Source organism: Doryrhamphus excisus, linkage group LG4 (genome assembly GCF_037039965.1).
Source record: "Doryrhamphus excisus strain RoL-2023G ecotype Guam linkage group LG4, RoL_Dexc_Guam_v1.1, whole genome shotgun sequence".
Taxonomy (NCBI): domain Eukaryota; kingdom Metazoa; phylum Chordata; class Actinopteri; order Syngnathiformes; family Syngnathidae; genus Doryrhamphus; species Doryrhamphus excisus.
The window spans coordinates 23619517-23759806 of NC_136360.1; the positions used below are offsets into that span (position 1 = coordinate 23619517).

The 140290-nt window shown below is 41.5% G+C and overlaps 12 protein-coding genes and 3 long non-coding RNA genes across 27 annotated transcripts in view; 8 read left to right on the forward strand and 7 right to left on the reverse strand.

Moving 5' to 3' along the window:
* Window positions 1-12517, forward strand: part of LOC131129958 (discoidin domain-containing receptor 2) — a 20133-nt gene extending 7616 nt beyond the window's left edge. For both annotated transcript variants that reach the window (XM_078790413.1, XM_078790412.1), the window contains 16 exons: window positions 85-187; window positions 313-544; window positions 681-828; window positions 891-993; window positions 2019-2202; window positions 2281-2530; window positions 2649-2714; window positions 2936-3072; window positions 4335-4506; window positions 4581-4807; window positions 4891-5021; window positions 7180-7377; window positions 7458-7692; window positions 8959-9108; window positions 9175-9981; window positions 10172-12517. In XM_078790413.1, the coding sequence (XP_078646539.1) occupies window positions 85-187; window positions 313-544; window positions 681-828; window positions 891-993; window positions 2019-2202; window positions 2281-2530; window positions 2649-2714; window positions 2936-3072; window positions 4335-4506; window positions 4581-4807; window positions 4891-5021; window positions 7180-7377; window positions 7458-7692; window positions 8959-9108; window positions 9175-9324 (2486 nt within the window). In that variant the 3' untranslated portion in view covers window positions 9325-9981; window positions 10172-12517. The remainder of the gene's footprint in view (window positions 1-84; window positions 188-312; window positions 545-680; window positions 829-890; window positions 994-2018; window positions 2203-2280; window positions 2531-2648; window positions 2715-2935; window positions 3073-4334; window positions 4507-4580; window positions 4808-4890; window positions 5022-7179; window positions 7378-7457; window positions 7693-8958; window positions 9109-9174; window positions 9982-10171) is intronic.
* Window positions 12518-14357: 1840 nt separating this feature from the next.
* On the forward strand, window positions 14358-21490 carry LOC131129624 (SERPINE1 mRNA-binding protein 1-like). Of its 4 annotated transcripts, none has more exons than XM_058073360.2 (9): window positions 14358-14739; window positions 16874-17060; window positions 17139-17279; window positions 18020-18088; window positions 18250-18324; window positions 18418-18589; window positions 18798-18842; window positions 20483-20695; window positions 20793-21490. In XM_058073360.2, the coding sequence occupies exons 1-9, from the start codon at window positions 14484-14486 to the stop codon at window positions 20847-20849; spliced, it is 1215 nt and encodes a 404-aa protein (XP_057929343.2). In that variant the 5' UTR covers window positions 14358-14483; the 3' UTR covers window positions 20850-21490. The 4 variants fall into 4 exon arrangements, with proteins under 4 accessions (XP_057929343.2, XP_057929341.2, XP_057929344.2 ...); XM_058073358.2 differs by having other exon boundaries at window positions 14359-14739; window positions 18017-18088; XM_058073361.2 differs by having other exon boundaries at window positions 14362-14739; window positions 18421-18589.
* Window positions 21491-22650: 1160 nt separating this feature from the next.
* Window positions 22651-25917, forward strand: LOC144898378 (uncharacterized). The gene is made up of 3 exons (XR_013627318.1): window positions 22651-22706; window positions 25150-25268; window positions 25349-25917. It is a non-coding gene; the product is annotated as an uncharacterized LOC144898378 (long non-coding RNA).
* il12rb2 (interleukin 12 receptor, beta 2a) lies at window positions 22675-34150 on the reverse strand. The gene is made up of 16 exons (XM_058073357.2): window positions 34051-34150; window positions 33843-33951; window positions 32947-33207; window positions 31675-31798; window positions 31414-31592; window positions 31199-31347; window positions 30877-31021; window positions 30644-30717; window positions 28394-28604; window positions 28028-28204; window positions 27828-27929; window positions 25526-25672; window positions 25319-25450; window positions 25000-25102; window positions 24844-24928; window positions 22675-23765 (listed from the first exon to the last, which is right to left on the reverse strand). Exons 2-16 carry the CDS (start codon window positions 33913-33915, stop codon window positions 23340-23342), a joined length of 2388 nt encoding a protein of 795 aa, XP_057929340.2. The 5' UTR covers window positions 33916-33951; window positions 34051-34150; the 3' UTR covers window positions 22675-23339.
* Window positions 34151-35472: 1322 nt separating this feature from the next.
* Window positions 35473-45188, reverse strand: il23r (interleukin 23 receptor). Its single transcript, XM_078790414.1, has 15 exons — window positions 45045-45188; window positions 44842-44974; window positions 40848-41023; window positions 40408-40761; window positions 39768-39907; window positions 39522-39699; window positions 39193-39275; window positions 38297-38498; window positions 38005-38211; window positions 37846-37944; window positions 37503-37658; window positions 36408-36548; window positions 36263-36347; window positions 36110-36188; window positions 35473-36006 (listed from the first exon to the last, which is right to left on the reverse strand). The coding sequence occupies exons 1-15, from the start codon at window positions 45088-45090 to the stop codon at window positions 35473-35475; spliced, it is 2613 nt and encodes an 870-aa protein (XP_078646540.1). The 5' UTR covers window positions 45091-45188.
* On the forward strand, window positions 38004-41190 carry LOC144898377 (uncharacterized). Its single transcript, XR_013627317.1, has 5 exons — window positions 38004-38232; window positions 38304-38456; window positions 39531-39909; window positions 40581-40733; window positions 40820-41190. It is a non-coding gene; the product is annotated as an uncharacterized LOC144898377 (long non-coding RNA).
* Window positions 45189-46345: 1157 nt separating the features above from the next.
* On the reverse strand, window positions 46346-56842 carry mindy4 (MINDY lysine 48 deubiquitinase 4). Of its 2 annotated transcripts, none has more exons than XM_078790418.1 (18): window positions 56539-56842; window positions 56162-56281; window positions 55503-55720; window positions 55225-55438; window positions 54961-55154; window positions 53932-53981; window positions 53766-53863; window positions 53572-53688; window positions 53425-53516; window positions 51564-51665; window positions 51403-51466; window positions 50278-50343; window positions 50142-50210; window positions 50000-50074; window positions 49573-49737; window positions 48141-48324; window positions 47991-48066; window positions 46346-47900 (listed from the first exon to the last, which is right to left on the reverse strand). In XM_078790418.1, exons 1-18 carry the CDS (start codon window positions 56596-56598, stop codon window positions 47852-47854), a joined length of 2013 nt encoding a protein of 670 aa, XP_078646544.1. In that variant the 5' UTR covers window positions 56599-56842; the 3' UTR covers window positions 46346-47851. The 2 variants fall into 2 exon arrangements, with proteins under 2 accessions (XP_078646544.1, XP_057928632.2); XM_058072649.2 differs by having other exon boundaries at window positions 50000-50063; window positions 50143-50210; window positions 56539-56840.
* A 526-nt stretch (window positions 56843-57368) lies between these two features.
* LOC144898379 (uncharacterized) lies at window positions 57369-63493 on the forward strand. 3 transcript variants are annotated; one of them, XR_013627320.1, is made up of 4 exons: window positions 57369-57949; window positions 58136-58208; window positions 58902-59110; window positions 62705-63493. It is a non-coding gene; the product is annotated as an uncharacterized LOC144898379 (long non-coding RNA). The 3 variants fall into 3 exon arrangements; XR_013627319.1 differs by lacking the exon at window positions 62705-63493 and having other exon boundaries at window positions 58902-60366; XR_013627321.1 differs by lacking the exon at window positions 62705-63493 and having other exon boundaries at window positions 57369-57632; window positions 58902-60366.
* On the reverse strand, window positions 58568-72145 carry nexn (nexilin (F actin binding protein)). Of its 3 annotated transcripts, XM_078790416.1 has the most exons (14): window positions 72041-72145; window positions 69162-69484; window positions 68897-69094; window positions 67179-67263; window positions 66959-67107; window positions 62908-63108; window positions 62660-62833; window positions 61615-61809; window positions 61252-61443; window positions 60644-60838; window positions 60134-60355; window positions 59585-59773; window positions 59158-59533; window positions 58568-59023 (listed from the first exon to the last, which is right to left on the reverse strand). In XM_078790416.1, exons 2-14 carry the CDS (start codon window positions 69444-69446, stop codon window positions 59010-59012), a joined length of 2475 nt encoding a protein of 824 aa, XP_078646542.1. In that variant the 5' UTR covers window positions 69447-69484; window positions 72041-72145; the 3' UTR covers window positions 58568-59009. The 3 variants fall into 3 exon arrangements, with proteins under 3 accessions (XP_078646542.1, XP_078646541.1, XP_078646543.1); XM_078790415.1 differs by having other exon boundaries at window positions 58568-59533; XM_078790417.1 differs by having other exon boundaries at window positions 58568-59515; window positions 72041-72144.
* Window positions 66843-83099, forward strand: tab3 (TGF-beta activated kinase 1 (MAP3K7) binding protein 3). Of its 3 annotated transcripts, XM_078790419.1 has the most exons (8): window positions 66843-67273; window positions 69386-69513; window positions 75429-75613; window positions 76983-78243; window positions 78747-78907; window positions 79023-79116; window positions 80289-80372; window positions 81198-83099. In XM_078790419.1, exons 3-8 carry the CDS (start codon window positions 75515-75517, stop codon window positions 81341-81343), a joined length of 1845 nt encoding a protein of 614 aa, XP_078646545.1. In that variant the 5' UTR covers window positions 66843-67273; window positions 69386-69513; window positions 75429-75514; the 3' UTR covers window positions 81344-83099. The 3 variants fall into 3 exon arrangements, with proteins under 3 accessions (XP_078646545.1, XP_057928641.2, XP_057928637.2); XM_058072658.2 differs by lacking the exon at window positions 66843-67273 and having other exon boundaries at window positions 68609-69513; XM_058072654.2 differs by lacking the exons at window positions 66843-67273; window positions 69386-69513 and adding an exon at window positions 74618-74841.
* A 1151-nt stretch (window positions 83100-84250) lies between these two features.
* tmem47 (transmembrane protein 47) lies at window positions 84251-93609 on the reverse strand. The gene is made up of 3 exons (XM_058072659.2): window positions 93286-93609; window positions 86117-86257; window positions 84251-84926 (listed from the first exon to the last, which is right to left on the reverse strand). Exons 1-3 carry the CDS (start codon window positions 93512-93514, stop codon window positions 84748-84750), a joined length of 549 nt encoding a protein of 182 aa, XP_057928642.2. The 5' UTR covers window positions 93515-93609; the 3' UTR covers window positions 84251-84747.
* Window positions 93610-98353: 4744 nt separating this feature from the next.
* On the forward strand, window positions 98354-102693 carry prrg1 (proline rich Gla (G-carboxyglutamic acid) 1). The gene is made up of 3 exons (XM_058074264.2): window positions 98354-98398; window positions 98875-99035; window positions 99944-102693. The coding sequence occupies exons 1-3, from the start codon at window positions 98389-98391 to the stop codon at window positions 100400-100402; spliced, it is 630 nt and encodes a 209-aa protein (XP_057930247.2). The 5' UTR covers window positions 98354-98388; the 3' UTR covers window positions 100403-102693.
* On the reverse strand, window positions 100484-107680 carry cpox (coproporphyrinogen oxidase). Its single transcript, XM_058072757.2, has 7 exons — window positions 106343-107680; window positions 106135-106278; window positions 105061-105171; window positions 104805-104946; window positions 103373-103591; window positions 102456-102560; window positions 100484-102388 (listed from the first exon to the last, which is right to left on the reverse strand). Exons 1-7 carry the CDS (start codon window positions 106875-106877, stop codon window positions 102304-102306), a joined length of 1341 nt encoding a protein of 446 aa, XP_057928740.2. The 5' UTR covers window positions 106878-107680; the 3' UTR covers window positions 100484-102303.
* ccdc181 (coiled-coil domain containing 181) lies at window positions 107313-114666 on the forward strand. 2 transcript variants are annotated; one of them, XM_058072754.2, is made up of 7 exons: window positions 107313-107536; window positions 109019-109123; window positions 109940-110803; window positions 111510-111656; window positions 112405-112562; window positions 113384-113560; window positions 113626-114666. In XM_058072754.2, exons 1-6 carry the CDS (start codon window positions 107513-107515, stop codon window positions 113553-113555), a joined length of 1470 nt encoding a protein of 489 aa, XP_057928737.2. In that variant the 5' UTR covers window positions 107313-107512; the 3' UTR covers window positions 113556-113560; window positions 113626-114666. The 2 variants fall into 2 exon arrangements, with proteins under 2 accessions (XP_057928737.2, XP_057928736.2); XM_058072753.2 differs by lacking the exon at window positions 107313-107536 and adding an exon at window positions 107831-108177.
* A 453-nt stretch (window positions 114667-115119) lies between these two features.
* p3h2 (prolyl 3-hydroxylase 2) overlaps window positions 115120-140290 on the reverse strand; it is a 56525-nt gene continuing 31354 nt past the window's right edge. Inside the window, exons 3-15 of the mRNA XM_058072752.2 lie at window positions 131136-131325; window positions 126317-126448; window positions 124156-124283; window positions 119333-119422; window positions 119042-119082; window positions 118080-118171; window positions 117883-118010; window positions 117714-117809; window positions 117501-117651; window positions 117139-117256; window positions 116984-117059; window positions 116012-116152; window positions 115120-115916 (exon numbers count right to left, since the gene is read on the reverse strand). Of these exons, the coding sequence (XP_057928735.2) occupies window positions 115824-115916; window positions 116012-116152; window positions 116984-117059; window positions 117139-117256; window positions 117501-117651; window positions 117714-117809; window positions 117883-118010; window positions 118080-118171; window positions 119042-119082; window positions 119333-119422; window positions 124156-124283; window positions 126317-126448; window positions 131136-131325 (1476 nt within the window). The 3' untranslated portion in view covers window positions 115120-115823. The remainder of the gene's footprint in view (window positions 115917-116011; window positions 116153-116983; window positions 117060-117138; window positions 117257-117500; window positions 117652-117713; window positions 117810-117882; window positions 118011-118079; window positions 118172-119041; window positions 119083-119332; window positions 119423-124155; window positions 124284-126316; window positions 126449-131135; window positions 131326-140290) is intronic.

The following is a 140290-nucleotide window of genomic DNA, read 5'->3' on the forward strand; positions in this document are numbered from 1 at the left end:
ACCTGTGACACACCGAATTTACGCTACTTTTACTGATGCCACAACTTCTGTCTTTCTCTCACTTTGTTGATGGTTCGATGCCAGGTGTGTGTCGCTATCCTCTGGGAATGTCTGGCGGGCAAATTGAGGACGAGGACATCTCTGCCTCCAGCCAGTGGTCCGAATCCACCGCCGCTCGATACGGCAGGTAAGCGTGCCATAAAAGTAACAATATTCCATGCCGAGAGGGGAGGCATGGAAATCATTTTCCAGGATGAAAACCGATGTCAGAAAAAGACGCTAACGCGTTGGAAATTCTTGATGACTTCCCAGGTTAGACTTTGAGGAGGGCGACGGCGCGTGGTGTCCGGAGATAACGGTGGAGCCGGACCACCTGAAGGAGTTCCTGCAGATTGACCTGCGTTGGCTCCATTTCATCACCCTGGTGGGCACCCAGGGCCGCCACGCGGGGGGCATGGGCAACGAGTTTGCGCAGATGTACAAGATCAAGTACAGCCGCGATGGCAGCCGCTGGATCTCCTGGAGGAACCGGCAGGGCAAGCAGGTGGGCGAGTCCACCAGCGAGACGCTAACGAAGATGCTACTTGGTTTTGAAGCGCCGAGTGTTTACTGTACTTCCTGTGTGGGATGTTGCCAGATTGACTGGGTTTTGACGCGGTGTTTTGGTGTGTGATTGACAGGTGATCGAAGGGAACCGGAACGCCTATGACATCGTGCTGAAGGACCTGGAGCCGCCCATCATTGCCCGCTTTGTCCGCTTCATGCCCGTGACGGACCACTCCATGAACGTGTGCATGAGAGTGGAGCTGTACGGCTGCCAGTGGCTGGGTAGGAGGCAAAGCGCGTCACCGCGGCAACAGCATCCGCTGAGCATCTTCTTTGATTGACAGACGGCCTGGTGTCCTACAACGCTCCAGCCGGCCAGCGCATGAACTTACCTGAGCAGACAGTCTACCTCAATGACTCCGTGTACGACGGCGCCGTCGTCTACAGGTACGTGTCATGTGCCGCCATCTTGTTGCTGCCCGATCGCCATGGCGACGGTAAACACACAGTCGGTTCCGGGTGGCTTCTTTACAGGAAAGCTGAGTCACCGCAGTATGAATAAGATGGTTATTATTTGGCAGTGAGAGACGGTCATGTCCTTGGATAAACTGCTTTGTTCTTTGCTGCCACCTGCTGGTCATTATTTGTACAGCAGGGATGAATAACATTGAATGGCATTGAATGGAATTGAACATCCTACAGTGTAACCCAGGGGGTTCAAATTCAATTTACTTGGGGGGCACTGGAGCTAGGGTCTGGGCGAGACTGGGCCGCATCAGGTTTTCCAAAAAAAAAAAAAAAAAAAAAACGCATTTATTAAAAACAGAAAAATGAATAAACTTTGCTTTGGTTCGATTTTCCACAATAAAAGCTCTGATAAAACATTCCACTGTTCTCAAATATCTTACTTTTTATTTTTCTTCACAAAATAAGATGAAAAATAAATAAACAAATCAAGAATAAAGAAAATCAATCAATCAGTAATAAATATAATAATAATAATAATAATAAAAACTTAAGAAAGCACATATAGTTGGTGGGTAAACAAATGATTTTTTTCAGATTAAAATGAACAAAGCATTATTAGAGCCCTGTAGACATGACAAAACACGACTATAGTCACATTTATACTCTTTTTATTTACAACATATTGCGCAACTGCAGGGTCTTGAGACACATGCTAACTCGCTAAACTAGAGAGCTAGCCACCTAAACGGTAGCCTTCAAGTTATTTCCTTTCAACTTAAATAGCCAAAAACTTACCACTTCCGCACGGATAGGGAGGATAACTATTAACAGTTATTTAACCATGAACATGAATCAAATGTAATATTTTTTTCTGGGTACATGATACCATACAGCATCCATATCAACATGAAACTTTCATATCAAGGCAGGGGCCTCAAACTAGTGTCCTGCGGGCCACATTTGGCCCCCGGTGTAACCCCTTTTTTGCCTGTTTTGTGTCCCAGCATGACGGAGGGTTTGGGTCAGCTGACGGACGGAGTGTGCGGGCCGGACGACTTCACGGAGGGCGACGCTTACCAGGCGTGGCCGGGATACGACTACGTGGGCTGGAGCAACCAGAGCTTCCCCGACGGATACGTGGAGATCATGTTCGAGTTCGATCGCGTACGAAACTTCACCACGATGATGGTGAGGCGGCGCCACGCCGGACGTCGGAGGCCGTCGGGCGTCAGGTGGTGACGTGGACTTTTGTTGTGCGACTCGCAGGTTCACTGCAGCAACATGTTGACGCTCAACGTCAAAGCCTTCCGGCGGGTCGTCTGTTACTTCCGCTCCGAGGCGGACTGGGAGGCCACGCCTCTTTACTTCAGCGCTGCCGTGGACGACGACGCAGACGCCGACGCCAGCGCACGCTTCGTTACGGTCCAGCTCGCCAATCACATGGCCAGCGCCATCAAGTGCCATTTCTACTTTGAGGATGTCTGGCTCTTGTTCAGCGAGATCACCTTCCAATCAGGTCTACAGACTTTTAAGTACTTGAAAAGTCCAGACTTGGACTGGTGGATGGGGGTTCTGTTTTTTGGTTTTTCATTTCATGATGGAAGTGGATTGGAAAGTGGTTTTGTTTTTTTCAGACACGGCCATGTACAACACAACGCTGGCTCCTCCCAAGTCAGGCCTTCCACCCGTCCTTCCGCCAGGTAGTGTTTTTGTCCAATGCTACGTTGACTAGCTTGCCTTCAGCGACACGCTTTTAGCATCTGTCTAGCTCATTTGCATATGGAATTGATCGCTAATAGAGAATGAATGGTATCGCTCGCATGCTTCTAGGGTTATCATCACACATTGAGCTCCGCTGTCGTATCAGTTTCAAGTCAAAACAAGCAAAAGAAAACAATAACACTTGTCTCCGCCCCCCCAGAGGACGACCCCACCCACAAAGTGGATGACAGCACCACCCGTATTCTGATTGGTTGCCTGGTGGCTATCATCTTCATCCTGGTGGCCATCATTCTCCTCATCTTGTGGAGGCAGGTGTGGAGGAAGATGCTGGAGAAGGTGAGGGAGCTGCTTGTTGCCGGGCAGAATTCACCCCGTGTATATGCAATATAATGTGTGCAATTCTGAATATACAAAGTAGGTTTATTTATTTCAGCTGCGGCCATTATGCTGTACACTTCCATAAGTACGAATGTACTACTTACATAGTATATAGTACTTCCATAAGTATGACTATAGAGTGATGGCTAATTAGGTGACTTTGGCTTTTTTATTGTTATTATGTCTACAATGTTGACTAATAAGAGTGTAAATATGACTATAGGGGTGTTGTTTCATGTCTAGAGGGCTCTAATGATGTTAAAGTGTATTTTGACTATGGTAAACAGGTTTTTAGGTCTTATTTTCTGTTATTATTTCTACTATATTGGGTAATAGGAGTGTAAGCGTGACTATAGGGGTGTTATGTCATCTATACAGGGCTCTAATAATTTTTTTAAAAGTGTATTTCGATGGTGGTAAATAGGTTTTCTATGGCAAATATGTCTAATTTTCTGTTATGTCTACAATGTTGAGTAACAGGAATGTAAATATGACTATAGGGGTGTTGTTTCATGTCTAGAGGGCTCTAATGATGCTAAAGTGTATTTCGACTGTGGTAAACAGGTTTTTAGGTCTTATTTTCTCTTATTATGTCTACTATATTGGGTAATAGGAGTGTAAGCGTGACTATAGGGGTGTTATGTCATCTATACAGGGCTCTAATAATGTTCTAAAAAGTGTATTTCGATGGTGGTAAACAGGTTTTCTATGTCATATATGTCTACTTTGCTCTTATTATGTCTAAAATGTTGAGTAATAGGAGTGTAAATTGACTATAGGGGTGTTATGTCATCTATACAGGGCTCTAATAATTTTTAAAGTGTATTTTGATGGTGGTAAACAGGTTTTCTATGTCATATATGTCTAATTTTCTCTTATTATGTCTACAATGTTGAGTAATAGAAGTGTAAATATGACTATAGGGGTGTTGTTTCATGTCTAGAGGGCTCTAATGATGTGTGTAATTCTGAATATACAAAGTAGGTTTATTTATTTCAGTTACGGCCATTATGCTGTACACTTCCATAAGTACGAATATACTACTTGCATAGTATATAGTACTTCCATAAGTATGACTATAGAGTGATGGCTAATTAGGTGACTTTGGCAGACCACACCACAGGAATTTAATTGGAGCAATAATTATGAATTAATATGTTGAAAAGAGAGCTGGATGCTACCCCAGGAAGTCCAGTCATTGTGTTTCATTGTTAATACAGAGCGAGACGTTTGCCTACAGCCACAACCAACCCAGTAGTAGCAGCAACAGCAGCAGCAGCAGCAGCGAACAAGAGTCCACCTACGAGCACATCTTCCCCCTGCAGGCCCCTCACTACCAGGAACCCTCCACCGTCATCTCCAAGCTGCCCCACGCAGCACCACAACCATCTGGTACACACACAGGTGTACACACACACACACAGGTGTACACACACAGGTGTGGAATGACAGCATCCATCACTCAGCCTCCAGCAGCACGACGGCGTCCACCGCCGCCACCGCCGCCCAAGACGGAGCTCCTCACTACGCCGAGGCAAACGTGGTCAACCTGCAAGGCGTGACGGGCGGCAACACCTACGCCATCCCCGCCTTGACCATGGACCTCCTCTCAGGGAAGGACGTGGCCGTGGAGGAGTTCCCACGGAAACTGCTGACCTTCAAGGAGAAGCTGGGAGAGGGACAGTTTGGAGAGGTTGCATATCTTCTTCACCACACTTTCCATCAAGGAGCACCAGGAACATGAAGACTAACTTCTTCTTCTTCTTCTTGGTTCAGGTGCACCTTTGTGAGGCGGAGGGCATGCAGGAGTTTCTGAGTCAAGATGTTTTAGTGGAGGAGGAGGAGAAGAAGGAGTGTGTATTAGTGGCGGTGAAGATGTTGCGCTGCGATGCCAACAAAAATGCCAGGTATGGTATGGTACGGTTCCTCAAAGTGGACGTTTGCTGCTGGATCGGTTACGGCTCTCATACCAGCTGTGTGGTCACAGCAAAACGGCTACTATATTGGGTAATAGGGGTGTAAGCGTGACTATAGGGGTGTTATTTCATGTCTAGAGGGCTCTAATGATGTTAAAGTGTATTTCGACTGTGGTAAACAGGTTTTTAGGTCTTAATTTCTCTTATTATGTCTACTATATTGGGTAATAGGATTGTAAGTGTGACTATAGGGGTGTTATGTCATCTATATAGGGCTCTAATATTTTTTTAAAAAGTGTATTTTGATGTTGGTAAACAGTTTTTCTATGTCAAATATGTCTAATTTTCTGTTATGTCTACAATGTTGAGTAATAGGAGTGTAAATATGACTATAGGGGTGTTGTTTCATGTCTAGAGGGCTCTAATGATGTTAAAGTGTATTTCGACTGTGGTAAACAGGTTTTTAGGTCTTATTTTCTCTTATGTCTACTATATTGGGTAATAGGAGTGTAAGTGTGACTATAGGGGTGTTACTTCATCTATACAGGGCTCTAATAATGTTGTAAAAAGTGTATTTCAATTGTGGTAAACAGGTTTTCTATGTCATATATGTCAAATTTTCTGTTATTATGTCTACAATGTTGAGTAATAGGAGTGTAAGTGTGACTATAGGGGTGTTATTTCATGTCTAGAGGGCTCTAATGATGATCAAACCTGTATTTAGAAGGTGGTAAACAGGTTTTTAGGCCTTATTTTTCTCTTATGTCTACTATATTGGGTGATAGGCGTGTAAGCGTGACTATAGGGGTGCTATTTCATATATAGAGGGCTCTAATAATGTTAAAACTTGTATTTAGAAGGTGGTAAACAGGTTTTTAGGTCTTAATTTCTCTTATTATGTCTACTATATTGGGTAATAGGAGTGTAAGTGTGACTATAGGGGTGTTATTTCATCTATACAGGGCTCTAATAATGTTCTAAAAAGTATATTTTGATGGTGGTAATCGGGTTTTCTATGTCATATATGTCAAATTTTCTGTTATTATGTCTACTATATTGGGTAATAGGAGTGTAGCTATGACTATAGGGGTGTTGTTTCATGTCTAGAGGGCTCTAATGATGTTCAAACCTGTATTTAGAAGGTGGTAAACAAGTTTTTAGGCCTTATTTTTCTCTTATTATGTCTACTATATTGGGTGATAGGAGGGTAAGCGTGACTATAGGGGTGCTATTTCATATATAGAGGGCTCTAATAATGTTAAAACTTGTATTTAGAAGGTGGTAAACAGGTTTTTAGGTCTTAATTTCTCTTATTATGTCTACTATATTGGGTAATAGGAGTGTAAGTGTGACTATAGGGGTGTTATTTCATCTATACAGGGCTCTAATAATGTTCTAAAAAGTATATTTTGATGGTGGTAATCGGGTTTTCTATGTCATATATGTCAAATTTTCTGTTATTATGTCTACTATATTGGGTAATAGGAGTGTAGCTATGACTATAGGGGTGTTGTTTCATGTCTAGAGGGCTCTAATGATGTTCAAACCTGTATTTAGAAGGTGGTAAACAAGTTTTTAGGCCTTATTTTTCTCTTATTATGTCTACTATATTGGGTGATAGGAGGGTAAGCGTGACTATAGGGGTGCTATTTCATATATAGAGGGCTCTAATAATGTTAAAACTTGTATTTAGAAGGTGGTAAACAGGTTTTTAGGTCTTATTTTCTCTTATTATGTCTATTATATTGGGTAATAGGAGTGTAAGTGTGACTATAGGGGTGTTATTTCATGTCTAGAGGGCTCTAGTAATGTTGAAAGGTGTATTTAGAAGGTGGTAAACAGGTTTTTTGGTCTTATTTTTTTTATTATGTCTACTATATTGGGTAATAGGAGTGTAAGTGTGACTATAGGGGTGTTATTTCATGTCTAGAGGGCTCTAATAATGTTGAAAGGTGTATTTAGAAGGTGGTAAACAGGTTTTTTGGTCTTATTTTTTTTTATTATGTCTACTATATTGGGTAATAGGAGTGTAAGTGTGACTATAGGGGTGTTATTTCATGTCTAGAGGGCTCTAATGATGTTGAAAGGTGTATTTAGAAGTTGGTAAACAGGTGTTCCATGCTCTAACGTTCCTTTCCTGTCCTTATAGGAATGACTTCCTGAAAGAGGTAAAGATCATGTCTCGTCTGAAGGACCCCAACATCATTCGCCTTCTGGCCGTGTGCATCTACAGCGAGCCTCTGTGCATGATCACAGAGTACATGGAGAACGGCGATCTCAACCAGTTCCTGTCCCGCCACGAGCCAGAGGGACAGATGGCGCTGCTCAGCGAGGCGGCCACCGTCAGGTGAGTCCTTGCAGTCCTTGCAGTCCAACCTCCTTCTACTCCTCCTCACGCCTCCTCCTCCTCCTCGTCCTCCTCCGCAGCTTCAGCAAGCTGTGCCACATGGCGGCTCAGATAGCATCAGGCATGAAGTACCTCTCCTCCCTGAACTTTGTCCACCGAGACCTGGCCACACGCAACTGCCTGGTGGGCAATGACTTCACCATCAAGATCGCCGACTTTGGCATGAGCAGGAACCTCTACAGCGGCGACTACTACCGAATCCGAGGCAGAGCTGTGCTGCCCATTCGATGGATGTCCTGGGAGAGCATCTTGCTGGTGAGGAGCCGCTATTCCTATTGGGTAATAGGAGTTTAAGAGTAACTATAGGGGTGTTATTTCATCTATATAGGGCTCTAATAATGTTCTAAAAAGTGTATTTCGATGGTGGTAATCAGGTTTTCTATGTCATATATGTCTAATTTTCTGTTATTATGTCTACAATGTTGAGTAATAAGAGTGTAAATATGACTATAGGGGTGTTATTTCATGTCTAGAGGGCTCTAACGATGTTAAAGTGTGTTTCGACTGTGGTAAACAGGTTTTTAGGTCTTGTTTTCTCTTATTATGTCTACTATATTGGGTAATAGGATTGTAAGCGTGACTATAGGGGTGTTATTTCATCCATAGAGGGCTCTAATAATGTTCTAAAAAGTCTATTTCGATGGTAGTAAACAGGTTTTCTATGTCATATATGTCTAATTTTCTCTTATGTCCACAATGTTGAGTAATAGGAGTGTAAGGGTGACTATAGGGGTGTTATTTCATTTATAGAGGGCTCTAATAATGTTCTTAAAAGTGTATTTTGATGGTAGTAATCAGGTTTTCTATGTCATATATGTCTAATTTTATGTCATTATGTCTACAATGTTGAGTAATAAGAGTGTAAATATGACTATAGGGGTGTTGTTTCATGTCTAGAGGGCTCTAATGATGTTAAAGTGTATTTCGACTGTGGCAAACAGGTTTTTAGGTCTTATTTTCTCTTATTATGTCTACTATATTGGGTAATAGGAGTGTAAGTGTGACTGTAGGGGTGTTATTTCATCTATAGAAGGCTCTAATAATGTTCTAAAAAGTGTATTTCGATGGTGGTAAACATGTTTTCTATGTCATATATGTCTAATTTTCTGTTATTATGTCTACAATGTTGAGTAATAGGAGTGTAAATATGACTATAGGGGTGTTATTTCATCTATAGAAGGCTCTAATAATGTTCTAAAAAGTGTATTTCGATGGTGGTAAACATGTTTTCTATGTCATATATGTCTAATTTTCTGTTATTATGTCTACAATGTTGAGTAATAGGAGTGTAAATATGACTATAGGGGTGTTGTTTCATGTCTAGAGGGCTCTAATGATGTCAAAGTGTATAAGAGTACAGTATGTGAGAATATACTGCATTTTTGTTGGTGTGAGCAGCATCCACACACGGTTTGACCCTTTGAGCTTCACTCCTGACAGATGTCAGCTTTACAGATGCCGGGTTGGGGAGGGTAGGCCAGTCCGGGTGTAAGAATAAAAAACGTGCTTTCCTGACACCAGGGCAAGTTCACCACAGCCAGTGACGTGTGGGCCTTCGCCGTGACGCTGTGGGAGATCCTGACCTTCTGCAAGGAGCAGCCCTACGCTCAGCTCACCGACGAGCAAGTCATAGAAAACACGGGCGAGTTTTTCCGGGATCAGAAAAGACAGGTGAGCGCCGAAACCGTCAGCCAGCACAAAGCGGACTACTTCAATCCTGTTCTCGTTATCCCGCAGATCTACCTGCCGCAGCCTGGCCCGTGCCCGGACTCGCTCTACAAGGTCATGCTGGGCTGCTGGAGGAGGAACGCCAAGGAGAGGCCGTCCTTCCAGGAAATACACCTGACCCTTCTGGATTTACAACCCGAGGCCGCCGTGACCGCTTAGACGCAAGCAGGAATGCTTTGCATGTGCCGATGGCGGGGGCGTTTCTCCGGCGAGTCACCTTCTGCACTTTTCATCCGGTTCTTGTTCCTCACCAAGAACTTTATTGTGGGACCAATGGGACGGAATGTCGGGAAGAAGAAGAAGAAGAAGTACTTTCCACCATATTTACATCTTCATAACCGTTCTCTTCTAATCATAATCAGGATGTTGGAGGCAGCGCTTCTCCGATTGTCTTCTGGCCGCGTTGTGGGAACGGCGAGTGTTGCCATGGAAACCAAGGGTGGTGTCAGGTGCTGAAGAGCGTTGTGCATGTAGAAAAGAGCTTCAACCAGGAAGAAACACTTTTTTTTACACTTGTATTTATATCAACAAGTTATTTCATTCGCTTTTTTTATTCTTTTACTCGTTGATGATAAAGAGTTGATTTTTTGGTAAACATGCCATGCCCTAAAAACTGTATTTTTATATTAGATTTGCACATGCTAATGGTAATGCTAATGGTAATGGTTTAATTTCATTTAAGCATGCATCAAATTACAATTGAGTGCATCCCATAATCACATAAATAATCAGATAAATCCTACCCCTCCATCTGGTACTTTTACAATTAGTAACTGTTACATTTGTTCACTTCCTGCTTTCATAATATAGTTTAAGGTTTTAAACTATATATTTTTATTTTTATTTTTTTTTACATTTTTTTTTTTGTCAAATCAGTTCCCAGTTCCACATGTCCAAAAGGAGTAGGAAGAAGCAAAGCTTATTAAATCCTACCCCTCCATCTGGTACTTTTACAATCAGTAACTGTTACATTTGTTCACTTCCTGCTTTCCTAATATAGTTTAAGGTTTTTTATTTTTGTCAAATCAGTTCCCAGTTCCACATGTCCAAAAGGAGTAGGAAGAAGCAAAGCTTATTAAATCCTACCCCTCCATCTGGTACTTTTACAATCAGTAACTGTTACATTTGTTCACTTCCTGCTTTCCTAATATAGTTTAAGGTTTTTTATTTTTGTCAAATCAGTTCCCAGTTCCACATGTCCAAAAGGAGTAGGAAGAAGCAAAGCTTATTAAATCCTACCCCTCCATCTGGTACTTTTAAATCAGCAACTGTTTCATTTGTTCACTTCCTGCTTTCATAATATAGTTTAAGGTTTTAAACTATATATTTTTTACTTTTTTTTTTTTTTACATTTTTTTTTTTGGGTCAAATCAGTTCCCAGTTCCACATGTCCAAAAGGAGTAGGAAGAAGCAAAGCTTATTAAATCCTACCCCTCCATATGGTACTTTTACAATCAGTAACTGTTACATTTGTTCACTTCCTGCTTTCATAATATAGTTTAAGTTTTTTGTATTTTTTTAATGTTTTTTTTACTTTTTTTAAATGTTTTTTTATTTTTTTTTATGTTTTTTTATTTTTTATTATATATATATTTGTTTATTTTATTTTATTTTTGTCACGTACCAAAGTACGAGGTGATACGACATGTAAATGTCCAAAGTGCAGCCCGTGGGGCATTTTTTAATTGACCCACGGCACATTCTAAGGCTTTGTTGACATGTAGCAGGGTATTTGTAAATACATTTTTTTTTAAACGTGACATTGGGAAATTGTCGCACTATTTCAATGTTCTCTCAGTGCATCTTTTCTGTCCTTGTTAGACCCAGTTTGTGCTATTGCGAAGGATTTTTTTGTCTTTCATGATTACAGTCACCCCTGGTTTAATTAATTGGTTACAGACCGGCCAGCGATAAATTAATTTCCACGATATAGGATTCCAAGTCAATACGTGAAATATTTTTGTATTGGAGCACGGAAAATCTGTTTATGACTTTGTAAATACGAGGGATTTATGTTGCCCATTTTGATACCAATCATCCATGAGTGAAATTGACAGATTCCGACACCGATCATATGGAATAATTCAGTTGTGCAGCGTTTTTCTGTCCTTGTTAGACCCAGTTTGTGTTATTGCGAAGTATTTTTTATACCCTACGTTTTTTACCCTACTTGCCAGACATATCTGCATGTTTTGCGGCAGAAAGGGGAAAGGATTGAGTGTGTAGTGGGGGGGGGGGGGGGTAGTAACAGAAAGTGGAAAAACAACACATGCTTTCACTTTCTACGTTTCCAAAAAAGTCTCCAAGCAGGCTTTTTGAGCAAAAAACGTGGCCAAGAAGCTTTGGGAAGTTGCCAGATGTAGCAACAAAGCGGCCAAGTTTGTAACATTTCGCTAGCTAAAGTGCAAAGACGTTCAATGACGGCCTCGGGTTTCCTGCAGAGGGAGCAAGTCTTGCTTTTCGCTTTGGGGACGGGACGGGACCGCATGGACACCTGATAGGTGCGCTCATTAAAAATGAAAAGCTTTGCTGTCTGCTATTCCGCTTCCCGTGCGTCCTCCTTCCGTCCGTCATGATCACATACACATGCATCCTCATTCCATCTTGGCAAGGACAATGCTATACAACACGGGTGTCCAAAGGGCGGCCCCAAGCTTGGTTTTTATTGGCTCGAGGCACAATGTTGACTTCTTACATATCTGGAAGAATATCTGCCATTTAGCAGCAACACAAGCAATGTTGTTATTAAAAACATTAAGAATAGAATAGCTCATAACCAGAAAAAAACACACAAAAACAAAGCTGAAATAGTTATCAAATGTAAAAAAAATATACATCCACACAGCAGGAATAGCCAAAAATAGCGGCCATTTTAAGAGAATAAAGTCTAAATATTGCAAGTTGCAATTTGACAGGAATTAATAAATGAAAAATAATGCAATTTTAGTATATTAGACAGTTGAAATATTCAAGAAAAAATATAAATAATACAAATTTTGACTTCATACCATATTAATATTGATATCAATGTTAATGTTATATTAACATTAATATTATTATATAATGGGATAATATTAATATTTATAATGTTAACATTCATGTTAACATATTAATATTAACATATTAATAAATTCATATTAATATTGTGGGAATAAAGTCAAAATGTTATAGGCATAAAGTCAGAATTACAAGAAAATGTACTAAAAAGTGAAATTGAAAATTAAAAAAGAAATGAATACCTTTGAAAATTTGGTGGAAAAAGTCATAAGATTGTGAGAATAAAATCCGAATATTATGGGAATAAAGTCATAGTATTATGGGAATAGAGTCACAATATGGGAATAAACTCCAAATATAATGAGAATAAAGAAAGAACATTATGTGAATAAAGTCAAAATTATGAGAATAAGGTCATGATTACAAGAAAAAAATTTACTAGAAGAAAGTGAGTTGGAAAAATAAAAAAAATAATGGGAAAAGGACATAGTCATAAAATGATGAAAATAAAGTCCAAATATTATGGCAATAAAATCATAATTACAAAAAGAAAACTGACAAAGAAATTTTTCAAAAATGGGAAACAAAACATTGAAAATTAGGTGGGAAAATCATACAATTGTGAGAATAAAATTAAAATATAATGGGGAATAAATTCATAATTACAAAAAGCAAATGTAGTAGAAGTAAGTGAGTTGGAAAATAAAAAAAAATTAATAGGAAAAGGAAAAAAATAAAGTCCAAATATTATGGCAATAAAATCATAATAATAATTTTAAAAAAAAACTGACAAAGAAAATTTTCAAAAACGGGGTCGTGTGTCACAGCACATGCTGACGCCTCAAAGCAAAAATAAAAATATGTGTCCATGTACCGAGGTCTTGTATGATATTTATGATATTGGTAGTTTTGATCTGAAATAGCAGGGTACCAGGTACTCACATGTCCTTATATGGTCAAAAAAGATGTTGTTAAATGTCCTTATATAGTCAAAACACCATCACACGTCATTTATATGATGAGGAAAAGTTGTCCTCACACGGTGAAGAAAGACTTCATCACACGTCTCGGAGGTTGCTCGGAGGCATCATGTCCCATCCACAGGCGGTCCTGAAAGTGGACATACATCGGAGACCCACCAGGCGCTCGCATCCCGGACTCCTTTGTCCTCTGCTCCTCGCCTCCACTGACTTTGGGGTTGGAAAAAGCCCACAGCATGCCGCACAAGTACAAGAAGAAGATCCCCATGACTAAAATCATGAGGGCGTAGGCTTCCATCATGGCTTTACTCACCGCCGAGGTCATCTGTGGACGTGGACGTGGACGCCGCAAACAGCAGGGGATGCTTTGATGCCTTCAGGTGACGCCGCTACATTGCTACTATCTTCGTATCGACACACTCCTCCTCTTTGACCTCACAACTCCTCCTCTTTTACATCACACTCCTCCTTTCACTGTAATACTCCACCAAAACTTTATTTGGATTACAACTTTTAAAGGCATGGTTGGGATAAAAAAAAATCTTAAATTATATTAGGAAAGCAGGAAGTGAACAAATGTAAGAGTTAGTGATTGTAAAAGTACCAGATGGAGGGGTAGGATTTAATAAGCTTTGCTTCTTCCTACTCCTTTTGGACATGTGGAACTGGGAACTGATTATGGGATGCACTCAATTGGAATCTGATGCATGTTCAAATGAAATTAAACCATTACCATTACCAAAGTATTTCTGCTGTAATAAAAACACAGAAATGTAGAGAAATATACAACTAAAAAAAGGGGGTAAGTAAACATGTGAGCAGTAATACCTTAAATTCATATAAATAAATCAATTCAGTGTAAATGATTTTAGCATACATTTTGTTGACATACATTTCGATGGGAAAAACTGAAAATATTGTCTGATATTTTCACTACATTTTCGACAACATCGTCATTGGGCGTCCAACCCAAGAAAAGTTGCAATTTCGACTCAAAGCTTGCGAGTTAAAAGTGAATTAAAGGTATGACGAATTTCTTTAATGACCGCAAACAAGAGCAAAGTGTTTGAAAGCGTGCAATGCTGGTTTTCCGCGGTGGCTTGGCGACGCCAGCTCGCCAGCGGCATTGTGGGTAATGTAGTTTTCACGAAAGTGTTTCTCATTGCTCGGCGCGTCCAGCGGACTACACGCCCCACCCGCGCCCACAACGAGGTCCCCGTATGTCTATCGCGCCGGAAGAGAAGAAACTCCTTTCCCCAGCCATCTTGTGGCTTCACCTAGCGAAGTGTTCGCACCAAACCTCGTAGAATCGGAGGAAAATCCTGCTGAAGGGGCGCCATCATGCCCGGACAAATGCAAGAAGGCTTCGGCATCGCCGTGACCAATCGATACGACCAGTTATTGGACGATGAATCGGACCCATTTGAGCTGCTGAGGCAGGCTGAGAAGAAGAAGAAGGAGGCTGCCGCTGCTGCCGTCGCCAAGCCTCCAGCCCCGGTTAGCAAACAGCCCAAAAAGGAGTCCCAGAAGGACCGAAAGACACCGCTGAGCGACAAAAAGGAAGAGACCCAGGCGCCGGTCCCACTTAAGAAAGACGGTAAGCACATTTCTGCTCTTAAAGCCAAGTTTTGTAGTGAACGCTAGCGGTTGTAGGCTAACATGACTCTTGCTAGCAAGGTGCAGAGAGCCGCGGAGATGTGAATCAGGTCGGCGGCGTGGTGGTTGTCTCTTGCCGTCACTTTATGGAACAATGACATTCCCGAACGCGCCTTTATTCCCGGCCAGCGTCCCCCTCGGGGGATTCGGTGACTCTTTCGGTCATATTGTGTTGTTCTGAGGCCTCGTTGTTGGTGCGGGCCTGTTCGCCGTAGCACTGACGTTCTTACGGCGTGATTCTCGTCATTTAGCGGCTAAGCAGCTAGCGGGGTCATGTTGTGTTTGGAACCGTCCCGGTGCGCACCACACAGCGGTCTGTTTTGGTGACAAAGGCCTGTGCTTGCGGAGCAGCTACCGCCATGTTGCATGCACGAGTGCAAAGTAACACGAGAGAGCAACTTGTCAACAGGCGCGCGCCTCGTGCTTCCGCACGAGCTTTCCAAACGGTGGTGGGGCAGGACCCAAAATGCCCCAATGGCCTTTTTAATTTCCGACGTTTACATTCTGGTAAGACTAATCGAAGCGGTTATTATCAACGCAAATGTGCTGTGAGATGTATGGACTGTATTTACCTGTGTGCTACGGCCTGTTCGCTCCCAATAAAACCAGTTTGTCAATCTCATTATATCCCAATGACCCCCATTAAAACCAGTTTTTCATTGTCAGTATATCCCAATGACTCTTGAGCCGCCAAAATGCATCAAATCAATTATTGACTCGGTCCAAGATGAAGTGAGCTTGTCCCAATGTCCCATGTTTGTTAGGGTTTTTATATTTCCTGGACCCCAAACGCCTCATGAATTGTCTTCTTTTTTTTTTTACTCCAGGTGTATATACTCTGAATTTGCTGCACCCTTTTCACCTTTTGATTGACAGCGTGTAGTTTGGGAAAGTAGACCAAGCAGGAGTAATCAAGTGGATTTGGACTTTGCGTGTGATCAGCAGGTGTGAAGGATCTGCTTGCCCGAGAGAAGATGAGACAGGTGCTGCTGGATCTAGAGGTCTATTTCCGTATCCAGGCTGACTTGAGTAATGTCGGCACCATGTGTCTTGCCGGGACACACGGCGCTGTGAAAACGCCACGGCGTGCCCATATGACGTTTACACGTCCGTCACGATGGCGACGTTGTAGTCCGTATTTCTTCCACTTGGGTATCAGCTTTGACAAAGGGGGACAATGTTACATGGTGCGTTTAAGGACCGTCCAACAAAGTGGGACAAGTGGGCACTTTTTTGTTATTGAGTGTTTCCCACGCCCCAGTGTTTGGGGACCCCTGCCTGACATCACTTGTGGATATGATGCGTTTTTTTACAGTAAATTTCCTTTTTATTTACCAATTCCGCTATTCCCTTAATTTGGATGCCATAGGGTCAGACTATACATATATAAGTATTAGAGAAGCACAATAGATTTATTAGTATTTTTTGTTTTCAAGACTATGATACCAACTTGCAAACGTAACCTAGCTTCTGGGTATCTACTCCCTAGCAGCCCTGCCTCCGCCCACTGGGGCAAAGAGGCTTAATGGCGGCCAGACGGATGCAGAGTGAACCCTCTTGTCATCCAGCCTGGGTGAGAGAGAGGCCGGCAAATTGATTGATTTAGTTAATTAAATGATTATGGTGATAGTTGTCTCTAGTGTGATGTTTATTTTTAGCGTAATTTGATGTCTGCACCTAGCAAGCTAACAAGGCTAACATCATACTATGCATGGGCTGGTATGAGATTCTGAATAGAGTCCAACTGATATGGAGTTTTTGGGACTGAAAAAACACAATTTTTCAATTGTATTTACATAAAGACATGAACTTGTGTCTCTGGATGTCCCCCATGAAGTAAAGTGGGATGCTGCGTATATCTTTATTACACTTCAAAACTCTGGATAATAGTCATATGTAATGGTGGGTGTGTGAATTAACAGTAGCATACGTGTTTGTGTCACAACCATGCAACGTATACGACACTTAAGCGCTGTAATACGCTCTCCTGCATGAAAACTAGAAAATGCAATACAGCAACATGGCAGTAAAGTCTAGAAAAAATATATCTTGCTTCAATGCTATGTCATCTGTAGGTGCCGGCATGAGGAGAATGGGCCGCAAGCCAGAGGGTGAGGGCTCGAGACCCCAGGGCGGCCAGCAGGGAGAGGGACGTCCCCCCGCAGACAGACGGCCGACGGACAGACGGCCACCCCGCCGCTTCGAGAGGCCGCCCACAGATGCTAGCGAGAAGCCCGAGGGAGGCGAGTTCTCTGTGGAGAAGTGAGTTAAGCTTCCCGGAATAACATCGGGGTCCTTCGGCCTTACACTGGCACTGATGGTTCCATTCCCTGCTCTCAGGCCTGTTGGCGACAGGCCGATGAGGGGCCGCGGGGCCGGCCGGGGGGGCCGCGGAGGCAGAGGGCGCGGCGTGGGTCGTAGCGACGGCTTTGATTCCAGAGGAAAACGTGAATTTGACAGACACAGTGGTAGCGACCGATCGTAAGTACTACTCCACCTCGTATTGTTTCTTGAATTGGCTCATCGTTGTGCATTGTTTGATTTCCTTACTCAATCCATTCCATGGTTTGATTCCACATACTGAAATGCTATGGCTAGCATAACGTAGTCCTAGCATAGAAGTGTTTCAAATGTACTTCTTCCCTGAGATCATATTTCTCCTCTCTTGTAGAGAAGTATTGGATGACATTTTTAGCTAATTGCTTATTTTTAGCCTTATGCATTATTTTAGCTGTTTGAAGATTAAGTTGAAGTATTTGTCATTTTAGAAATAAGGAGTTAGTATGTTCTCTGTAGGCGGCATTATGAATTATCCTTACTGGCCTTTTTTGCAGTACATTTAGCCAGTGAAGATTGCTCCGCATGAATGTGTCAAAAGTGCATCATTGTTAGGTATGGGTGTTTACATACGTCGGTGATTAGCTACTGCTATCATTTTCACTGACCTTTTTTTTTTTTTAACTTTGTTTTAATTTCTAGAAGTGAACGGTTAAAAGCGTCATGCTTAGGTCATGCATGCAAAAATATTGCTTTGTCTCGTGACACCCTTAATGTAAAGCTTTTTATAATAACTTTTACCAAATTTACCGTAAAAAAGATAACATGGACACCAAGAGCTGATGTTGTGGTTGGTTATTAATATGATCGGGAAAAAGCTGAAAGAAACAAAAACAAACATAAACATGCTGAGGTGGTGGCTAAAGCAAATGTTGTTTCAGTAGTCTGAAAGGTGAAGAAAAGCGAGGCGGGAGTGGATCTCACAACTGGGGCACCGTCAAAGATGAACTCAAGTGAGTTGCCTTCCAAAAAAAAAAACACCCACATGATATACTTCATTCTGTCAGTTACATGATTTATGTAGTGAGTGTTTGAAGATAGACTTATTATATTTACATTTGATGCTAGGTATAAAACATGAAATGCCCACTCATGACTGGTCTTACTCCCACAGTGAACTCGACCAGTCAAACGTCACAGAGGAGAACACCGAAGGCGAGGAGCATCCACCCGCTGACTCTGAAAACAAGTAACTTCCTTTCCTGTTGAGGCGCCACGCCGCCCGGTGTCAACGCGGCGAGGGGCTTTGACTGACAGCGCTTCTGCTCGCATGTTTTTGTTGAAGGGAGAATGAGGTGGAGGAGGCCAAGGAGGAAGGTCCTAAGGAGATGACGCTGGATGAGTGGAAGGCCATGCAGGACAAGGAGCGCTCCAAGGTGGACTTCAACATCCGTAAAGCTAACGAGGGAGCCGATTGGAACAAAGGATTCGTGCTGCACAAGTCCAAGGCGGAGGTGAGTCTTTCCATATCGGACACCCAATGGTGATGATGCTAATAGCATCTTTTACTTGGCGTAATTAGCTTCCATTTCTTAGCATGCATTCAAGCAACATGGGAACATCCAATGTGGGTCCGTCGTGTCTTGTTGTATTCGCCTATTGTGTTGTTGTGTGTCGTTTTTTTGACGCCATTGGATTCATTTCTTTTATGTTCTCTCACAGGGTAAAAAAGATGAGCTGATAGACCCCGAGGCTTTTGACTCTAAGGTGAGCTCCTTGCCTTTTATATATGTATATGCACAATATCATGTATGGATTGTCGATTTATACTGTTTACATGTGGATACACTGCCGCTCAAAAGTGGAAAGCAAAAAAATTTGCAAGTGAAAAACACATTTTCATGCAATTTTTTCAATTTCACAAACAAATGAAAATGAATCAGATGAATTTCAAAGAAGGATGTATATTTTTACATAGAGGCCTACTATCAACAACTGCCAGTCCTCTGCATCAATCTCCTGGTATGGCTCCTAATCCAAGTTAATTACCCAATATAGTCCACATAATAAGACAAAATACGACATATAAGACATAGAAAATATGTTTACCATCTTCTAAATATAATTTTAAACATTATGAAAGCCCTCTAAATATGGAATAACACCCCACAGTCATCTTTATACTCCTATTACCCAATATAGTCGACATAAGACAAAATATGACATATAAGACATAGAAAATATGTTTACCATCTTCTAAATATAATTTTAAACATTATGAAAGCCCTCTAAATATGGAATAACACCCCACAGTCATCTTTATACTCCTATTATCCAATATAGTCAACATAATAAGACAAAATACGGCATATAAGACATAGACAACCTGTTTATCAACTTCTAAATACAATTTTAAACATTATGAAAGCCCTCTAAATATGAAATAACACCCCACATTCATCTTTATACTCCTATTATCCAATATAGTAAACATAATAAGACAAAATAGGACATACAAGACTAAACTAAACTTGGCTGCTAATCCAAGTTGATCATTTTATAAGGCTAATAGATGATTAGAAAAGCCATCTAAACTAAAACTGTTTACTACTCCCCTCAGAGAGCAGCGCAAACTGGGTCTAACAAGGACAGAAAAACGCTGCAGACAAATATGTGAGAGTGTAGTTTAAGACAGGTGGTCACCTGGCAGCTGCACTAAATAGTAGGCGTCAAACACCAGTGTCGGTATCAACAGTGAAGCGGCCACTTCAGGATGCTGGACTTCATTTGATCAAAATGTGTATGGATTTTTACTCATGGACATAAAACGCTGATCAGAACATCCCTAGCATATTTGTCCAGGCTGGTACTGGTGGATGGTGGTTCTGTGTTCGTTTAGTACTTTTAATTTGATGTTGTTCCTGTCTTAGTTTTACACAATACATTATATTTTTAAAATAAGATACATTATACCTTATTGCACAGTTAATGTACATTTCCTAGTGTGTGTGTTTATATACACAATATATTGTATGGATGATCAATATAATCTGTGTATATATACATAATATAATATGTGAAACAGCCTGGACCGCAAACCTCACTGCTTGCTTTTTTTTCCTGTTGTTCCTCATGAAGGGAAAAATGCAAATTGATGTACTATTACTAAAGCAGTATGTACTATTACTAAAGCGGTGTCCTGGATAATATTGCTAAAGACGCGTCCCCCTTTGGTTCAGCGGCAAAAAATGGCTTTAAAAACCTACTGAACATGAACTCACCATGCACAGCAAGCTTCAGTCACAATCATTTCACATTCTAATCTCTCGATTATATAGTACATGGTGTATAAATACCGTGTAAGTACACAGTACGTATAAGGTGTGGCGTGTTGGATGCTTTTGCAGATGGACGAGGAGCATCACTTCCGTAAGCCGGCCAACGACATCACGTCCCAGCTGGACATCAACTTTGGGGATCTGGGCCGCCCAGGCCGCGGGCGCGGTGGTCCGCGAGGCGGCGGGCGGGGCGGACGCGGCCGTGGCGGCGCCGGTGGTGGTGGCGGCGGCGGTGGCGGCGAGGCAGCCCCCAGGCCGGCACGTGGTGCACGGAGCGAGAAGGTAAAGCTTATGGAGCATAAATTTTTGAAAACATGTTTTCTAAGTCACTGTCTCCCCCCCTCCCCCCTCCTGCATCCACCCCACCTCTAAAAATCAGTCTTCATCCTCCGTGCCAAACGTGGATGATCCAGAGGCCTTCCCCGCCCTGGCTTAAGGCCTCGGCCGCCGGCCCGCAGGAGCCTCCCGAGCACCTCCACTGCTCGGCTTGCATGTTCCTGCTGGATCCTTCAGCAAAGTGATGAAGACTGTCATCAAATGTGAGGACTGCGTTTTACCCAATAAAAAGAAAAAGAAAAAGCAAAGGACTTGTACTGTGGAGCAGCTTTTGTACTTGGAAACTAAAGTAGCAGGGATGCTTTCATACAGTATTTTTTTCAGAGGTCTCATTGTTTTGTAATGGCTGCTTTTTTAGCGTGATGTGTGCCGCCGCCCGACACCGTGGAGCTCCACCCCTTCCTTCTGTTCGCCACTGGAATGCTGCTTTTCTATTGGCTATTCTTCCTGTAAATCATCTGACCTCGTCATTGTATTTCACACCCGTGTCCCAAGGCAGGAAGGCTAGGTCATTTGGGAAGAATTGATTTGGATTTCAGGTGCTACTCCGCATCCTTCAAAGCCTTTCTCCTGCTAAACTTGTTTACACACTCCGCTCCGCTCCACGTCTGGTGGCGTGCCTGCATCACCACATGATGGCTCTGAAAGAAATCCACTGCTTCATTGTGCTTCTGCAAAATTGTGTGAATTCCAGCCCTGCTATACAGACGCCTCTGTAGGGAAATAAAGATGGTCGCTAAATTCTTTTGTCCTTTTTCATTGCACATGCACTCCAACCATCTTTTTCGCCAACACAATTTTCTACAAATGACAGCAGTTTTTGTTTCTCGTATTTTTAACATTTTTTTTCTAAATAGTTCAACTAGAGTTTTGGCACCCCTGATAATTTCCCAATCACTGGTTGTTGGGATCAGCCATTATTTCAATGAATGTAGGCTGGTGCATAAATTTAGTAGATCCTTTTGCAGAACTAAATGAGGGTCTGGATTCTGGTTGAAGGGATTTTTAACCATTCCCCTTCCTGAAACATCTCCAGTTGAGTCAGCTTTGATGGTTTCCAAGATGGATCGCTTTAAATCACACCACAGGTTTTCAATAATCGGTCTGGGGACTGATATTGCCATTCCGGAACGTTGTTTTTGTTCCTCTGCATGAATGCCTTAGTAGAATTTGAGCGGTGTTTAGGGTCTTTGTGTTTGCAACTTCAACTTGGTCACTGGTTCTTGAACACTTGGCTAGAATCTACTGATACTGACTGGAATCCATGTGGCGTTCAATTTGAACAACTGCACTACAATGGTTTTATCGTTTGGATTTTTTAATATTTTGACTTTCTGGGAAATTGCTTTTTTCATTTTTGCTGTTTTGGCGTTTCTTAAATATTTACATATTTTTTTTTAGAACAAAACGGAACGAACAATTCCCTTACTCACGATGTTGCAGTTGCCATAAATGTCCAACAGAGGGCGACATCCGCCTCGCCTCATTACCTTGTACATTATACCTGTATATTAAGGGTGTGGGAAATAAACGATGTTAATCGAGATATGGATGCAATTGACGGGTGAAATCTAGACTCATGCGTTTGTGGATATCGGTAAATTCCGACGCAAGCGACGTTTTATTAATATTCAACTTAACGCCATATGCTGTTCCACAGGTGCAATGAATGCACCATCATTATTTCGCGTTTTGTATTGAGTCCGGACGGAAGCCGTGAGGCACATACAACTACGAGCAAGTTTCTGTGTTTAACACACCCGCAAACATTTTATGTTTGGAAACACTACGGATTCGCAAAAACGTCGGCAAACTCGACAAAAGTCCGTCATTTTCCAAAGAATACCGCGTTAAGAAGCCGTATAAAGGCAGCACGGCAAACATCCAGACCCCTTTACCCCCCGGCCTCTCCCGCCTAGTTCCTCGTCGGACACCGGAGGAAAAGCAAGCAAATCAGGTCAGTGGATCCCAGCAGGTGACATTAGAACAGCAGAGCAGTTGGCTTCTTCCTGACTTTTTTTCCGACAATTTTAAAACTTGTTTTACACTTTCTGCTCCTCGCTACTGTATTAGCATACATGCTAGTTAGCAGCGATCTAGATATTAGCCGTGTGTTTAGCAGACAGGAATATAAACAAACATTGAAATTACATCTTTTTCATTTCAAAGCGGATAAAAATCCATTTTAATGTGTTTTTTCTTCTGTAAAAATGTGTAAATTTGCCACATTTCCTGCTCAAACACAGAAGAACCATGGCCCAACAACATTAAGGCACTTAAAACCACTTTAGCTAGCCCTAAGCATACCGCCATTTTCTATGACGTCTTCATCCGCACACACACACACGTGCGCGTGAGCTCACGAGACCTTATCCTGCTTGTTGGGTGTTGAATAGGGCGTGGCTTGTGCATTAATTTGCGGTATCGTCTCCTCCTTCCTTGCCCCCTTCCTTCCTACCTCACTTCCTTCCTTGCATCCATCCTCATTTGTGTCCTTCAAATCACTCACTACTATTGTGTGTACTTCACTTGTATTGTATTTCATGTGTATTCACATTGTATTATGGCATACGTGTACTTGTTATGTATATCATGTGTATTCACAGAGAGTATTACGTCGTACATGTACAGTGTCGAGGGTTAATTTGTTTGTTTGTGTGAATGAGTCAAAATCGGGGAGTAAAGTCAGCATGTGTGCAAAGTGATCTTCATGGTCTTGGTGGTCCTGGTGAAGAAGATCATGTTGGTGTTTGGATGAGCCGTAGTCCACGGTGGCGTTGGACTCCATGGAGGTGTGAGTGTTCTGTGAGCTGGAGCAGTAAGTCTTGATGTACGTCGTGATGGGAGCATCTTGGCTGGTTGGCGGGGGGACGTCCATGTTGACGCCGGGCTCCTCCTGCAGCTCCGTGATGAAGTCCTCCTGCAGCTCCACATCACAGTCCTCCTGCGCCTCCATGGTGAAGTCCTCCTCCTCCTCCTCAGCCATGATGGCCTCACTCAGATGGTTCTTTTCACCCTGAAACAGTGAAATATACAAGAATGAATGGCTGATTATGAATGCAATTAGATACGTGTATATGTGTATTAGAAGTGTATTTTGTGTATAATTCCAATGTTTTTCAGCATTTTAAGTGAAAATGTCTGAATGTGAATTTCCTGATTAAGTAGAAAGAAAGCCAAAATGAGGCCGCCGCCAAGGTGTGTTTGTCAGCCAAGAAAGTTTCTTGTACTTCCTACACACTGTACACAGAAAATGTGTGTGGAAGTATGGGGTAATAACTATGAAAGCAATCTTCACTCGCTAGATGTACTGCAAAAAAGGTCAGTAAGGATAATTCATAATGCCGCCTACAGAAAACATACTAACTCCTTATTTCTAAAATAGATGCTAATATCCCCTCCTACTTTGGTGCAGAAGTTACTTTACTTTAATTTAATTATTAAATTATTAATTATAAATATATAATTAATCAATGAAGTTATTAATTTGGACAGGGGGCCAGAATACATATTTTACACATTAAATTTAATTTAATTTAATGTAATTATTAAATTATTGATTAATTATTAAATTATATTATTAATTATAATTATGTAATTAATTAATGAAATTATTAAATTGAATTATTGATTTGGACAGGGGGCCAGATTATATATTTTACACATTAATTTTAATTTTAAACTATATTAGGAAAGCAGGAAGTGAACAAATGTAATAAGCTTTGCTTCTTCCTACTCCTTTTGGACACGTGGAACTGGGAACTGATTATGGGATGCACTCAATTGGAATCTGATGCATGTTCAAATGAAATTAAACCATTACCATTACCAAAATCTAAAAAAAAAATACACAGTAATATTACATGATGTGCTGCAGTACTCTCCTCATCCTCAGGGGGGCGCTGCCGTCCTTCCATAAAGAGTGTTTTTGTATGATTATTGATGTTATTTTTTACTTTTTATTTGCGATTGTTGGCTATGAAGTACTACCCGTCTGAGATGGCATTACTAGTAATTATTAGAGGGGAAAAAAAGCTGAAGGAAAAGCTGTGAAGTCTGCCTAGCAACAAGCAGCAATACACAGGTGTCATCACCTTCACTTGGTTGCATTCTTTAGCCCAATTGCTGTTTGCCGGATCCGGCACTTTGAACAGGAAGCGCTGCAGAATCCCACGCAGCCTAAAAGCACCACCATGTTACTCGAATGACAAAAGCAACCCACTTGGGACTCGCTCAAGGCGGCAAATGACCTCTTCTTTACGGCCGAAACCTGGCAGCAGACACACATCAGCACCACCGACACCATGGAGAGGATGCAGCCCACAAGGGGGAACACCGGGAATTTCTCTGCAGCTGAAAACAAATACACTTTTTTACACTTCGTCATGTCTCCCAAGCAGCAGTGTGCCAAAGAAAAGGAAAGCCAAAAGCTCTGTCCGCCTTTTTTGGCCGCCAACCAACACTAGAAGGGTCATGGATTCTGTGCGCTGCTACAAGGACAGCTGAAGCATGAAGTGAAGTATTAAATAAATGTAATATTATGAAAAACTACTAAAGTTGTCAGCTCACACTGGATGATAAAGTTGACTCTCTGACCAGCAGGACCTTGTCCCCGGGAGGTCCAAGCCGTTATCCACATCCTGTGGACGCCTGGACGCAGCTCCTTGCTGACGTACGTCCGCCGGGAAGCGTGACAAGCGTCTGGAATGACAGACGGGAACGTGTGATGGCGTCCGAGGCAAAAAGACCAAGACGGATGCCGGGAGACGTGATTACATGGCTGCACGTGTCCCGTGCTGTCCTCCAGGTAGACCGTGTATTTAAGGACGCAGCCTCCTCGCTCGCCCCGAGGAAGCTCCGCCCACTGCACTTTCACTTTGTTTCCCTCCACTTCCTGTTGGAATGATGGACCCACTCGGGGGACTGCAGACAGGGAAAGACAGAGCATGACAATATCACAAACAATACCACAAAGAGTACTGCAGGTAGTACCACATGTGGCACCACAAAGAGTACCATAGGTAGTACCACAAAGAGTAGCACAGGTTATACAAGTAGTACCACAAGCAGTAGTGCCACAAAGAGTACCCCAAATTGTACCACAGGTAGTACCACAAAGAGTACCATAGATAGTAGTAACACACAGACTACCACAAATAGTACTGCCACAAGTGGTACCACAAGTAGTGTTACAAAGAGTACTAAAGTTAGTACCAGAGGTAGTAGTGCGACAATTAGTACCACAAAGAGTACAGCAGGTAATACCACAAGCAGTGCCACAAGTGGTACCACAAAGCTTACCACAGGTAGTACCACAAGTAGTAGTAACAGAGTATCACAGGTAGTAACACAAGTAGTAGTAAGTAGTACCACAGAGAGTACCATAGGTAGTATCACAAGTGGTAGTGCCACATATAATAACACAATATCACAAGTAGTACCACAAAGAGTATCACAGGTAGTACTACAAGTAGTAGTAACACAGAGTATCACAGAGAGTACCACAAGTAGTATTACAAAGAGTACCAAAGTTAGTACCACAGGTAGTGCGACAATTAGTACCACAAAGAGTACAGCAGGTAGTACCACAAAGAGTACCACAAGTAGTTTTAACACAAGGAGTACCTCAGGTAGTACCACAAGTAGTTTTAACACAAGGAGTACCTCAGGTAGTACCACAAGTAGTATTAAAACAAAGAGTACCACAGGCAGTACCACAAGTAGTTTTAACACAAGGAGTACCACCTGTAGTATTAACACAATGAGTACCACAGGCAGTACCACAAGTAGTATTAACACAAAGAGTACCACAGGCAGTACCACAAGTAGTATTAACACAAAGAGTACCACAAGTAGTATTAACACAAAGAGTACCACAGGCAGTACCACAAGTAGTATTAACACAAAGAGTACCACAGGCAGTACCACAAGTAGTATTAACACAAAGAGTACCACAAGTAGTATTAACACAAACAGTACCACAGGCAGTACCACAAGTAGTATTAACACAAAGAGTACCACAGGCAGTACCACAAGTAGTATTAACACAAAGAGTACCACAAGTAGTATTAACACAAACAGTACCACAGGCAGTACCACAAGTAGTATTAACACAAAGAGTACCACAGGCAGTACCACAAGTAGTATTAACACAAAGAGTACCACAGGCAGTACCACAAGTAGTATTAACACAAAGAGTACCACAAGTAGTATTAACACAAACAGTACCACAGGCAGTACCACCTGTAGTATTAACACAAAGAGTACCACAGGCAGTACCACCTGTAGTATTAACACAAAGAGTACCACAGGCAGTACCACAAGTAGTATTAACACAAAGAGTACCACAGGCAGTACCACAAGTAGTATTAACACAAAGAGTACCACAGGCAGTACACAAGTAGTATTAACACAAAGAGTACCACAGGCAGTACCACAAGTAGTATTAACACAAAGAGTACCACAGGCAGTACCACAAGTAGTATTAACACAAAGAGTACCACAGGCAGTACCACAGGTAGTATTAACACAAAGAGTACCACAGGCAGTACCACAGGTAGTATTAACACAAACAGTACCACAGGCAGTACTACAAGTAGTATTAACACAAACAGTACCACAGGCAGTACCACAAGTAGTATTAAGCCAAAGAGTACCACAGGAAGTACCACAAGTAGTATTAAGACAAAGAGTACCACAGGCAGTAGCACAAGTAGTATTAACACAAAGAGTACCACAGGCAGTACCACAAGTAGTATTAACACAAACAGTACCACAGGCAGTACCACAAGTAGTATTAACACAAGGAGTACCACAGGCAGTACCACAAGTAGTATTAACACAAAGAGTACCACAGGCAGTACCACAAGTAGTATTAAGCCAAGGAGTACCACAGGCAGTAGCACAAGTAGTATTAAGCCAAGGAGTACCACAGGCAGTACCACAAGTAGTATTAAGCCAAGGAGTACCACAGGAAGTACCACAAGTAGTATTAAGCCAAGGAGTACCACAGGAAGTACCACAAGTAGTATTAAGCCAAGGAGTACCACAGTCATGGTTCCACTGGGTTTGACGTCACCTGATTGGCTGAAGTTGAGTAGTTGAAAGTGGCTTGTGGTCACGGAGCTGTCCTGATGGAACACATGGATGGCTGCCTGGTAGCACTCTGACGGTTTCAGACCTCCACAAGGAAACCAACACAAACCATGAAATCAGAAGACTGATACAAATATGGACGCTCTGAGACGCAAAGGACGTTGCGTGACATCCACTCCCAACCTGTGATGATGGCGTGACGCGCTCCCCCTTCCAGTCGGAGCCACTGCATCTCCTGCATCTTCAGGCCTTCCGGGTACCACTCCACCACCACCTGGGCTGCTGCACGTTCAGGTTTGTTCCACCAGAGGGCGACGCTGTGCTGTGCTGCCTGTGCCTTCACGTGGAAGTGTGGGAAGGCTAAAAGCAAAAGGAGCCCATCCAAAATGGAGGAGTTAGAAGGTTAGGGTGGAAGCTAGAGGGTTAGGCTTGGGGGTTCAGAGGTAGGGGGGTCGGGTTAAGAGGTTAAGGGTTCAGGGTGACACTAAGTCGTTTTTTCATGTCTGCATTTCATTTTGCAACGCTTAGGTTTCGGCTTGTTGGTCTTACGCTTGGCGTGATAGGCTGTGATTTTGGCAGGAGGGGATCTGCCTTTAGAGTTGATGGCGCACAACGCCGCCTGGCAGCGAGCGCAGAAGGGCACCGAAGTGTTGGTCACATTGGCGCCGAGGCTGGCGGCGAACCTCAATCGAGACTTGGCACTGTAGACGCTCACTCTGTATTTGAGAATCTTCCCCCTGGCCTCAGAGATGTTCATGACCTGGAAGGAGTGTAAAGGTGACTATAGGGGTGTTAGTTCATGCCTAAAGCGCTCTAATTGTGTTAAGTATATTTACAAGGGTGGAACAATGTTTTCTGTCTTATGTTCTATTATTTCTACTATATTGGGTAATAGGCGTATAAAGGTGACTATAGGGGAGTTATTTCATGTCTAGAGGGCTCTAATAATGTTAAAATCTGTATTTAGAAGGTGGCAAACAGGTTTTGTATATATTATGATGTCTACTATATTTGGCATTAGGGTGTAAAGGTGACTATAGGGGTGTTATTTCATGCCTAGAGGGCTCTAATAATGTTAAAACTTGTATTTAGAAGGTGGTAAACAGGTTTTGTATGTATTATGATGTCTACTATATTTGGCATTAGGGTGTAAAGGTGACTATAGGGGTGTTATTTCATGTCTAGAGGGCTCTAATGTTAAAACTTGTATTTAGAAGGTGGTAAACAGGTTTTGTATGTATTATGATGTCTACTATATTTGGATAATAGGCGTATAAAGGTGACTATAGGGGTGTTTTTCATGTTTAGAGGGCTCTAATAATGTAAAATCTGTATTTAGAAGGTGGTAAATAGGTTTTGTATGTATTATGATGTCTACTATATTGGGTAATATGCGTATAAAGGTGACTATGGGGGTGTTATTTCATGTTTAGAGGGCTCTAATGTTAAAATCTGTATTTAGAAGGTGGTAAACAGGTTTTGTATATATGATGTCTACTATATTGGGTAATAGGCGTATAAAGGTGACTATAGGGGTGTTATTCCATGTTTAGAGGGCTCCTATAATGTTAAAACTTGTATTTAAAAGGTGGTAAACAGGTTTTCTATAATGATGTCTACTATATTGGGTATTAGGGTATAAAGGTGACTATAGGGGTGTTATTTCATGTCTAGAGGGCTCTAATGTTAAAACTTGTATTTAGAAGGTGGTAAACAGCTTTTGTATGTATTATGATGTCTACTATATTTGGGTAATAGGCATATAAAGGTGACTACAGGGGTGTTTTTCATGTTTAGAGGGCTCTAATAATGTAAAATCTGTATTTAGAAGGTGGTAAATAGGTTTTGTATGTGTTATGATGTCTACTATGTTGGGTAATAGGAGTATAAAGGTGACTATAGGGGTGTTATTCCATGTTTAGAGGGCTCCTATAATGTTAAAACTTGTATTTAAAAGGTGGTAAACAGGTTTTCTATAATGATGTCTACTATATTGGGTATTAGGGTATAAAGGTGACTATAGGGGTGTTATTTCATGTCTAGAGGACTCTAATAGTGTTAAAACCTGTATTTAGAAGGTGGTAAACATGTTTTGTATGTATTATGATCTACTATACTGGGTAATAGGCGTATAAAGATGACTATAGGGTTGTTATTTCATGTCTAGAGGGCTCTAATAATGTAGGAAAACAGTGGCGCCAGGAAATAATGAACTGGTTGTCATTGTTAGCTGCTGTGCTCCATTCTGGCAATTGCTTGATAAGATGTACTGGTGCGTGCCATCAATATTTCACAAACACACACGAAAACCTGGCTGAGATATTCCTGGAAAACTATTACGATGAATGTTGTTATCATTTTGGATGCTATATTTTTGGACTTCACATTCTCAGAAACGGCAGCATGATGTCATCACATTTCTAGTAAAGCAAAACCATCAACTTCTTCTTTTAATATGACTGCATGTGTGTGGGTGTGATGCATAACCTAAGACACGGTGAAAGGTCAACCTGTCTGCAGTATATAGTCCGTACAGTATATACAGTATTGTAATCATTTGATGAGGAACTAATGTTCTGAAACGGCCATCTTTTGTGAAAAAGTAAAGTAATAAGAGGAAGTTGATGCGCACGACGCTGACACTATCCACACATTGCTCAGAGGCAGCATTGGCCTTTTTACCCAAGCAGTCATCCAGTGTTTTGTGGACTTGGACCCTGGTCCTCAAGGAACCTCCAAGAGTAGGGGGTACCGTATAGTAAATATATGCAGTATATAGTACATCTATGTACTTTGTACCTTCCAGAAGATGGTGATGTATGTGAAGTTGGAGGACGTTTGGGCATACCACACATCCATCTCTTTGGCGGGAACTGCAACAGAACAAGTACATAATTGGACTTTTATTTTGGAATGACTGTACAAAGACAGGAAGTTGACATTGATAGCGCAGTTTTGGACCATTTTCATGACTTGTTTCATGATGTTTGGTCAACTTGATCAAATAGTATCAATCTAGTCTAGGTACTGGCCTTCCTCCTGAGTCCATGTGGAGATAATGGCGCTCCACTCACTCCACAGGCCCGTACTGAACTTGGCTCTGGCTCTGAAACTGTACAAGCGATAGGGATCCAAAAAGGAGATAGACCAGACTTGATCCCGACCCACGTGTCCCTGCTGGAAATAGTAACAAGCATAAGAAAGAGAGTTCATGCAGACTGGTTGCTGGGTTATGTGGACCATGTATGGGCCGCTGGACGCAGTTTGCCCACCCTTGCTGTAAAAGCAGCAGGAAGAAGCGCAGTTCATTTAATTCCAAGTTCATTTCCTGTGTGAAGGCGCTTCTTTTCTTACCGCGTGTGGACAGGCGCTCCATACTATGTGCTCCCGGTCGGCCGCGTACTGCACTTCCAGGTGCGCCGTCCTCACAGACTGCTGCACTGTGATGTCGCACGTCCTGGAGGAGCACACGGCCCCCCTGAGGTGTGGCGCCGGCGGCATGGCTGCCAAGACGAGGACGATGAGAAAGCACAGCAGCAAAACACACGAAAAGGGCGACAGAAAACTACCGATGTCGCTCAGCGTGTAGGTGCTGGGCTCGGACTCCGACGTCCCCAACGCGTTTCGGATGTGGACCCACACCGAGACCCGGCGGACCTCCTCAGACACGTTGAACGTAGCCCACGTGTCTCCACCGATGGACGACCTGTATGGAGGATGCGGGCGCTCCTCTGGTACGCTAGTCAGCCTGCAAACACAAAACTGCATCCTATACTTCTACATACTATCCTGTACTTTTACTTTGCGTCTTCTCGTCTTTTACAGCTCACCGCAACTCAGTTGTATCCTGAAGGTGGCTTCTCCGTCCTCTCTCCCATCGGCACAACAACAGTCCTGTCTCGTTGCTCCGTACCTGGTACACGCAGGAAACCTCCTCAGGACGCTCTGGTGGGTCTAAGCCCGGCAACACATGAACACAACACACTCACAGTAAAGCCAAATACTCTAACCTCACGTACTACACTTATATATATATATATAAATATACTTCATAGCGCCTCACATACAATACTGTAATACTATTGCAGTCATCCCTCGTTTTATTAGAGTGGTTAATTGGTTCCAGACCTGACCGGGATTTTACAAGTGAATTGTTGTATTGTTGATCTAACTTCCCTTACATGCTAAACAGGTTAGCATTTGATGTTTTTGTTATCCTAATTTGGGGAGAGAGAGAGAGAGATTTACAAGTGAATTTTAACATTAGAGCTCTCTAGACATGAAATAACACCCCTATAATCACCTTTACACTCCTATACTGCATTGCGCCTCACATACAATACTATACTGTAGCAGATAGCAGATAGTATTGTTGCTCTAACTGCCCTTACATGCTAAACAGATTAGCATTTGATGTTTTTGTTATCCTAATTTGGGGGAGGGGGGGGGGTTTACAAGTGAATTTTAACATTAGAGCTCTCTAGACATGAAATAACATCCCCATAATCACCTTTACACTCCTATACCCAATAGAGTGGACATAACAACAGAAGATAAGACATAGAAAACCTGTTTATGAGCTTCTAAATAAAGTTTTTAAGACCCCAATACATGAAATAACAATCACCTTTACACTTTTATTACGCAATATAGTAGACAACAAACATTTGTTGTTGTAGTGTCTGGGACATAATGTGGGTCCATCACATGGTACTATGTTTATGATATACATGATTTATGTCTGTAAAACGCAGGACACTGCTGCACTACTGCTAGCTTTGCTCACACCACGTTGCTAATGTTGCTACAGACTCCAATTCATGTATTCTATTTTTTTTAGATCTAATTTATTCTAAAGTTTGGGTTTGAAATGGGAGTAGGGGAGAAGGACAAAGAAGCAAAAACTTACCACTTCCACACGGAATGGGAGGGGAACTTTTATTCACTCTGCATTCATGGTGCAGGTTAAGCTAATATAACACCCAAAATGGCTGCCTCGGTGTACGTTTATATCATAATTCCTTTATATTGGCCGGCAATTGTTGCTTTCTCTTGCGTGGTGTAGTTTGGTGTAATTACGTAATTACGATGTGACCACTCACATCCGGTGCGGATGTCAAGGCCACAAGGGTCCGGCGTGGGGGGGCAGGCGCACCGACAGCTGTACGTCCCGTCCTCGCCGATGTTGGCCACGCGGAGGCGCGTGGTACTGGAGTTGACCACCGTGTGGCGCTGCGGTGCGGGCGGGTGGCCTTGGTACATGGAGCGGCCGCACTCGCAGTTGAAGGTGCAGTACACGTCCAAGCTAGAACCTCGCCGGATCACGGTGCCGGCGCTGGACCAGATCACACAAGACGTCTCACCTAGGATGATGAACAAAAAAAATTGACAAATGTCGTAGTTGTGCAGCCAACAAAACCATCAAGTAAACACATTTAATCTTAATAATCTTAATAATCTTTGTTAATGAATATTTAGGGGTACCAAACTTTCCGCATGTTTAATTAATGTGACACACCAATTAGCAAAAGAAGGCAGCTATTATACAACACCGTGAGCATGTAGTAGCAGGTAGATTTATGACAACATTTCATACTTTGAAGAGTATTTTTGGGAACTTCACTACATAGAAAGGAACACCTAGCGTTAACTTTTCCAAAGTCAAAAACAAAAAGCAGCAATGGCTGCCTGAGGCTAGCCGGTTAGTAGCTAGCACAGCAGGTGTGGCATGGCGATTGTAGGGGAGAAAAAAAAAGTCCTTTAAAAATACCTGGATAAAAATAAAATACTTTCAGAACTTTTCAAGTTATTTTGAACACAAACAAATGTGTTTAGCATTTAGGTTGGTACAGGAAGCAAAGGGGAATCAACATCAACAGCGTGGTTACGTCCATAAATACCTCAATCTTATAAATAACCGTGATAGAAATTACTGTAAGCATATCACAAGTGTGTGTATTTCTACATGCTTGAATGTATTTCCAAAGTATGACATCACCTGTCCAGAGATGCAGTAGTGGCAGCAACGTGAGGACAGACACTGTACTCCACGACGGGGAACCTGCCGCCATGTGTTCGCTTGTGTTCGCATGCGTGTCCGCGCCGCCCTTCAGGGAGAAACAAAGAAAGTAAAAAAACTACAAGTACTACATAGTAATGAAGCTATGTGTTGTAGTAACAGGCAGACAACGAGGTCGTGTACTCACCAAAATACTCCGCGAGCCTCAGTCACTACTTCCTCGGCATGAGACGTGTCACGTGACGACGCTAACTCGCAATGGAGGAAGCAAGCTAACGTGCGTGCACACGATGGGAAACGAGATGTGCTGAGAGTTCCTCATCGTGAGACAGAACGTTGACAGCAGGACAGGAAGCATGTGGTGACCCAACCCACATGTGGTGACTTTTGACTTTTGTCTCACTGTTGTGTAGTCTACAAAATACTACACAGTCATTACTATAAAGGTCACGCAACAATTCATAATTAATATTATACATAGACTCCAAAAATGTACGGGAGGGGTCTCTAACTCAATTTACCTGGGGGCCACTGGAGCTAGGGTCTGGGCAAGGCTGGGCCGCATCAGGTTTTCAAAAAAAAAAAAAAAACGCATTTGATGATACCATGATATCATATGATATGATATCATACATGATACCATACAGCATCCATATCAAACTTGCGCGGGCCGCACTAACATTAAACTTTCATATCAAGGCGGGGGCCTCAAACTAGTGTCCTGCGGGCCACATTTGGCCCGCGGGCCGCGTGTTTGAGACCCCTGATGTACGGCAAATGTTCCACATTTCTTTGCCCCAATGAAGCATTTTCATTGTCTGAATGAAGTAAAATACAACTACACCGAAAGAGGTTGTGACGATCCACTCAGTAATGGTACTGTAATGTCGGCTGAGATACACAAGCACCAGACTTGGTTTTCGGCGGAACCACGAGCTTTTATTGCAGCTCACAACAGACACAATAATCCTGAATAAAAATCAACCTATCACGGGGAAGCAGGAGTCTTTTCTCTTATTATGTCTATTACTATATTGGTCAGTAGGAGTGTAAAGGTGACTATAGGGGTGTTATTTCATGTTTGGAGGCCTCTAATAATGTTACAAAGCGGATTCAGAAGTTAGTAAACAGATTTTTTCCATTCATTCATGCATTGTATACCGCTATTCCTCATGAGGGGTGACGTTGACATCCGTTCATATTGCATTCATACAATTATTAATTTTCAATTATTATTATTATTATTATTATTCTATGCTGGTCACATGTCAGTGAGGTGACACTGATGAGACAATAGCCGGAAAAGGAATTAGGAAAACAGAACAACAACATTTTCTACCGCTTTTCCTCACAAGGGTTGCGGAGGGTGCTGGAGCCTATCCCAGCTGTCTTAGGGCAAGAGGCCGGGTCCACCCTGGACTGGTGGCCAGCCAATCACAGGGCACATATAGACAAACAACCATTCACACTCATGATTTTCCATTGATAAAGAAGGACTACTACTTTGTGTTTATGATGGTTGGGGCCGTAAAAGAGAGTTACGTGTACGTTTGTGTCACATGATCATGTAATGCCGCATGGCTGACTTTACCGGGGTCGGGTTCCCTGGCTACTGCCGGCAAGCAGGCTGAGAGCATCCAGCAGCGCTTTGTGGGACGTAGCCGCTGGTGTGCCCGGCATCCACTGGAGACCGATAGCAGCAAACGGCATCACGAGGACCCACGACGTCACGACGTTCCTTTAAAACCACAGCGCCGACGTCGTCTCCCACGACGCTTTCAGCCTCCCTGCTCGAGTTGGCGTGCGTTTCGGAGCACAAAGGCGGCGACGCGGAGGAATCCGACTCCACAACAGCGAGGAAGTTAACCAGCAATCCGAATCCACCTGAATGTGTGTCCTCTTCCATCCAGTCCCCCGGCCCCTCGTCCACCTCCGCTGTCTGGGCTCCTTGTGCCGCTTTGGCCAACTGAGGTTTATATCCATCTGTGAGCGTCGCCATAGCAACCGTCTCCAGCAAGGATGTCTGCGTTGTGGGCTCGTCGTCAGGAACGGAGGGGTACACGTCCTCATCGGAGATACAACTGAGGGGTGACAGCGGGGGGTCGCTGTCGCTGTACGAGAAGGACGGCTCACTTATATCCAGCTGGAGAGAAATATGATGACTTCATTAGATACACCTGTACCACTTATAATCGATCAATCGATTGATTGATTATACTATACTGCTATTCGTAGTATTATAATACCTGCAGTAGTTTGATGGCTCGGCTATTTCCTGCTTTGGGCAGACTTGGAACCAACCAGGATGCACATGTCTCCTTCATCCTTACACACACGGGGCATGTATTACATAGTGAAGGTAGAACACCCCGCAGGCAAAAGTTTTGGGACAGCAATACCTTTTCCTCACACAGCGCCAACAAAGGAACTGGACCAGTACCGCACTGAAGACCACGATGGTGAACACCAGCGCGGCCAGTCCAACTACAAGACACCATCATCCATGTCTTTTAGTTGGGAGCTGCTTTGTAAATTAGGGTATACCTGCAGTGTCCACGGGCTGAGAGGAGATCAGGTTCCCACGCTGGCCTTCTCCAGCTGAGGTGGAGGCGGACATCTGCAGAACCAGCGTTCCTTCGGGACAATCCAGCCATGTCGCTCTGGGACCGGACGCGGACAGCGTCACTGTCGGAAGAAAGACACCATCACACCTGGACGCGGCGTCTTTACCAGGAGTTAGCAAAGCTTTAGCATCAAAAGAGTCGTTTTGCTAACTCTTCCCGTAAAGAAAAACTGTCAGGATCCCCAAAACATACAGTATGTGCACATCCGTACGGAAATATGGACACTTCCCGTACCAGCTTTTCCAAAAATATTATTAAAAAATATCCAAAATATCCGCTGGTTGGCTCGCTAGCTGACTCTGCAGCGTTAGACTTGCAATGTGGGGTAAACAAACAATAATAGGAGTGTGAATGTGACTATAGGGATGCTATTTATATAACCTCATATTACAAATATACAACATAAGGTGGACAGAAATATTCCAATATTGAACAAAGCTAAATTTGTTCTCAATCAGAAATCACTCCACACTCTTTATTGCTCTCCGGTTCTACCATATCTTACTTATTGTGTGGAAATATGGGCTAATAACTATAAAAAAACTTTAAAAAAATATATTTTTTTAATGAATAAAATAAAGTTAAAAAAACTTATATAAACTATATTAGGAAAGCAGGAAGTGAACAAATGTAACAGTAAAATAAATGAATAAAAATAAATAAAATAAAAATTTACAAACATTTTATAAAAGTAAAAAAAAACTTAAACTATATTAGGAAAGCAGGAAGTGAACAAATGTAACAGTAAAATAAATGAATAAAAATAAATAAAATAAAAAATTACAAACATTTTATAAATTAAATAAAAAAAAACTTAAACTATATTAGGAAAGCAGGAAGTGAACAAATGTAACAGTTTGATTGTAAAAGTAGCAGATGGAGGGGTTTTTAGAAGGATTTTTAGATTGTGCCACGGGCCGCACTTTGGACACCCCTGGTCTAACGCGCTCCCATATGAGATCTGGATGATACGGACCTTGTGAGGATAGTAATGTTTAGTTGGAAGAGAAGAAACCTGAGAGTTCTTCGCTGCGGACGTCCATCTTCCGGAGATATAGGGTGTAGTTGGTGATGAAGCCTCGCTGCTGCTCCACCACGGGGTCGTCCCACTGGATCTGAATCCGTCCGGTCTTGTGGATCAGCACTGACACAAGGGGACCAGAGATTGGTACTGGAACAGTCAAGGTGGGAGACAAAAGTCTCTGTGTTACATTTTATGCAAAAAAAAATACATTTATGTGATGTGTTTATGAGCCATATGAGTCATAATACTAAATGTTGTTCATGATTATATTAACAATAAAAACATATGAATTAATGATACTTTTTCCCACAGAGTGCAAAGCAGCTTTAATCACCGAGTTCTTTGGAGTAGACCAGGACAGAAGACGGTGTGCTGACGCCCCTGCCGGTCACAGCGTACAGAGAGATCTTGTACCTCACACCCGCCATCAGACCTGAAAACACAAAGCATGGCTGTCATCCTCAACTTGTCCACAGGAGGTCGCTGCTGGTACCTGTGATGGTGATGTTGTCTTTATCGCTTGCCACTTTTTGCCACTGCAGCTCGCCCGCGGGCACACTCGTCCACTCCGTCACGTAGTACTCTGGTTTTTCTCTTCTTCCTGGTCTGTCCCAGTTCAGTTCTGTCCCCGACCAGGAGACCAGCACAGCGCTGCTGTTAGCGACAGGTGCCAGTAGCCTGACAGCAGGCCCGGGGTCACCTAAGAAACAACAACAACAAGGTTTTAGCCTCTTTTAGCCTCTTTTAGCCGTGTTGCGTTTGTGTGTGTGTGATTATGTGTGGACCTGACAGTGTGAGGAGAACATCTGCAGGGGGCGACCTTCCGAAAGTGGTGACGACACTGACCCCCAGAGCAGGAATGTCTGCCGGCACCTGAAGGGAACACTGGCTCAGAGAGGCGCCACAGCTCACTTCCTGTTTGGGATCCCGGCCCAGGGAGATCTGGTAACCTTCCACTTCTCCACTGTACTGGTCCGGAGGTAGGGCCTACACATGCAACCACAACCGGCGAGAAGACCCAATTGTTAATTGATTTCATTCATTTTGGAGGAATTCCAAATGTTATTACATTGGAGGGGTATTTATCTGAGAAATGTTCCTAGAACTTCATATTGTACCACATTTGGGACATACTTCTATAGTAATGCAAATTGTGCCGCTTTTGAACTTGTAGTTTGGTTGAACTCCAAATTCTGATGCTTTTTGTGGGATAAACTACTCAACTACTCCCCCTTCTGGCCACATTTTGAAACGGCGTTTAGCCCCTGGAGATGCACAGGATATGAATGAATGTAGGAGACATTCAAAAATAGCCAAAAAAACAAATAAGGAACAAGAAGCGGGATATAACTTTCCCACTTTTGGACAGATTTAGTAGAGATACTGTAATAATAGTTTTAGGCTACCATTAAATGTACACGAGTACACACAATTTATACTGCAAAACTCGACATACAACCTGGCATCATGGCTTGAGACAACCTTTTGATGGTTTTATCAATTTGGTTATTTGATGTGGTCTGTTGTTTATAAAGTGCACACATAATAATAATATATATATATATATATATACAAAATGTGTAAATATAAATAATAATAGTAATGTAAAATATATAGTCTGGCCCCCACGTCAGTTTTATTAAATCAATGCAGCCCGCCAGTCAAAAAGTTTGAAGAGTACCTTCCATAAAACAGTCACCGTCTGCAGTGAACTGGTCTTGTGATTGCGCAACATCCTCCAAGCACTCAGCGGCTTAGACGGGCCTGAAGATAAACACACAATCAGCATGAAATAACCACATTGCTGATCTCAAACACGTCAACGCTACCAACGACGCTCCTCGCTACTCGGCATTGACACATCCGATGCTACCAGGTACTAGCGCTAGTCCGCCAGGGTTCCACATCAGTACTATACTATCACTGTACAACGTTCTCAAACGCCGTCCTTTCTCCTGCATGACTTTACAGTGAAAACGATACAGTAAGAGTGAGCGTTGTAAATCTGGCCTCTTCCAGGGCTTCGCCTCGTCACCGATGGACTCCATTGGCTGCAGAGCGACCGCTGACCCGCCTCCACGGCGAGCGTGGAGTTACATGTTCTCATCTGGAACTCGTACTCCGTCAGAGGTTCCAGGCCGTCAACTCGTACGGCATCCTCGCCGATCCGGACGGCGCCCCTCACGTCCTGCACGACGACACGGACGTCACGGTGGTTCAACGGGACGGAAGCGGAACACAACACGGCGACCCTACCCAGGGGCCGTTAGCCTGGCGGAGTCTGACGGAGGCTCGGAGGTGTCGTAAAGGCTCCAGGGTCTTCCACCGCAAGATGGCCGCTGACATGGAGTCATTCCCGAAGTCGACGTCCTCGATGCGAGGGCTCTGTGGCACGACTGTGAGTACAAAGAAACCAAACTGAAGTCCGACACAATTCTAAACCGTTTGTTCCCGATGCAAGTGGACAGCAACATGTGCAAATCAAAACTGTGACAATTTTTTTTTCTTTTTTACTTAAAATACAGGAAACAATCCAAACAGGGGTATATATATGTAGTATTATATTGTTATTTTACTACTATATTGGGTCATAGGAGTGTAAAAGTGACTATAGGGGTGTTATTTTATGTATGGAGGGCTCTAATCATGTTAAAAAAGCGTATTTAGTACGTATGTGCCTCTGTAACCTTTTTTTAATTAAAAATGAATAATGATCGGTCGAGTGGTTAGCGTGCAGACCTCACAGCGAGGAGACCCGAGTTCGATTCCACCCTTGGCCATCTCTATATGAAGTTTGCATGTTCTCCCCGTGCATGTGTGGATTTTCTCCGGGTACTCCAGTTTCCTCCCACATTCCAAAAACATGCTAGGTGCTAGGAGCACCACACACGCTCACCGATATTGTTGAGGTTGAACGTAAATGGATCAGCCTGGACGGTTCCCAAGTGGTTGCTAGCAGTGACGATCAGCTGATATGTTTCGTTGGCAGCAAACAGAGTTGAATTTATGAGGAGGCGGCGGTGGTCCTGACTCAGGTTGAAACGAGCGATGGTGCGTTTTGCCCTGCAGACGTGTTGGAACGTTAGCGTCGGCCTGCAAAGAAGCAAGCGAGATGAACGCCAGCACCTGCTGAGCGACACGCCGTAGGAAGTGGGAATGTGGGTGTCGCGTCCTTGCCACCATGAGCACTCCACCCGGTCTGACTGCCTTGTGGTGGCACAGGTGACGTTTCGGGGTTTATCTGGGGGGACTTCAACATGATGGCAGAACGTCAAAAAGTCTGTTGAAACCCCCTTTCACTTTGACAGCGTCACCATGACAACCAAGCATACATACGCCCACCAAGCAGGTCCGCTCCGCCGACGAGATACGACTGTCCGTCTTTCTGGAGCGTGCACTGCACCATGGACAGCGGCAGCCGCACGTTGGACAGGCGGAATATCGCCGGGCTGCACGTGTCCCTCTTCCAGAGATCCACGGGCATCTCGTTGAACTTCAAGGTGATTTTGGACCTGCAAAAATGGCCGTATCGATATTTACACCACATCATCATCTCATCCAACATCTGGCAACTCAGCTAAACACACTTCCTGTCACATGTCTCACGCTCTTTCCCCAAAATAACACCATCTAAGAGTCCTAAAGTTACTACTCACTACTACTACTTTCCACACTGAGTCCTAGTAACTAGTAACTACTACTACTACTACTACTACTACTCGTGACTTTTCTAAATTGGCCGCTAAACACCGTTTATGAAGGAGTCATTCCCGTTCTAGTTTCATTCTTTTGTTGGGAAAGTAACAGGTAACTAACTACTTTTTTAAAAGTAAACTAATGACTAGAAGTAATGACTTTTTATAAGTAATAAGTTTAGTTACTATCTTAGGAAAGTAACAGGTAACTAACTACTTTTTTTTAAAGTAAACTAATGACTACAAGTAATGACTTTTTATAAGTAATAAGTTCAGTTACTATCTTGGGAAAGTAACAGGTAACTAACTACTTTTTTTAAAGTAAACTAATGACTACAAGTAATGACTTTTTATAAGTAATAAGTTCAGTTACTATCTTGGGAAAGTAACAGGTAACTAACTACTTTTTAAAAGTAAACTAATGACTAGAAGTAATGACTTTTTATAAGTAATAAGTTCAGTTACTATCTTGGGAAAGTAACAGGTAACTAACTACTTTTTTTAAAGTAAACTAATGACTAGAAGTAATGACTTTTTACAAGTAATAAGTTCAGTTACTATCTTGGGAAAGTAACAGGTAACTAACTACTTTTTTTAAAGTAAACTAATGACTACAAGTAATGACTTTTTACAAGTAATAAGTTCAGTTACTATCTTGGGAAAGTAACAGGTAACTAACTACTTTTTTTAAAGTAAACTAATGACTAGAAGTAATGACTTTTTATAAGTAATAAGTTCAGTTACTATCTTGGGAAAGTAACAGGTAACTAACTACTTTTTTTTAAAGTAAACTAATGACTACAAGTAATGACTTTTTCATGAGTAATAAGTTCAGTTACTATCTTGGGAAAGTAACAGGTAACTAACTACTTTTTTTTAAAGTAAACTAATGACTAGAAGTAATGACTTTTTCCGAGTAATAAGTTCAGTTACTATCTTGGGAAAGTAACAGGTAACTAACTACTTTTTTTTAAAGTAAACTAATGACTACAAGTAATGACTTTTTACAAGTAATAAGTTCAGTTACTATCTTGGGAAAGTAACAGGTAACTAACTACTTTTTTAAACGTAAACTAATGACTAGAAGTAATGACTTTTTATAAGTAATAAGTTCAGTTACTATCTTGGGAAAGTAACAGGTAACTAACTACTTTTTTTAAAGTAAACTAATGACTAGAAGTAATTACTTTTTCATGAGTAATAAGTTCAGTTACTATCTTGGGAAAGTAACAGGTAACTAACTACTTTTTTTAAAGTAAACTAATGACTACAAGTAATGACTTTTTATAAGTAATAAGTTCAGTTACTATCTTGGGAAAGTAACAAGTAACTAACTACTTTTTTTAAAGTAAACTAATGACTACAAGTAATGACTTTTTATAAGTAATAAGTTCAGTTACTATCTTGGGAAAGTAACAGGTAACTAACTACTTTTTTTTAAAGTAAACTAATGACTACAAGTAATGACTTTTTATAAGTAATAAGTTCAGTTACTATCTTGGGAAAGTAACAGGTAACTAACTACTTTTTTTTTAAAGTAAACTAATGACTACAAGTAATGACTTTTTATAAGTAATAAGTTCAGTTACTATCTTGGGAAAGTAACAGGTAACTAACTACTTTTTTTTAAAGTAAACTAATGACTACAAGTAATGACTTTTTATAAGTAATAAGTTCAGTTACTATCTTGGGAAAGTAACAGGTAACTAACTACTTTTTTTTTAAAGTAAACTAATGACTACAAGTAATGACTTTTTATAAGTAATAAGTTCAGTTACTATCTTGGGAAAGTAACAGGTAACTAACTACTTTTTTTTAAAGTAAACTAATGACTAGAAGTAATGACTTTTTCCGAGTAATAAGTTCAGTTACTATCTTGGGAAAGTAACAGGTAACTAACTACTTTTTTTTAAAGTAAACTAATGACTACAAGTAATGACTTTTTACAAGTAATAAGTTCAGTTACTATCTTGGGAAAGTAACAGGTAACTAACTACTTTTTTAAACGTAAACTAATGACTAGAAGTAATGACTTTTTATAAGTAATAAGTTCAGTTACTATCTTGGGAAAGTAACAGGTAACTAACTACTTTTTTTAAAGTAAACTAATGACTAGAAGTAATTACTTTTTCATGAGTAATAAGTTCAGTTACTATCTTGGGAAAGTAACAGGTAACTAACTACTTTTTTTAAAGTAAACTAATGACTACAAGTAATGACTTTTTATAAGTAATAAGTTCAGTTACTATCTTGGGAAAGTAACAAGTAACTAACTACTTTTTTTAAAGTAAACTAATGACTACAAGTAATGACTTTTTATAAGTAATAAGTTCAGTTACTATCTTGGGAAAGTAACAGGTAACTAACTACTTTTTTTTAAAGTAAACTAATGACTACAAGTAATGACTTTTTATAAGTAATAAGTTCAGTTACTATCTTGGGAAAGTAACAGGTAACTAACTACTTTTTTTTTAAAGTAAACTAATGACTACAAGTAATGACTTTTTATAAGTAATAAGTTCAGTTACTATCTTGGGAAAGTAACAGGTAACTAACTACTTTTTTTTAAAGTAAACTAATGACTAGAAGTAATGACTTTTTATAAGCAATAAGTTCAGTTACTATCTTGGGAAAGTAACAGGTAACTAACTACTTTTTTTAAAGTAAACTAATGACTAGAAGTAATGACTTTTTATAAGTAATAAGTTCAGTTACTATCTTGGGAAAGTAACAAGTAACTAACTACTTTTTTTTAAAGTAAACTAATGACTAGAAGTAATGGCTTTTTACAAGTAATAAGTTCAGTTACTATCTTGGGAAAGTAACAGGTAACTAACTACTTTTTTAAAGTAAACTAATGACTAGAAGTAATGACTTTTTACAAGTAATAAGTTCAGTTACTATCTTGGGAAAGTAACAGGTAACTAACTACTTTTTTTAAAGTAAACTAATGACTACAAGTAATGACTTTTTATAAGTAATAAGTTCAGTTACTATCTTGGGAAAGTAACAGGTAACTAACTACTTTTTTTAAAGTAAACTAATGACTACAAGTAATGACTTTTTATAAGTAATAAGTTCAGTTACTATCTTGGGAAAGTAACAGGTAACTAACTACTTTTTTAAAGTAAACTAATGACTACAAGTAATGACTTTTTATAAGTAATAAGTTCAGTTACTATCTTGGGAAAGTCACAGGTAACTAACTACTTTTTTAAACGTAAACTAATGACTACAAGTAATGACTTTTTACAAGTAATAAGTTCAGTTACTATCTTGGAAAAGTAACTAGTAACTATGATGATTAAAAAAAAGTAATTGGCTTAAAGGAGTAAACAAGGAGTAATTTAACAAGGTGTCAGAAAGTAACTAGTAATGATAACTAATTACTATTTGTAGGTAAGTTGTACAACAGTGTTTATGAGTGAGCTGTTCCATTACCAGTTCAATGACTTTGTAATTTATTGACCATTTGGGGGAAATGAACTAGTAGCGTATTACTTTACTTTTTAAAAACTCAACTAGTAACTCTAAATTCTGACTTTTTGAAAGCAATACGTTTGAGTGACATGAACTAGTAAGTGAAAGTCATGTTGCCAACACTGTTAGGGTTCGAGTGCGTGGAGGAGTCCTACCTCCACTGGCAAGCCGCGACGTGGCAGTACACCGTCAGGTCGGAGCCCAGCGCAAAGGGCGAAGGCGGCTCCACGCTCACGTTGCCCAGGCTGGCGTCAAAGACTTGGCAGCCGGCGTGGAGCGGGCCGCGTCCTGTCGGAGAGGGAGGGACGGAAATAGAGATGTCAGATGGCAGGGAAGAAGAAGAGTAATAAATACTCACGCTGGATGCTGAGGAGAAGTGCGACAACGCATCTCCACAGGGTCATCTCAGCTCATCTGTTCAACTTCCTGCCATGTGCAGCCGTCGGCGTCGCTTCGGATGATCATCTGATTAATGCGGCAGCTGATAAAAGGCGTAGCCTGCCTTTTATGTCCTTGCACTTTTTCATATGCTAGCTTGTCGACTTGATTGTTGACTGCACCTGAAACGTCTCAGAAGAGACCACTGACCCGCTTTGGTGGTTATGGGTATTCACAGAAACCTTCCATGGTCGCTTCTGCCCTACTTCCCTGACCTCATTCAACACTTTAATACCAAGTGTTGGGCACGTTACTTTAAAAAAAGTCATTATAGTTATTAGTTACTTCTCCAAAAAAGTAACTGAGTTACTCCACTACAAACGTAACTAGTTACCAGTAACAGTAACTATTGCCCCCCCAACAGCAAAGACAGTACCATTACAGATGTTAGCATTTATTGCAGTCAACAGGTGTTTCTGTGGGTTTGAGTTGCTCACACAAGACGTGGACAAAGTTTTTTTTCAGGGACATCAACGAGGTTAAAGTAGTAGTAGTAGTCTGTACTTCCATTTCGCAAACGCTGTTTGGACGTGCTCTAAACACCCGCCCACTCAAGTTCTCTGATTGGCTGAAAACGCAATTTTACTCAACGTTAGCCAATCTTATTTGCTTATGTGCTCTAAACACCCGCCCACCCAAGTTCTCTGATTGGCTGAAAAAGCAATTTTACTAAACGTTATAGCCAATCCTCATTGCTTATGTGCTCTAAACACCCGCCCACCCAAGTTCTCTGATTGGCTGAAAAAGCAATTTTACTAAACGTTAGCCAATCCTCATTGCTTATGTGCTCTAAACACCCGCCCACCCAAGTTCTCTGATTGGCTGAAGACGCAATTTTACTAAACCTATCCTCATTGCTTATGTGCTCTAAATACCCGCCCACTCAAGTTCTCTGATTGGCTGAAGACGCAATTGTACTAAACCTTAGCCAATCGTCATTGCTTATTTGGTGTTCCCACCCCTTCCTTGTCACTTTGCAACAATCTCACTGCGCTGCAGATTACTTATGAAGTCAGTGATATATTTTTAGGCGGCTTAAGTAACGTGCTGTAACGAGGTGTCGAAAATGGTAACGGCGTTATGCTGACAGTAAATATAAGTAGTTACATTACCCGTTACTGAAAAAAGTAACAGCGTTAGTTATTAGGAGCTCCCACTCCTCAGCCTGGCCGATAAAGTCCATTCGGGTTGCTGACATGTACCGTAATGTCAGCTTTGAAGAACACACAAACAGTCAGGATGTTCATGTTTATTTCTGTCAAACAATGGCAAGGAGGGCACACATACTTTCTGACAGCATTCCCTGTCGTCAGACGCTCAACACAATTTTTTTGATGAATGTATTTGTTGACAACAGTTCAGAAATGTAACCACCTTGTTTTGACTATGTTAAAACATATAAAAAAAGGCTTACTTCGTACATAAGGGGTGTAGTAATGGGCACTCGCTAGCAGGGGGCGGTATGACTACTCGCCTGGTTTTATGACACTTTACGTCAGTTTGTCTGCTTGACGAACTTCCTCTTTCTGCTAAGCAAGATGGACAGACGTGAAGTTGGCTTGCATCTCATTCATATCCCTGGTTTTCAGGTGGGTGAAGCAGTAAATTGAGCCTGGTACGAAAATGCACGATTTATATATATGTTATAAAACGTTTGAATGTACAATGATGCTGCTGTTATTAATGTATGAAGAAATATATGTGACGTTTACATGCGCCGACGCCATCTTGTGCCAATTAAGCCATGTTTGGAAAAGTTGGAATCATTCATGTGGTGGAAGTAAGTGGAATGGTTAATGTTTATGAATAACTGAGTTAAAAAGAAAGTAAAAACACATCAACTCATACACTGTTTTGAAAAGTAAGCGTATATTTACAACTAAATACTTCGGAGAATAACGTCAAAATTTTACGAGATTAAACTTCTAATATTACAATAAAGTTCTAAATGTACAAGAATAATGTCGCAGACTTACACAAAGTTATCAATTTCTGAGAAAAAAATGTTAATATTAGCAAAATAAAGTTTTATTGACGAGAATAAAGTCATATTTTATGTTATATTATTATTTTTTTAATTCTGCTCCAACTATGCTGAGATTGGCATGCTGATGTTAGCATGTGTATATATATATATATCTTTGTATTTATTTATTTTTTTCTTTTTTCTGTACTAAAAATAGGCTGTCGTCAACCACAAAACAGTGATCGTATTTTGATTGATTTTTTAAAAAAATGCCAACAGCGCTGTTTGGACCAGGAAGAGGCAAGGGACGACTATATATTGTTGCATATATAGCATATTTTTAAAAAAATAAATACATATTTTCCTATAAACTACTACTAGTATTCATCTTTCAACAATCAGTAAAATATAAGCAAGTATGTGTAAACAAAGGCCACTGCGGTAATAAACATATTAAAAACCTCACTAAACATTTATATAAATTATTAATAGGGCTAATATCTAGCATAAAGTAACACAACTAGAAGGACACAACTTTTCTTGACATTATTAATACTCATCTGCAAACTATTATCTTCTACATTCATCCCTAAAATGTAACAACAAATAATAACATGCATATTCAATGTTAAAGCATGAATGAGGTATATTTTGGTAGTGTCTTCAACTATTTGTGGGTTACATCAGGGTGTTGAGTGGAAAAAAAAAAGCCCAATGAAATTGAAATGCCTGCAATTGTCCAATGAAAGTCATCCAGCGAGTCAGAGAATGGGCTCCGTGTCATTCCAACCCACTAAGGCGTCCTTCCACCTGAGGAAATAAAGGTGAAAGCACGTTATAACGGAAGGAAATTATTATTTTTTAATTTTTAAATTTTAATTAAATTCAACGCTTTCTGACCTTGTCCGGATACACAGCTCCAGCGGAGGGGTTAGATCAGCGTCCGCATCTTGGCTACTTTTGCCTTTGCCCACAGCTGCAACACAAAAAAAGCAGTTTTTGACATTTTAGTCAAAAAATGACTAAATGACCCCCCCCCCTGCTACGCACAGACAGTGAGGCGGATCTCCTCCTGTTGATTGGCAAGTCCATCATAGTAGTAGAGGTCGAACTCCAGCTGGTCTTCATCCCGATTGGTCAACACCTCCCCCTGCAGGCCAAACAGCACACTGAAGTGGCTTTCACTGCACACCACCCACACCGGGAAACCGGGGTTCTTCAGATAGTCTCCAACCTGGAAGAGCAAGCAGAGCAGTGGATTTATTTACTCATTAATAATTCATCAAATCATAATAACTAATTCTGCTTTTTGGCATTTATATATATTATATTCCTATTGCCCAATATAGGAGACAAGACAAAATAAGACAAAACCTGTTTACTACCTTCTAAATAGGGTTTTATAACATTTTAGAGCCCTCTAGAGATGGAATAACACCCCTATAGTCACCTTTACACTCCTATTACCCAATATAGTAGACATAAGAGAAAATAAGACATACAAAACCTGTTTACTACCTTCTAAATTTGGTTTTATAACATTTTAGAGCCCTCTAGACATGGAAAAGCATCCCTATAGTCACTTTTACACTCCTATTACCCAATATAGTAAACATATTAAGAGAAAATAAGACGTACAAAACCTGTTTACTACCTTCTAAATAGGGTTTTATAACATTTTAGAGCCCTCTAGACATGGAATAACACCCCTATAGTCACCTTTACACTCCTATTAGCCAATATAGTAGACATAAGAGAAAATAAGACATACAAAACCTGTTTACCACCTTCTAAATAGGGTTTTATAACATTTTAGAGCCCTCTAAACATGGACTAACACCCCTATCGCAACCTTTACACTCCTATTACGCAATATAGTTGACATCATAAGAGAAAATAAGACATACAAAACCTGTTTACTACCTTCTAAATGGGGTTTTATAACATTTTAGAGCCCTCTAGACATGGAATAACACCCCTATAGTCACCTTTACACTCATATTACCAAATATAGTAGACATAAGAGAAAATAAGACATACAAAACCTGTTTACTACCTTCTAAATAGGGTTTTATAACAATTTAGAGCCCTCTAGTCATGGACTAACAACCCTATTGTCACCTTTATACTCCTATTACCCAATATAGTAAACATGATAAAAGAAAATAAGACATAGGAAACATGTTTACCACTTTCTAAATCCACTTTTTTTTAACATTATAAGACATAATATGTTAGCATGGCAAGAGTTCCCTGCTCTTATCACTTCCTGGTGTCTACTGTGTGATCGACGTACCATTAGAGACGCGTACTGGCCAGTGTAGAATACTACATAGCCTCACAACCTCTTTGAATGCCTTTATATACCAAAAGTACACATTTGTTGAAATAACATATTTTTTTACATGGGCCATATTAATTCATTCATTCATAAAAAATGATTTAACAGCAATGATTTATTGCAAAGGTGAGCGTCTCTCACCTTAAAGATGTTGTAATGTTCAAACAAGGACAGCAGGCCCACGTTGCAAGGATGTTTGATTCCCTTGAGCAGGGTGGAGCTGCCTCCTTTTCCCGAGTCCAACTCCACGTCGCCGTCAAAGACGTTGGACACCGCCCGGCCCACCAGCAAGAGGTTGACCAGCTCCTGACCGACAAAAAGATACTTTTATTCACAACACACTCAAATCACGTTCACACTTCCGTGCTTACACTTTTTACAGCGTTTGGAGTGCAAATTTGAAAAATAATACACAAAGTAGCAAGGAATAAATATCAACAGTGTCTGGGTTGGCATATTAAGAAGCAAAGTAAGCACGCCATCTTGTGGACAGAGTTGGAAGGACAAGCTACATTAGTGTAATAATGTTCTTATGAGACTAAACATCTTATTGTAGTTTGAGTCTAACCTGAGTGCAGTAGCCATGAGCTCCAATGAGAGCTGTGGTCGCCACGTCCATGTCTTCTCTCACCCTGACCCCCCCCCCCAAAAATAAAATAAATAAAAAAAATCAAACTTGATGATCGTTCTGCACGGCGAGGTTAGCCATACTTGTCAATGGATCGAGAGAGAACGGCAGACACGGTGAGCAGCAGACATCCCAGCTCCCCTGTCTCAAACTGTGGAAAAATAATCAGAATAATTACTAAAAATGCATTTATTTAAAGCAGAAATACTGAGACTCACCTGGTGGATGTGCTGCTCCACCAGCATCTGAAGGTCCTTCATGCTGTCCACTGAGAAACACGTGATCTACACAAATAAAACAAAACAACATTCAGTCATATTTACACCTGTAGCGACTTTAAAACTGATGTAATGTGCTCCCGCCCTCTGGTCCTCGTCAGCACAAAATAACCCCCCCAATGTAAATGTACCACATGTACTCCTACATCATAGTATCAACTAATTTTTAACAAACATTCATACATAAACTATGCTCTTTTGTCTGTGATCAGCAGTGTGGACCCTGGCTCTTGCCCAAAGTCATCCCCCCGTGACCCTCGTGAGGACAAGTGGCATAGAAAATGGTTTTGTGGTCGAATACATCCTATTAGTAAGTATTCTAACTCGTTTTTTATTTCACTTTTGGGCCTAAATGAAGCATTTTCAAGTAGTAAATGGTTAAATGTAACATTTTTGGAATGTGGGCGGAAACGCCACACAGAGATGGCCGAGGGTGGAATTGAACTCTGGTCTCCTAGCTGTGAGGCCTGTGTGCTAACCACCCGGCCGCTGTGCAGCCCTGATTCAGTATATTTTTCATCAAAATGTTGTGTTACTGCTGGATGTTCATGTTCTATGTTAAAAACCCACGCATGCACGGGGAGAACATGCAAACTCCACACAGAGATGCCAGAGGGTGGAATTGAACCCTGGTCTCCTCGCTGTGAGGTCTGCGTGCTAACCACTCGCCTGTCCTCAATGCAAACATGTGTGAGTCTATTTTATGTCTTACGTATTTTCTGTATAGGAGTGTAAAAGTGACTATAGGGGTGTTATTTCATGTCTAGAGGGCTCTAATAATGTTAAAGTACGTATTTAGAAGGCGCTAAACAGGTTCTCTATGCTCTAACTAGAAAATAATTGAATTTATAAATTAGGAATCCTACTTCACTGACCATCGTCGGGTCTGGAACCAATTAACCGCGATGAACTAGGGATTACTGTTCTGTTATAGTCATTTATAACCCGCAAGGCATGCTGGGAATCATCAGCCAGCGGATGTGAGGTCTGGAAAGGATGAAGCCATTATTTCCTGCGGGAGAAATATCTTCTCCATGTAGTAAACAAACGGGAAAAGTGTCCTACCTTTTCCAGCACTCCTTCAGATTTATAGTGTCCACTCGGAGTGAAGACATTTCTTCCCGTGTTTCTGTGTGAAAAGCACAGAGGCTCCATCGTCAGAACCCGTACATTACATCACCCGTGTGCAGTACACACACGTGAAACAAAAAACCGTAGAATCTTACATTGCAAGTGTGGCTTTTGTCTCCTCCCCGGCCCTCCACAGGACTTCAGCCACGGCTAGACTCAGACATCTTCGTCTGGCTGCATTGGTCGGTCTTAAACTCCTGAAAACAATGCGCAGGCTTATTTGCACAGGAAGTCATGTGATGTATACAATGGATAACGATACAGATGCTCCATATTCAACCCCTAACAACCGATGCAGATACAACGGTAACCTGCTAAGCTCCTTTTTCATTGGATTTACATGATCTTGTACGGGAAAACTTGATTTGGTTTGAGTCAGACTGTGTGGAATCCTGGATTAATGATGTTAACCAAGGCGCCACTGTATTGTGTCGAGCTTCATGTTGCTAATGGGCGGACATCTTATTAACCTTCCTCTTGTGTTAGCTTCCTGGTAGCATCTCCTATGTTAACGGGTCAGTTTTGACCCGTGTATTAAATCAGCTATAAAATCCACTAAAAACAATACGTTACCATCAAATTTGCTTCTCATGTCTTGGTTACCTTCTTAGGCTTCCTCATCCATGAAAATGTTGCTTTTTATTCTTTTGGCCTTTTTTTTGTCACTATACCCCTCCATTTTAATTTCCTAAAATGAACCTTTTCAAATGAACCTCAAAAGAATCATATTCATAAATTGAAGGTTCTTTTGGGGATATAGAACATATCTCTTAAATCAATTAGTTTGATTTATTTTCTCATTTTAGTATTAATCACTAAAGAAACATCTATGGTGTTGGGGGCAATTTTGACCCATATATATTCATGTCAAGAAAAGGTAGAAAAATGATTACGTTTGATTCATGTTCATGTTAAAGGTTAAATAACTGTTAATAGTTATCCTCCCTATCCGTGTGGAAGTGGTAAGTTTTTGGCTATTTAAGTTGAAAGGAAATAACTTGAAGGCTACCGTTTAGGTGGCTAGCTCTCTAGTTTAGCGAGTTAGCATGTGTCTCAAGACCCTGCAGTTGCGCAATATGTTGTAAATAAAAAGAGTATAAATGTGACTATAGTCGTGTTTTGTCATGTCTACAGGGCTCTAATAATGCTTTGTTCATTTTAATCTGAAAAAAATCATTTGTCTACCCACCAACTATTTGCTTTCTTAAGTTATTATTATTATTATGTTTATTTATTACTGATTGATTTATTTTCTTTATTCTTGATTGTTTATCTTATTTTGTGCAGAAAAATAAAAATTAAGATATTTGAGAACAGTGGAATGTTTTATCAGAGCTTTTATTGTAGAAAATTGGAACCAAAGCGAAGTTTATTCATTTTTCTGTTTTTAGTAAATGCGTTTTTTTTTTTTTTTTTTGAAAACCTGATGCGGCCCAGCCTTGCCCAGACCCTAGCTCCAGTGGCCCCCAAGTAAATTGAGTTTGAGACCCCTGCCCTAAAGCTTCCATGATGAGAAGAGGAGCTGGTTGTCATTGTGTTGGATAATTGTACACTTATGATTTCAGTTTTGGCTCAAAATATTGCTTTATAGTCATATTATTATAACCGGGTGGAAACCCACCCTAACAATACAGTGGTCATATTTTCAACCAGACCATTTGAAAATGTAGTAAAAATATTTTTTTTGGTTTTATTTTGTTGAAATAGAGTTTCCTGACAAAGTGAAAAAGCCTTGATGCAATAAACTAATGTTATGGGATTCTTTTTATGCATTAAAATGTAAAACGGGTCGGTGCTGACACTAACACGAGGAGGGTTAAAACGCCTTGCTTGCACATATTTACAATCCAAAGGCCAAATTTGGAAATACTTCATGGCCGCATGCTATGAATAGACATTTTTATACCAATATCAGCATCCGTACATAATAAGGTATGGATTTAAAAGTAAACATACTGGAGTCTGGTAGTACTACTGTCCATGTTCTCAAAGAGAAGTTTCTTTAAAACAAAGGCTTGGATGGAAGCTAGGACCCCGCATGGACCACCCTGGAAAACAAACAATATTAAGAATAAGCCAAAATGAATGACAAGTTATGGCGACCTTTTTCTGAACGATTCCATATCTCAGGTCATGTGTTTCGGAGAAGGTGAAAGCCTGGTTCCTCCACTCCACACTGAAACATTTGACACAGGAGCCAAGAAGAACTGCTTTCAATTCCTGGGGAGAACAAAGAAAATAAAAACACCCCCCCTAAAAGTCATATCTGGCATCCATCCTGAGACTAAATCAACAACCGAGGCCGTGTGTTGGTCCATGGGGTGGCCTCTTGCAGTATGGTTGCTCTTTTTCATGGACATGTTGGACAATTCGGGCAGGTCATCATCAACGTCATCTGGAAAATAAATAAATAAATAAATGACAGCTCAATAAATATTAATCTTCCCCAATATCACTTCTTACCCAACACCATTTCAGACAAATCATCATGTGGCTGCGTCTTAGGCCTCACGCTGAGAGAAAGGCAGAGAAAAATTAAAATTAATTAATAAAATAAAGAAATATTCATTTATTCATGAATTAATTTTTTATTTATTTAATTATTTTATTATTTAAATAAAAAAATTTATTCATTCATGAATAAATTAAATTTATTTATTTTATTAATTAATTTTAATTAACTTTATTTTCATTTCGTTCAGGAATGATTTTATTTTATTTTATTCATTTCATTTATATTATTTTTTGTCCCGTAGCGAAGTACTGGGTGATATGAGCATCCAATGCCATAATGGGTACCATAGTAAGTGTCAATATAGTGATATATATAGCACATCATGACTGGTTCAAGACTCTTCATCCTTGTATTTAGCAAACATCAACTGCTTGTATTGTTTCTTGAATTGGCTCATCGTTGTGCATTGTTTGATTCCCTTACTCAATCCATTCCATAGTTTGATTCCACATACTGAAATGCTATGGCTAGCATAACGTAGTCCTAGCATAGAAGTGTTTCAAATGTACTTCTTCCCTGAGATCATATTTCTCCTCTCTTGTAGAGAAGTATTGGATGACATTTTTAGCTAATTGCTTATTTTTAGCCTTATGTATTATTTTAGCTGTTTGAAGATGAACTATATCAGCAAGTTGAAGTATTTGTCATTTTACAAATAAGGACTTAGTATGTTAGTATTAACATTGTCACTCATTAACAGTGAGTACCAGTATATTTTATACTTGATATACTGATGCCGGCAGCTACTGCCATCTTGTGGAGTTAATAAAAACTGCATCAGGAGGTTGCGCTAATAAGTGTCGACCCCTGCGGTTAGCTGCTTTAGCGTCCACTATAAGAAACGCTGCAGGTAAGGTGACTTTTTACAGTAAGTACAGTGGTTTAACATTAAATGAGTTTTGAAATTAGTACCAGGAAGTCAATCTGCATAAGAAAATAGACACAGATACATAAATTCATGTACATAAGAGACTTACATTGTTCTGTCTTGTCTAGCTGGGCCGACGTTCTCCAAGCCCTGCACCCTTTCCGCCGTGTCACTTCTGGACTTTTCTGAGCCTTTTTGGTATGGACTGTTCACTCCACCCTGAGACAGCCTGGTCTCTTCGTCTTTCCTGAGCAGCAGGTGAGGCGCGTCCACTCGTCGACTCGGCCTCTGTCTGTTTGATTCCTAAAAAAAAAACCAAAAAAACATCAAGTTATCGCACTCAGTTAGAAGGCAGAGCTAACCCTGACCCTACCTGAAGGGTGCTGGCTATGGGTCCGGCCATCATGCCACGCCGTATTCGATTGGGTCTGCTCCTTGGGATGATTTCGGGGGGCTTTTTTTCAGGTTCACTTATCACAAAGTGTTCACTCTTTGATTGGCCCGTCTCATTTACGGAGGAATCAACCCACAAGCCGTGTTTCTTGTCTGCGTCAATTGGTGTGGGCGACACGTCATTGATAGGTGACCTGTGAGTTGACATTCTACTTCATTTCCCAGCAAGTAAAAGTCAAAAACGTGCTTACTGAATACCTTAATTTCATGTGATCACCGGAAAGAAAGGACGCTGCTGCGTGTTCCGTGTTTGTGTCATTCATCTGCAGTGGTGTCTTTGCGGGGGAGAGACGGCTGATTATTAAAGCAGACGCCAACGATTCACTTTCCTCACCAGCCGTCTTGTCATCTTTACCGCCTTCAATGTGATGCTTTACAATAATCTCCAGTAAAGTCCTCAAGGGGGAACTCTCAACCTGTAATGGCAGCCATGTCATGTCATTGTTGTGGACAGCTGTACATTTTGCATTAGCATGTTTTACTTATATGAGGCCTGTCACGATAACCAATAACTAATTAGTCGCACAGCCACTAAAAATGAAATACATAATTTTGCCAGCCTCATAAATTGACATGTCTATCTCTATCTCTCTATCTCTCTCCACCAAACAGGCTGAATGACAAGAATGAGAAACTCTTCAAATGAGAAAATGCACATAAGAATGAAGGCATAAAAGTGTTGTTTTCTAAGGCAAATACCACATCCTCAGTGTAAGAATATTTGGCTTTTAAACAGAATGAATAAGCCCACAGACACAAACAAGCCTATATGTGGCATTTGTAAAAAAAAAAAATGTTAACGTAACACGCTTAACTTGTACATAAATATCCAATATTCCACATTTGATGTCTCTTACCTTATTCTTTCTATACAGGTCTTCTATGTGCAGGATCTGACGCAATTGGGATCGATTATTGATACTGGAATGCGTCCGTGGATGCTCTTCATCCATGCAGGCAATCGTCCTCTTGAGTCCCTGCATTTTGTTGCTGTTTAGTGACAATCCGGATGTTGACAGGTAACAGCGGGGGCTACTTCCGGTGATAGACTAGCATCGATTTTAGCCCAAACAAACCTTTAAACGTGAACCGGGATTGTTGATACCGGTGCCTAATCCCCGAAAAGGATATTAGGTTTATTGAAAACTTAGACGTAAACTAGCATCGCATCTCCTTAGCATGACAACCCAAGTGCTAACGCTAACGTGGCTACAGGTGGTTAGCAGTAACATACCTTTCTACTCAGATATTCACGCACAATGGACGCGGATACTTCCTCCACAGAAGCGACCATTGTTGCTTGGTGAAAACCGGAGCCAGTTTTACGATATAATATCACATAAAGTCTGAGTGATACTTCGCTAGTGGTGCTAGCGGTGCTAGCGGTGCCGTGTGCTATACTCCACGGCTGTCTCTCACATAATGACACGTATTTCACTAAATGGACACCACTATCCACAAGGAAGACTTTAACAAGTACTTGTATTGTATTTGGTGCTCATGGTCCAGTGGGTGTGGTTATTGCGGTGACGACAGACGCAAGGTTACGCGTCGTACGTGCTACGTCACAGCGCGTGAGCATCCTTTCTTAACGCTCACTTGTGTGCTCTTACCCGTGTCGAATTTTATTGTTGTGGAAAAACAAACGACTTTAGCTTATTAAAGTGTGTATATGTTTGTTTGTTGTGTATATAAGAGAAGACAAATAGCATCCACGAGATGGCTAAACATCCGGCTAAACCACGCCCCGTTCGTTGCCATGGCAATGATACCCTTCCCAGGCAGTAGGCTTTTTCTGTCAAGCAAAAATGGTTGTTTAATTTCTAGTAGTTCCGTACTTATACTTAAATATATGTATACAGGACTACACTCACTGCGTACTCAGTAATTAATGCTACAGCATGTAACTGGGTTAAAATATCACATATAATAAAGTTAATGTTTAAAACAATTTAAGTAGAATAAATAAGGCTAAAAATTGGTTCATAAAAAGATATATATCAATAAGTTAAAAAGTACTGTGTAGTACGGTGAATGTGTGATTAAATCATTTGATTAGTGTTTTATTTTGAAGGCAGTGGCAGTAAGAGGAAGTGGTGCGTTTTACCGGAAAGTCTGAGCCGGTGTGGAGGTGTGTCGCGTGACGAGCTGAGTCGGGATGTGAGCAGACTCGGTAAAAGTCTGTAAAAGTTTGTAAAAGTTTGTATAAGTATACAGCCGGTGTTGTGAGACGGTCTGTCCGAATGTCTGTGCCTGGACATTATCTATATATTTTCTGTGAGAGGCTGAAGACGTTTCTACCCGAAGCGTGTTGAACAGTTTTTCACGGTATGTATTAGCGCATTAGCTGTTAGCCAACGCATTATTGATGCTGAGTCATTATGGCATGTAGTATTCCATATTGGCCACTAGGTGTCAGCAATGGTTCACTGATGAGACAATCCCATTAACAAAGCTATTTCTTCCCAATGCTAACATTAAACAATTTTTTGTTCGTTTATTTCAATTCAATTGTAAATACGACGATAAAGATTTGGTGTGAACATACGTTTGGACCGTTTGTCAGCCAAGCGCCTTCTTTGGCTTCTTTGGCACACTAAATGTGTGGCGGCAAGACCTGGACTCACGTGACCAATTGGGGCGGGGTGAGTCAGTCATTATTGTAGTACACTGCTTATGAGGATGTCAAAAATACCAACTATCGCTTTAAACACAGCTAACAAAAAGCAACATATATTTTATTCGGATGATATGATCAAGTTTATTTGTAGTTCTAAACATAACTAAGGTGTTTTTACTCACTTTTTGTCCGTCATTTTGCAATCATCTAGGGCAGCCAATGGCTACTTTCGTTACTGAGGAGTTAGCAGCAGTGGCCTCCCAATGTGCTTGGCATTGATGAGGGTAAGTCATGTGTAAAGAAGCTGCAGACATGTTGTATTTTCTCTAGGATTCGGACAATATTGTTGTTTATATGTCAACACTCTTGTAATATCAAGTAGTTTTATGTTCTTCTGAATATTAGATTGAGCTTAAAAGCCTCTTTATCTGCACATCCATTATTCGTGTAGCATTAGGCTGCCAAGTGTAGTATTGTTTATGTGTAGGTGCAGCAGAGACATTTATTTTTATTTCTATCAGGTATATGTTTAAGCACTAAGTATGGAAATATGCAAATTGAAACACAAGCAATCAATGTACACTCAAGAAAAAGGAAGTAGAAAACTTCAGGCCCGGTAACAAAAGACACCACCAAGTCCTGATATATTTTGTTCATTTTATTACAACATTTCTTTCATAATATATGACAAATAAGAACGCGAGCCTATGTATATTGTATTATTATCAAACCAAGAAAGAGTTACCTCCTGTCCAGCACAACAGAATATCAAATGTAGTGTGAGCAATACACTTAAAAATAACTTAAAAAGGGGCGGAGTTAGAGAGAACTTTATGTTGTTTTGTGTTGCGACCTTGTCTTCACATGACAAACATGGCTGACGGATGGAACTTAACTGATTTTTGGCACAGGTCATATCCTATACTACAAAGGATGAACACATAAATATTCAGTATTTTTTCTTGTGTCGTCCTCAGGAATGCTGAGTGTACTGCCTTTTGCTTCCATTTACCAGACTACAGTATGAGGGACAGACGAGAGAGAGAGAGAGACAACAGAGAACGTTTCCAGCGGGTGGAAGAGCATCAGTAGTCATACGCTGAAAAACAGAAAGAGAGGGTTACCCGCACGGCTCGCTCAGTTCGACCAAGAAGAGGCGCATGCGGTCCACTTGGGCCCCAAAGAGGTGATTTCATGCAGCTCATCATGCAAGTCACACCAGGGTGGTCTTACTTTCTATGGTGAGGATGCAGGTGCTCGCCGCCGTGCCTCGGCTGTTGACAGCCTTACACATGTACTCGCCCTCATCCTCCGGGAAGGTCTCGGGCAGGTAGAGGCAGAAGGTCTCTCCCCTCTCGATGTACTGGTAGTCTTCACAGTCTTGGAGCATTTCTCCCTCAAACCACCAGGTCACCTCCGGTTTGGGCTCCCCTGTGATCTTGACGGTGAATCGGACAGGCTCCGAGTCCACCACCGATTGGTTTTTCAGAGGTTTTTTAAACCACGGCGCGCCCGATCTGGCGTGATCTTCATCGTCCTCGTAGGAGCCGTTGATGATGCTGGCCTCTTCGTCCACGTCATCGTCTTTTTTCTGCAAGAAGATGAAAAACTGTTTTATTGTCGGCACCACACTTTGCAGTCATGAACGTAGACCGTGAACCTTTTGGAGGGCAGCGTCAATCTCCTGTTGCTCAAACTGCATTCTCTGGAGCTTCTGTTCTTCTATCCTCCTCCTCTCCTCATCTTCTCTGGCTTTGGCCATTTGTTCAAACCTGGCTTTCATGTCCACTTTCTGTTTGAACGGAGACTCCTCAGCCCTTGCAGAGGTCATCTGACTTTCTTCATCCTCCTAAAACAAAGTTTACGAAGCCCCTTTTTACCAAGTTGCGGTGATGGAAACCAATGCTGGTCAAACAGATTCATCATGGCCGTTATTGGAACTTTTCAAGGTATGCGGACAACTGGAAATCTGGTGTATCTTCCGAAGAATGGCACCTGATCATCTATGCGTCTTCTGACAAAAGGTTTCTGCGTGCCTTCTTAAAAATGGTGGACAATCTGTGTGCTTTCAACCTTCATTCAACCTTCATTCTCCTCCATTGTTTTACTCTGACCGATGTGTTCAGTGTGTTTGACTTTTGGTACGTTTAGCGCTGTCGTCGTATTTACAACTTTAGTATTCTAACGTAGACGTGGCGGTCGCTTTTACCTCCTGGAAGCGTTCGGCTTCTCTCTCTTTAATTTCATCATCGATGGCTTTCCTCCGAGCCCTCTCCATCTCTATTTTTTTCTGGATCTCCTCGTCCGTCAGCTGCTTGATCTTTTCAAACTTGGACTTGAGGTTCTTGGCCTGGATGGAGCCCGTCCTCTTGAGCTTGGTCAGCTCTTCGTACTCTCTGTTGACAACGTTGGAGCTTTCGTTGATTTCGTCCTGTGCAAAATAAAAAGAAGGTTGCACTTCTAAACATATATTATTTAATTATATATAATTATTTTATATATATATATATATATATATATATATATATATATATATATATATATATATATATATATAATTATTTTATATATTATATTATATTATTATATATTTATTTATAATATAATTATTTTATTAAAAATAAATTATAAAAAAATATTAAATTATTTTTAAATGAAATTATCAATAATTAATATTATATTATATTATATTATATTATATAAATAGTCAAATACCAACCTCGCCCATCTCTTGTCTGAGTTGCTCAAACTCCTGCTTCTCCAGCTCCAGTTTGTGTTTGCGCTCCTCCGCCTTGCGCCTCCTTTCGGCTTCCTCCTTCTCCTTCAGCAGCTCCTCGAAGTTGATCTCCAGTTTCCTGGGGTGCAGCGACTCCTCCGAGTCCATTTTCAGCAGCACGCCATCGTCATCAAAGACCTGCACACGCAAATGCGAAGAGAAGAATCATTGTACTGCATTGCTGACAAGCTACAAAGTATTTTTCTTAGAATTATTAGCCTACTAATATACAGAGTATACATATTCATAAAAACACTTATCAAGTACTTATTCAATACTGATACAGTATCATATTTTAGTACATATTAGAGTGTATACTGTACAGTTGTAGCTTGGTTAACATCCACCTTGGTTATCACGTTTTTTTGGTTACAACCACAATTTTTTGCTAAAATTTTCCAAGATGGCGCCGATGGTTTGTTTACGCCGGCATGTTGTATCATGCACCCAATGGATTCATGGTGTTCACGTTCACTTCTTTGCTCATGTACGTTTATCTGCTTTTTCCCATGGATGAGTAAAGCCCAGCCAAGAAGGTCATGAAGACCTACCATACTCTTGCGGGCCTCAGCAAAGAGCTTCTTCTCCTCTTCCAATCTCTTCTTCGCCTCCTCCTCCGCCTTCTTCTGCTCTTCCTCTCTTCTCTGGCGTTCCAGCTCCTCAAAACTGGCACAGAGCTTTCCGGGTTCGCTGCCTTCCAGGTTCAGTAAGGCCATCAGAACCTCATCATCCTCGTCGACTAGCTGGGTAACGACACGAGGAAAGTGGTCAAATGTATGGACAAAAGTATAGGGACACAAGCCTTGCCGCTATTGACTCTTCTTCTTATGGAGACATGCTTGTATTTGTATGTCTGGAACATCTTTCACTAGCTGGTGCTCCAAATAAACAACAATGACAACAATGCTAATGACCATGCTCCTCCTGGCTTCAGCGAAAGCTCTCCTCTCCTCCTCCATCCGTCTCTTGGCCTCCTCCTCAGCCTTCTTGCGCTCCTCCTCTACCCTTTGTCGTTCCACTTCTTCAAAGCTCAACCTCAGTTTTCCGGGCCGAAACTCCTCCTTGTCGTCCTGAGCCGGTGATTGCTGAGTGTCTTCCTCGTCTTCATCCTGCAAAGACACCAGTCACTCAGTCGGAACAAACATCCAGCAGCGTTTCCCATACAGTTGGCCCTTGCTGCCAAACACATTATTATAACACGGAGAAAAGAAGATGTAGCAAGAGGGATCTGTGTTGCCGGCTTAGCCACTTTGTTGTTATATTTAGTGAGTAATAAGACACCTTGTGACACTCTTCTTTTTAAATAAGAGACTCATGACGCACAGCGGTCGAGTGGTTAGCCTCACAGCTAGGAGACCCGAGTTCAATCCCACCCTCGGCCATCTCTGTGTGGAGTTTGCTTGTTCTCCCCGTGCATGCGTGGGTTTTCTCCGGGTACTCTGTTTTCCTCCCACATTCCAAAAACATGCTAGGTTAATTAGCCACTCCAAATTATCCATAGGTACGAATGTGAGTGTGAATGGTTGTTTGTCTATATGTGCCCTGTGATTGGCTGGCTGGCGACCAGTCCAGGGTGTACCCCGCCTCTCGCCCCAAGACAGCTGGGATAGGCTCCAGCATTCCCCACGACCCTCGTGAGGATAAGCGGTGTACCCCCGCAGAAAAAAGTGAATGAAATAGTTCCATAACAGGAAACAGTGTATTCTATACACTATTCCACAATAGCGTCAAGGCTGCAAAGTGTTATACTACATGGTATATAAACATTGATGAAGTTGGTTGAGAAGTTACCTTCATGATCCTCATGTCTTAAGGCTAAAGTCCATAATCTAAAAGTTCTCTATTTCATCTCCAAATATTTCGTCCTCCTCAAAAACTATTAACACATTGTTATCATCACTGTAAACATCCTGTGTCTCACACACCGCCATCTTTGTTTTAGGTTTTGGAAACATTTACCAATCCCAGTCTGGCCTCCTCAAAAGCTTTCTTCTCTTCTTGCAGACGCCGCTTGGCTTCCTCCTCAGCTTTCTTCTTTCTCTGCTCCTGCCGTTCCCTCTCCAGTTCCTCAAATGTCAGCTTCAGCTTCCCCGGAGTCACCTGCGCCTTCTCCAGCGGCTTGTCCTCTTCCTCCTGGTAACAAATGAATATGAGAAAGAAAGTCGTGGGTACAGAAATGCCAGCAGATGCTGCGTCTTGATTCCAACCTGCGGGACAATGGAACGCCGCTTGGCTTCCCGAAAAGACCGTTTGTTTTCATCGTATCGTCTTTTCTTCTCGTCCTCTGCCGCCTTCTTCAATTCCTCCTCTCGACTCTTCTCCATGTCTTCAAAGTTCATTGTGATTCTTCCCGGGGTTCGTGATGACTTTGTAGGAACCACCCTTACCAGGATGGTGTCATCTCCGTCCTGGAGGGCCATAGAACATTAGAACATTAGAACTGGGAGATTACATGAATGTAGTATAGGCCAAATCCATCCACGCACCCAACCAACCAGTGATGTCTTCTGGTTGAATTGGACACTTTTGGGGACTAACATGATGATGGCACATATCACTCTTATAAATGAGCAGTGGGCGTAGTGTAGTGGCCTTGCTGTGTCCTAAAAGCACTCAAGACATTCATTCATTCATTTTCTACTGTTGTGGAGGGTGCTGAAGCCTACCAGACAATCAGCTCTAATTTTGCGTGAGCAGCGCAGCTTGGCGCACCCACGCCTCCTTCCCTCCCATTGGGGCAAAGAGGGAGGAGAGAAGGTATGACTGGGTTTAACAATAATCTTAACCAATCAAATGAACGCCTCTCATTGCCTTTAAATACGCATCAGAGGCCACAATGCGCATCGCCGCTTATCTTCACGAGGGTCGCGGGAGAAGAAAGGCGTGGGTGCGCTGAGCTGAGCTGCGCCGCTCACGAAAATTGCAAAGTCGCACTCTGTTGGCACCTGATCTACGAAATCAGACCTTATTGTCTGTGGTCGAGTGGTTAGCCTGCAGAGTTCAAAGCTTGGAGACACAAGTTCAATCCCACCCTCGGCCATCAGGAACTGGAACATGTGGGAGGAAACCGGAGTACCCGGAGAAAACCCACGCATGCACGGGGAGAACATGCAAACTTCACACAGAGGTGGCCGAGGGTGGGATTGAACCCTGGTCTCCTAGCTGTGAGGTCTGCGCGCTAACCACTCAACCACAGACAATCAGCTCTAATTTCGTAGACCAGGGGCCAACAGAGTGTGACTTTGCAATTTTCGTGAGCGGCGCAGCTCGGCGCACCCACGCCTCCTTCCCTCCCATTGGGGCAAAGAGGGAGGGGAGAAGGCATGACTGTGTTTAGCAATGATCTTAACCAATCAAATGAATTATTGCCTTTAAATACGCATCAGAGGCCACAAATTAATTAACTTATACTCCAGCGCAACTTATGTATGTTTTTGTACCTAATTATACATTTTTGACCTTGTGCGACTTATAGTCCAGAAAATCTGGTAATCTTTTCCTAGCAGTATAATAACATGATTTAATATTTCAATTCTATGCTGCAAAAATGACTTTATTTTATTTGATTTTATTATTACGGCTTCGGACACCCCTTGCTGTCAAATACTTTTCTCATTCCGCGTTGAGAAATGTCAAGTCAGACACGGCCGTGTTTGTTAGGGTCACCATTTGCAGCGGGGTCAACGTGGGTGTCGGTCCAAGATAACAAGAATCTAATTCCGTCCCCCAGTAAGGAGGTCCACAGACACTGGGAGGTGTGGGAAACAGTTGCCAGTCCTGTGCTATGTCTACACCTGGCATCTCCGCCATCGTGCTGCTCCACTTGCCTCTGCGTGACCGGGTGACGGCTGTAAACCTTGAAGTGTGGCGGGACACGGACTCAAATTAGATGACCCACTGAGCACAAACAGTCACAAAGACATAAAAGGTGGACTTTGATGGGACAAATGTCAAAGAATATTGAATATAATATAATCAGTATTGTACGGATTATGTTATTATACGTCATTTGCTACGTAAAAACATAAAAGTAAAAACATTTTTTTTGTACATTTGCATTTTACATTTTTTGTACGTGCCCTCCTGACCTAATTTTCAAGGGAATGTCATAAATGATTTGTCCTTGGGATTCACAGGGAGTACGGCTGTGAGCTGCATCGTGCTTTACGGAGACTTCCCGGACTGTAGCGCGTCAGTACCCGACTTCAAGACCTCATAGGCGGACAGAGACACGCTCCTGAGCGGTAAGAAGAAAGGTTGCTGTTGTAGTGAATATTATTGTTAAAAGAGTGTGACCGTATGCCGGGCATCGAACCTTTGGCTGTGAGAATGCGCCCTTATGAGGTTTTTTTTACCTGCGTGATCTTCATTGCCGTTTATGTGCCTTCGTCAGCGGTGGATGCAAGCCACGCCACTGTTGCTAGGCAACAGGTCAAACACTCAAGAGGCCCTCCTCATTTCTGGGGATTTTAGTCCTGTAACTCCGGACACTGTTTTAGCCACTCTCCACTTGGGATAATAAGGGGCTATCCACATGGAAATTATTTCAGCTTCCGGAGTGGGAAAATCTGAAAACACTGAATCAAATCCAATTGAAAAACGATGACGTCGCCGTCATGTGACCAGAAGTGGGCTTTGACGACAAGCCAACTTATCTGAATATATCATCAATCTACTGTCTGCCCTCGCTTGTATAACGTGTACATTTACTGCTATTCACCTTATTTGTATATACTAGTTGGAAATATGATCATTCATTCATTCATTTTCTACCGCTTTTCCTCATGAGCGTCATGCTGGAGCCTATCCCAGCTGTCCACCCTGGACTGGTGGCCAGCCAATCCCAGGGCACATATAGACAAACAACCATTCACACTCACATTCATACCTATGGACAATTTGGAGTGGCTAATTAACCTAGCATGTTTTTGGAATGTGGGAGGAAAACCGTAATTACGACTTTATTCCCATAATTTTATCCATTTATTTCCTACCGCGTATCCTCACAAGGGTCGCGGCAGGGGGTGATGGAGCCTATCCCAGGTTGTAATTCGGACTTTATTCTCATAATTTTTTGACATAATTCTCATAATATTGTAACGTTTTGTTTCTCATTATATTTTGACTTTTATTTAATATTTCAAGTCTATGCAACTAAAATTAGATTATTATTGACATTATCCTCTTAATATTTTCACTTTATTCCCATAAATGACTTTATTTCCATAATTTCATTCATTCATTTTCTACCGCTTATCCTCACGAGGGTTGTGGCGGGGGGTGCTGGAGCCTATCCCAGCTGTCTTGGGCCGAGAGAGGCGGGGTCCACCCTGGACTGGTGGCCAGCCAATCCCAGGGCACATATAGACAAACAACCATTCACACTCACATTCATACCTATGGACAATTTGGAGTCGGCAATTAGCACGTTAGCAAACTAGCATGTTTTTGGAATGTGGGAGGAAACCCACGCATGCACGGGGAGAACATGCAAACTCCACACAGAGATGGCAGAGGGTGGAATTGAACTCGGGTCTCCGAGCTGTGAGGCCTACACGCTAACCACTCGACAACTGTGCGTCATGAGTCTCTTATTTAAAAAGAAGAGTGTCACAAGGTGTCTGATTACTCACAAATTATAACAACAAAGACGGCAACACAGATCCCTCCTGCTACATCTTCTTTTCTCCGTGTTATAATAATGTGTTTGGCAGCAAGGGCCAACTGTATGGGAAACGCTACTGGATGTTTGTTCCGACTGAGTGACCGCTGTCTTTGCAGGATGAAGACGAGGAAGACAATTTGGAGTGGCTAATTAACCTAGCATGTTTTTGGAATGTGGGAGGAAACCGGAGTACCCGGAGAAAAGCCACGCATGCACGGGGAGAACATGCAAACTCCACACAGAGATGGCCGAGGGTGGTATGCTAATATTGTTTATGTTATTCATACTGCATGACATTTAATAAGAGTGTTTGTGTTTTCCTTCTGCAAGTGAGCTCCTGTCACCAAGAAGACTAAAGTCTAACTAGCCAAGAATGAGGGCAAAGACGTAGCAGGTAGCAGTCACCTGTCTCCAACCATGACGTAAACATTCCAGACTGTTGCTTTTAAAGCACCGAGCAGATTGAATGTGGCGTTTAGTTCTGGGAAAGAATGGATATCCACGGCTATCTATACCAACGTGGACTTGGAATAAGTCGTCTAAGTAGGAGCTAAGGGTTACCGTCTTAAGGACTTGACTCCACTTTTACTCACCTCCACGGCCTTTTTGGCCAATTCCCTTTTGATTTTATCCTTCTCCATGTTATCCTGGGCTTCCCTGCGCTTCCGCTCGCCTTCCATCTTCTTCTTCTCGCCTTCTTGCCTTTGCTTCTCCATTTCAGCAAACTTCCCCTTCACACTACCTGAACATTTGCCAACACATTTTAGGTCTTCTTCTTCTTTGCTCCTTAGATGTGCTCGTTGAGGGTCTCACCTGTGATTTTGGGGACGTAGGACTTTTCCACCTTGGCAGGCTTCACCTCCTCCTCCTCATCGCTGGAAGCAAGAAGTTCTTTTATCTGCGGGAGGGTGAGTTGGAGAAGGAAGGGGTGAGTGTGTGTTTACGCTTTAGCTGGGATCATCTCCTCGATCACTCGGGAGCCATGCTGCTCTCTGCAGGAACAGGGAGTCTAATCCCTGTTAATAAGTGTGTCATGTGACCCGGAGGCGGGATTTTGATTGGGCCAAGTGACAAGTAAAGAGCATATACTGCTCGACCAGCTAGTGACGGGCTGGACGCTTGCAGGTTCCTTCTGATAATCCGCTCTCGATCTCCATATATTCATATATATATATATATATATTCATATATAAATACATATATACCTGTCATCATCCCGCTCCACTTTGCCCTTCTAATTACGCAACTGAAGCAGGAATAAAAATAGCTACATGAAGTCAAACACAATATAAGGCATCCAGAAGACGCATTCAAAGATTTTGTGATATGTAGTACTCTACACAGGTCACTAGGTGTCAGTCATGCTGGCTGAGACACACAAGCACCAGGCTTGATTGCCGGAACAACAGGTTTTTATTGCAAGTTTGTATTGAATGACCTCACAACAGGCACAATCATCCCTAAAACGGGCTACTGTTGCAACCGTTAGATCAGCCAATTAGCAGTGATAAACAAGGGATTACTGTATTTCAAATGGTGATTAATCACGACTAATTCATTTAAGGGCTGCACAGCGGTCGAGTGGTTAGCGCAGCTCGGAGACCTGGGTTCAATTCCACACTCAACCATCTCTGTGTGGAGTTAGCTACTCCAAATTGTCCATAGGTATGAATGTGAGTGTGAATGGTTGTTTGTCTATATGTGCCCTGTGATTGGCTGGCCACCAGTCCCGGGTGTACCCCGTCTCGGATAGGCTCCAGCACCACCCGTGTGGGAAAAGTATGGAAATTTAAAAATTTTTCAACTGGAGAGGATTTTCTTTTTTACTTAAAATACAGTAAACAATCCAAACAGGGGTATATATATGTAGTATTATATTGTTATTTTACTACTATATTGGGTCATAGAAGTGTAAAAGTGACTATAGGGGTGTTGTTTTATGTATGGAGAGCTCTAATCATGTTAAAAAAGCATATTTAGTACGTATGTGTCTCTGTATCACCATGTATACCTTTTTTTAATTAAAAATTAATAATGATCGGTCGAGTGGTTAGCACGCAGACCTCACAGCGAGGAGACCCGAGTTCGATTCCACACGCGGCCATCTCTGTGTGGAGTTTGCGTGTTCTCCCCGTGCATGCGTGGGTTTTCTGCGGGTACTCCGGTTTCCTCCCGCATTCCAAAAACATGCTAGGTTAATTATCAAACGAGCCCAAATCGTAATCATTAGCGACTAGACGAATGTCTACGCCACAGGATGTGGGCGGGGCACGGCTACAAACTTTGACGGTCAGTCTGCCGACTCGCCACAATGATGTCAGCGTAAACAGAGTCAGATCTTGGTGTGATGATGATGATGACGACGATGACACCCTGAAGCTATGCATGGCTCGCTTGCTGAATTAGTCACAGCACCACCCGGTGGCCGTCTTTGGTGTTGTGTTCTATGGTTGTCATCGTGAATCACACTCAATCCATGCTAAGATGAGTTCTCCTCCGTCACGCCATGCAGGTTAGCGGGCTCATCAGACCTGCTGCTTCCTACGGTTCCATTCCCGCTCCTTGATGTACTGCTCCTTCCTCTTGTTCTGCTCGTCCTTGTTCCTCTGCCTGCTGCGCTCCTCCCTGGCCTTCTGCATGGCCTCAAACTTGTTGGTCACGTCGCCCTTGTCTTTGGTCAGATTTGGCACGTAGCTTCTGGCCACTGGCTTCCTGGACCTCATCAGTTTCTGGAGTTGGACAGAGAGCTTTATCACGCTAAAAGTATGCCGTCCAACTTTCCTGTGAAGGTCTCACCTCTTTTTTAAGCATCAAATCAGAAATATTGTCATCGGTGTTTGCGTTGGGTTGCGCTTCCTGCTTCTCCACAACGTTGGCGCCTTTCCTTCTTTTGCTCTTATTGCCGACGCAGGCCTTGTCTTTGACTTCCACCCCGTTCACGGCCTTCTTGACGGCCTTTTTGGTCGTCTCCTCCGCGTCTTCCTGCCCGTCCGCATCGCTCACGTTGTGCTCGTTTTCAGCTGCTGCCATATCTTCCATGTCATGGCCGACCACAGCTTCTTCCTGCGCCACCTCAGCCATGTTGGGACCACAGGGACGATAGGACGCACTCAAGTGAGCTGCAAGACACAAGACGGGAAGGACGAAGGTAATTGGCTTCTTACATCACACCGCAGAGGGCGTCGTGTTGGACATGTCGTCATTTAGTGTGAAATATACACCAGACAAAAGTTTAGAGACAATGGGAAAAGTGTGTCAAAACTTTTGACATTTATGGTTACCGACACACTGAAATATGAAGACACTACAAAAGGACAAAATTAAAACTAGTAACGTCCATGCGATGGAAGAATATGTAGTCGCTGTACGTCACTTTTGTTTTTTTAATTCCAATTTTTTCCCTTCATAGTCCTTCCTCCTTTATAGCGCATAATTGATAAATTAATTTCCGCCATATGGTATACAACGTTAATAAATGGAATCTTTAGATAACTTGAACATAGAAAACCTGTTTATGACTTTGTAAATACACTTTTTAAACATTATTAGAGACCTGTAGACATGAAATAACACCCCTATAGCCGTTCTTTTAATTTCTCATGACTTTATTCCCATAATATTGACTTTGTTCTCATAAAATTATGAGATTAGAGACCTGTAGACATGAAATAACACCCCTATAGCTGTTCTTTTAATTTCTCATGACTTTATTCCCATAATGTTGACTTTGTTCTCATAAAATTATGAGATTAGAGACCTGTAGACATGAAATAACACCCCTATAGCCGTTTTTTAAAAATTTCTCATGACTTTATTCCCGTAATATTGACTTTGTTCTCATAAAATTATGAGATTATTAGAGACCTGTAGACATGAAATAACACCCCTATAGCGTTTTTTAAAATTTCTCATGACTTTATTCCCATAATATTGACTTTGTTCTCATAAAATTATGAGATTATTAGAGACCTGTAGACATGAAATAACACCCCTATAGTGTTTTTTAAAATTTCTCATGACTTTATTCCCATAATATTGACTTTGTTCTCATAAAATTATGAGATTATTAGAGACCTGTAGACATGAAATAACACCCCTATAGCCGTTCTTTTAATTTCTCATGACTTTATTCCCATAATATTGACTTTGTTCTCATAAAATTATGAGATTAGAGACCTGTAGACATGAAATAACACCCCTATAGCTGTTTTTTAAAAATTTCTCATGACTTTATTCCCGTAATATTGACTTTGTTCTCATAAAATTATGAGATGATTAGAGACCTGTAGACATGAAATAACACCCCATAGCGTTTTTTTTAATTTCTCATGACTTTATTCCCGTAACATTGACTTTGTTCTCATAAAATTATGAGATTATTAGAGACCTGTAGACGTGATATAACACCCCTATAGCCGTTTTTAAAAAAAAATTCTCATGACTTTATTCCTGTAATATTGACTTTGTTCTCATAAAATGATGAGATTATTAGAGACCTGTAGACATGAAATAACACCCCTATAGCCGTTTTTTTTTTTAATTTCTCATGACTCTATTCCGGTAATATTGACTTTGTTCTCATAAAATTACGAGATTAGAGACCTGTAGACATGAAATAACACCCCTATAGCCGTTTTATTTTTATTTCTCATGACTTTATTCCCGTAATGTTGACTTTGTTGTCATAAAATGATGAGATTATTAGAACTCATGCTGTCAGCTGTATGCCACTAAAGTGAAATGTAGGATACTTGATACAAGAAAATCAAACATCCTTCCTGGATTAACGTGGGGAAAGACTGCGTGCGGGTATCAGCCTGCAGGACGCTATTTATGGGCCATTTAGGGGTGGGGGTTGGGGGGGGGTGCATGTGATCATGTCTATTTCTGATGACTGATAAGCAGTTGGGCCATGCTCACATTGGCCCCCACGTGTCGCCCCACAGGCCCTTGACAAAATGGTCAGACTTGGGGGAGGGGGTCGCGTTAAGGGTCGCAACAACGACACCAACGAGGATGCTAAAACCGTCGCTCTTTATCAGCGATCTGAAATACCTTTTCTGTATATCAGGGTACTTGTGTGGTGTACTGCAATTCATTTGTACCCATTTGAGCTTGCACTGTCCTCCTAATTACCAGCAAATATTATTCATATTTTAATAATTCATCAGCTCACTCAATGAAGTGTTTGGAAAATGATACATTTTACCCCCAGAAAATTGTTGTACTTTTATTTTTTACTTTTCAATACTATTGCGTTCTTTGCTAATGCGCCATGATTTCCACTTGAAATGACCAAATAATAATCTAAAATGTTATTATTTTCAATAGATTTACCATTTAATAGAGATATAACCAATATTAGCTATTACACAGTGCAGTCAAATAAATGTTTGTCGGGGGAGTATAGCATTTTGCTAGCAGAACCAAAACATTCTGATAAGTACAACAATAATATATGTAATATAATATTCAACTAAATGAATAATCTGCCTTTTCACACAACTTTTACCACCATAGAATAAAAAAACACATATAGAGAGTACCAGTCAAACAAAGTTTGACACGCCTTCTCAATCCACAGTGTCCCTAAACTTTTGAAATACCCTTCAATTTTTGTCAGATTGAATAATTCCATAATTTTAATAACATATGAAACATCTGAGTGAACTTACCTCTTATTGGTCTTGAAGGAAAAAAAAAAAAGTAATAATCCCCAGAGATGGTACGTTAGCGTGGAGCGGACAGTGTCTGCTCCGAGTGACGCGCGCTTTCCACAAAAAGTCTCGCCAACACGCATTCCGTGCGCGTTCCCGCTTCAGCTGTCGCCACTGCGTGCTCGACTTCCGACGTGCACACGCACACCCCTGTCCTGATGGCCTGCGCTGGTCGCAGCTGCAAAAATACCCCGAGCCTAAAATACACTTAAAACACTTGGGCAGCCAGTTATAGTTACTCCTTACTTCTCCCAAAAAAGTAATCAAATTAGTCACATAGTTACTCCTCTAGAAAGGTCAGTAGTTACTGCTTTCATTTACCCTAGGAGGTGTTTTTTCTGACTCTTGTTGGCTAGCTGTTTAGCTTCCTGTATCATTTAGTGGTGGATGAATGGATGAATGGCATGTGATAAACAAGGGACAGGTACAAGGTAACAGTGATAAACAAGGGATTACTGTATTTCAAATGGTCATTAATCATGACTAATTAATTTAAGGGCTGCACAGCGGTCGAGTGGTTAGCGCAGCTCGGGGACCAGAGTTCAATTCCACCCTCGGCCATCTCTGTGTGGAGTTTGCATGTTCTTTTCTCTGGGTACTCCGGTTTCCTCCCACAAAAACATGCTAGGTTAATTAGTCACTCCAAATTGTCCATAGGTATGAATGTGAGTGTGAATGGTTGTTTGTCTATATGTGCGCTGTGATTGGCTGGCTGGCGACCAATCCAGTGTGGACCCCGCCTCTCGCCCGAAGACAGCTGGGATAGGCTCCAGCATCCCTCGTGAGCAAAAGCAGTAGAAAATGAATGTATGAATGAATTTTTGGGTGTCTGGAACGGATGGAATTGGATTTACATTATTTTTATTTGCTTTGGTTAGAGTCTGTTTTAGTTTTAGTCGGACCGTCTAGAATGGATTAATGACATTAACCAAGGCACCACTGTAATTATGTCCTGTAATTGATCTCTTTCTTGATTTGATGTTTTTGTTCATAAAATTTGCAAATGGTGATTAATCATAATTAATTAATTTCATTCATTCATTCATTTTCTACCGCTTATCCTCACCAAGGTCGCGGGGGTGCTGGAGCCTATCCCAGCTGTCTTTGGGCGGCAGAGAGGCGGGGTACACCCTGGACTGGTGGCCAGCCAATCACAGGGCACATATAGACAAACAACCATTCACACTCACATTCATACCTATGGACAATTTGGAGTGGCTAATTAACCTAGCATGTTTTTGGAATGTGGGAGGAAATCACAAAACTGTGACTACAGTTGAGTGGGTGCTTCAAAAGCCAGTGGTGAGGATGTCCCTCTGCGTTTTTAAATGCCGCCTCGGTGTGTTGCGAGTGGCGCGTAGCACGAGGGACAACAAGGCTATGCTATGCTTTAAATAGCACCACAGCTGTGGAAACTAATCAACACTGGAAGGACAGCGACACTGAGTCAGACCCGGCCCTCGGCCTCAGCTGCCGTAGCACAACACCAACACGCCTGCTGCCTTTTCTTCTTCTTTTTATTGTGGTGCTACTGCCACACAACTCTTATTTGCGACTATAATAATAATAATAATCTGTAGTTGTGTGTTTATTTATATGAGCTTGAGATGGCAATAGTTTGTCTGTGGGTCAGAGAAGGAAATGTCATTATTCAGCGCTACGCCGACTCAGCTGTCTAAAGAAGGGAGAACAGGTGTGGCCTTCAAGTCTTACCTTGCAGAATCATGAACACAGTGCAGGCATGTGTCTCAAATGCATGGATAAGAAGCATCTCCCAGGACATGGATCCGTTTTGTTATCTACAGCAAATACGTTTTATAATCAGAAAATGGAGAAAAGTATGTTTGGTTGTGAAAAAAACATGTACAATACGGCACTGATCAGATTTGTTACTGTCATCTGTAGTGGTCTTCTTTGAAACGTATGGAAATATAAATCCATCTATCCATCCTTTTTCTGTGCCACTTATCCTCACCTGGGCCGTGAGTATATGGAGCCGAGAGCCTAACATATGGAAATATACGTACAAAAATGCTTTTGTGCACATAAAATATGAAATAAAAGTGCCCCTTTGGGGATTATAATAATGTGTTCTCAAATGTATAAACTTTCATCATGTTTAACATTCTGGCTCCCTCGGTTGCAAAAACAGTTCAACCAATTTTTTATTTTTATTTATTGACCTTTTATTTAAATTATGTACTTTTTATTTTTACTTATTGACCTTTTATTTAAATTATGTACATTTTTATTTTTATGTATTGACCTTTTATTTAAATTATGTAAATGTTATTTTACTTACATTATTTACATTTTAATTTATTATTTTTGAAAGGGTTAGGGTTAAGGGTGAGGGAACTTTGTTGCGAACGTTGTACAAAAATGTAAAATAAAATGTATTATAAAAATCGGAGTGCGTAAAAACGCTGAATTTACAGTACAAGTGTACACAAATTTGTCATCCAAACGCATATCATAAAAGCTACCAAATTACTTCCTACTACGCATGCGCGCATATCCACAGACATATTTTGAACCACTTCCTGGTCCGGGAAACAGGAATTCTCGCGATAGGACAGTCCCCTCGTATGCAATGCAGCTGAGCGGCAGGGGCCTAGTGGAATGTGAAACTACAAGTTGTATTGCTTCCACAAATCTTTGACAACACCCGCTGCACCCGTTTCCGAGACGCCGCGACTCTGCTCGGAAATCAGACATGTTTCGACACGTGAGGGACGCTCTTTAAAAAAAAAAAAATGGTACGTTTTCATGTCGTTGTCGGCAGCTCGCGCTTGCTTAGGCTTAGCGTTAGCAGTTTAGCTTAGCCAGTCTATCAACAGCCGAGCATTTGACAGCTGAGCAACACAAACGGCAACAAGCTAACGTTAGCATTAACAACGGAGACCGAATCAAGCGAGATAATCCTACCTATGGATTTTAAAATGTGACACTTTTACCTCTATGGGTAGTTCAAGAATACGTTCGTGTGTGTGGAATAGTTTCACAGCCCTCTTGTGTAGTTGTGTGCAGATATAATACACAAGCTAGCTGATGCTCACAAGTAGCCGGCTAGCTAGCTGTGGCATGTCGTAGTTAAGGGATATCCAATGTGCAGCCCGGGGGCCAATTTTGGCCCGCAGCTCATTTTTTTTTTCTTAACCGCCCTGGGCTTTTCCAGTTTATGTGAATAATTCATAATTATAGATACTTCACTAATTTGCTTGGTCACCGACAACACAAAGCTAAGCTGTTTGTTTCATTTTGTGTTGTAATCATGTTTTCCTAATATAATCTCTGCATGCCGCACGTACATGACATTTCAATTGTGTCTTGTACGCCGTGGCAGCCTCCCTAGGGGATGAGACTCCATAGGTCATATCAGTGTCTGCGGCTCCGGGATCGTTGACTGGCTTGGCTGCGCGTTGGGTCAGGATGGCGCATGGAGGACCTCCGCTCGATCACATCCTGCAGGACCTCAAGCAGCGCTTCCCTGAGATCCCAGAAGGGGTAGTGTCGCAATGCCTTCTGCAGGTACGTGCTTCAATACCCAGAAACATCTACACTCATACTACAGGTGGTCCTCGAGCCTGGCGTTTTGCGGGCAAACTCCATGGAGACATAATGACGTGTCCAAAGTGAACTAATGAGCGATGTTATTCTTCCTCAGTGTGGCTCAGCAGGCACACGCTGTAGTCATCCAACTGGCACGAGGCACACGGGCGTGTATTCTTACGCTTCGGTGCGCGGGGGCCAATTTGATATTTTGTAAAGCAACATGTACTGTATTTATAATAAGACGTGTGTGTATATTGCACGACAAATTGATCTCAACTTTGCCAAAAGTATATTAGAATAAACTTTGATAAATTGTCTTTAGGCGGCGGTCGAGTGGTTAGCGCGCAGACCTCACAGCTAGGAGACCAGGGTTCGATTCCACCTTCGGTTCAACTCCGCTTTCCTCCCACATTCCAAAAACATGCTAGGTTAATTAGCCACTCCAAATTGTCCATAGGTATGAATGTGAGTGTGAATGGTTGTTTGTCTATATGTGCCCTGTGATTGGCTGGCCACCAGTCCAGGGTGGACCCCGCCTCTCGCCCCAAGACAGCTGGGATAGGCTCCAGCACCCCTGCGACCCTTGTGAGGAAAAGCGGTAGAAAATGAATGTATGAATGAAATTGAATTTTCACATCAGAATATGACTTTTTCCCTTTAATATTTTGACTTTATTATCGAAAACGTAGAGCTGTTGTTATATTACATTTCAACTATTTCAAATTTACTTTTGAACATTTTCTTCTCGTATTTCTGACTTTATTCCCAATACATTTGGTCTTTATTCACATCCAATTTTCCGCAACAGAATTTTCCAAAATTGTTTATCTTTCATAATATTACATATTTCATAGAATTATCTTTTGCTACTTAAATGTAGAGTATGTAAAAATATATATTTTTAGGGCTTTTAATTGTTGCGTCCATTATTGACAGTTGAATGAAAGTCAAAGAAGTAAAAAGTAGCCTATCGATGGTGCAGTAATGAATCCAGGGACAAATGTATTTTGCATATTGTCACAGCGATACATTGATTAATGGGATGCTTCTAGATTTCCCTTGGGCAGTTCAAATAATTTGTGCAAATAAAAATGGTACAGACTTGATAAATGAAGACTGTTAGTAGGCAAAGTAACGCTGGGTAAAAGCTGAATATATTGCGCTGTGGCTACTGTGCTGTAGTGTACTTGACTAAAACTAGACTAAAAAAGTACTTGACTTTGTGTGTTTGCATTCATCATATGGTAATTTCAACACACGCATTTAGCAAGTGCCAGGTAGGTTTAAGTAAACATTGCCACTGATTCACACCCAATGTTTGAGATTGTTTCCTTTTCCCCCTTAGAACAACAATAACCTAGAGCTCTGCTGCCACCTGCTGGCCCTGGAGAGTAATAGATACCTCTACGGGGAGTACCATCACAGTCCAGAGGAGGGGCGTCTGAGTCGGAATCACATGCTGCACATTAACCTTGGCTACCAGGGCTCAGAAGCAAGCAAGCCAAACGGAGGGGCGGCGGCGGCGGCGGCGGCGGCGGCGGCGGCGGGAGGACGCTCCCTGGTTCACAGCACGAGTGACAGCCACATTGATCCCCAGAGACCCAACTACCCGGAGCCGCTGTCGGCCCCTGCCACCGTGGCTCCCTCCCCAGGCTATAATCCTTTTTTCACGCACGAGCAGAGCCGTTCTGCTAGCACTCCCACTCCTCCGCCAGTCCAGGGTATGTCCCCCACGTTCTCCCCCGTCTCGCGCTACACCATGAACCCTATCACGGTTACGCTTTCGCAAAGTATACCCAATGCCCCCCAGGCGCTGCAGATACCTCCTGGTCACTATGCTAACAGCAGCAACACCCTTTACATGCGGCCCTCGCCCTCGCAGAGTCCGCAGCCGTCGCCATGGTCGTCCTCGGGCACCACAGTCTATCCCCATCAGCAGTCCCCCTACAGCACCCCCACTTTTGGCTCGCCTTACAGTTCCCCCCAGCATCAGGCGCAGCCTCAGCAGCCTTCCCAGCACCAGCAGTACGTCTTTCTCCCCATTAACTCGCCCACCCTTCCGAGCTTGACCTACCATCACCAGCAGCAGCCCCCGCAGCAGCCCCCCGTCTACAGGCCCTACCACTCAAAGAGCTCCCTCAAGAACCAGTTGGAGATCACCCTGGAAGGACCACGGCCTCGCAGCAACTCCCCCGTGCACACCCCCCACCCCCAGGGATCCCTCTACATGGCCACCAGTCCCTCACCCAGCTCCCCCTCCAGGGGCGTCGCAATGAGCGGCGCTCTGGGACCCACGGCCTTCCACCCGGGAAAGTACTTGCATCAGGGTCCCGTACGGCCTCGGCCCGCCTCCTCGCCGCAGCCGGGCCAGTCGGCGTACACCTTTAAAATCAAAGTGTCCCCCGGCGGGCAGGCCCAGAGACCACCGAGCTCGCCTCCCGTGGCAGAGGCCGAGTCACTTCTCAACATGGTTGACCAGGGGGAGAACAGTGCCGCCCCCCCGCCCATCCTGCCCATCTCCGCCCTGCCGGGGAACGTAGCCAGTCAGTTTCAGAAGACGCACCGACGATCAAGCTCAGGCTCCGACGACTACGCCTACACTCAAGGTAGGCGACTGTTTCATCTGTCAGATACCATCAGACATTTCATTAGGTACACATAGACGCATATCTTTTACTGGGGCTATTAATGCCTTTTACATCCACCTGGTCGCCCTTTGGCACCCATTCGGTGCTCACAATCCAAATTTTAGCTAGCAGTCCAAAGCAAGTAGCTGGGACACTCGTACGCAGGGTACCACTGTATAAATGACCATAAAAAATACCCCCATTTTTTTATGATGACTCAAGTCAGAGCAAAAGTAGATCCAAATAACTTCTTGTCTTGTTGAGAGAGCCATCTGCCAGGGCCTTGGAGCCAAATGTACCCATCAAAAGGAGCGTTTTCTCCGTTTCTCATCATCATATGTTCCTGCTTAAGGCTCCACATCCTCAAACGACCAGTTTTTAGATATAATTACCCGATCCTTGTAGCCACTAACATGTTTTCATCACGTCGCGGCTCCATCACCTGGTATGCTTTTCATCTCCATTGCGCCGTGTCCCACCAGCTCTCCTGCTCCACCAGCGGGCCAGGATGGAGTGCCTTCTGAAGGAGCTGCTGATGGAGAGGCAGAAGCTGGAGCAGTTGAAGTCGGACGTCAACAACATGGAATACGATGCCCTACAGAGACGCTTTCGAAGAGTCAACTCCACCAGTTTTATACCCAGAGTGAGTACATGAATTTTATTTCAACGCTGTTTCTTTGGTAGGGTGAAGGAATGCCCAAGTGTTTGCATCCTAATGTGCACCGTGCTGGATATATTTATATTTGGCTCCACCGCAGCCTGAGGAGATGACTCGATTGCGGAGCCTTAACAGACAGCTTCAGATTGATATCGACTGCACCCTGAAGGAGACGGATCTGCTGCAGTCCAGAGGTATACAAACAAAGCACGCAAATCCACTCATAACCCCCAACAATAACTCACATTCATTTGAAAGCATTGATCTTTGAAGAGCCGTGTCCTCGGTGATGGATGAAGCTCCACCCTCGGACAGACGCCGCGTTCTAAAGTGTCCCGATGATCCGTAGCAGCAATTAGTCTGATCCACGGGTGACTGCTTGCTTAGTCAGTGACCAGAACGCCACGCCCTTCATGCGCTCGTACGCAGCGCTCGGAAGCTGTGTCAAAAGCAGCTCACTAAAATGGGACAAATGTTGACTTACTTTGTAACTAAATTAAATTAATCTCTCGTTTAATCAATGTCATCAGTCAAATTCCTTATTTATGAATGGAATATTTTCCTAGTTAGAGCCTAGAAAACCTGTTTACCGCCTTTTTAACATCATTAGAGCCCTTTAGATGTCACACAAAACCCCTATAGTCACCTCACATTATAGTAGACATAAGAGAAAATAATAAATAATATATGTATATAAATAATATAACTCGCACATCTTAGCATTGATAGTTCCTCCTTGTTCCTTGTTTTTTTGTTCTGTTCAGTATTTCTTGTGTACGCTATTGTCTCATCAATGTAATTACTGACACCTAGTGCCCAGTGTAGACTACTACACATCACCGCAATAGATTTCAATGTGTCTTCTGAATGCCTTATTAGGCTTAACCCCTTAGATGCACGAGTGACTGGACCCTACACTCTTCCATAAGTGGCTCAAAAATCACCCATACTACAATCAATGTATTTTTATGCCAATTTTGCCATTTTGGTTAGGAATAATCACTTGTATGATATTTAGTATTATATTTAGGACAACACAAGAATGATTTCATGTTAGAAACATCTTCATTTTTCACTTTTTTACATCTTTGAAAAAGAAAATGTGAGGATCCATTGTGTGTTACATAAAGGTAAGTTAGGAATACCTGGAATATGAAATGATAAAAAAAAATTTCATTACGAAGATATTTCAAGAAAACATCATTTTTGACCCACTTATGCAAAGTATATACATTTTTCTTAAATATGCATATATTTAGTCTAATAATAGTCCACTTTCAACCACAAAACAGTGATGATTTATTAATAATAATGAAAAAGCATGACGCGCCGTCATGTTTTTAATACAAATCTACTTCATTCACAGGGAAGTTCGACCCGCAGGCGATGAACAACTTCTACGACAACATTCAACCTGGCCCAGTGGTGCCACCAAAACCAGGAAGGAAAGGTGAGAACGCTTTTTATTTATTATATTTTTTTACATGAACGTTCACGCCTGTGTGATTTTAAGTTGCTGTGCATATATCATCATATCGTATCATACTGTTTTTGTTGGCAGACAGAAATTGGTTTGCAACAAAGCAAAATTAATTTTCCTTGGTACAGACCCATCTTTAGATCATCTTTAGATCATCTTTAGATCATCTTTAGATCTGTATTGTTCAAATCAACCCACACTTTAATTGCAATGCAAGAAACATCAAGAATGCGTTATTTTATTTTTTTTTCCCCGAATGGATTCAGCTCCAAAATTCAATGGCTGTTTTTCACTGGTGACTGGTAATCCAGGTTTAATCCTGGAATATCCTGCACTAATGAACAATAATGTAAGATGATCCGTGAATAGATTGGATGGGAATCACAGTGGAACCAGTCCTGGAACACAACTATGGTGCATTCAAGAACCCCCTCACAAAGTATGAAAATCAGTCATTCATTTTCTACCGCTTATCCTCACGAGGGTCGCGGGGGGGTGCCGGAGCCTATCCCAGCTGTCTTCAGGCGAAAGGCGGGGTAGACCCAGCCAATCCCAGGGCACATATAGACAAACAACCATTCACACTCACATTCATACCTATGGACAATTTGGAGTCGCTAATTAACCTAGCATGTTTTTGGAACGTGGGAGGAAACCGGAGTACCTGGAGAAAAGCCACGCCTGAACGGGGAGAACATGCAAACTCCACACGGAGATGGCCGATGTATATCTTGTGCAGCCCTACTTTTTCTAAACGAAAGCATGAATTATTTACGAGTGCTTGCTGTTTCTCAGACGGGGACCATAGCTCCAAGCCAGCGGCGGTGCCTCAGAGGGATGAGGACTTTGAAGGTGCCCAGTGGAGCTGTGACAGCTGCACCTTCCTCAACCACCCTGCTCTCAACCGCTGTGAACAATGCGAAATGCCGCGCTACACCTGAGCTTCAAGCGCCGCACGGCATCGCCCGGGTCCCACCCGGGTCCCACCCCGTCCCCTTAGCAATCCTTGGATAGCCCTCTAGAATCTGGGAGGGTCTAGAGGGTGTCGCCTGTCAATCAATATTTAAGACCCTTTTACCTGCTGAGGAAGAGCCACCATCCCTCCCTGGTCACTCGTCATGCTCTTATCTGCTACTTCCGTGCACTTTGATTTTAAAAACTTTTTTTTTTTCCCCCCACCTACCCAGGGGGGCTCGGCGACTCCAGTGGTTTAATATATTACAGACTAAGAAGCTCACACTTTGGCGGTGGGTGTCACGGGGACTCAGAAAGGTCAAATTAAGCAAAGGGCGGAGCAGGAAGCGTTGCGCTTCACCTGCCAAGCACGTGAGTATGAGGCGCTGTGGTTTACCTGCAAACATTCCATGCAGAAAGACTGACTGCCCTGTTTACGCAACTGCATCCATTCCCGCTCTCAAATCCAGGAACGCTATCTTATTTCTCTGTCCCCCTCCTTGTCCCTGTCTGGCTGACGGTGTCATAATGGAAGGTATGCAAACGTAGACTCTACACTGTATTTGGCTCTGTGGGAAAGGAAACGTGCACTTTTGGGGGAATTTCACCTTACGTAGAGACATGAACACCTGTCTTTCTCTTTTCTGTATGTTCCAGAGCTTTAAAAAGAGGCAGCTAAGAATGCATGCAGTGGGACACACCTATTCCACCTATAAAGCCTTGTGGGGGAAAAAAACTACAAAATGTGCAAACAAAGATCCATTTCCATAATTCATTCATTCATTCATTTTCTACCGATTTTTCCTCACAAGGGTCGCGGGGGTTCTGGAGCCTATCCCAGCTGTCTTGGGGCGAGAGGCGGGGTACACCCTGGACTGGTGGCCAGCCAATCACAGGGCACATATAGACAAACAACCATTCACACTCACATTCATACCTATGGACAATTTGGAGTGGCTAATTAACCTAGCATGTTTTTGGAATGTGGGAGGAAACCGGAGTACCCGGAGAAAAGAACATGCAAACTCCACACAGAGATGGCAGAGGGTGGAATTGAACTCTGGTTTCCTAGCTGTGAGATCTGCGTGCTAACCACTCGACCGCCGTGCCGCCCCGTTTCCATAATGTGACTTGCATATTATTATTATTATTATTATTTAAATTGTTACACCCAAGAACTACGTTACTGGCGTAGTGACACATCGCTACACCACACCGGCTAGCGACTAGCTTCACCACACACACACTCGCTGTACTTCAGGCTACTAGCAAAAGGTAACGCTACATATTGGAGCTGTCAGCTGCTGTGTTTTTGTATTCGAGTATGGAAAAGTTGAAACGTTGCTATGGGAAATCAATGTACCCGGGAAGGAAGTTCCCAAAATACTGTAAGTATTAGATGGTATAATGAATGTACCTGTTACTACATGCTCACAGTATGGATAGAAAACCAAAATAGGTGTGTCCTATTACGTGTATTAATTAGCTGCCTCGTTTATATCTTTATAATACACAGGAAAGAGAAAAGATGTGTATTACATAAGCATTGGGGCTAATAGGTGAAATTCCCAAAAAGTGCATTTTTTTTCTTAAGAGCTGACAAAAAGAACACTAAAAAAAAACCCTGCATAGGAGTATATTCCTGGTACTTTTATGCGTATCATGTCACCCTGTATTACGTGATGAAATGGTTTCCTGTGCGAATGCCTCAACTTGCTGTACTTAATAAAGGAGCGGATTCTACGTGACGTGACGTGACCACGCTCGGCAGGCGTGTCTGAGTATGGTAGCTACAGGAGCGTAGTTCTCCTCGCCTCCTCCCTGGTACGGATTACGTTCGTCTTACGGTAAGGGCTGCACCATGCTGGGAATTTACTATTTCATTGCTGAAAATTGAGATTGCGATTGTCCGGGATGATGGTGTTCTTGTCTGGTGCTGCTCCCAGCTGTTCTTCACGGCAGGTCCGTCCATCAAATCCAAGTCCGTAGGCTGCCTCACTGGACGCTACAGTTGTTCACGTAATCAATACGAGTCAAAAGAAAGTCAAATGAATTCCCGCTGACGAGCCTCACCGGCCAGGGCGAGGTGGCTCCACCGCCCTGGTAGGCCACGTTTGTGATGCAGCTCGTTCATTTAGTTCTTTGCGGCCACTGTTTTGACATGCCTTCAGCTTGTCAAATTAATTAAAATAAGTTTTTTTTTTATTTAGTCAACTTTCCATGGGAATTACTGATAGTTTTATTAGTTTTTATGCGTGTTGTCAATCACATAACCGCCACCACCAGCCCCTGAGCATGTGAATTGATTATTATTAATTAGCTAATTCATTTTGGTAATTTTTTTTGTAATTAAAAACTAGCAAATTGTTTAATTTCCCAATTCATTCAAAGCAGACTTAATGTCTCATGAGTTCCGGGCCTGGGATGCTTGATTATTCATGAATTATTCATTAACTCGTCACACGGGAATCAATATATTGCCGTGTGCATGCGTGTCTGTTTTCCTCAGACAGGAAGAGGTTTCACTCTGTGCATTGGTTCCGTAGAACAACGGCAAGTTGAGGAGCAATGCAAGGTTAGTAGAAATTAAACGAGTTGACTGCAATATATATTTTTAATGCACTTTTTTTTCTTGAAAGCAATGTAGTCTTGTTCTCGTAGACCCGATGTTGTGTATCGTCTCGTCTCATAACCGGATTCACAGAAACCACAACAGAAAATACTGTTTAGCTGCAGCCGTGCTCTGAATTGGCGGACAGTAAAATACTGTAGTACTGCAGTGGAAGGACCAGAATTTACCCTTAGTTTCAAATGCACAGGTTCCTAGGTATAGTATATGCTACATAAATGGTACCATCCAGTCGGAATATTCACAATATTGTGGAAATTTCCAACCATTTGCAACTAAACTTTTTATTGTATCTTCATGCACTGCACAGTTTTCTACACAGTACGATAATACACACCTTTTTAACAACTACAATCATTTTTGACAACAAAAAAAACACCATTTAGGCATCACATGATGCGTGAAGCATCAAGTTATCATCTGCCATCTTTTGTTTTTTTTTTACAAATACTTAATAGTGAATAACAATAACAATGCTATGCTAAAGAAGTCTATGACTTAATGGAAGTTCCAAAAGGAATGCAGCATTTCCTCGGGTGTGCTCTGTTTTGTCTAAGCTCCTTTGCTATTCCTTTTCCTTCCTGGAGCTGGGAATTCCTGATTAGGGCTATCTTTGCTCTGATTGCTTCACCGGTCCACCTTTTCATCCTCCTATGGGGTCATTGGATCCACATTGTACTGGTACGACCTAGTGGGCCTCCGTTAAGAGAGGAACGCTAAGATGGAATGTGTAAGAACATGCTGTTATCATAAGCCGTCATTCTAATAGTAGTCTTCATAGTTCTTGGAGTTCAGGCAGTAGAGGATGGCTCCCCCAAAGGAGAAGATGGTGGACCCCCATCCCAGGCCGAAGCCCCAGTTGAACTCGTGGTACACCCTCAGAGTGACCGCCTCGATGAACTTGATGGGGAACAAGACCAGACTGCACAGCTGGAGCACCACTGCCAAGGAAGGAAGGAAGGAAGGAAGGAAGGAAGGAAGGTGATGTAACATTGTTTACGCAAGCGACATGTTGTTTTAGCAATACTTGAATTATGATATACACTCATAATATCACTTGGTATATAACACAGACCTCCCCCAAGGCCAAACTAAACAAGCCGATTCAAGCGGGTGCCTGTTTATCGCCTTTAAATTGATGAGAAATGTTCATTTTAACCTTTTTTTTTAATACGCCCCCTACTGGTAAAAATATTTTTACAGGAATTAAATAGCATGTTTTCTTAGCGGCCACTGTTTTGTCAAATAAATTAATGAGTAATCAGCTTGCAGACAAAAAGATAATATTTTTATCAACTTGTCAACTTTCCATGGGAATTACTGAGTTTTATTAGTTACTACTGGTAAAAAAAAAAATATTTTTACACAATTTTTATGACAGGATGCTGGTTCGATCCTCAGTCCTCGTGTAATCACATCATTCTCCATTTCAAATTATGTAGCTATAATTTAACAAAATAATGGGAAAAAAAATAAAAAATGGCAATTATTTTCCAAGAATAAAGTCAAAATATTCAGAAAAAATACAATGTAATTTTACAAAAATAATGTTGGAATATTCTGAGGAAAAATGGTTGTAAAATTGTACTTGATTATTTTGCTGACAATGATGAATCAATCACATATGTCAGTTATTATATACATTTAAATGTATATATAGTTTCCCCCCACACATATTTTATTTTGCCAGGAAAAGATCTATTTTCTAAATATTCATTATTATTTATTAAATATGTATAGAGTTTATATAGAATTTGAATATAATTATATTTATAATTTACATATTTATATTAATATTTATATAATATATATAGTTATTTATTAAATAATATTATTTAAATATTCATTATTTCATTATATTAATCATGATTTCATTTTTTATTAAATGTAATAACATAAATATTGTCCAGAAAAAAATTATATATATATTTTTTTTAATAATTTTCTTTTTTGCTCACCATCTTGCCATAGATGACATTTTGATGGATTGAATCACATTGTGAATATGTACTAAATACGTTCTAAATACTTGACCAAATAAAGATGCTGTTCCTAATCTTGTGACCTAACGAAGCGTCCAGTAATAAAATGCCAAGCGTTGTTTCTGGTCCGTGTTAAATGAGCAGCGCACCGGCAGAGAAGAGCATGATGGCCACGGGCTTGTAGCAGCGACTCCTGGAGATGCAGCACAGCGACAGCAGAGCCACCAGGAAGGACAGCAGGGTGAGGGTGGCGCCGCCCAAAAGCAAGGCCAACGTGGCGATCTGCCAGTCTGGAACACAGAGCGAGAGAAGCGGATGGGACCACGAGGGAGGTAAGGTTTGGACACGGGCGTAAACATGCGGCACCGTGCTGACTACCGTACACAAAAAGAACCCCTGCTGCAGCTTGGCATTCACACACCCCAATTTGGGTTCTCATTTTCACACCACAATGACGACGGCGGCCACGAGGGAGTCGCTTGACTCGAGTAAATTTCAGTCGCTTGACATCTACACGGCCACTAATCCCGTCCTTACTGGAAACCAGCACGGGAACATTTCATTATAGTAGTACTACTACTACTACAACAACACAGCCAAAGTTCATCTCGGGCAATGAAAGGCACACTGTAAAAAAAATCCAAGTTGACTCAACTTAAAAAAATTTGTAACCTCGCTGCCTTAAAATTGTGATTAAATCTAGCAAATCATTTCAGATCATTTCGACTCACAACTAAGTTTTTCCAACTTAAAAGATCAAGTTTGTTTTGGGAACTTTCTTTATTAGGTCAAATAAATATTTTTGTTGCATCAACAAAAGAACTCAAGTAATCTCAACTGACTAGCTAATTAGCTCAAGTAAATTCAACTCACAATTAAATTGAAATGAACTGAAATAATTTGTTAACCTGATTTGAAAATGAGTTGAGATGACTTGATTTACATTTTTGATACAAACAAAATATTTGGTTATTTGACCTTTAAAAAATGAAGTTCCCACAACAAAGCAATAAGTCACGTGACCTTGGTCTTTTAAGTTGGAGAAACGTAGTTGTGTGTTGAAATTACCTGAAATAATTTGATAGATTTTAATATGTAAATATTATCTATATTTTTATATATTTTAATATTTAATATTTAAGATTTTAAAAAGATTTAATTTTTAAGGCAGCAATGTTACATTTTTTTTTTTAAGTTGGCGAAACTTAGTTGTGTGTTGAAATTACCTGAAATAATTTGATAGATTTTAAGGCTTAAGATTTTAATATTTAAATATTATCTATATTTTTATATATCTAAATATTTAGATATTTAAGATTTTAAAAAGATTTTAATTTTAAGGCATCAATGTTACAATTTTTTTTAAAGTTGGAGAAACTTAGTTGTGTGTTGAGATTACCTGAAATAATTTGATAGATTTTAAGGCTTAAGATTTTAATATTTAAATATTATCTATATTTTTATATATTTAAATTTTATTTTATATTTTACTTTTAAGGCAGCAATGTTACAATTTTTTTCAAGTTAAGTCAACTTGAAAAAAATTTAATTATTTTTTTTACAGTGTATATATTAATAAATGTATTTATTTACACCCTCCCTGGTTGGGTGTCATTCATCAGCTCATGGGAGGAGCCATCGCATCTATTAATTGCCTTTTCTTATAACTTGACTTTATTATGTGCTAAATGTATTGTAGAGCGATAAGGCATTTCACTGTAAAAAGTCCAGTATTGCCAAGAATATTTCCTTTCTTATGAGGCGGAGAATGCTGAAAAGTTCCAAGAGCCAAGTGAGGGAAGATAATCTTCTTAGAGAAGCAGGGAAAGCTGCTGGAATAGAAACAAACACCAACTACGTTTTTTTTTTTTTTTTTTTATCAACTATGCTTCAGGATTGAGTGTTTCAATCAGGATGTGAAGCTGCAGTCCAACAAAAAGCAGAGCGGGGCCAGGATGGGGCCAGGTTGGGACTCCTCTAACTTCACGCCAACGACTTTTGGTGAGCTTTTCCTCAGACATTATTCCCGCTTCTTCTCGCCAAAAAGGCCGCCATAACAAAATAAATAAAATGCCTTAATTTCATGTTGCCACAGGAAGCTAAATAGCTAGCCAATGAGAAAGAGTGTTGTGGTTGAAAACACTGCCCCCGAGTGTTTTGGTAGAGAATTACATGTCAAGCTGTACAGTAACTCCATCACTGTTTTAAAAAAATATTCATCAATAAATCATGCAGTTTCTTGGTTCAATACAGATTATTATTAGTCATTCATTCATTTTCTACCGCTTATCCTCACCTATAGACAAACAACCATTCACACTCATTCATACCTATGGACAATTTAAAGTGGCTAATTAACCTAGCATGTTTTGTACCCGGAGAAAACCCACGCATGCACAGGGAGAACATGGAAACTCCACACAGAGATGGCCGAGGGTGGAATTGAACCCTGGTCTCCTAGCTGTGAGGTCTGCACGCTAACCACTTGACCGCTGTGCAGCCCATTATTAGTCATATTCAAGCATATTGTACATATTTTTGGACTAAATTAACCATTTTCAAGACTATGATATGAAATCTGATATGGCTGTGGTGGAAAGAAATGTTAAAATATGCGTGTTTTTGTGTATTCGCTAAAAAAGGAACCCGACCCCTTCCTCTATAGTCCAACTGAGAGCGATGCTGAGACTGCAGCATCAAACGCGCGTCTTATCAGCGCGCAGGAGGCAAAGAGCGACTGGTCTCATTTCAGATTTGGAACAGACCCGCGCAGCCAGATCTGGAGCGCTTCAAGGCTCGGCGAACAGGAAGTGCCAAAGCGATCCTCTCTGATGACAGATGGAGGAGGAGATAGCGAGATCTTACGATGGGTAAATATCCTGCGGTGCGCACAAGTTGGACTTTCTCCCTCCGTAAGACGACGAGATGTGTGTCACAGAAGGGCCCTGAGTCTCGCTCGTAAACAGGAAGTTGTTGGTTTAAGCCGAGATCCCGCCCCCAGACTGCTGAGATAACACAACCCCCCCCCCAATACAGCACCGATATCAACGACACGGTGGACACTCTCACACCTTCATCTGCCATCCACACCAGCGTCCCACATTCCCTCCTCCCACCGCTGATCTGGAACCCTTCATACTTTTATCCTTGACGCTAAAACAGCCCGGCGAGCATCCGCTGTGTCAAAGTAAGGATTCATTTCAAGGCAAAGGCCCGACGCAGGGTGGCAGAACAAGGGGGGGGGGCAGAGACGGGAAGTTGCAATCCGATTACTGGGACTGGAATCAATAAAGCCGGGCTCATATCCAGCCTGAGGAAATGGCCAGTTGAGGCGTTTATGCTCGGTATGCTGACACAGACGCCGCAAGTCTTTATTTGGCAACAACATGCACTTGGAGAAAGATGGAACCCTGCGTGACCCCCCCCCCTTACGCAACCTTTGAACGACAAGCAAAGATGCTGTCACACTAACAAAAGAACTTTGCTACACTAACATCATACACTGGATCCCAAATCTGATCCACCGTCAGAAAGCCTTCATTCAAGACGGAGCCCCTGTCAGTGCTGTATTATACATAGAAAACCTGTTTACTACCCTCTAATTACACTTTACATCATTAGAGTCCTCTTGACATGAAATAACACCCCTATAGTCACCCTTACACTCCTATTATTCATTAAGACATATACATAGAAAGCCTGTTTACTACCCTCTAAATACACTTAACATTATTAGAGCCCTGTTGACGTGACATAACACCCCTATAGTCACCCTTACACTCCTATTATCCATTATAGGAGACATAAGACATATTGTACATAGAAAACCTGTTTACTACCCTCTAAATACTCTTCAAATTATTAGAGCCCTCTTGACGTGAAATAACACCCCTATAGTCACCGTTACACTCCTATTATTCATTAAGACACATTATACATAGAAAACCTGTTTACTACCCTCTAAATACACTTAACATCATTAGAGCCCTCTTGACATGAAATAACACCCCTTTAGTCACCCTTACACTCCTATTATTCATTAAGATGTATTATACATAGAAAACCTGTTTACTACCCTCTAAATACACTTAAGATTATTAGAGCCCTCTAGACATGAAATAACACCCCTATAGTCACCGTTACACTCCTATTATTCATTATAGGAGACATAAGACATATACATAGAAAACCTGTTTACTACCCTCTAAATACACTTAACATTATTAGAGCCCTCTTGACGTGAAATAACACCCCTATAGTCACCTTTACACTGTTATTACCAATATAGATAGATATTATTGATATTATTGATCTCCAAGTATAATTTCCATATAGTACACATAATAAGAGAAAATAAGACAAATGTTTTTGCGTTTGTTTTCTGAATGCCTTATATTTGTATTTTACTTCATTTAATAATTTCTATGCTTGAAAATGCTTCATTTAGGCCAAAAATACATACAACTTTAAATGTCAATTTTAACATTTAAATTGTCATACATGGATATTTTTGTACTAATAATAATAATAATATGGCAGTACAAAACAGCATGATTTATGAATGATATATAAAACAGGATTATGGAGTGAAGCTGTGACATTCCACATGCCAAGTAGCAAAGGATTCCATTCATTCCATTTTGGGGGCTGGGTTGCGGGGGCAGCGGTCCCAGTATGGAAGTCCAGGCTTCCTGGTCTCCTTCCTGGCCACCTCTTCCAGTTCCACCGGGAGGACACCAAAGGTGTTGGACAACGAGGTCCGCTGTGAGACATAATCCCTCCAGCGGCTCCTCCGTCTGCCCTGGGGCCTCATCCCGACTGGGCATGCCCGGAACACCTCACCAGCTGGGGGCATCCGGACTCGATGTGGGACTAATAAAGGCACATCTTATCTTATCAAACCGGACTCCCTCGACCCCTTGGCCCCTTGGCTGTCCGTGCAAATGATGACCAGAATCAGTGCCAAAGGGCGGCCTTGATGGGAACAGGGCGGACTTACTGCTGCTTTCTCCGGTTCTACAAGGACCGAATGGGACCGTGCCACCAATCCCGTACTCCCGGAACACCCCCCACAAGACACCGCAATGGACACGCTCCAATGCCTTTTCCCAAGTCCACAAAACACACGTAGACCGGTTGTGCAAACTCCCATGTACTCCCCAGTACCCTTGCTAGTGTGTGGATCTGGTTCGTCCGGTGTTCCGGGACCAGGACCAAAACCATATTGCAAAGGACGTACATATTTCATGCCAGTCCCCAAAAGTGTCCAATAAGAACAGGAAATGTCGCAATATTGGCAACTCTGAATACTTCGTGCTACATCTTCTTATTCCTTGGCAGAGCAGGTGTCTTAAGAAGGGTTACCATGCCAACCACTGCAGTATTGTTATAATGTTTATGGGTGAGGGCCAACAGGTGGCGCCACATCCACCACAAATAATGAATGAATTAAAAAAAAAAAAAAAATAAATAAAAATTAAAAATAATTTTAAATTATTTAAAAAAAATTAAAAAACATTTTAAAAAATTAAAGAAAATTAAAAAAAAATGCATTTTGTTAGTTTGGTACGCGTGTTTATAAAATAGTAGCTAGCATGGTAAAGAGTAGATGAAAAAAACAAAACAAAAAAATCTCCATCATGAACTCTGCTCACTTTTCTGGGAGACATCTGCAAATGAATTCCGCTCATTTAAAGTCAACGTATCGCAGCATCAGGATGACAGGATGACAGGTGTCATTCAAATGTCCGACAGTGGACGAGGAGCACAGCTGAGCACAATACCAATAATATGAAATTCCTCCAGATATGAGGAGCCCGTGTTCTTAAAATGAGCATTTCTGGAGCGCTGCACTTGTTTCCCAGGTTACTAATCTCCAGGCATCTGGATCTCTTGGGGGGGGGGGGGGGTCCTGGCTTGTGGGCCGGTGAAGAGACACAAAGGCTCATTCTGTCGGCAACAAAAGGCCAAATGAAACCCCAGCTGGACCGTTCCTGGCTCTCCTCAATTCCCACATGGTTCTCAAGACAAACATTTCAAGAAAAAGCTTAACCTAGATTCTTACAAATACAAAGTTACATGAAAAAAAAAGTTTGGCTCACTTTGCTTGTGGTGCTTTGATTCCAGACTGGAGAATAAGCTTTATTTCCCACGTGTGCAACCCGTTAGTCGCTCTCCTCTTTCATGGAGAAACGTGAGCATTTTCAATGAAGGATCCAATTATATCAAGTAATGAATATTCACCCATGAGCTTCCACAAATGCCCTCCGCTAAAATACTCTCAAGTACAAGTACAAGTACTACACCCATTTCATTGGGGGTGTCCTGTCCTGACTTCATGTTGTACAAATGCAATCCAATTATTCAAACAGCTAAAATAATACATAACTCATATCACCTCCTACTTCGCTACGGGACAAAAATTTTTTTTTTTAAATAAAGCTAAAAAAAACTTGAACTATATTAGGGAAGCAGGAAGTGAACAAATGTAACAGTAAAATAAATGAAGAAAAGAAAAGAAAACAACGAAAAAAATTACAAACATTTTATAAAATAAAGTAAAAAAAACTAACATTATATTATGAAAGCAGGAAGTGAACAAATGTAACAGTAAAATAAATGAATAAAATAAAATATTTTTTTTTTACAAATATTTTATAAAATAAAGTAAAAAAACAACTAAAATTATATTAGAAAAGCAGGAAGTGAACAAATGTAACAGTAAAATAAATGAATAAAATAAAAGAATTTTTTTGTACAAATATTTTATAAAATAAAGTAAAAAAACACCTAAAATTATATTAGGAAAGCAGGAAGTGAACAAATGTAAGTAAAATAAATGGGTAAAATAATTTTTCTTTGATTTTTCTTTTATTTTTATCTTTTATTTTCCTGAATAAAATATGTTTTTCTTTTATTTTATTCATTTATTTTATTGTTACATTTGTTCACTTCCTGCTTTCCTAATATATTTTTTGTTGTTTTTTTTTACTTTATTTTATAAAATGTTTGTAAAAAAAATGTCTTTTATTTTTGGATTTCTCAATATGGCCCTTAGTAGAAAAAAAAAAGTTTGGACGCCCCTGCTTTGCATCTTTTAAACATAATTGCATCCTTCATTTCAACCTGTTAATGTTTTAAAAAGTGACTTAAAGCTATCCGGCATCCTTTGTATCATTGAAATATGCATTAATAATGTAAATATTATTTCCACGGAACAATGCTTTGATGAAAGTAACTGAAATCTCTCTCACCCTTGCATGCTTTGAATATGAAACATCCCCCCTGAGTTGCCAAGTGACTGAATGAATGTGTTTACCGGTGCTCAGCGTCGTGCTGCAGGACCAGTCCGCGGAGCTGACGGGCTTCCAGCAGGACTCCCACAGGGACAGGTAGTACTGGTCCTCGGCTGTGACCCACGCCGGACTCAGCAGGGCTCCGGCATCCAGACAGAGGGCGAGGAAGACGCACGCCAGCCCCACCAACTTCAGGGGCGTCAACGTCGACACCCGCGCCTCCTCTGTCCCGCTCACGGAGGAAGACATCATCTTTAAGGCGTCTTGCCAGGCATGGAAAAGATGTTTAAACGGGGGAGATGCTCCCGCTCTGCCCCGACTCCAGAGGACGCTTGACCCGCTACTGCTGATTGACGAGGAGAGGAGCGCTGGCATAAACACGCGGTGCGGCACCTGCTGGGTCCTAGCGCACACCAGGTATGCGTCGCAGCATGGAAGTGATTCGTTTTCTCCCTACGGTTCTCAAATAGCGCCGGTGGGTCGATACGAGTATCGATAGCGACGATACCAAGATACTGTTAGATCGATACTGGAAGTGATGATATATATATATATATGTGTGTGTGTGTATATATGTGTGTATATACATAATTATTATTATTATACAATATCAACAATGTAACAATATGAGCAGCATGACAAACAAAATATGTGAAAAAATTATATATTATATAAATACAATATCAACAATGTAACAATATGAGCAGCACAACAAACAAAATACGTGAAAAAAATTATATACATTGATTTTTTTTTCCTTCACATATTCCACATAAAAAAATTATATATATTCACACACATATATATATATCATATATATTATACAATAACAATATAACAATATGAGCAGCACGACAAACAAAATATGTGAAAAAAATGTTTTTTTCTTCACATATTCCACATTAAAAAAAATATATATATATGTATACACACACACACACATATATATATATAATAGTCTACATATATACATATATATAATTATCATATATAAATATATCATATATAAATATATCATATATATTATACAATATCAACAATGTAACAACATGAGCATCACAACAAACAAAATATGTGAAAAAAATACTTTTTTTCTTCACATATTCCACATTAAAAAAAAATATATATATACACATGCGCACACACACATATATATATATATATATATAATAGTCTACATATATACATATATATATATTTATCATATATAAATATATCATATATGATATATAAATATATCATATATTATACAATATCAACAATGTAACAATATGAGCATCACAACAAACAAAATATGTGAAAAAAATTATATATATTTTTTTCTTCACATATTCCACATAAAAAATTATATTATATATATATATAAATACACACACATATATATGTATATATATCATATATATATTATACAATATCAACAATGTAACAATATGAGCAGCACGGCAAACAAAATGTGAAAAAAAATATATATATATTATATAAATACAATATCAACAATGTAACAATATGAGCAGCACAACAAACAAAATATGTGACAAAAAAATATATGTTTTTTTCTTCACATATTCCACATAAAAATATATATATATATACACACACACACACACATATATATATATATATATATATATATATATATACGTATATATATAGTTTGTGGTGCCGCTCATATTGTCACATTGTTATAGTTATATTGAACTCTCCACCCATTTATTGATATGGCCACAAATGAACGTCTGGGAAACAACCCAACATGGATGCTGACCTCGGCTAGTTGTCCTTGCAGTCGAATATTCAACTGATAAAGAATTGCTTCCTGACCTGCAGCACCGAGGCCGCCTTGGTCTTCCGTGGTGGTTGCACATTGTTGCTCCTTCCATTGACTGACACGGAACATTAAGCACAAGCTAAATCATCAGGATGCAAACTAGCAACTTGTGCTTTTTCCACAGCAGTCAATAAGCAGGCGAGGGTGTGGAGGTCATTACTTCCTGCGAGGGAGAGGAGAATCATGGCAAAGGTCAGATGCCTGCATGGATAAACTATTTCCTTATCAGGCTATTGTTGATATTATCAAAGTTTTAAATATGAATGTGACTTCAGTCAAGGTGATCCATCCAGGATGAAACCTCCCACGGAGGATGTCCACCTGTCACCTTTTTACTGACATCGGGTCACATGGGGATAGCGCAGGCTCCCGTCGCCATGGAAACCAGATTTCATTTGTGTCATACCACAACTCACTTGATGCTCTGCTGCTCCAGTTGGGACAAAATTGGGTCACTTTAAGTTAGGATGGCTTCAACATCTTTTGTTTGTAAAAGAACCTTGGCTAACAAAAACTAGCCACTACTGCCTTGTTTACTTGGAACTTTGGTGTGCCCCAAAGACATGCTGGGATAGGTTCCAGCATACCTGCGACCAGAATGAATATAAGCTGTGTGGAAAATGCATGGATGGATGGATAATAAATCAATGAATATTTCTTAGTATACAAATATCCTAAATGGAACAATTAGTCACCTTCAAGAGTAAAGAAGTCTTTTATTCCCATACATAACAATATACACCGTGGAAATTTTACAAGGCACAGAAGAATAAGAAGAATAAACATTTAACGTATTGTATTTAACGAAAGTTATTGTATTTTTTATTGTTGTGCACCCATATCCAATGTGTAAGTATCAAAGAATAAGCAGTATTGATTGTGATAGTGTTCATGAGCGTATCATGAAAATGTGTACTGTCCCTTTAAGAGAGGTCGCCACATTGGACGCCTGGAAGCAAACAGAGATGAGCGCATGCGCACCGACCGTAGCAACACTTCGGGGGCCGCAGAGGAGACGAGGCATTGGTGAAAGCACATTCTGGAGAGCGTAGACGGTAAGTGATTTTCTTTTGTATTATTGTTTTTACGACGCATTTTCAAACGAAATTGTAGCTATCTGGCTCGTTTACTTCATAAGTTAGAGTTTTAAATAATTAGCCGCATCCCAAGGCGACACGAACAAATCATCCCAGGTTGTCAAGTACGGGCGCTAGCTTGCCTCAACCCCGCTGACCGACATCTCCTGATGGGCTAGAGACCGTTAGCGCATCGGCAATGGAGCTTAGCTACGTAGCTAGCGGCGCAGTATACGTATATAGTATACGTATATATATTTTTGGACACAGTTGTCTTTGTAGCCGAGCGTCGCTCGGTCAGTGATGTCCCCACTGCTGGGGACTATTTTTGGGTTGGGCGATTTCCGTAAACCCACCCGTTAGTGTGAGTGGAGTGTTGGCCGCCATTGGTCGGTCACCCTCGGGCTGGGGATGTTTCATACTTATTGTAATACTTATACTTACTTAGTATTATTACTTGACTCAATGTCAACTGTGCATTCTTATATTATTGTTTATTAACCGTTCACTATGGTAATTATTTTTTTGTTTTGTTTGTATTCGCATTTCCGACAGGCGTCTCCAGGGACACCTAAGCACTTATGTTCGAAGAGGTTTTTTGTGCCTAAAAAGTAGTGATGTGCGACACCACTCATTTTTTTTTCATATCATAGCATAAAGAATACTATACATTTAGTTAATTTATTGATTAAATCAATAAATGAATACATTAGTACTAATTTAATGATTAAATGAATAAATGAATACAGTAGTAATATGAGTGTGAAAGAAAGTTGCCAGCAATTTGATAAAGAACACTAATAAATGTAATATTGCCAGGGTGCAATTTAAAACATTTTTCAGCTTGTAAAACTTCCTAATTGATGATTAATCGATTAATGTTTTAACCGAGAACTACTTTGCTATCGGATTTGTAGTTTTTTTTAAGTGTAAAAATGTCAATTACCTCTGAATGGAGCCATAAATTGAAGGCGGAGCTACATATCACGTGCTTAAGCGTATTGTGTCACGTTCCTTTTGTCTTGACGAGCCACACCTTTATTTCTTCAGCCAATCCACCAATTTCGGATCAACATTCGCAATAAAAAGTAGCGTCACACATGGATTACTTCCGGTTTCATTCTCCATTGTGGTTGTTGATTAGCAACAAACGAGGAACGTTGACTCAGCAGTAAAAACGCTGCCGCCGGTCTACTTGAGCGGAAAACCTCGCGGCCCATTCTCATCTCCAACACGGAACTTTGAAAGGCTCACGACTACACAGACACATAACAGATCCGAAAACTATGAAAAAGTGATGTCAAATTATAATTATTTGCTGCAAAATATCTCTGTTGATATTTTGGGATGTTTGGAAGGGATAAACTGCATGGGGAACATTGGCCAGGTTTGCGTAAGTGACTTTTTTAGAAGAAACGAATGAGGAAAACACATGTAAAACTGTTTCCTGACAGAATAATTATAATTTTAAAAAAGTTTAGAAAGTATAACTTGCTGATATAGTTCATCTTTAAACAGCTAAAATAATGCATAAGGCTAAAAATAAGCAATTAGCTAAAATGTCGTCCAATACTTCTCTACAAGAGAGGAGAAATATGATCTCAGGGACAAAATAATACAAAATAAAATAAATGAATAAAATAAAAAATATTAATTCATGAACAAAATGAAAATAAAATTAATTAAAGTTAATTAATAATATTAAAAAATATTAATATATTCATTTATTCATGAATGAATATTTTTTATTTTATTAATTTATTTTAATATTTTATTTTTTTGTCATGTACTGAAGTACAAGGTGATATGACCATACAATGACATAACTGTCAATATACCATTGACAGTTACTGTCAGTAACTGTAACTGTCAATATACTATGGTATACCTCGTACTTCGGTATGTGACAAAAAATTAAAAAAATAAAATAAAATTAAAAAAAATCAAAATTCATCAAAAAAATTATATTATGAAAGCAGGAAGTGAACAAATGTAACAGTTAGTGATTGTAAAAGTACCAGATGGAGGGGTAGGATTTAATAAGCTTTGCTTCTTCCTACTCCTTTTGGACATGTGGAACTGGGAACTGATTATGGGATGCACTCAATTGGAATCTGATGCATGTTCAAATGAAATGAAACCATTACCATATAAAAATAGTGTTTTGAATTATCGCCCCCAGATAAACCGCCCGCCCCCCCCAGGAGGGATTTGCAGGAAAGATGGGGAGTGGTAAGTTTGCTGTTTCAACGTCTTATTGATTTAAGCCTGGAGCGAGTTCTTCCTTTATTATGTGAATTCCCAACAATGTTTGTCAAACTTCCCACCAAGCTACTCTGCTGCTGCTGATGTCTCCGTGTTTGTTTTAACGCCGGCCTCCTTTTTCCTCCCCTCATGTGTCTGTGCTCCTCCAAGTCCCGTGGCTGGCGTGACGTGTTAGCTGTGGTAGCATCATGAGGGTTCTTATGGTCCATGTAACAAACAGCAGCTACTTCTCATCCAAGTTCCTCCCCAGGATGCGTGAAAGACGCTTTTTGTCAGCCAGCACGAGCGTGGGCGCTGCTTTTCTTTCACTTCAGCACCCCTCTTCCTCTTTTTGTTCCGTGTGAGCCCTCCTCCTCCAAACACAAAAAAAACAAAAAGTCTTCCTCCCTGCTGGTGCTTTTTCCCTCGCCTCTTTTCTCATATTCATCCGGAATTCTCCCCAGTGTTCCTGCCGGCGGACGCGGCCCACTCGGTGCTGCGGCGGCTGCGCAGGGCCAACTTCCTGCTGGAGGAGCTGAAGCAGGGTAACATCCAGAGGGAGTGCCGCGAGGAGATCTGCACCTACGAGGAGGCCCGCGAGGCTTTTGAGAACGACGAGAAGACGGTGAGATGAGACGCTCGGATGAGGGAAAGTAGGACACGACGCGTCTGACACATCAACTGTTTCATGGTTCCTGTCTGTCATCCACGGGAAAATGGTCCTTTCTGTGTTTTGGTATGACTCGGAGAAAAGTACCGTAAAAGTATCAGTTAGCTGTGTGACTTCAGGAAGTGGCGATGAACAGGAAGTACAGCGTGGCGGCTCTATTTGTTAAACCATTGCAGGCAGCAGGTGATGGAGGTACGGCGACGCTGTCATGTGACGACTTTGTTGTCTCTGGTATTGTGTCGCCGGGAGTCAGACAGGAAGTATCTCTGCTCAGACAGATCAGACATCATGAAGGATCATGAGACACCATGAAGGATCATGAGACACCATGAAGGATCATGAGACACCATGAAGGATCATGAGACACCATGAAGGATCATGAGACACCATGAAGGATCATGAGACACCATGAAGGATCATGAGAAATCATGGAGGATCATGGGACATCATGGAGGATCATGGGACATCATGGAGGATCATGGGACATCATGGAGGATCATGGGACATCATGGAGGATCATGGGACATCATGGAGGATCATGGGACATCATGAAGGATCATGGGACATCATGAAGGATCATGAGACATCATGAAGGATCATGAGACATCATGAAGGATCATGAGACATCATGAAGGATCATGAGACATCATGAAGGATCATGAGACATCATGAAGGATCATGAGACATCATGAAGGATCATGAGACATCATGAAGGATCATGAGACATCATGAAGGATCATGGGACATCATGATACACCTTTGTTGTCCGTGGTATCGTGTCGCCGGGAGTCAGACAGGAAGTATCTGTGCTCATTTCCTCTGCTAAACGCGTCCACGCCCTCATGACGCCATGTCGTCCGCAGAGGCGGTTCTGGGAGGAGTACGTACGTGAGAGCAGTCCGTCAGGAGGTCTGGAGTCGGTGGTGGGCGGAGTCCACTCTCTGTACCTGATCGTGCCGCTGCTGACGGTGGTGTTCATCATCGGCGCCGTCGCCATCACCGTGTGGCGCTGCCACTCCCGCAAGCGCTCGCAGCGCAGCCCCGGGCCGGGCCGCTCCCACCATCACGACCACGTCCTGTCCGTGGTCTCCATGGACCACTGGGGGAGGGACTACCACCACGCCGACCACTCGGAACTCAGCGTCCACAGCAGCCCCGCTTACCCCGCCTCGGAGGTCACGTCGGGGCGAGGCAGCGCCGGCGACCCGCCGCCATCCTACGAGGAGGCTGTGGGCCACGCCGATGTCCGCATAGAGACGGAACCGCCGCCGCAATACGAGGACATCGTCAACACCAGCAGCAGCAGAAGCCATGGGAAGTAAAATCCCTCACTTGGACCTCCTTGCTGGTCCTCCTCCACCGTATGACACATGCCCGCTTACTACCGAGGATCATGGAGGATCATCAAGTATCATGGAGGATCATCAAGCATCATGAAGGATCATGGGACATCATGGAGGATCATCAAGCATCATGGAGGATCATGGGACATCATGGAGGATCATCAAGCATCATGAGACATCATGAAGGATTGTGAGACATCATGAAGGATCGTGAGACCTCATGGAGGACCATGAAGCATTGCGAAGCATCACAGTGGATGATGATGATGATAGTGGATGATGATGATCAATCCAACGTTTTCCAGCTTAGCATTAGTATGAAGATGTCATCAGAGGAAGGACGCTGTCACCCGTCAATCAGACGTAAAACGTGAGGCCAAAAGTATGAAGACGTTGGAGTGGAAATGAAGGGTTGGTGTTTTAGTGCAGGTCAGGTCATACGTTCTACTGCTTATGATCATATTTGGTATCATTGTCCTATCATTGCAGTGCAAGTTTACATTTATTCATACTTTGCCAAATCAGCCAATTGGTTGGATGAACTTATTTTCAATCAGGAAATGCTAGAAAAATGGGATGAAAACATTGGAAGACGTTATGGAAAAGTCAGGAAAAAAAGATATGCTTATGGAATGTTGTGCATGGATATATGATGGGACCGGAGGGGGGGGGGGGTTATCCACACGCAAACATTTTCAACATCAGCGAGCAGACGAGAGGCCAATAGGAAAGTCCACGTTTGCGTGTGGACGTGGATTCCGAGTCTGCTCCCGATCCGCATTGAGGGATTGTAACCGCTAGGGGGCGTGCATGGAGGCAGGGAATTGGCCACTTGCAGCCAGCAGTTTGATGCCAGGGTCAGTGCATGCTAAGTTCCATGCCTTCATGCAGCGTCTTCTTCTTGCTGACTGTTTCACTTCCTTCCTTACGTGCACTTGAAGGAGTTCCTTGCTTAGGAAGAGAAGATTGTTGTATTTAATGCAGTAGAGGACAAAGTCCATGTTGAGCATGTGTATATGTGTACATAGATGCAGTATATGTATATTGTGTGTGTGCTTTGATACTAATGGAATTGTACTAGCACATCACTAAGTCAAGGCACTTTGGATGCAATTGAAAATTGAAAAATGTCAAAACAAACCTGAAATTTAAAGATTTTTTTTAGCTTCAAGAGGGAATTGACTTGAATGTAACATAAAATGCAATTCATTTCACCTCCAAACTGTGGCACCAGTACTACTGGTGGTACGGATGCGCCATTCAGTGGAACGCCAGAGATTTTTTAGTTTGAAATAAGTTGAAGATTGAAGTGGTAGATGGTGTGAGACGTTTGATGAAGGACCTTTGGTAACGACTTTACACACAAGCACTAATTACTTCTAATTTTTTGTCATGTTTTGTTACGAGTTGATCTGTGAACGTCGACACTTCAACGGCGGCAGCCTCGTGAGTCGTGTTGGTCGCCATTTCTTACTCACTGAGCTCTGTTACGCAATGCCTTAGCCAAGATATATGCTGTAGAGATAGCAAGGCAACACAAAATGCAAAGGAAACCTTATTAATATGCACATGTATTTGTAATAAAAGATGTGAAATGTGCTTTGTGTTTGATCACTATCTTTCCATTCATCCATCCATCCATCCATCCATGCATCCGTGCATACATACGTGAAAAACCTTTGGGGTGTTTGTGAAGGCAGCACCCACCTGACATGTAGACAGAACCTAATCCTAACGGTCAACAACTGGAAAGAGCAGACAGACAGCATCATGTACATTCAGACACGCCAGTGTCACATGACCACTTGCAGGCACCACACGGCCGCTTTACAAGAAAAATAACAAAAAGATCATTTTGTTATTTTTAGAACACACTTAGGTCACACCCACTCCTTGGGGTTTCGGAGCACCTCCAGCATCTCGGCCTCTCGGGTACCGCAGACGGGCTCGTGCATGTACTCCCACCTGGTAATGAAGGTTGGTTGCTAAGTGACGCCACGCACGGCAACGGCTCATCACCTGTGCTGCTTACCTGGCGGTGAGGGGCAGGGACATCAGGATGCTCTCGATTCTGGATCCGGGCGTGGCCAAGCCGAACTTCACGCCTCGGTCGTACACCAGGTTGAACTCCACGTACCTGCCGCGTCGTCACAAAGTAAAAGTACAGTCATTCTCTAGTCTAAGTATTACATTATTACAGTATTAGTGTTCTGGTAAGTATTGCTCTCCTATACTGTACATCCTAGCCTTCCGCTAACGGATGCACCTAAAATGGCCTACTTTTCATACGTAATTGACAACATTTTAACTAATTAAAAAAAAGAAAAAAAACTTTCAAAAATAAAAACAAATTTACAACAGTTTCAACAATCTTTTTAAATGTATAACAAAAATAGAAAACATTCTAAAAATGAAACTAATTTACAAAATAACAAAAAACTAATATTCACTAGATTTAAAGCAAATAAAAAATGTTAACAAAATTAAAAATCATCATTTAAATGAAAAAAATGGCAAAAATGAAACCAAATTTACAACATAAAAACAATTAAAAACTAAAAATAAACAGGTACAAATTAACATTAACATCAAATAAATATATTTATTATTTATTTACATGTATTTAAAAACAAATGAAACAAATGCACAACATTAAAAACTAATTTAAAAAAACTACCATACACAAAGTTAACTCACAAAACAAAAAACTGGAAATAAATAAATAATAAATAAAACAAACATTTACCAAATATTAATAAAATAATATATAATATATAATAAAATAATTCAAAATGAAAACAAATTTACCCAATAACACAATGTCAAAAAAATTGCTAAAATTTTGAGCCTTGAAAGCACGTTCCTAGTTCTAGTTCCCATAAAAGAACAGCGAGGTGTGACCAGGTGGGGACGTACGGGACGGCGCTTTGGGCTAAACGGTGCACTCACCTTCCTCGTCGTACCTGCTGCCAGTGCTTCTCCTGGTCAGTGAAGGGATCGTGGAGGTGTTTGTAGACGATGGGGAGGTAGCACGGCACCACGGTGCGGGCGCAGCTTTTCACAAAGCCGAAGGCCTCCTCCTGGCCGGGGGCGTCGAGGTCGTCGAAGAAGATCCCTCCGATGCCGCGAGTCTCTCCTCTGTGACGGATGTAGAAATACCTGTCGCACCTGAGGCGGCGCAAGATTTACGATTTACATTTGCAGCGACACGTGGTGATGCTTTTTGGTTTGGAGAGCACAAAACACTTTTACAATTCTTTTCTATTTTTTTGTAACTTTAGATGTGTTTTTCTTTTATTTTTTTGTATTTATATGACGGTTTTCATTTTATATGTTTGTTTTAAATTTTTGTAAATTTTTCTTTTAGATTCATATTATTTTAAAATGTGTTTACAATTTTGTACATGTTTTAAGTTTTGTTTTAAAATGTATTTTTAATTTTTCACTGTTTCTAATGTTGTACATTTGTTTTTCATTTTGTATTTATATTCAATTGTTTTAAAATGTGTTCCTATTTTTACATTTTTTTACAATTTGATTTGAAATGTTGTTAATTTTTACATCATTTTCAATTTTTTTTTATTTAGGAATCTCAATTTATGTAAAAGCATGAATTCTCTAAATGTGTTTTAAATGGTGTTAAATTTGTTTACACATTAAAAAAATTAGCAGGTTTATTTTATGTGTTTAGAATTTTGCATGTGTTAAGTTTTGTTTTAAAATGTATTTTTTATTTTTCACTGTTTCTAATGTTGTACATTTGTTTTTCATTTTGTATTTATATTCAATTGTTTTAAAATGTGTTCTTATTTTTACATTTTTTTACAATTTGATTTGTAATTTTACTACTAATAATAATTTTACTAGTAATTTTAATCATTTTACATAATTTTTTCTTTTTCTTTTTTTTATTTAGGAATGTCAATTTATGTAAAAGCATGAATTTTCTAAATGTGTTTTAAATGGTGTTAGATGCGTTTACACATTAAAAAAATTATTTTATAATGTGTTTATAATTTTGCATGTGTTAAGTTTTTTCACATTTTTTCACATTTGTTTTTCATATCGTGTTTATATAATTTTTTTAATTTCTATTTTTTGTTTTTAAATTTGCTGAATTTTTTACAGTTACACTTCTAATTTTGTGATTTTTGTAAATTGAATTACCTCTTAATTTACATTAAAATCATGTGTTAAATTTGTAGTGTAGTAAATATGTAGACCCATTGCAATATCCACTGCTCTGTCTCTATTGTGTAACGTCGCCTTAAGTGATGAAAGATAGTGATGGCTTTGCCTTATCAGCGCGAGGCAGCGTGAGGCAACACCCTTTGGGCTGAGCCCGGGCTGATCCCGGGCTGAGCCGCGTGTTCCTTCCTACCATTTCTTGAAGTCGGGGTAGTACTGGGAATGGTGCTTGTCGCAGGCCTCCTTCAGGGTGTTGTGGAAGTGAAAGGCGTCGTCTTTATTGACATAAACTGGAGTCAGGTCTGTGCCTCCTCCGAACCACCACTGCTTGGAGCCTGGTTGGCACACACACACACACACACACACACACACACAAGGAAAGTCATTATTCATTCATGAGCTCCACGATGTCACGCGTCGCACGACACGGCTGCAGGCGTCAGGCTCACCGTCCTCCTCTTCGATCTCGAAGTATCTGTAGTTGAAGTGCACGGTGGGGATGTGGGGGTTCTTGGGGTGGATGACGGAGCTCACGCCCATGGCACAAAACGGAAGCTTGCCTGACACCGCAAACCAGTCACAGAAATCAAAGAGTCAGGATGGACGGAACATTAGGTACACCTGTACACGCCACAAAATCCCCCCCTTTTAATGAACGTGGGATTTTATTTTTGTTTTTTTTTAATTGCGCTTTCTTCAATTGGACAAAATGGATTTATTTATCAATGCTTCTTTGCTCACTTTTTCATAACATCTCAATGGAATCATTTAGAAAAATTAGGAGAACTTAAATATTTTTATTTGTAATAATTCCTTAACTATAATTACCTTATTTTTATTTTTTAGCTTTATTTTTTATCTTTATATTATAAATGTATTTTGAAAAATCATTTATTTAAATTTTTTTTGAAATATTTTATACATATATACACACACACACACATATATATATAAGCTATATTATAATTTATTAAATTCATGTAAAAAATCTAATCACAAATAAATCAATAATTACATACAGTAAATAAATATGTCAAGGAATGATGTGGAAAATTCCATAAAATAATTTTAAAATGTTGCTAAATAATAACTATAAAAATGCCGTATAAAATATAAATAAGTTTGTTCAAATTTATTTAAAAATTTTGAGAATTTAAAATTTTACAAGTTTATTTTTCTTTGCAATTATATTCAGTTATTATGCTGTCAAAATAATAAAAATTGTTTTTAATTTCAATGCAACAGACGATGTTTTTCCCATTTTATGGTCATTATTTTTAGTTCATACATTTGAGTTTTTATGTAAACGTTTGGTGCCACACACACTGCTGCTTCTGCTGCTCTTTATGGCAGGTCCCGGAAGGGCAGTTGGGTAAAAATGAATAAAACTACCGGAAATGATCCAAAACGTCCCGCTTGCTCACGTCACGTGCACATAATAAAAACAAACCCTTGTCCTTATTGAATATTTCCAAATGAGATAGCAATGGAGTGCGAGTGAAGAGTTATGGAGCCCATCTTACCATCCTTCCCTTTGAGGACCTTCCCCCTGCTCCTCATCTGTCGGGCGGCGTCTTCCGTCAGGTGTCCGAACACCACAGAAACGTTGACTCCAGCCTTCTCGAACACTTCTCCATCCTGCATGACGCAGCTGATCCCCCCACCACCTGGAACACAGGACCCCTGGTGTCTCCGTGGACTTTTAATGATGACAACAAGGACGCCTGTTACCTTCTTTTCTGTCCCACCGGTCAACCTTGAAGGTGCCGCCGTCCACCTCTTGCAAGGCTTTGCAGAATTCGGCCTGCGTCTCCATGATGAGCATCTCCATCCTGGTACACATCTCGTCTTTTCTCTCCCGCAGTACGCCGACGTCGGTGACCGGAGGAGACATGAACCCGCGGCATCTGCTTAAAATGTCCCCCTCTTGGTCCGTCTCCTCGGCTGCTCGGGGTACCAAAGTGGCCATCTCAGCCTGCCGGAAGTGGTTGACGTTGGCTAGAAAGCCTGCCAACGCCGCGGCTGCTGTGGTGACTGCAGCGGCTCCGCTCAGCGCCAAGACTCCCCTCCTGCTTCGACCGGCTGCGGTCCCATGGGACATGAACCGGACCCCGGTAGTCCTGGATGTTGTCAAAGGCCCACTGGAAAGGGGACATGACGGACGCGACTGTCCGGCTCTAGAAAGCCACTTTAAATTTGAAATGAAACTCCGCCTCGACGTAGCTTGTGCTCTATTTTTGAAGGAGTAAAATACGATAGTGGCCATTTTTTAAAGAAAGACACTGATGTCGTCAGTTGTTTGGCGACCTTCGACTTGCTAGGAGGCGCGAACAAACTATCCAAACATTATCTGAACTCGCTGAATACTGATAGCAACCGTCGTTCACGCCAAAGACCTTGTACTTCCGCATTTGTGACTACGGCAAGCCGGGAAATGTAGTTTTTCTGGTAAATAAAGCCATGATGAGGGAAGGAGAAGTAACTGACAGCACACTACAATCCCACAATGCTTTGCAAACTAAAACTTGACGTTGCGTTTATGTACTCACGCTAAACAAACATTTTCGCTAATCGCCGTGCTAAAATATTCATAAAAACAAAACCAAAGACGATCAAAAATGTAAACTAATCACACAATTGACTGTTTTTAATTCATAGTACTATTTTTACGCTATTAAAATTACGGTTCAAATTCGTTTTTGTTTTTTGATTGTTATGAATCCCATTAAACGGTTTTAATCTGATATTACCGTCTTTTAACATTTCGTCAGTTGTTTGGCGATCTTCGACTTGCTAGGAGGCGCGAACAAACTATCCAAACATTATCTGAACTCGCTGAATACTGATAGCAACCGCCGTTCAACGCCAAAGACCTTGTACTTCCGTATTTACGACTACGGCATGCAGGGAAATGTAGTTTTTCTGGTAAGCAAAGCTCGGATGAAGGAAGGAGAAGTAACTGGCAGCACACTACAATCCCACAATGCTTTGCAAACTAAGACTTGACGTTGTGTTTATGTACTCGCGCTAAACAAACATTTTCGCTAAAATATCCATAAAAACAAAACCAAAGACGATGAAAATTTTAAACTCATCACACAATTGACTGCTTTTAATTCATAGTACTATTTTTACGCTATTAAAATGACGGTTCATAATCGTTTTTGTTTTTTGATTGCTATGAATCCCATTCAACGGTTTTAATCTGATATTACCGTCTTCTAACATTTTGTTGATAGAATATGAATATTGCAGTAAATGACTTAATATGCTTTTCTTTCTCATTTGCTTATCTCCAGTTCACCGTGGAGACGCGTTGGTGCTTCTGCGCATGCGTGGGTGTACATGTTGTCAGTCTCTATGGCGACAGCACTCTTAATTCTTTTCGGGTTGCAGACAGCCAGAGATTATGTGCACAGGTGTCGCTCCCAGACGGGCTCAGTGTGTGTATATGTGTGTATGTATGTGTGTACATATGCGGCACACTCGGATGGTCGCAAACAGCACGTTTGCATGTTTCTTTGCACGTCTTTTGGCTCCACAGGGACACTGCGCAGGAACCGGTGGTGAGTTTACGTACCAACATTGAATTGATTGTACTTTTCTTTCGCGTAATAACCTCCCCCTGACCTCGGCTAAGCTTTTAATGATGTTTCAGCATGTTTGTGTTTTTAATCTAGAATAACACAAGCACCGAAGCATATGTTTCTGTCACTGTAAAACCTGTTTTTAAAACGTCAGTTTGTCAAATAAGTGATTAACGTCATGTCATGACAAAGTCAAGTGACAGTGTCTCCAGTTTGTTGTGAGAAGAGGTTATGGTTTTACCAAAAATAAGAGAGAAAAACCTGATCAATATATCTAAAAAATGTTAATGTTGACCTTTAAAAATCAAACATGTATTGAAATATTCATCTTAAATGGATAACATTATTGAATATATTTCTATTACATGCAATGTATTTCATTGATATTATATTCATGAATAATGTAAGAGTGTAAAATTTTCATGTATAAAATATATGTTAATATATATATATATATATATATATATGTAAATATGGTATTTTTTATTTATTTGCTTTGACTATATTAATGAATTAATTTAACCTTCTTTTTATACATTTTTGTGTTATATTATTTTTATGTAAAAAACAAAATGTTCACGATTAAAATAATAATTAAAATTATGTTAAGTAATAAACAATATATTTAATGAATAATATATTTACAGTGCGTTATTTATTTTATGTTCCATGTATTTGTATTTTATTGAATGAATTGATTTCATTTGAATTGAGTTGATGATCTCGATAGCGAGCTAGCTAGCTAGCTAGCAAGCTAGCTGGAGGTTCTTGTTCGCCTAACTCAAACACGCTCCTGGATCTGGATGTGGTCTTGCGGCAGATGATGAGTGAAGCGGACTGGTCAAAGACCCAGGAGGAGTACGAGGATGACTTTGAGAAAGATCTAGACTGGCTGATCAGTGAGGAAAGTCGGAGCGAGGAGCAGGTGAGGGAAAGTCTTTCAGCATGAACTGATGTAGCGTGCAATAAAAACTACATCGATGACACTAGGACTAATGCTAAAATACTGGATAGGACTGTTGGAGTTGACTAGATAGAATAACCTAAGACTATAATAGATCTGTCCTACCTGGTATTTGAGTATCTGATGTAGCCTGCACTAAAGACTAAATAGACTAGGACTAGACGAGGGCTGTCCTATCTAGCATTTTACCATGACTAAATAGATGAACCTAGGACAGGACTAGATCTGTCCTACCTAGTATTTGAGTATCTGATGTAGCCTGCACTAAAGACTACATAGACTAGGACTAGATGAGGGCTGTCCTATCTAGCATTTTACCATGACTAAATAGATGAACCTAGGACGGGACTAGATCTGTCCTACCTAGTATTTGAGCATAAACTGATGTAGCCTGCACTAAAGACTAAATAGACTAGGACTAGACAAGGGCTGTCCTATCTAGCATTTTACCATGACTAAATATATTAACCTAGGACAGGACTAGATCTGTCCTACCTAGTATTTGAGCATGAACTGATGTAGCCTGCACTAAAGACTACATAGATGACACTAGGACTAATGCTAAAATACTGGATAGGACTGTTGGAGTTGACTAGATAGAATAACCTCAGACTTAGTATTTTAGCATGAAGTGACATAGCCTGCATCTAGTCTTTGAGCATGACTACATAGACTAAAGTCGTGCTGTCCTATCTAGTCATCATGTAATGGGGGAAAGGTGGATTTCAATGGCTGGACTTGAGAGCCCCAAAACAAAGGCATCCTTTCCCCACGCAGGGTCCTGACTACGAGGACATCGAGGCAGACATTGACAAAGAGCTGGCAGAGGATGAGAAACATCATCGCATGAAAGGTAAGAAGAACCACCATCAAGGGGAGGAGAGAAGCAAGCAAGCAGAAGATCTGGAGGAGGATGAAGACAGGTGGCCCTCACCTATGGAACCACTGGAGTACGACTCAGACGGAGACGGTCCTGGTAAGTCCTTGGCGTTGGGTGTGGAGGCGCAGACCGATGAGGAGAAAAAGTACATCCTGGAGAAGATCCAACAAGCCAACCGACAGCTGAAGGATCAAGACGCTCCAGATTTGAGTCGGAGGAGGCGGCTGCAGTTCAAGGAGACGCTGGTGACCTTGGTGGTGCCTCCATTGCAGTTTGGAAACGGTGACCAAGCGGATAGAGGAGATGCCAGCAAAGATGCGGAGACCGAGGTTTCAGGCAAGTTCTCCGAGCTCAAGCTGTCCCCTGGAGAAGAAGGCCTCAAAGAGGGACGGGTTCTTGTGGAGAAAGATGGCAGGTTCGATCTTGTCAGCCTGAAAGAGGTTGAAAACCATGTCCTCCTTCCTCCTATCGCGCACAACGGGAAGAGCCTCGTGTCCTGCTCCTCGCCGCTTTCTCACGCCGGATCTTCTTCTTCTGCCGGCCACAAAGTTGACCCCCACCGGGTGCCGAGACCTCCGGCCCCACCCGGAGGAAGGCCCAGCTCCGCCTGCCACACCCAGACAGGCGTCCACAGGAGGGGCACCAGACGTCGGGTGCAGTCGGCCACCGGGACGCCCAGCCAGGCCACCTTCAAGCTGTCCCCTCAACAGAAGGACCTGCTGCACAAGGTCCAGGAGCGGAAGGAGAGGTTGGCCAGAGAGGTAGGAGGACAGGACTTCGTTAGTTGAACCTGCATCCAAGAGGTGTAGAAACACAATAAATAGAATTAAAAAGTGCATCCATCTCTGCGGGTCGGGTCGTTAGCAGGAAAGGCCAGACTTCCAGCTCCTGCCGGAGGATCCTGAGGTTTTCCCAAGTCAGTTGAAGGACATAGTCTCTCCAACATGTCCTGGGTTTTCCTCAAGACCTCCTGAGAACATCTCTGAACAAATCATCCGGTCCCACAAAGTCATTTTAGCCACTTGTACCCGTGATCTCGTCCTTTGGGTTCCTACCCAAAGCACATGACCATAGGTGAGGAACGGAGGTCCACCAGTAAATTGAGAGCTTTGCTCCTTCTTCACCATGACGGACCGATGCGGAGTCAGCATCACTGCAGACGCCGCACCAATCCGCCTGTCCATATCACGAGCCATCCTTCCAAGACTCTTAAAGTGAAGGTAGTTCAAGTCCTCCACTTGGGCCAGGATCTCATCCCCGACCCTGGAGATGGGCGAGAGCATGGAGTGGACTTGCTTGCGCTCAGAGCTGCTTGTAATCGTTTGTTTTGCAGAACTTGTAATGTTTAAGTTCATCCTATAATTGTTTTTCCTGCATAGCGCTAATAGCAGTACCCCCCCAGTGCCTTCCAGTACCACCAGGTTCACCCTTCCAGAACCAGTGACCCATTTCAAATGAAACACACAGGCTGAGCAGCGTAAGCTGGAGGAAGAGGAGCAGAAGAGGCAGGAGAACGAGCTGGCCTTCAAGGCCTGGCTGATGAGGAAGAGGGAGCAGCTTCAGCAGGAGAGAAGGATCCACAGAGCCCAAGAGATGGAGAGGATGACGTCTAAGGTATGGCCGCAAGAGGGCGCCATAAACCCGCGTACCAAAGTGCCATTTTTCTATTTTTAATCTATATTGTTGGTTGTAAAATTCATTCATTTTCTACCGCTCATCCTCACGAGGGTCGCTGGAGCCTATCCCAGCTGTCTTGGTGTGAGAGGCGGGGTACACCCTGGACCGGTGGCCAGCCAATCACAGGGCACATATAGACAAACAACCATTCACACTCACATTCATACCTATGGACAATTTGGAGTGGCTAATTAACCTAGCATGTTTTTGGAATGTGGGAGGAAACCGGAGTACCCGGAGAAAACCCACGCGTGCACGGGGAGAACATGCAAACTCCACACAGAGATGGCTGAGGGTGGGATTTGAACCCCAGTCTCCTAGCTGTGAGGTCTGCACGCCAACCACTCGTCCACCGTGCAGCCCATTATTAGTCATATTCAAGCAAATTGTACATATTTTTGGACTAAATTAAACATTTTCAAGACTGTGATATGAAATATGATATGGCTCTGGTGGAAAGAAATGTTAAAATATTATATAATAATATAAATAATATAAATATATTAACCTAGCATGTTTTTGGAATGTGGGAGGAAACCGGAGTACCCGGAGAAAAAATATTTTAAAATTACAGTAAGTCTGGAACTCCTGGAAAATTGTAACATTTTCCGAAGCAAAACACTGAGGGCTTTCTCCTGGTCTACGGATCAGGCAGACTGATACTTTTTATTGTCTGTCACTCCAGCGGGAGTCCAGCGAGCCCGAGGAGGCGTTCAGGCTGTGGCTCCAGAGGAAACAGGAGCAGCAGCAGCGGGAGAAGCAGCTGGTGCAAATGAGGAGACTGGAGGAGGACAGCAGTTACCTTCTACGCAGCCGCGAGGAATGCGAACGTGCCTTCAAACTGTGAGCTCTGCTTTCATCCCTCGTCTTTGCGGTACGGGCGGTCTCCGGGTTACGTTGGTAGAATGTGATGCCAGTTGTTTTTAGTGTAAGTCAGGCGGATCGGAGCAGGATCTGCAGTGACGTGGTCGCTGGCTGGACTGTTGAGTTCTGTGGATGCTCAGCCGGGCCCCATGGTAGACCTGTTGGGGACAGTGGAGGGATTATGTCTCACAGCTGGCCTGGGAACACCTTGGTGGCTGGGGACCGGGAAGCCCGGGCTTCCCTACTAAGACTGCTGCCCTTAAGTATAAAAACTAGCTCTTGTCTATAAAGAACGGTTTAGAATAATCCTTAATGTTCATTTTCACTTCCGTGGTGGCGGCTTTCCTTTTCCTTAGCGCACTTTCATCGATTCAACTTACACTACCGCTCAAAAGTTTGGGATCACTCGCTGGCAGGTCTGTAACCAATTAATTAAACCACATGTGACTGTAATCATGAAAGACAAAAAAATCCTTAGCAATAGCACAAACTGAGTCTAACAAGGACAGAAAAACACTGCAGACAAATATGTGAGAGTGTGTAGTTTAAGACAGGTGGTCACCTGGCAGCTGCACTAAATAGTAGCCGTCAAACACCAGTGTCAGTATCAACAGTGAAGCGGCCACTTCAGGATGCTGGACTTCATAGCAGGACTGCCAAGGAAAAACCAGATCTCAGACCGGACAAAAACATTTCCAAGTCATCCTAAACTTTTGAGCGGTAGTGTAGGTGTAAACCGAGGACCTCCTGTGTTGGGATTTCTACATTAACAGCTGCACCCGCCGGGCGTCCTCCTTCAGGTGGCTGACACGGAAGCGTGCCGAGAAGCGCGCTGAGCAGCAAGCCGCTCGGGAGCGTTCGCGCAGGTTTGTCGTGGAGGAGCGGCGCGCGCGGCGCATGAGGGACCTGCTGTGTCCGACCGGCGACATCAAGACGTTCCGGTTCACTGATCAGCTCACCTGTCGCTTCTAAAGACGGTAACGTTTAAATTCATTTCACAATACAATATAATACAATACAATTTGTATTTTTTTGTCTGCAGGGTTACACAACATTTCTGGGACTAGCACCAAGGAATATCATCCTGTAAATGCTCGATTCCCCGATGGATGAAAAACCCTGAATGATGAACGCACCTGTAAAAATACCTATTTTTGATACGCTAAGCCCATTCAAGTAGGTATGTTTGAATCCCTGCACTACGCAGTGGTGAAAAGGACGTTTTATCCCCGATGGCATGTATTTTTATACATGTTGGTTTATCTTTCCTGTTTGATTATCTATCTAATTTATATGGTCTCTTAAAGGAGAAGTGCACATTTTGGGGAATTTTTCCCATCATCCACAATTCTACTGTGAGACATACATATGATGAAAAAATTGATAAAAAGAGGCAGCTAAGAATGCATGTAATGAGACGCACTTACCCACCTTCCGGGAAAAACCTCCAAAAAGCGTCAACAACGCAACATTTACATAAGTGACCCGCATATTCACCAAGCGACACCGTTACCACTATTAATATTATTCAGCCCCAAAAGCACATTACTGGCGTAGTGACACCTTGCCACACCACAGCGGCTAGCAACTAGCCAGCTAGTAACTAACTTCACCCAACACTTACTCACACTGCCTCAGGCCACTAGCGAAACTAGTAACATGTTAGCTTTTTGGACGTGTTTTAATAGGCGTGTCCCATTATGTGCACTGATTAGCTGCCTCTTTTTTGGAAATCTGTTTTTATATATTTAGAACACACAGAAAAAGAGAAATAGTTTGTTCACGTGTGGATTCCAAAAAAAGTGCACTGTTCCTTTAAATGGCAAAGGGTCACGTGTGGACAAAGAAAGTGAAGTTCAAGTCAAGTCATTTACGATAAAAATGACATTTCACCACAGTGAGCTGTAAGCATTCCTACTGTACATGTGTACGTTATTTATTTTCTTATTTACTTTGTTGTTGAAGTTGATGCACTTTACATTGGGAAGAGGAAAAGAGACATTTACTATGGTATGAAAATATACTACGCTGACTGTAGGACTGTTATTTTGCTCCCAGCTTCTCAATAAATACACCAGTTGAGTTCCACTTCAGAGTTTTTACTTTGAAACATTGCAAAATGGAACATATACTGTATAAATCACGTCAATTGTAATATTATTTCTCTGTGACGTTTCACACAAACGAAATCCATTAAAATTAGCGCGATGCTAATTAGCATCCCATAGCGCGCTGGGCATTCGCTTAGCGATCTTCTCCAGAAACGGACGTTTTAACACATCATTAATCAGCAAATGTATTATTAGCGTCAAATACTTACAGGCCACTTAATCAGCAGATGTATTATTAGCGTCAAATACTTACAGGCAAACCTTTCTCACGCTAAACATTCAGTTGAAATATAGCATTTATTGTGCGAGACTACTTCCTGACTACGGCAAGTCCCGTAGGACAAACAACGTCAACGCATTTTAAAACGACAATATTTATGCAATTTCAAAAACAATTGTTCACCATACGTGTGCGAATAAATAAAAACAATGCACGGTGATACTAAAGGTCTATAATTTATTAGACATGTACACACCTTTGTGCATTTCATCATTAAATATCAGTAAAAAACAAAAGTGTCAAAACTCGCTTTGCAGGAATAATTCTGCAAAACAAGACATCTCCCTACATATATTTCCCATTGAATTTACAGTGCATGACTCTGTCTATCATCTGTATATCAACACATACATCAAATACATATTCCTTGCAACAGGAACAATTGACATCTTTTATGAAAAAAAAATCAGTTCTCATATTAAATGCAATGACAGCAGCTGTCTCGTTCGTATTACAACATAAATAAAAAAAACGTACACTGCACATACGCACACATCTGCACGTGTAGATACGCACACTACTTTTGAAGGACAGCTTGCATGGTTGTTATAAATACTGTGCATACAATATTCAGCTTGAATAGAACAATTCTGTTGCAATAGTGCTGCTTGACATCTGAAAGAATGTGGAAAAGAGTGCACCGTCCACAATAACCACTGGCATCATGAAAACCGCTAGCTTGTACTGCTTGTCTAGTACTGCTGACGCATACAAAAACAGCAAAAGTACGCTGTGCACACATACACGCAAACACACACACACACAAATCCCATTCGTCATTAAACCTGCACTTGAGATCGTACAAAAATAGAACTATGGAATCATAATAAATAGCATCAACAAACTTGTCTACAGTTCATCCTTAGGGTTGATGTCGAGGCCGTGAGTCCACACCGACTGCGTGTCCAGAGCCTGGATCACCTCGTCCGCCTGCAGTCGCTCCTGGACAAACGATACAATATCATGTCAAGGTGACATTTTCCTTCTTCACTTCCTGGAACGCCATGTTGCATTTGTAAAAGGTGTACAAGGTGTACCAGCTCTCTGAAGAGGGGGTCCGTGGTGAACCAGAGAGCCACGGCACACCTCTGCCCACTGGTGACGGCCTTCACACCGTGTGGGTTCTCCCCACCCGAGGAGAAACCCACCATCCTGCCACACTTGGGCTTGACTGATGCCTGCATGGGATAGAAGGATGGGGACTTCATAATCTTAAAGACGGAATATTACAGCGTAAATACATTATGAGGAGAGGAAAATTGTCCTTTAAGGAGAATGAAGAGGTGATTTTACGAGACAAAAGAAAATCATGATAACATAAGAATATTACAAGTATAAAGTTGTACTTTTATGAGACAATATTACAAGAATCAAGTCATAATATGACAAGAAAACTATCATAATATTACAAGAATCAAGTCATAATATGACAAGAAAACTATCACAATATTACAAGAATAAAGTCATAATATTACAATAGAAATAACAATACACAAGAATAAATATATCATTTTAAAATTAATAAAAATAACACATTTATTAAAACAAAAATTACAAAAGTATGTGGGAAATTATTATTTACAAGTAAATCTATAATTATAATATAATATGAAAAAGTTTTCATTTTACATACATTTTTTAATGACAAAAAAATAAAGTTTTTGTACAAAAAAACAATTAAAAAATTAAATTTTACAATTAAATTTAATAGTAATTTTTGGGGGGGAGAAAATAATGTCACAATATTGCAAGAAGTTAGTAATTTCATGAGGAAAAAGATAATAATATCATGAATAATATTTTAATATTTCAGGAAAAATTCTAAAAATAAACTTGATATTCTGATAATAAAATAATAGTCATAAAAAAGTAGTAATATTCAGAGATGAATCTGATATAATTCCACATCTTGCTTGCAGGTTGTCTTGAATCTTTTACTTGGTGTCAAAGACGACAGGAGCAAAAAATAAAGGTGACCGATTGGGCTGCGTTTTTGGAGGCGGACTTACCGTCACCGTCTTAGCATCCATCTCTGTGAAGATGAACTCCCCACCTTCAAAGTCTCCGTTCAGGTACAACAGTGCGCTGAAAGGAAAAGGAAAGACAACGTGTGAGTGTGCCGTTAAGACACCCACACCCACACCCACACCCACATTGTGTGTACCTGTAGTCCCTGTAAGTGTATGCTGGGGGTTCCTTCCAGCACTCGTTGGCTTCGGGGTCTAGTAGACAGTTGTCAGCATGGATGGGATGGCTCAGGTCGTTCCTGTGGTCCTGCTGACCTGTCAATCAACGTAGAAATATTCTCAAGTTAATCAATAAATCGTCATTATTATCATTATCATGCAGATATTATTCCACAGCGCCCCCATAAGGACTGTTATTATGTATATGAACGGACTCTTTCTGAGAGTCTGGGCTCTTTTGTCTCCGGAACGGCTCTTCATTTAACATCATTTGTGTTTCTGACAGTCAAACGTGCAAAAAACGAAACCTGCGTGAGTGAAAAAACGTGACCTTACTGACCCGTGATAGCCGTGCGACACACCAGGTGAGTGTAGGAGAAGTGCAGGGTGGAGTTAAGCAGGAAGTACGACTCGATAATGCGTCTGGCTCGCTCGCTGATATCGTAGAAGAGGCGGGCGCTCCTCATGGGCACTCTGCCCTCGTAGCCGTACTGCAAACGGAAAGACCGTATTATTTCACGTCGCCGTGAAATAGTCAGCTGAGCAACTCTACCTGCAGGGTCTTCAGCACAGTGGCTCCTTCGAACTTCTCATTGGGCGTGTGAGGCGACATCCTGCCCCTGTAGCCGTCTCCTGCCAGGGTGACCGCCTGACGGGGCCGACAGGTCAAGCGTTAATCCTGACGCGTCAGCGTGCGCATGGCGACTCACCAAAGTGCTTACGTGCGCCAGGTGTTGGAGCTCTGAGCAGTCGTCCTCGGTGATCACGCCGTCCAGCAGGACCCGCTGGCTGCCGTTCAAGGCCACAGAGTCGTGGACCAGACGCACGCTTTCGTACAGCAAGGGCCCGCCTACACGCAGCATGGTAACGGAGCATCAGAACCACCTTCTTGGTTCCTGACTTCTTAAAGGAACATCACCTTCTTTCACATGCTGTGATGCAGCCACGCTCGTGTTCTTCTTCTCTGAGATGGGAACATATTCCATCCAGCCGTCCGTGCCTGACGGAATCCTGCACCAAAGGAAAACACATGCATGCTATCAGGAACACATGTGCATGGTATCCTAAAAACATGTGCATGGTATCGTACCACACATGCATGGTATCATAAACACACGTGCATTGTATCGTAAACACAAATGCATGGTATCATAAACACACGTGCATAGTATCATAAACACAAATGCGTGGTATCATAATAACATGTGCAGGGTATCATAACACACATACATGTTATCATAAACACATGCATGGTATCATAAACATATGCCATGCATGGTATCATAACACACATGCATGGTATCCTGCACGATAGGAAACACATGAGTGGTATCAGGAATATGTGCATGGTATCCTAAACACACGTGCATGGTATCCTAAACACAAATGCGTGGTATCATAACAACATGTGCATGCTATCATAACACACATACATGGTATCATAAACACACATGCAAAGTATCCTAAACACATAAAGGACATGGTATCAGAAACATATGCATGGTATCATAAACACTTGCATGGTATCATAACACACATGCATGGTATCCTGCGGGATAGGAAAACACATGCATGGTATCATTAACACACATGCATGGTATCATAAACACACATGCATGGTGTCAATCATAACACAAATACCATAAAATCACAACACTCTAAGAATATTGTATTTATTAGAAAATATTCAAATATTACAAGAATAAAGTTGTAATTTTATTAGAAAATATATATTTTTCCTAATTAATCCGAATTTAAATATGTTATAATTTCACAAGATAAAAAAAGTCATAACATTGTGAGACAAAAAGTTTGAAATGTCTAATTGGCCAAGAAAAGTTGTCATTTTGTGAAATGATGAATTTTAGTGCGGCCAAATACCTGTTGGTGTCGTCTCTTCCACCCGAGCTGCTCCAGTAATTCTGCCAACAAACATAATTCTGTTATTAATCACGACACTGACTGTATTGTACAGACTGCAGACGTCAGTAAAACCCAGTATGACCAGCAGGTGTCGCCTTTGGCTTAAAAAAAAGCCCCGGACACTGCCTGCCGTTTGTGTGGTGCACCTGTTGCAGGCTGCTGCCCAATCAACAGTAGGAACATGGCGTCCAAACAACACTGTCTCTTTTCAACTGGTGCTTCTCTGAAAGCTGTTGTGCTTGTACGCACCCCTTCAGTCAAGTCCACACCCATGGTTTGACTTCCAATCAGCAGCAGCTCCAGCTCCTGCTTGTGCCTCCTCAGGTAGCGTGCAGGCTCCTGCGGACACACGACCATGAAAAGCTCTTTTTAAAACACCTTGACAGGAAGCGTGTTTTAACCCTAAATAGTCTTGGCACGACTGTACAATAATTTCATTTTTGATAGCAGTTTCATACCAAAGAAATATGAGGCCTGTAGTGTTTCCCATAAAGTAATCTCTCGTTTATGGCGGGTAATTGGTTCCAGACCCGACCACGATAAGTCAATTTACACAAAGTAGGATTCTTTATTTATAAGTGGATTATTTTCATAGACTATGGAAAACCTGTTTACAACCTTCGAATAAATGCGCTTCTTAAAAAATCATTAGAGACCTCTAGGCATGAAATAACACCCCTATAATAATATTGTTTTGCGTTTATTTGTAGGACAATGAATATTTCAAAACGCAGCTACAGTATTTTGGGACTATTTATTTTTTCATTGTACTTGTCATCTTGTGGACCCAATCTCCGACCCTCCCTGAGGTTGGAGGGGGCAGGAAGTGGCAGGAGGGGGTTGTGGAATCAAACAGTTTTCACAGTCAACTTCCGAGACTGGAAAATGTAAGCCATGAAAACGCACACAAAAACATGCTCAGTGATTCTGTTGCCCCTCCACCACCTGGAGGGGCTGTATGCCTTGAAAATGCTGTGGTACAGAATAAGGAAGACCATCCACGATGACTTGATGTATATTAACCCTCAGGATTTATTCTTCTCTCAAAAATAACATTTCAGATATCATAAGATGATTACGTAAACAATTACCAATTTGTTTCCAGACACATTTCACATGTTTCAATTAGCCTGCTTCATGCTATTAACTGTACATTAAAGCTGGCTAGCATTAGCCATTTGGCTTATGTTCAAATGCTCTACAACACATTTTGTAACAAACATTTAGCAGTCAGCTGTTTACTCTAGCAACTTTCTAAACTCTTTACAGCCGTTAAAATATAAATGATCTCTACTTTGTACTAACCTGTGGTACAGAATAAGGAAGACAATCCACGATGACTTGACGTATATTCACCCTCAGGATTTATTCTTCCTCTGTGGTTTTGTCACCTACTCTATACCACCATCGCTGCTAGCACCCCCTAGTGGACCTTGCGGTATTACACCCAAACGCCAACAATGGAGATGCGCTTATTTTAGAATAAGCACATCTTTTTTCTTTTACAACTGAATTTTATATGTATGACATGAACTATTACTACTCTTAAATGCTCTGACCATATTTATGCATTTTTAACAGTCTTTTTTTAAACCATGTTACCTTATCTTTTATGTACCTTACAATTGGCTGGAGGCTCCTAACGAGACGTCTAATTGGGAGACCTGTTTTCTAATGTTTGTCTTTCCAGGGTCCAAGGGTGCGAAGACCAGCATTTATTTTCACATACAAATGTCGGATATGAACAGCATATGTAAACAGTGGTAAACAGGTTTTCTATGTCTTAATTTCTCTTATTATGTCTACTGTATTAGGAGTGTAAAGGTGACTATAGGGGTGTTATATCATACCTAGAGGGCTCTGATCATTATAAAAAGCATATGTAAGCAGTGGTAAACAGGTTTTATATGTCTTATATGTCTTAATTTCTACTACATTGGGTAATAGGAGTGTAAATGTGACTATAGGGGTGTTATGTCATATCTAGAGGGCTCTAATAATGGCAGAATGCATATTTAGAAGGGTAAAAATAAGTTTTGTATGTCTTATATGTCTTAATTTCTCGTATTATGTCTACTACATTGGGTAATAAGAGTGTAAATGTGACTATAGGGGTGTTATTTCATACCTAGAAGGCTCTAATAATAGTAAAATGCATTTTTAGAAGGCCACAAACAGGTTTTATATGTCTTATATGTCTTAATTTCTCTTATTATGTCTACTACACTGGGTAATAGGAGTGTAAAGGTGATTATAGGGGTGTTATATCATACGTAGAGGGCTCTGATCATTATAAAAAGCATATGTAAACAATGGTAAACAGGTTTTATATGTCTTATATGTCTTAATTTCTCTTATTATGTCTACTACATTGGGTAATAAGAGTGTAAAGGTGATTATAGGGGTGTTATATCATACGTAGAGGGCTCTGATCATTATAAAAAGCATATGTAAACAGTGGTAAACAGGTTTTATATGTCTTATATGTCTTAATTTCTCTTATTATGTCTACTACATTGGGTAATAGGAGTGTAAATGTGACTATAGGGGTGTTATTTCATATCTAGAGGGCTCTAATAATGGTAGAATGCATATTTAGAAGGGTAAAAATAAGTTTTGTATGTCTTATATGTCTTAATTTCTCGTATTATGTCTACTACATTGGGTAATAAGAGTGTAAATGTGACTATAGGGGTATTATTTCATATCTAGAGGGCTCTAATAATGGTAGAATGCATATTTAGAAGGGCAAAAATAAGTTTTCTATGTCTTATATGTTTTAATTTCTCTTATTATGTCTACTACATTGGGTAATATGAGTGTAAATGTGACTATAGGGGTATTACTTCATATCTAGAGGGCTCTAATAATGGTAGAATGCATATTTAGAAGGGCAAAAATAAGTTTTCTGTGTCTTAATTTCTCGCATTATGTCTACTACATTGGTAATAAGAGTGTAAATGTGACTATAGGGGTGTTATTTCATATCTAGAAGGCTCTAATAATAGTAAAATGCATTTTTAGAAGGCCACAAACAGGTTTTATATGTCTTAGATGTCTTAATTTCTCTTATTATGTATATTGGGACGTACCCCTCCGACTACTCCGAGGGCAGGGAAATGAATAATATGTTATCCGACATGGAAACGTGGCTGCGGCTTCCAGCTGGAAGGAGAGTGTGAGCTACAAGAAGCTTTTAAGAAGCAACTCCTGCCAGATGGCGAGTCGCAAGCTCGTCCAAGAAACACAGCAAACACACGCCGTCTCCTGTCTTGCCCTCAAATTCACACATCGGTGCCCACATCCTCCAGCGCATTATCATGCCCATCTTTTTTTAGCCCAGAATCCCACCAGGCTGCTATTAAAGAAACAGGATATTGACACAGGTGACGTCCATAACTTCTATAGCTGCCAGGCGGATGGACCACTAGAGAAAAATGTCCAACACCAGCAAATTTCGGATCAGATTATATCATAAGTACTTATAACATAAGTACACTGGAACACATTTATAGCAACACACACACACGCATTATTCTTATTTCCTATTATTATTACTATGTATATTGGCTAATAGTACTGTAAAAGTGACTATAGGTGTGTTATTGTGTACACATTCTATACACTAAAATACATACTCGGTACACTAAAATGCTAATATGAGGCATTCAGACACATTGACAGAGGTTGTGATGATATGTAGTACTGCACACTGGTCACTAGGTGTCAGTAATGTTACTGTAACGGGTGAGACACACAAGACCTCATTGGCAGAACAAAAGGCTCCTGTATGACCCCCCCATCTTCCCCAACACATTTACAGAAACACACACAAGCATTTTCTCTTATTATGTCTACTGCATTGGGTCATAGGAGACTGTAGGGGTGTTATATCATACCTAGAGGGCTCTGATCATTTTAAAAAGTGTATGTAAACAGTAGTAAACAGGTTTTATATGTCTTATTTTCTCTTATTATGTCTACTATATTAAGTAATAGGAGTGGAAAGGTGACTGTAGGGGTGTTATATCATACCGAGAGGGCTCTGATCATTTTATAAAGCGTATGTAAACAGTGGTAAACAGGTTGTCTATTTCATATGTATGTGTTAATTTATCTTATTATGTCTACTATATTGGGTAATGACAGTGTAAATGTGACTATAGGGGTGTTATTTCATATCTAGAAGGCTCTAATAATAGTAAAATGCATATTTAGAAGGCCGTAAACAGGTTTTATATGTATTATATGTCTTAATTTCTCTTATTATGTCTACTGCATTGGGTAATAAGAGTATAAAGGTAACTATAGGGGTGTTGTTTCATATCTAGAAGGCTCTAATAATAGTAAAATGCATATTTAGAAGGCCAAAAATAGGTTTTGTATGTCTTAAGTTCTCTTATTATGTCTACTATATTGGGTAACAGGAGTGTAAATGTGACTATAGGGGTGTTATTTCATATCTAGAAGGCTCTAATAATAGTCAAATACATATTTAGAAGGCCAAAAATAGGTTTTCTATGTCTTAATTTCTCTTATTATGTCTACTATATTGGGTAATAGGAGTGTAAATGTGACTATAGGGGTGTTATTTCATATCTAGAAGGCTCTGATAATAGTAAAATGCATATTTAGAAGGCTGTAGAAGGTTTTCTATGTCTTAATTTCTCTTATTATGTCTACTATATTGGGTAACAGGAGTGTAAATGTGACTATAGGGGTGTTATTTCATATCTAGAAGGCTCTGATAATATTAAAATGCATATTTAGAAGGCTGTAGAAGGTTTTCTATGTCTTAATTTCTCTTATTATGTCTACTACATTGAGTAATAGGAGTGTAAATGTGACTATAGGGGTGTTATTTAATATCAAGAAGGCTCTAATAGTAAAATGCATATTTAGAAGGCCAAAAACAGGTTTTCTATGTCCTATATGTGTTATTTTCTCTTATTATGTCTACTATATTGGGTAATAGGAGTGTAAATGTGACTATAGGGGTGTTATTTCATATCTAGAAGGCTCTAATGAAGACAGTAATGAAGTGAAAGGACATCCTCTCACGGGAATCTAACCTGTCTGGGTTTGCTGTGGTATCCCAGCACCTCTGTGTAGTAGTCCACATTTTCCGTCATGAACTCTTCCCCCTCGTGGAACAGAAGGTAAGTCAGCGCACACTGCAGCGCCTCCTCCAGCCTTTCCACTGCAGGGAGAGAAACAGGAAACACATGAGGTGTTTTCACAGATCTTTGCTGGATCCCCACCAGCGTGGAGGGGAAGTGGGAATACATCATCCCGCCATGACTGACATTTCCAAACCATCAGCGCAATCAAGCAAACGCTGCTTAAGGGGGCGAAAAAAGGGGCTCTGGACCACATGGATGAGTCACGCTTCCACGGGCACACACCTTCTGCTCATCGACACACACACACACACACACACACACACACACACACACACACACACACACACACACACACAATCACATTCTTTCCAAGCTAGTAAACGAAGCAGGGTTAACCAGAGGCTTCCTGTCTGGGCCGAGATGATGCATCTGCTGCGGTCAGCTTTGCCTTCCAGCCTCGGCAGGGGAGGCGGGACACGTGGTAGATGTGGTAGACATGGTAGACATGGTAGACGTGGTAGAGGTGGTAGAGGTGGTAGAGATGGTAGAGGTGGTAGAGGTGGTAGACGTGGGAGAGATGGTAGAGGTGGTAGACATGGTAGAGGTGGTAGACGTGGGAGAGATGGTAGAGGTGGTAGACATGGTAGAGGTGGTAGAGGTGGTAGACGTGGTAGACGTGGTAGAGGTGGTAGACGTGGGAGAGATGGTAGAGGTGGTAGAGGTGGTAAACGTGGTAGAGGTGGTAGACGTGGTAGAGGTGGTAGACGTGGTAGAGGTGGTAGACGTGGGAGAGATGGTAGACGTGGGAGACGTGGTAGAGGTGGTAGAGGTGGTAGACGTGGTAGAGGTGGTAGAGGTGGTAGACGTGGTAGAGGTGGTAAACGTGGTAGAGGTGGTAAACGTGGTAGAGGTGGTAGAGGTGGTAGATGTGGTAGACGTGGTAGAGGTGGTAAAGGTGGTAGAGGTGGTAGATGTGGTAGAGGTGGTAGAGGTGGTAGATGTGGTAGAGGTGGTAGAGGTGGTAGACGTGGTAGAGGTGGGAGATATGAGCTCACGGTGGCTTCACTCAGGCAACTTAAGCACTTCCACTCAATCAAAGGCTGTTGAGTGACGCCAAACCTCCACTCTGCTGGGGTGTTTGACAATGACAGCACTGTTCATTGACTTTAGTAGGGGTGTTATATCATACCTGGAGGGCTCTGATCATTTTATAAAGCATATGTAAACAGTGGTAAACAGGTTTTCTATGTCTTATTTTCCCTTATTATGTCTACTACATTGGGTAATAGGAGGAGAAATGTGACTATAGGGGTGTTATTTCATATCTAGAAGGCTCTAATCATAGTAAAATCCATACTTAGAAGGCCATAAACATGTTATATATGTCTTAATTTCTCTTATTATGTCTGCTATATTAGGTAACAGGAGTATAAAGGTGATTATAGGGGTGTTATTTCATATCTAGAAGGCTCTAATAATGGTAGAATGAATATTTAGAAGACCAAAAATAGGTTTTCTATGTCTTATATGTCTTAATTTCTCTTATTATGTCTACTGCATTGGGTTATAGGAGTGTAAATGTGACTATAGGGGTGTTATTTCATATGTTGAGGGCTCTAATAATGGTAAAATGCATATTTAGAAGGCCATAAACAGGTTTTATATGTCTTATATGTCTTAATTTCTCTTATTATGTCTGCTATATTAGGTAATAGGAGTATAAAGGTATTTATAAGGGTGTTATTTCATAATAATGGTAGAATGCATATTTAGAAGGCCAAACCACCATCACAAACCAGTGTGGACAGAACCGGAGGCAAGGTGGTGAAGCGTCTCACCCCGGACCAAAGGAACCTCGTAATCCACAGTAGGTACTACAATCCTGCTACGTAGTATCTATGTAGTACAATCCTGCTATGTTAACACAGACTACAGCAGCCCAAGAAAGACAAAGAATAACTGAATGACAGCAATGTGATACAGTGCGAGTCGTCATGCAGGGCGGGGTCCAATCATCTCCTGGGAGTCTGCATCATCGTCTTTTTGGACGAGTCCTTGGGCGTGTCCTGTTCAATCAGGTCACTCTACTGATGTTAAAAAAGCAACTCACGGTGGAAGTAGGCGAACTGGAGGTAGTCATAGTGGACAGGAAGGTAGTTCTCCATGGGGGACAGGCGTCCAGGCCGGGTGGCCAGATCCCGGACGCACTCGTGCTCGCAGTGCAGCACCTGAGTGAAGTGATCTGCAATATGAAAAAAGATTTGGAGTCAGTGTGGGAGTCGCCGGTATCGCTTGGAGAAAAGGAATCTTGGACGCAATCGGCAGTTCCAGGGTCACACGTTATTTACTTTTCACTTTCTTGTCGCGGTCATACAAAACCAGTAGAAAACCAGTAGAAAACCAGTAGAAAACCAGTAGAAAACCAGTAGAAAACCAGTAGAAAACCAGTAGAAAACCAGTAGATTCCCAGTCATCCAGGACATGGTTCCCACGAACAAATGCCCTAGCATCTGTCCCCATAAGATTGTCTCATTCCGAGGGAAACATGGCCACCGTGTCTGGATATTTTATATAAGCACGGTAAAAACTGTAGGAAAAAATAGCGTTGTTTTTACGAATAGAAACTGGCAGAAAAAATTCTGTAAAAATTACAGTAGAAATGTAAACAGTCTTACAGCCTACACTGTAAAATTTACAGTTTAAAACTGTTACAATTTACAGAAAAAAATACACTTATATTACAATATTGTCAAACTTGTTATATTTTTTTGTTATTTATTATTTTTGTTATTTTGTTACTTCACGTTTTATGCATGTAATATTTGCAGAAAATTGTTGTTAATTTTACATCAAATACTATTAAACACTAAACTATTAAACATTGTTTTGCTGTAATAAAAACTAAAAATACTGATATGATATAAATATATATTACTGATATATTCTGCAAATTAATATATAAATTCCTATAATTATGAATATAATATAATATATAATAAAATATAATTTATATAATAATGTAATATATTTTGTTGACAGAATAACAATATAATTTATATAATATGTAATATATTTTATATATATTATATACTATATATATATAATATATTTTATATATACGTATATTGTATAATATAAAATTTGCAAATATTTATTAAAATGTACTAAATTATGCAGTATTTCCAAACTTACTTTACAAAAGTAAAAAGCTTTCTATTTTAATTTGGAGTGGCCAATTAACCTAGCATGTTTTTGGAATGTGCAAACTCCACACAGAGATTGCCGAAGGTGGAATCGAACTCGTGTCTCCTAGCTGTGAGGCCTGCACTCGGCCGCCTTGCAGCCAGAAATTGGATAGAAAATAAATATATTCAATCCAAGAGCGATGCTGTTGCAGACGTGCTGTGTGGTCTCCCACTAACGAAGTTTTCAGCACGGCCATTAGCGCCCCTGAGCTCACGGTGTGATGTCATCAAAGGCTCGTAAAACACACACAAGCCAAAAATGATCAACTGCGTGTTTGTGTTTGGCCAAGGCCAATTGGGCCGAAAGCAAGACGGATAAAATTGCAGAGGAGTCATCCGTTACGTTTGAGCAGGGAGCGGTGAAGATAAAACATGGAAAATAAGAAGACACCATGCAGGAAGGAAAATGAGTAATTACATCCAAAACTGCCTCGTGCTTGGGAGACGTAACGGAGGTTCAAGGTTCGTTCATTCATTCTTTTTAAAAACTATGCTATTAAAAAAATAATAGTAAGAAAAACTAAGAAAGTTGTCATTTTTGGAAGAAAAATGGGAATAAAGTCATATTTAGTTTGAAAACAGCAAAAATAAAAAATAATTGTAGAATAATAAGAATTTAATAAAAATATTTTCATTATATTTTTATTATATTAAAATATATTTTTAATATATTTAATATTTATAATATTTTAATTATAAAATATTATATGTATTTTTTAACATATATAAACAAAGTCAGGTTGCCGTTTATCTGTGAATTGTTCAAGCTGTTAAAGATGCACCAATGAGGATCAAACAAGTACATGATCCCACATTGTGTCATTTCCTCCACTGCCTTGTTGACCTTTCACCTTTCAGTTGAGGGAGGCCAGAAGACAAAGTAGTCAGTATATGACTTCCTCGCCTCCACGAGGCCTGAGAGGAAAAACAGCAGAATGGGCCATGTTTGACTTGTGTTTGTCAATGATCACTGAGATCACCGCAGTGCAGCTGCTGACCCCCCCCCCCCCCCATAACCCCCCCACCGCCGCCGCTTCCTTGTTGTGGTCTGTTGAGTCTCAGCAGCTGAAGTGATGTCCAGAAATGTGCAGACGCTCAAAAAGTAACACAAAAACTAAGCAGATGGCAGTGAATGACACACCAAAAAAAACATCATTATCATCGTTATTTCTCCAAGAATAAACTAGAAAACAATCTGGTGATTAAAAGCCAAACAAAAGCTCGTCCAAAACTAATTAGCTGTGTTTTAGCCTCACGTAATCCAAACAAAGAACACTGGTCAGGGATTAAGTTGACGCTACTGCTCACAAAGCGACCCCAGATTCCATTTATTCATGCCAGTCTTTTCATTTATTGTGTACTTTGTACTAGAGATTGACTGTGGGGTGTTATTTCATATTTAGAGGGCTTTCATGATGTTTAAAATTGTATTTAGAAGTTGGCAAACAGGTTGTCTATGTCGTATTTTGTCTTGTTATGTTGACTATATTGGATAATAGGAGTATAAAGATGAATGTGGGATGTTATTTCATATTTAGAGGGCTTTCATAATGTTTAAAATTGTATTTAGAAGGTGATAAACATGGTTTCTATGTCTTATATGTCGTATTTTGTCTTATTATGTCGACTATATCGGGTAATAGGAGTATAAAGATAAATGTGGGATGTTATTTTATATTTAGAGGGCTTTCATAATGTTTAAATTTGTATTTAGAAGGTGATAAACATGTTTTCTATGTCTTATATGTCGTATTTTGTCTTATTATGTCGACTATATTGGGTAATAGGAGTATAAAGATAAATGTGGGGTGTTATTTTATATTTAGAGGGCTTTCATAATGTTTGAAATTGTATTTAGAAGGTGATAAACATGGTTTCTATGTCTTATATGTTGTATTTTGTCTTATTATGTCGACTATATTGGGTAATAGGAGTATTAGGATAAATGTGGGATGTTATTTCATATTTAGAGGGCTTTCATAATGTTTAAAATTGTACTTAGAAGGTGATAAACATGGTTTCTATGTCTTATATGTCGTATTTTGTCTTATTATGTCGACTATATTGGGTAATAGGAGTATAAAGATGACTGTGGGGTGTTATTTCATGTTTAGAGGGCTTTCATAATGTTTAAAATTGTATTTAGAAGTTGGTAAACATGTTTTCTATGTCTTATATGTCGTATTTTGTCTTATTATGTCAACTATATTGGGTAATAGGAGTATAAAGATAAATGTGGGATGTTATTTCATATTTAGAGGGCTTTCATAATGTTTAAAATTGTATTTAGAAGGTGATAAACAGGTTGTCTATGTCCTATATGTTGTATTTTCACATGACCGCCCTTTGGGCCACGGCCGTGCGTGCCAAGTGGCATCCTGCGCCAAGCCGCTGCCAGGCAGATTTGATCACCTAGCGAGCACAAAGAGCATCGTTTGGCCTGGTCTGAGCTTCCCGAGGCTCTTTCAGCACAATAAAGCTGAGTTCAGGCTGACGGCCAACCAGAAGAGTCACCATAGCTTTGATGAAAACGCTTCAAGCACAAAGCCAGCAGTCTCACTGCTTTCATGTTTGATGCCCACTCATCACAATCCCACTTTGCAAAGGATGAGACAACAACAAGTCAAGGACTTCTCACAACTTCTCACAAGAAGAACATCCCAACAGGATGTCTGAAGGAAAACACACTCAAGGTCGTTCTCAGAGGACACCCGGCAACTCGTTAGGAAAACATCCCATTTGATTTGACTGATGTTAGCACACGTTAAGGTCACACCGACTTGCTGCGTTGATCTCCTCCAGGCTGGAGGCCTTGAGTGCTCCACATGTTTATCACCTGGTACACGTCCTGACATGGAACGTCCCACCACAGGGGTGGCTCTTTTTTCATTGGCCACGCTCAAAACAAACAAACACAAACGGTCCTAATGTGTCAAGAATAACGTTTATTTTAGCAGGACAAATAATCTCATTTTAGTAGCATAAAGGTCAAATATATATTTTAAAACTATGATATTTAAAAAAATTAATAGTATGAAATTTTTTGAAAGAAAAATGGGAATCATATTTATTATTTTTTTGTAAAAAAAATATATTAATATTATATATTAAATTCAATATTATATAATATTTAGTTTGAAAACAGCAAAAAAATGGAATAATAAGAATTTTATAAAAAATTGTAAAAGGTAATTTGCTGATACAGTTAAAATGTCAAAAATATTGTAGGAATAAAGTCCTAATTATGAGATGAACACTAACAAGAAGAAAGTGGGAATAGTTTTTTTTTTTTTTTAGAAAAAACAACAGCCAACATGGAAAAATAATAAATAAGAATAAAGTCAAAATATTAAGAAATAAAAGTAATATTGTGACCTAACTAATGAAGTTTTAAATTAATTAATAATTTTTAGAAAATTAGGTTTGGGAATAATATTATGGAAATACTTGCTTTTCCGGAGGAAACCGGAGTACCCGGATAAGAACTACACACAGAGATGGCCGAGGGTGGAATTGAACTCGGGTCTCCTAGCTGTGAAGCCTGTGTGCTAACCACCCGGCCGCTGTGCAGCCCTGGTTCAGTATATTTTTCATCAAAATAGTAATCATGCCAAAATGTTGTGTTGCTGCTGGATGTTCACTGTATCCGAGTAGCACCAAATGTCATCAGTTGTCCGTCCTTACCTGATATGACTTCGTAGAGGCTGTAACGGTAGGAGAGGTGGTTGTGGCCCTCAAACCTGTGCGGCCCCTGACACAGGGCCCGGCACTCCACGTCAGCTTTGTAGTACTCCACCAGAGCCGTCTCGAAGAGATGGACGGCCCCCTCGTAGTCGCCTTGATCGTATAACGTCACTGCCGCCGTAAAGGAGCGCTGGCGTGGAGGACAAGGATGTGGATCAATGATCACATGATCACTGTTTCACGATCATCTCACTAGCCACGTTTACATGACGACTTTTTCTCTTTCCAAATGGAATCTTTCCGAAAGCAATGGTATCCATGGAAAGGAATATTCCAATCTCTTGTCTCCATGCGCCGCTATAATCAACCAGATTAGTCAATAGGGCATGCCCAGTAAAACGTAAACACCAACATCAGCTGATACCGACTTCCTCCAGTTTTTCTTTCCCTTGTCGGAATAACTCCGTATTGCCAGTTTTTCCTTTGTCCAGTCTTGAAATTGAGTTTGGATCAAAAACAAACTTTGCTTAGCAGTCCAATGCCGATTGCTGGCCTCCATTTTTAAAAGTGAAGAACGTCTGGATCTGCGTGTTACATCATATCTCAGCATTCGCTGAAAGAACGCACCCGGGAACAGGAAAAGATAAAGTTCAGTCTTGATAATATTTTATAATTAAGCTTGGCACATGTTTTATATAGATATGTATTTTCTTTTTATGAATGGCGTATAGAAGGGTTTAGATCAGGGGTCTCAAACACACGGCCCGCAGGACACTAGTTTGAGGCCCCTGCCTTGATATGAAAGTTTAATGTTGATATGGATGCTGTATGGTATCATGTACCCAGAAAAAATTATTACGTTTGATTAATGTTCATGTTAAAGGTTAAATAACTGTTAATAGTTATCCTCCCTATCCGTGTGGAAGTGGTAAGTTTTTGGCTATTTAAGTTGAAAGGAAATAACTTGAAGGCTACCGTTTAGGTGGCTAGCTCTCTAGTTTAGCGAGTTAGCATGTGTCTCAAGACCCTGCAGTTGCGCAATATGTTGTAAATAAAAAGTATAAATGTGACTATAGTCGTGTTTTGTCATGTCTACAGGGCTCTAATAATGCTTTGTTCATTTTAATATGAAAAAATTATTTGTCTACCCACCAACTATATGTGCTTTCTTAAGTTATTATTATTATTATTATTATTATATTTATTACTGATTGATTGATTTTCTTTATTCTTGATTTGTTTATTTATTTTTCAAATTATTTTGTGTAGAAAAATAAAAAGTAAGATATTTGAGAACAGTGGAATGTTTTATCAGAGCTTTTATTGTAGAAAATTGGAACCAAAGCAAAGCTTTTTAAATATTTTTGTTTTTAATAAATGTGCTTTTTTATCTCCGATAACGGTCAAACTCATAAGTCGGAACCTGCCAGGAATATTTGGGTCCATGTAAACGTGGCTAATGTTTGTTTTCCCCTGGTGTTGTGTTGTCAAAAAGACAACAATAAAACCTGCAGCCAGTTTATAAAAACCTTTCCAATCCGTCTGGCAACGTCCTGGTAGGAGCGATCCTTGTGTTTCAAATAAACAGAAACAGTTGAGAAGGTAGTAAGACACAAAGTATCAGCACATTAGAACATCAACATAACCTTCAATGTTTTATGAAGTGAGCTTTAAAACAGCGGAGGCGGGTCTTGGATGACAGACAGCTGTGGTCTGACATGTGAGTCGCTAGTAATTTGCAGCAGCTCCGTGTTGAGGTCGAACACACGAGGCGGGGGGGATGGGGGGGTGAAAGATTTTCACTGGAGCAGCTCACAAGGAATTCCACAGTGTGCAGAACCTCGGAGCAAAGCCGCGTTTAAGAGCTTCCAGTCTTTGAACTGCAGGGCCCATTAACACAAAGTGGCCTTCATACACGGTTCCTCTGAGGCCAAACACAGCAAATAAGCACGGCTGGAAAAAGGCAGTAGCTTGAAAATACTACCTATAGAGTACTGGCAAATACCTCCACTTTGACCTCGGTTTGACTCCTGCAGTGTTTTTCCATACGTACATCAATCAGCCACAGATAACTTTGGAGCTAACTTTGCTAGGTATGTCACCATCGTTGAAATATACGCTAACACTACCACAATATACGCTAACACTACCACAATATACGCTACCACTACCACAATATACGCTACCACTACCACAATATACACGAGCGCTCACACGTTTGGAGATATCAGAGATATGGCTATAAAGTCCAGCAGGAGCATTCGTTGTGCATGTAGAAAAGAGCTTTAACTACAGGGACACATTTTTTTCCCACTTGTATTTACATCAACAAGTTATTTCATATTTATTATTTCATGTTATTTGATGTTATTTCATGTTTAGAGGGCTTTCATAATGTTTAAAATTGTATTTAGAAGGTGATAAACAGGTTGTCTATGTCTTATATGTCGTATTTTGTCTTATTATGTCGACTATATTGGATAATAGGAGTATAAAGATGACTGTGGGGTGTTATTTCATATTTAGAGGGCTTTCATAATGTTTAAAATTGTATTTAGAAGGTGATAAAAAGGTTGTCTATGTCTTATATGTCGTATTTTGTCTTATTATGTCGACTATATTGGGTAATAGGAGTATAAAGATGACTGTGGGGTGTTATTTCATATTTAGAGGGCTTTCATAATGTTTAAAATTGTATTTAGAAGGTGGTAAACAGGTTGTCTATGTCTTATATGTCGTATTTTGTCTTATTATGTCGACTATATTGGGTAATAGGAGTATAAAGATGACTGTAGGGTGTTATTTTATATTTAGAGGGCTTTCATAATGTTTAAAATTGTATTTAGAAGGTGATAAACTGGTTGTCTATGTCTTATATGTCGTATTTTGTCTTATTATGTTTACTATATTGGGTAATAGGAGTATAAAGATGACTGTAGGGTGTCATTTCATATTTAGAGGGCTTTCATAATGTTTAAAATTGTATTTAGAAGGTGATAAACTGGTTGTCTATGTCTTATATGTCGTATTTTGTCTTATTATGTTTACTATATTGGGTAATAGGAGTATAAAGATGACTGCGGGGTGTCATTTCATATTTAGAGGGCTTTCATAATGTTTTAAATTGTATTTAGAAGTTGATAAACAGGTTGTCTATGTCTTATATGTCGTATTTTGTCTTATTATGTCGACTATATTGGGTAATAGGAGTATGAAGATGAATGTAGGGTGTTATTTCATATTTAGAGGGCTTTCATAATGTTTAAAATTGCATTTAGAAGGTGATAAACAGGTTGTCTATGTCTTATATGTCGTATTTTGTCTTATTATGTCGACTATATTGGGTAATAGGAGTATAAAGTTGACTGTGGGGTGTTATTTCATATTTAGAGGGCTTTCATAATGTTTAAAATTGTATTTAGTTTTTCTACTCTCGCTTTACCAAACAGACTAGACGACACGAGAGTTCACTCTGTGCATCTGTTTCAACCCTCCTGTCTCTTTGCTACGTGCTAGCAAAAGCACTGCTTGCTAGCTGTGTTTGTGTGTGTTGTGCGACACGATGGAATACTTTCTTGACTCCTGTTGTGTATAAAAAACACTTTCTGACTTACCATAAATACATTGAAATGTCAGCTCTTCTTAACACACAACGGAGAATAAGAACAGGTAGCAGGAGGGTTCAATGTTGCCAACTTAGTGACTTATTTTGCATGACAAACATAGCGTCCTTGTCATGATCCATTCTCCCCAGGCTATTTTCCTCCTGGTGAGTCTCTCCCTCTGTTTTGCCTGGCCAGCCAACCCCACACCCAGCTCCCTCAACACACACTCTGCACACCTGCAGCCAATGATTACCTGCCCTGCCTGCTCTACATAAGCCTCCCCCACTCAGTGCCTCTTGTCGGATCGTCTGCAAGCCTGCACGAAGCTCTGCTCTCTGTTTCAGCCCACAGCTCGACTCTGACTCCAGAACCTGACCTGCCCTGATCACGATCTCCGCCTGACCCCTGCCGGTACCTTTGCCTTGTCCTGACCACCTGCCACAACGACCTGACCTGCCCTGACCACGATCTCCGCCTGACCCCTGCCTGTGCCTCTGCTGAATAAAGACTCGTTCCTGACCTCTGCTGGAGCTTCAATAAACATCTTGAACTGTGACGCTCGTGTGGTCCTCGTTCTGTCTGATCCCTGACAGTACGATCCGACCAACATGGACCCAGCGCACAGTTCTCCCAGCAGAGGACCCGAAACACCCTCTGCTATGCAACGCCTGGAATCCACTGAGGGAGAGGTGAGCCGCATGGCTGCTGACATGTCCTCTTTGCTTCAGCTCAGCCAGCAACAACAGCAGCAGATTCAGCAACAACAACAGCAATTGGCTGAGATCGCTAATCTGCTCTCCAACCAGCCACCGCCCGCTGCACCTACCCCACATCAGTCTGATCCGAACATGTCTGATTCTGTTGCTCCATTCTTCACCACCACTACTCCAGAACCCAAGGTCGGCAGCCCTGAACGCTTTGATGGTGATCCTGCACAGGTTCGGGCATTCCTTACCAGCTGTCGACTACAGTTTGCTCTGCAACCTAGAACCTTCGCTACGGAGGGAGCGAGGGTGGGTTTTGCAATCACACATCTGACTGGCCGTGCACGACTCTGGGGAACGGCTGAATTTGAACGCCAGACAGCTGTGTGCTCTTCCTTCAACCTGTTCGCTGAGGAGATGCTGAAGGTCTTCGACTTGGGATCGTCTACAGATGAGGCATCACAGGCTCTGATGACGATCCGTCAAGGTCGAAGGTCAGTGGCAGACTACTCAATCAACTTCCGAACCCTGGCGAGACGCAGTTCTTGGAATATGGAGGCCTTGGTGGATGTCTTCCTCCATAGCCTGGCAGACTACTTGAAGGACGAGCTGGTTTCCCATGATCGACCTTCCACCCTGGATGAAGCAATCGCCCTAGCTGTCCGCATTGACCGCAGGATCCAGACCCGCCGTCAAGAGAGAGGGCGCCAGACTCTTCGTGATCGCCGATCTCTGACCACGCACTCAACCTCTGCGTCGGCTGATCACGTTAAACCCATGGAGATCGGTCGTGCTTCGCTCTCCCCCGAAGAGCGCCAGCATCGCTTCGACTTCAACCTGTGCCTGTACTGCGGAGGAGAAGGGCATCGTGTCGTCACTTGTCCAGTAAAAAGACAGGGCTCACCGGAAGTAGGAGGGGTCCGGCTGAGCCCAACAAACCTGCAATCCTCCAACTTCAGTAAACCTCTTTTCAAAGTTTCTCTTCACTCTCCCAATGTAACCAACACCCTGTCCGCTCTGATAGACTCTGGTGCTGAAGCCAACCTGATGGACACTGATTTAGCTTGCCAGTTGGGAGTTGAGAGTCGCCCCTTACCCAAACCCATTCCCGTCCGCGCTCTGAATGGCCATCTTCTGGGCACCATCACCAGTATCACCTCACCCATTTCCATGATGATCTCAGGCAACCACCGTGAGACAATCAGCTTCCACCTACTTCGCTCACCCAATCAACCTCTCATCCTAGGCTCCCCTTGGCTCCGCCTGCACAATCCTCACCTTGATTGGGTCTCTGGGACCATCAAGGAATGGGGTGGGAGATGCCATCAGACCTGTTTACACTCTGCCTCTCTGCACCGCAGCCCAGTCCCACCTGCTTCCGCTATTGATGTTTCCAACGTTCCTGAGTGCTATCGCGATCTACGCGAGGTATTTAACAAATCCAAAGCCATGTCCCTGCCACCACACCGTCCCTATGACTGTTCCATTGACCTCCTCCCAGGCACCACTCCACCCAAGGGCCGTCTGTATTCTTTGTCTGCTCCTGAACGAAAGGCTATGGACGATTACATTAGTAACTCCTTGTCTGCTGGTATCATTCGCCCCTCTTCCTCTCCAGCCGGTGCCGGATTCTTCTTCGTGGGGAAGAAAGATGGCTCACTTCGACCCTGCATCGATTACCGTGGACTGAATGACATCACAGTCAAGAACCGGTACCCCTTGCCTCTTTTGACCTCTGCTTTTGAGCTACTCCAGGGAGCCACCATCTTCACAAAATTGGATCTCAGGAACGCCTACCACCTTGTCCGAGTCCGAGAGGGGGATGAATGGAAGACGGCCTTCAACACCCCATCCGGCCACTATGAGTACCTGGTCATGCCATTTGGCCTCACCAACGCTCCAGCTGTGTTCCAGGCCCTGGTGAATGATGTGTTGCGAGACATGCTGAATAAGTTTGTTTTCGTTTACCTGGATGATATTTTGATTTTTTCCAAGAATATGTCCGAACACATCTGCCATGTCCAGCGGGTCCTCCGCCGCCTCCTGGAGAACTCCCTCTATGTCAAGGCGGAGAAATGCGAGTTTCACGTCAAGTCAGCAACCTTCCTGGGGTTCATCGTGGCAGATGGCAGTATCCAGATGGACCCAGCGAAGGTCTCGGCGGTGACAGACTGGCCTGTTCCGGAGAACAGAAAGAAGTTGCAGCAGTTTCTGGGGTTCGCCAACTTCTATCGGAGATTCATCCGGAACTACAGCACAGTCGCTGCTCCTTTGACTGCACTGACCAGTACCAAGCAGCCCTTCGCTTGGACCCCAGAGGCTAACAAGGCCTTTGCCACCCTGAAGGACCGGTTCACCTCAGCTCCCATCCTCCAGATGCCGGATGCTGACCGACAATTCGTCGTGGAGGTGGATGCGTCTGATGTAGGAGTCGGGGCTGTCCTCTCTCAACGGGCAGGGGAGGACAATAAATTACATCCTTGTGCGTTCTTTTCCCGTCGACTGTCCCCTGCAGAACGCAATTATGACATTGGCAACCGTGAACTGCTAGCGGTCAAGCTAGCCTTGGAGGAGTGGCGCCACTGGCTGGAGGGAACCACAGTCCCGTTCCTGGTATGGACCGATCATAAGAATCTTGAGTACATCCGCTCTGCTAAACGTCTGAACCCAAGGCAGTCCCGCTGGGCTTTATTCTTCACCCGTTTTAACTTCACTCTGTCATATCGTCCTGGTTCACGTAACACCAAACCAGATGCTCTTTCCCGCCAGTTCCAGATTGACGACACACATTCCACAGAGCCTGCCCCAATCCTGCCTGATCGCTGCATGGTAGCAGTCCTGACCTGGGGGGTGGAGGAACAGGTTCGACAGGCCCTCCGAGATCAGCCCGGCCCTAGTGCGTGCCCTGACGGCCTGCTCTTTGTTCCGGAGAATCTTCGATCCCAGGTCATACAATGGGGTCATGACTCCCGTTTTGCCTGCCACCCTGGCTCCGCTCGCACCAACCATCTCCTCGCTCAGCGCTTCTGGTGGCCTTCGATGAAGAGGGATGTCAAGGAATTTGTGCGAGCGTGTCCAACCTGCAACCAAAACAAGTCCACCAACCAGCCTCCTGCCGGACTACTCCAGCCTCTGCCTGTGCCCACTCGTCCCTGGTCCCATGTCTCTTTGGATTTTGTCACAGGCCTGCCTGCATCTAACGGTATGACAGTCATTCTTACAGTTGTTGACAGATTCAGTAAAATGGCACATTTCATTCCGCTACCTAAATTACCATCTGCCAAAGAGACTGCACAGTTGGTCATCGACCATGTGTTTCGCATTCATGGATTGCCAAGAGACGTTGTCTCAGACCGAGGGCCACAATTCACCTCCACTTTCTGGAAGGAGTTCTGCCATCTCCTAGGAGCTACTGTGAGCCTAACCTCTGGTTTCCACCCCCAATCTAACGGCCAATCTGAGAGAGCTAATCAGGAGCTAGGAAAAGCACTGAGGTGCATGGCCTCTCACAAACCTCAAGCCTGGACACAACAGTTGACATGGATCGAATATGCCCATAACTCCCTCATCTCTTCTGCTACTGGCATGTCACCCTTCATGTGTGTCTATGGCTACCAGCCACCTGTGTTTTCCAGTCAGGAAGAAGAGGCCACCTGTCCATCTGCCCAGGCCAATGCACGCAGATGCCGCCGAACCTGGTCCCGAGCCCGTGCTACACTCCTCAAGTCGGTCAGCAGCTATACCACCAGTGCCAACCGCAGGAGAGCCCCAGCACCAACATACCGGGTTGGCCAGAAGGTGTGGCTGATGGCCAAGGATCTGCCTCTTCGGGTGGAGTCGAAGAAGCTGGCTCCTCGCTACCTTGGTCCCTTCCCCATCCAAAGGGTCATCAGTCCATCTGCAGTCCGACTTAAACTTCCCCGATCCATGAAGGTACACCCATTCAATTCAACAAAAATTCATACAACTTTCAATGTTTCTAGAGTGAAACCTTTCCAGGAGAGTCCACTGGTCCGCCCGACACCTGCTCCCCCTCCTCCTCGTCTCATCAATGGAGATCCTGTCTACACCGTCCGGCGCTTGCTCCGCTCCAGACGATGGGGTCGAGGCATTCACTACCTCGTCGATTGGGAGGGCTACGGTCCAGAGGAGAGGAGCTGGGTGCCATCAAACAGGATCCTGGACCGAACTCTCATTAGAGAATTCCATCAGCAGCATCCTGACCAGCCTGCCGTTCGACGGGGCCGCCCACCTCGCCAGGCCACCCAGCCAAGACCACCTGAACCCCAATAGTCTGCAGCCGACTCTGACCTGTCAGAGGAATTCTAGCACACCACCAGCTTTGGAGACTTCAGGAGCCGTCCCTTGAGGGGGGGGTTCTGTCATGATCCATTCTCCCCAGGCTATTTTCCTCCTGGTGAGTCTCTCCCTCTGTTTTGCCTGGCCAGCCAACCCCACACCCAGCTCCCTCAACACACACTCTGCACACCTGCAGCCAATGATTACCTGCCCTGCCTGCTCTACATAAGCCTCCCCCACTCAGTGCCTCTTGTCGGATCGTCTGCAAGCCTGCACGAAGCTCTGCTCTCTGTTTCAGCCCACAGCTCGACTCTGACTCCAGAACCTGACCTGCCCTGATCACGATCTCCGCCTGACCCCTGCCGGTACCTTTGCCTTGTCCTGACCACCTGCCACAACGACCTGACCTGCCCTGACCACGATCTCCGCCTGACCCCTGCCGGTACCTTTGCCTTGTCCTGACCACCTGCCACAACGACCTGACCTGCCCTGACCACGATCTCCGCCTGACCCCTGCCTGTGCCTCTGCTGAATAAAGACTCGTTCC

What these genes read in the sequence shown, in the direction of transcription:
- LOC131129624 (XM_058073358.2), top strand. Translation starts at nt 14,484, where the DNA reads ATGCCCGGACAAATGCAAGAAGGCTTCGGCATCGCCGTGACCAATCGA. An exon ending in CCCGCTGACTCTGAAAACAA is followed by an intron (nt 18,325 to 18,417) that starts GTAACTTCCTTT and finishes ATGTTTTTGTTG; the next exon opens with AAGGGAGAATGAGGTGGAGG. An exon ending in GTGGTGCACGGAGCGAGAAG is followed by an intron (nt 20,696 to 20,792) that starts GTAAAGCTTATG and finishes TCTAAAAATCAG; the next exon opens with TCTTCATCCTCCGTGCCAAA.
- il12rb2 (XM_058073357.2), bottom strand. Translation starts at nt 33,915, where the DNA reads ATGGCGGCAGGTTCCCCGTCGTGGAGTACAGTGTCTGTCCTCACGTTG. An exon ending in CACAGCCTATCACGCCAAGC is followed by an intron (nt 28,205 to 28,393) that starts GTAAGACCAACA and finishes TTTTGCTTTTAG; the next exon opens with CCTTCCCACACTTCCACGTG. An exon ending in ACTCAACTTCAGCCAATCAG is followed by an intron (nt 25,673 to 27,827) that starts GTGACGTCAAAC and finishes CCCTGTCTGCAG; the next exon opens with TCCCCCGAGTGGGTCCATCA.
- il23r (XM_078790414.1), bottom strand. Translation starts at nt 45,090, where the DNA reads ATGACCCTGTGGAGATGCGTTGTCGCACTTCTCCTCAGCATCCAGC. An exon ending in GAGGCGAAGCCCTGGAAGAG is followed by an intron (nt 39,276 to 39,521) that starts GCCAGATTTACA and finishes GTTTATCTTCAG; the next exon opens with GCCCGTCTAAGCCGCTGAGT. An exon ending in TGGCGCTGTGTGAGGAAAAG is followed by an intron (nt 36,189 to 36,262) that starts GTATTGCTGTCC and finishes CGTGTGTGTAAG; the next exon opens with GATGAAGGAGACATGTGCAT.
- mindy4 (XM_078790418.1), bottom strand. Translation starts at nt 56,598, where the DNA reads ATGGTCGCTTCTGTGGAGGAAGTATCCGCGTCCATTGTGCGTGAATAT. An exon ending in GCTAGACAAGACAGAACAAT is followed by an intron (nt 53,982 to 54,960) that starts GTAAGTCTCTTA and finishes CCTTTCTCTCAG; the next exon opens with CGTGAGGCCTAAGACGCAGC. An exon ending in TCTCTCGATCCATTGACAAG is followed by an intron (nt 50,075 to 50,141) that starts TATGGCTAACCT and finishes TTATTTTTGGGG; the next exon opens with GGGGGGGTCAGGGTGAGAGA.
- nexn (XM_078790415.1), bottom strand. Translation starts at nt 69,446, where the DNA reads ATGGCTGAGGTGGCGCAGGAAGAAGCTGTGGTCGGCCATGACATGGAA. An exon ending in ATTTGATGCTTAAAAAAGAG is followed by an intron (nt 69,095 to 69,161) that starts GTGAGACCTTCA and finishes GTCCAACTCCAG; the next exon opens with AAACTGATGAGGTCCAGGAA. An exon ending in AAGCCGAACGCTTCCAGGAG is followed by an intron (nt 59,774 to 60,133) that starts GTAAAAGCGACC and finishes ACTTTGTTTTAG; the next exon opens with GAGGATGAAGAAAGTCAGAT.
- tab3 (XM_078790419.1), top strand. Translation starts at nt 75,515, where the DNA reads ATGGCGCATGGAGGACCTCCGCTCGATCACATCCTGCAGGACCTCAAG. An exon ending in CGACTACGCCTACACTCAAG is followed by an intron (nt 78,244 to 78,746) that starts GTAGGCGACTGT and finishes GTGTCCCACCAG; the next exon opens with CTCTCCTGCTCCACCAGCGG. An exon ending in GGATCTGCTGCAGTCCAGAG is followed by an intron (nt 79,117 to 80,288) that starts GTATACAAACAA and finishes CTTCATTCACAG; the next exon opens with GGAAGTTCGACCCGCAGGCG.
- tmem47 (XM_058072659.2), bottom strand. Translation starts at nt 93,514, where the DNA reads ATGATGTCTTCCTCCGTGAGCGGGACAGAGGAGGCGCGGGTGTCGACG. An exon ending in CAGCACGACGCTGAGCACCG is followed by an intron (nt 86,258 to 93,285) that starts GTAAACACATTC and finishes TCTGTGTTCCAG; the next exon opens with ACTGGCAGATCGCCACGTTG. An exon ending in CATCATGCTCTTCTCTGCCG is followed by an intron (nt 84,927 to 86,116) that starts GTGCGCTGCTCA and finishes CTTCCTTGGCAG; the next exon opens with TGGTGCTCCAGCTGTGCAGT.
- prrg1 (XM_058074264.2), top strand. An exon ending in TTGAGAACGACGAGAAGACG is followed by an intron (nt 99,036 to 99,943) that starts GTGAGATGAGAC and finishes TGTCGTCCGCAG; the next exon opens with AGGCGGTTCTGGGAGGAGTA.
- cpox (XM_058072757.2), bottom strand. Translation starts at nt 106,877, where the DNA reads ATGGCCACTATCGTATTTTACTCCTTCAAAAATAGAGCACAAGCTACG. An exon ending in GGTCCTCAAAGGGAAGGATG is followed by an intron (nt 105,172 to 106,134) that starts GTAAGATGGGCT and finishes TTGCGGTGTCAG; the next exon opens with GCAAGCTTCCGTTTTGTGCC. An exon ending in CAGCAGGTACGACGAGGAAG is followed by an intron (nt 102,561 to 103,372) that starts GTGAGTGCACCG and finishes ACGACGCGGCAG; the next exon opens with GTACGTGGAGTTCAACCTGG.
- ccdc181 (XM_058072753.2), top strand. Translation starts at nt 107,854, where the DNA reads ATGAATATTGCAGTAAATGACTTAATATGCTTTTCTTTCTCATTTGCT. An exon ending in AAAGTCGGAGCGAGGAGCAG is followed by an intron (nt 109,124 to 109,939) that starts GTGAGGGAAAGT and finishes TTCCCCACGCAG; the next exon opens with GGTCCTGACTACGAGGACAT. An exon ending in AGGAGAGGTTGGCCAGAGAG is followed by an intron (nt 110,804 to 111,509) that starts GTAGGAGGACAG and finishes TGAAACACACAG; the next exon opens with GCTGAGCAGCGTAAGCTGGA.